The sequence below is a fragment of the Neodiprion lecontei genome, chromosome 4, assembly GCF_021901455.1.
Source record: "Neodiprion lecontei isolate iyNeoLeco1 chromosome 4, iyNeoLeco1.1, whole genome shotgun sequence".
Classification (NCBI taxonomy): domain Eukaryota; kingdom Metazoa; phylum Arthropoda; class Insecta; order Hymenoptera; family Diprionidae; genus Neodiprion; species Neodiprion lecontei.
The window spans coordinates 3,674,147-3,818,325 of record NC_060263.1 but is presented as its reverse complement, the minus strand read 5'-3'; the positions used below and the strand labels follow the sequence as shown (position 1 = coordinate 3,818,325).

The 144,179-nt window shown below is 38.6% G+C and overlaps 3 protein-coding genes and 1 long non-coding RNA gene across 7 annotated transcripts in view; 2 read left to right on the top strand and 2 right to left on the bottom strand.

Annotated features, from left to right (window-relative positions):
- LOC124294270 overlaps window positions 1–4,189 on the top strand; it is a 6,413-nt gene extending 2,224 nt beyond the window's left edge. The window contains exons 2-3 of the long non-coding RNA XR_006904223.1: window positions 3,808–3,954; window positions 4,050–4,189. This is a non-coding gene — a long non-coding RNA (uncharacterized LOC124294270). The remainder of the gene's footprint in view (window positions 1–3,807; window positions 3,955–4,049) is intronic.
- Window positions 4,190–5,833: 1,644 nt separating this feature from the next.
- On the top strand, window positions 5,834–42,028 carry LOC107224410 (sushi, von Willebrand factor type A, EGF and pentraxin domain-containing protein 1). 2 transcript variants are annotated; one of them, XM_015664447.2, is made up of 37 exons: window positions 5,835–6,319; window positions 17,175–17,259; window positions 19,869–19,902; window positions 24,916–24,997; window positions 27,171–27,337; window positions 27,880–28,020; window positions 28,107–28,336; window positions 28,426–28,779; window positions 28,860–29,234; window positions 29,315–29,483; window positions 29,569–29,931; window positions 30,017–30,199; window positions 30,286–30,462; window positions 30,532–30,734; window positions 30,820–31,443; window positions 31,522–31,645; window positions 31,733–33,055; window positions 33,130–33,582; window positions 33,665–33,882; window positions 33,979–34,231; window positions 34,315–35,156; window positions 35,243–36,126; window positions 36,205–36,452; window positions 36,536–36,667; window positions 36,757–36,922; window positions 37,003–37,254; window positions 37,343–37,884; window positions 37,976–38,188; window positions 38,278–38,433; window positions 38,519–38,642; window positions 38,921–38,983; window positions 39,611–39,801; window positions 39,881–40,518; window positions 40,627–40,976; window positions 41,082–41,284; window positions 41,383–41,499; window positions 41,659–42,028. In XM_015664447.2, the coding sequence occupies exons 2-37, from the start codon at window positions 17,179–17,181 to the stop codon at window positions 41,688–41,690; spliced, it is 10,707 nt and encodes a 3,568-aa protein (XP_015519933.2). In that variant the 5' UTR covers window positions 5,835–6,319; window positions 17,175–17,178; the 3' UTR covers window positions 41,691–42,028. The 2 variants fall into 2 exon arrangements, with proteins under 2 accessions (XP_046595175.1, XP_015519933.2); XM_046739219.1 differs by lacking the exon at window positions 38,921–38,983 and having other exon boundaries at window positions 5,834–6,319.
- LOC107224412 (ER degradation-enhancing alpha-mannosidase-like protein 2) lies at window positions 20,571–45,668 on the bottom strand. 2 transcript variants are annotated; one of them, XM_046739223.1, is made up of 3 exons: window positions 44,735–45,668; window positions 43,012–44,414; window positions 20,571–20,621 (listed from the first exon to the last, which is right to left on the bottom strand). In XM_046739223.1, the coding sequence occupies exons 1-2, from the start codon at window positions 45,412–45,414 to the stop codon at window positions 43,055–43,057; spliced, it is 2,040 nt and encodes a 679-aa protein (XP_046595179.1). In that variant the 5' UTR covers window positions 45,415–45,668; the 3' UTR covers window positions 20,571–20,621; window positions 43,012–43,054. The 2 variants fall into 2 exon arrangements, with proteins under 2 accessions (XP_046595179.1, XP_015519937.2); XM_015664451.2 differs by lacking the exon at window positions 20,571–20,621 and having other exon boundaries at window positions 42,642–44,414.
- A 4,933-nt stretch (window positions 45,669–50,601) lies between these two features.
- Window positions 50,602–142,324, bottom strand: LOC107224409. Of its 2 annotated transcripts, none has more exons than XM_046736289.1 (16): window positions 142,239–142,324; window positions 140,206–140,329; window positions 79,083–79,247; window positions 65,618–65,754; window positions 64,056–64,344; window positions 63,651–63,925; window positions 62,154–62,306; window positions 60,917–61,111; window positions 59,486–59,880; window positions 58,233–58,250; window positions 57,627–57,863; window positions 57,320–57,499; window positions 56,465–56,612; window positions 54,027–54,296; window positions 53,572–53,906; window positions 50,602–52,662 (listed from the first exon to the last, which is right to left on the bottom strand). In XM_046736289.1, the coding sequence occupies exons 2-16, from the start codon at window positions 140,210–140,212 to the stop codon at window positions 52,320–52,322; spliced, it is 3,147 nt and encodes a 1,048-aa protein (XP_046592245.1). In that variant the 5' UTR covers window positions 140,213–140,329; window positions 142,239–142,324; the 3' UTR covers window positions 50,602–52,319. The 2 variants fall into 2 exon arrangements, with proteins under 2 accessions (XP_046592245.1, XP_046592246.1); XM_046736290.1 differs by having other exon boundaries at window positions 142,255–142,291.
- Between the last annotated feature and the right edge of the window lie 1,855 nt (window positions 142,325–144,179).

Here is a 144,179-nt window from a genome sequence, read left to right as displayed (position 1 = left end):
TTGAACGGTGCGACGCTTCGATGCGGTTTGTAGGTTTTCGGTAACGGTAACCAGGCAGTTTGCCGTAAATAGATGGGGCCTAGATTATCTAATAGGTTCTGGAGTGGCTCTTGATCGTCTGCTTCTAGCAGAATAATTGGCACGTTGTGCGTGTATGGTTATAATTTTGTCGAACCTACTGACCCGAAATTACACCATAAATACAACAGGCAAACATAGGATCGTCGAAAAGAAAGGCACTTACGGAGAGAATATCTGCACGGTTTTGAGATACGCGTTCGGGTTACAAATCTTATCCAAAGGCAGTTTTACTTTACGTACGCCTATTGCTATATATGTGTAGAATATTCTAAACAGTAGAGACAAAAGAGCCGCATGCGGTTTTTAACCCTGAAATCTAGGTGGACAGCGTACGTTCAGTCACGTGCTATGAAACGTAAAACGAACTGCAAAACCTGTAGAAAGCAGTCTGCTGCAGACTTTACGCGGAAAATGCACGAGCCGTATGAAGCCCGTCGTGTATAAATGCGTGCTAAACTGTAAAGTAGTTCCGGTGACACCAATTTCATCAGTGATTAATCATTGAAATACGGAAATGAAAATACGAAACTGACACATCTTCGATTTTGGATATATCAATGCGTACCTGCGTTCGCAAATTAATTTAAACTATTTCTTCGGATAATCTTCATCTCAGTAAATCGCACAAACGTAATACCATTTTTTTTTTTTTTTTTTTTTTTATTCTACTTTTCCATTTTCCTTCATCGAAATTTTTTTTCACGGTTACAAGGCGACTGGAACATTATGTAGGACGTTAAAAAGTAGCACGAAGAATAGATTTTCAGCGTTTCGTTGTATTTCTTCAACGTTCTCCCCTTTCGAATTTCTACGAGAAACGAAGAGGGAAAATAAGAAAAAGTAAATTAATTATCCAAAGCAGGTGAAAATCGTATATCGAATTCGATTGGCGAACGATGAACGCACACAAAAGTGAGATCCACGTGTCCACATGTCACGTTGCGATCAACGGCTTCTTTCCAGGTCGACGCCTCATGAAAGCTTTCTGTCTAATCGCAAGTCGCGGAGGTTAATCGTTGCCAGCTATTCGTATTCTCGATTAGCTCTTGTCTTTTAGGGTCAATGTTGAACATATTTCTGTAGGACAGTACTGCACAAGGTACACTTAAAATTTTATTCTTCTTCTTCGTCTTCACGGTTTATTGTTCTTATTCAATCTTTTGAGTAAAAAAATTACGTTCAACTCTTCGCAAATGATCCAACAATTTACAGTCAACCAGGAAACGCTTCGGATCAGCGTTTAGATCCGTGCGCTAATTGTAAAAGGTAACTTGGCGTCGGCCTCGACGTCAAGGTCGGACGGCCGTTACCAGTTATTTCTGCAGGCCCGACGTCGAAGACGTCAAAGAAATCTTCAATCGATATATATATATATATATATATATCTGAGTATAGGTATACACTAGACGTAATCCAGCTACATCGGCGAAGAGCGAAGCGATGCACCGTAACGAGTACTTATAAACAGTCCGTAACTTTGACTTGAATGAATTCCGTCACCGCGTCTCTGTATTCTGGTTCAACGAATGTGTTTTTTCGATTTTAGTGCATTTAGGATTACACGGGATCCATGAACTGCAAGTTCAGCTAGGATCCTGTATCGAAGACCCGGAAATTAATCTCACAAAACGACTATACACGTAACATTATACTATAATCGCATACAAAGAAACCTTCGAGCCGAATCAAAGCAGTTAACCGTGTCGAAAAATTAATCGATTTTTATATACACGATATTTTATAGTGGTAAATACATTTAAGAACACAGGTATAATGGAATAGCTTGCTGATAACGGTTCTGATGAAAAACGTATTTTAGAATTCAGTACTTTTGTAAAAGAGGTCAGAAAAAAATGCTCCGATTAACGGCACAGTTAAGAAAAGAATGTAAAGGAAAAGTGTTAGAAAATGGCGACATTATTTGTAAATATAAATTATCTTTGCATTTGTAAAATGAAATAAACCTTTATGTTTTCTTTTTTTCTTTTCTGCTCGTTCGGTGTTTTTACTACGGTTAATCAGAAGAATTATGTCAAACTAACGAAACGTGTATTTTAAGCAAATCGAAATTCTTTTGTATCATTATCTATGACCTAATGGAAAGCAATAAACTTTACTATACTATAATAAAATAACGGTGCGTGATAAATGAATGGTTATAACGCGTAGCGAAAAATTACAGTCAAATTTTTGTAAGATGAATTAAATCCAACAAAAATGGGACAAACGAGACTCCGAAGAATCAATGGATGCAAAGAACAAACCGACTATCGAACTGCGATCCGATCTCTGCTTTTGGCCCACGGCGATGAAAAAGATGGGATAGTAAAAGATGAAAATATCGACGTACAATTTAAAGGCAAGGAAGGCATCGGTATGAGGTGTCTATTTGCGAACGACGATCCTAGAGGCGATGAGTCTTTCTCTCTATTCGAGATCTCATTGCCAGATGGTCACGGGTGTCGAGGAAGAACCGGACATGCTTTCTTTTCCCCATTTTACGATTCAACGTACACGCATAAACGCATGCGAAATTTTCTGTCTCCCTTGAATGGGGACTTCGTACTTTGTACGCGTACACTGGGAAAAATTTTATTTGTTATAGTAACTAGAAAAATTGAGTAAAACGGGTATCGTTAAAAAAACTGTTTAAATATTGTTGGGATTACGAAAAACGAGCTATGCCTAACCATTTTGCGCTATCGTCGATCATTTTTTGGTTATTGCAACGCAAAATCAGTTTCTGAGGTTTACTATACTTTTTTAGTTAAACAAGGCTTTAACGTCAATTTATCGTTGCGCGAGCATTAAATTTTCGCAACAGTTGCCAAGAAAATATAGCAACAATGATCGTAATGAGAAAGAATAGTAACGGATAATAGACTTTCCGGTAACAGCTAGAAAACTAATTTTCGTTTTCTACCTAGAACTATATTTCTCGACTGTGGTAAAAAATGAAAATAGTTAAGGACTGAGCGGTAACCGGAACTAAAAATTTCTCTCATTGTATTGAAGAATCTTTAAAAATACGTAATATCCGCATATAAACAAGGATGTAACGTTGATTCACTTCCTTCTCGGTTTTAGGCAAATTATATCAGAGGGATAGAAGAAGAAACCGCGTTACAAGCGTAAAATTATATTTTCTCAACACTCATTGTCAGGTGCAAGCCCGTACATGGGAATGATTAGACACTGCAATTAAGTGCTGCTGTATTATATAACAACGCGTGAGGAGGAGTGCAGTGTTAATTGCACACTTGAGATCTGGAAATTGAGATAAACGATGCAAACAAGGAACTGCACTTTTAAAGTGTACCTATGCGTGTACAAAACTATACTTATATAACGATTCGCAGTTGCGTTTTATCGATGAATTAATTTATTTTGCTATAAATCTCCTTTTTACACGAAGCTTCAGTAATTTCCGAGATTCGACGACATATTATACATATATACAGGTAATTAAAACCAAATTATGGATGCATGTTTTTAAATTTTGGCTATCCAGAAATTTAAATTTTGTTATCAATATTATCGCATATCTATATTGTATTGATACACAAATTATCTGTTATGAGATTTTAATTTTGTTTTTAAAAAAATTCCCTCCTCGCTGAGAGAGACTTGGAGAAATATGTTTATTCCTTGTATCTCGACGAATTCCAAGCACTGCACGAGAGATTAAATTGTCTTCACTGCAGGTATGAAATGATTTTTTTTCAGGTATTTGGCCAGAGAGGCTTTTTCCGAAAATAGCCCGTCTATCGTCACCTGCCAGTCAGTCCCACGGCCCTATATCTTGTTACGCACCTTACTGCAACGTCCACTATACAGGATGCAGTTTCACCTGCGACAAGGAACGCGTAAAAGGTACCTGCTCTCCCTACCTGCACCTTAACTCCGGTGCTGCCGGGTCGTTTGTTTAAGCCGTAGCATTATATTACCGAAACATTTTCTACCTGCAGTTTACGAAAGGTGAATCACCACCTCGTCGGGTTTATTTGCATTTTACCAGGCGTCAAAGACCAGCAAACCTTTATCAACCGTAAATCACTTCGATATGTATCGGCTTATAACGGTCATGATCGGATATCGTGGAGACAATAACAGCTGTGAAAAAAAATAATCTCTGTGAAGCGATAATTATTTTCTTGGTAATTTTTTTTTCTTCCTTTATTTTATAATAAATCCTTATATTTACAGCATTCAGAGGTTTTAACGATAAAGAAAAAAAAAGAACTCGTCTCATATCACGATGGGGTTGCAATTTATCTAGAAACTGTAATTTTTCATTTCTAATTGGTTGACCAACGATGTAATATCGTTACAAGATTATCGTACGTTAAGAATTTATTAAATTATTGTGTTCTTGAGTTATTAAGGATATCTTTGAAAACATAATAATAGAAAATACTGGAGTTATAAATGAAATTATAGATGCTGTCGACGTTACATTTCAAATCGTTTCAAAATTGTTAAAACATAACAAATAATTCGTACGATTTTACTCTTCGACGTGAGATTTTGTTCAGAGAATTGTACTGTCAACAAACTCATTGTAGAACTTTTTTTTACTTTAATTTTATAACATCACGCCGATATCGATTATCATCAAGGAATGTCAATATCGAATAGACAACTGAACCGAAGAAAGAAAAATATGTTTCAGTAACTTGGTACAAAATATTCTACCGACTAAAATAAACCATCGCAGAGTGCGAAATCAAACGAGTTTACTAGATTTTCAGCTGCATAAAATGTTTCTTTGCAATTCCCGTAATATTTATTTTCATATTTATCAAGTGATCTTGGTACAGCTTACCTACAACGAGTGTATAACCTACCAACATCACTAACAAGGTTGTAAGAGACTGTCTAAATAACGCAAAAACATTCGTCAAAGTAAAAAACCTTCTGTGAAACAGCTCAGATTTTCGACAAACTGTAAAATTGTTCTTGTCTCACAAGCGACCCCAACTCCCCCAGAATGAAAATATGTGAGTTACTAACTAAATTTAATATCTTCTGTATGATGTTCGGAGAAGGGTCGTTAATAATCATCGTAGTTGATGATTAAACAAAAAAATAAACAAAATCTGTGTATAATATTTCCGTAAATATTCCAAGTACCAGTATCTCGTGCAATGAAAATAAAAATAAAAAAAAGTATCGGTCTTCGGCAGATGAAAGAACGTAAATACCTGGATGGGTGTCAACAAAACTTGCAAAGCGTCAACGTTTCAAAATAAGGATCAAAATAACGAAAGGTGAATTGATCGAAAATCGAGATTATTTTATTTTCACATGCTTGAAATCTCGATGTGTTCACCCTTTCCAAGTTTTAACCCCCACCAAAATACCCACCGTCTACGATTAACTTCGACGAAGCAGAGAGGGGGAAAATAAAAAATAAATGGAACCCCACGAACGCCAGGCGCATGGTACGTTTGCCAGGCGGTGAAGTCCGAGTGCTCGACGTAGCTTACTCGGGCATCGGTATCTCCAGGATGAATGCCGAGGTGAAGGTAGGTTACACCTATACAGCACAACGCAGATGCAGCCGAGTTCGAAGCTCGCCTCTGGTAGGTACACCAAAGAGAAGAATCGTTCCTGTACGTGCAGAGTGACAAAGAGGAATGGTGCCCAATACCAACAAGCTCACCTGCGTCCATATAGGTAGCACAGTTCTTGCGGGGCCCAAAGAAGAAGAGTGGGGCCCTCTTGCTTTGCAGGCAGGCCAACCAGCCGAGCGACTCAGGTAGCGCCGTTCACTTGGACGGAACCATCATCGCGGTCCCCGTTCCTTAGTCTCGAGATGGTTGCCCGCGGGTAAAGTTCTCTCCATTATATTGGCCGCAGTGTGGTGACCCGGACTCGAATATTATTCGCCAAAATTCTCGTCCGTGATACGGGAAAAACATCCCCCCCTCGGTTATTGCAAGTGACGTGGTCAGGGGTGGAGAGTGCAGAGGACCTTCTTCTTCCGACAGCATTCACCGTTTCGTTCTTTATTTTCAACTGATTTACACGACGGAGTGCCGCAGCCGATCCGCGGTTCTACCGAACGCACGTTTTGAGATACCAGAGTATTAAATTTGAATGCAATATATTGTACAGTGGTGGGTGAAATCGATCCTTCGGTTTTGCTGCAACGCGCTGCAGGTACAACAGGCTGAGTGTTAATGTGCTCAAATAAAGGACCGTAACCCAGGATCTAGACTAGCGCCAAAGAAACGTGAGTTCGGTATCTGTGTTACTTATAGCTTTCCATTCGTTTCATCATAAAGTAAGAATATTTTTCTTGTATGTGTTACGCGCGACAAATATTTATCGGTGTCCGTATGACACGAATTTTCGCAACGTGTTTGGCGAGCATTTTATCTCAGGGGAATTTCGCAACTTTTAATTTTCTTTTAGCTTTTATTCTTCTTATTATTTGTCGCCGAGGCCGACGAAATTTTCGGACCGCTGTCAGCCTGGCTTCGAACGGTAAAATTGCATGAAATGTTTGCGAACCGGTCCGGTGCCGATTTCTGTTGCCTAACTCGCTTTAGATATGTATGTTTATGCTAGAGAAAGAGAGAGAAACGATCGGTTGCGTTTAATGAATCCCCGAAGGTCCACAGAGCTTGCAGTTAATTACAGTAATCGACTCACCGGTTCGTTATTCGACACCAATTTTTATGTACGATGCTTGGATCCTGGCAGGTACATTAAACAAGTGCTGTCCATCATCCGACTGAATCATCGTACTTATTTGGAATTGAAAAGGAAAATTTCACTGGAGATGACTGTGCCTACAGGATACTGTACCGTGACCATTTTACAACATTTATCGAAACTTTTAAAGCCGCAAATATTATGAAGACAGTTAATGATCCGCTTTGACACGGTTGAGTAAAAGTAATTAAATCAGCCGCGTCTATTCGACTCGTGTTGAACAACAAATTAGTTAGACAAAATCTAGCTATCAAATGGTACTGTGCAAAAATCTGTTGCTGAAAAGACTTGGCGAATGAACGCCAAGTTGCCCAACCGACGTTCCGAAGAGACTGAAAATCATCTCATTGTCAGAACCGATCATAAACCTGCAAACCCAAACCCTAGCTGGTCGGAAATTGTCGACTATACTGAAGTTTCTAGAAGATTTCCAAATTTCAAAAAGCGGTACAGGTACCGAGAAATTCTTTCCAGCAATGAGGAACCTCTGCGACAGGTATTGGGATCCCAGGAAATCCCGCAAGTTTGTTATTGCAAAGAATTGATCGGCAAGCCGCAAAATCGAAGAGAAGATCGGAACGAAGAGTCAACTTTCGTGCCCAGGGTACACATCGGTGCGCAACCCTTTGTTCAGCTTCTGAGGATAATCATATGCACCGGAATTCCAAGGTCTGACTGTACGTGTTGGCGGCTACGGTTGTTGTACCGGGTAAATGTCAAGGCTGCGTACGTTCTCGGTTGACAATTGCCGCACAAGGCGTTGAAACCATCTGAGGTCAGCGAGTCGATTGAACATACTCGTAGATATATATTTTGGACGAAGAGATTCCGTGCATCTAGTTGGTCTCATTTAACCATAGAAATAGGAAGAGACCTTCTTCCAAAGATAAGTGAAGAAGAAGTTGATCTCCAAGGATTCCAAACAAGACTTTTCTCATCGACCATGCATTGATGGTGATTTTCGTAAAGGCTTAGACAAGCCAAACTGCTTCACCGATTTTGGATTTCACATGGACGACAGTGGCTCCGAGTTAACGTTGAACGGTATATTGCTCATTAGCGCCGCGCGTCGATCGAGTGAGTGGGTTAATTTGGCGGCTTGAGTTAATTTCGGTGACTCCACAGTAGTTAGGCCTGTAAGGTACGCCTCTGCGCTGCGGCACAGTTAAGGAGACCAAAGACTAAATATTAATAAGCGCATATACACTAACGGTATTGCTCGGCGGCAATTAGTGTTACATTACATTGCACGTTGAGGAACGGCACAATCGAGGCATGAGCATATGCGAATAACACACCAAGCCATTACCAACACGTAAGCACAAGTTACAGTTAAACAAACCCATGGGCAATTAGAAGACCATATTAAATTCGCGACGGTGAAATGAGCTCGCCAACTTGGTCGTTCCATCGAATGATACCTTCACAGCCTTGTTACGATTCTGCAATTTGATATCGAGTTAAAACAACCTCACTCTTTGACACATTAGGAACCCATTGTACAAACGTCTGCAGGGTTCCTTTTTCAGAAGACACAAGTCAGGCAGTTCTTTGAGACTATTCGACTCAGAGGATTAATAGACCTTGGACACGGTTTTGGCCATGTGTTAATAAGTGACGGCCGAACATTCTTCGCCCGTGAGATCGAACCGCGGCACTTTTGTAACACCATTGCATACATAGAGATTAGTTTGATCCGAAACTCGACATTGGAATAACGTGTCGGGTAAAGACGTGTGGGCGTCTCGTTACAGCGAGGTAACTAGCCATTGGAATTGAAAAGAATATTCACAGAAATCACTCCGGAAACCGGCCTCGAAGGATTCTTACATGTGAAACGATGTCACGGTCGAACTGCACCTTTATGAATGACGGAAAGGGTGCCAAGATTTCGGTGATGAGAGTTTAAACTCCGATTTCGACTAGCCGGTACTTTTTTCAACTTCCAGACACGCGATTACGATGCTCGTTGGACGTTTGCCCTGTGTAATCATGCACACACGAACATGTACCTAAATATGTGCCTACTCACTATATATTCACAGCCACTTACTTCGTCAGTGACAAAAAGTAAGTAGACTTCCAGGTCGTTTATGGTTAACGCAAGTAGTTTCCTACCGGCTGCCCGTCACACAGTCATGTGTCTTAAGTCACTGCCAGTAAAGCTTATAAACCGTGTCACCGTCAGTCGTGACGAATTGCGTTAAGGCGTGGGTACAACGTGTAATCCGTCGATCTTATGTATTACACGCGTGAAGAAAGTTGGGTATTTGAAGAAGATGCGGTAAAACGAGCCTCTCGATCAGGGTACGGCGACCCTTCTATCGAGCAAACCTGCACTCCGAGTTTCATGTTTGTCGTTTCTTATTTCCCTCTTTTCTCCACGTTAACACCGTTCATGAATTCCATTCCCAGACTGAATCATCATATCAAAAGACCTAACGACGAGAGTATCTCGTTAGTGTTGACAAACGGTGAAAAGTGGATCATCGTCGCTGTGTGGAACAGGTTGCAGGTCCGTTTTACCGCTATACATGTTACAATCCGCTCGACGAAACTCCTCAAAAATAATTCGGCGCAGGTCGTGTTGTACGTAGTACCGTTTTTACATACCTCCGGATTCGAGGAGCCATTCAAATGTTGGGTAGTGGAGCGATATTGTGCCGGCGTAAAAAGTGTTCAACCAAAAAGTGAATTATAGGATGAATCAGTCGGCACGATCTTGTACCTTGACGTTACCGTGAAACGACTCGGTCTGCGGACGAGCGGCAACAAAACCGAAATACTTTTTGATGGCACATTTTCAAAGTCAAACATAACGGCTATCAAGTGCACGAAGCACGGTATTTCTTAAGATGAAAAAAAAAAAAAAAAAACATGGACGTCGAGGATATTCATTCGTTGCTCGAGGATGAATGTCCTTCGACTATGCGATTACATGATCCTTCTTTCTCGTCGTGCGGGCTGTTGGAACTTACTTGATAGAACAGCCTGCCCAGTGGACTGCGGATACCTACCTCTCTATATAGTCAGAGGCTGTCCAAGGGCTTCGGGCGAGACCATCTAAGGAGCCGGAAGCTCGTGGAAGCAGACAATGCCGACCCGATCGTTTGAGTCGCATGGGGATAGTCGTCTCGCTTGACACTTTACCCGCACGTTCACCTTGCCTTGGGACTCTATGCTGGAAGTCATGTGTCTCGAGGCGAGAACAGGATGCAGTGTGAACAGCAATGGGCTTCCACCCTCTGCGGTCCGTGGTGAAAAATGGAACTTCGTCGTAATGATCAGCCTGGAAATTATGAATTCTGATAACGATATTTCGCTATTTGCGTGTAATAGCAAACGACAACGTGAAGTCTATCGGATGAATAAACACTTTCTTATCTAGAATCGGTCATTTCACCGTGTTTCATCAGCATAAATGTACGTTTATGTGCCTTGTTGGTTAATAAAAGATAAAAATATTTCATATTACGTTTATCATAAATGTTTAGTTTCAGCTTTTGTCAATTCTATTACCAGTAGGAAATATAAATAGCTCTGTATCCTGGTTACTAATAAATATAATGTAATCTTGTATACCCTTGTACATTTTCAATTCTTCGGGTAGTTACACCGTGTGTAAGGTCTGTAGATTTTGTTATTCATCGATGGTACAATTACACTTCGGCCGTGAGTATCTGTTTCCGTAGTTTCTTCCATCACGTGCATGTATAGAATTTGCTTAGAATTGTAAAACGCGGGAATATTACTCATCCGATGAGTGGGAATGAACTACTTTTCATATATATATTCGCCACTTACCGCCATCCGCAGGTGCTGGGATCATTGACATTGATCATTGCGCGCCGAAATCGCAGAGAGGATTGAGCAATTGTAATTCACATCTTGATTGTCCGATGCTACAGATGGAAGAATTCGTAGCTCATCTGCATGCAAAAATATATTATTTCTATTTATCACACAAAGGAATTTCATTCATTCATTCATTCATTCATTCATTAATGCGTGACCCCGCAAAGTTGAGTAACACGTTATACGTACCATGATTATATATACGCTCATGCAGATAAAATAATTATACATCCAATCGCACGTAGGTTCCTAAGGCGTAATATCCTGGCATTACGGGTCATTGGCATTTAATTCCACCTCTTGCAACGTAATATCAGGTTGAAAATATGCGAAGCGTTTTCATTTTTATAAACTATTGGAGTATTTTTTGACGGTTCATCCAAGTATCGGAACAAAGAACCCCCAACAAACATAAAAAAAAAAAAAATAAAATAAATAAAATACAAGTCTAGAAAAGCGCGCTTGTGCTAATAATTTTGTCAGAATCTTCGAAAACATCTCACTATACTCGAAAGTAAAATACTGGAAGTACAAGTCTCTTACTACTTCGGCATGCATCTCAGATTCGAATTCGTCAAACACTTGCGTGGGTATACATTATACCTTAATGTACCGGGTAAAGGAATTAGCTTTCTCCCGTTGGAAACAAGCCCGCTTATATGCACAACCTACTACCATACATAACCATAGTATTTAATTATTGTAGGTACGGTGGGAAGGTATGCGAGTTGCGTTGCAGAATAGGTTCATTTCGTATCACGTACATACGTGATACAGGAACCGAGCTCGCCTTCCGAGATACGCGATTCTACCCGTATTCGGAGACAATTTAAAAAGACTAATCAACGACCGGTTGCATCACGGTTTGCTTCTTCAAATCTTCACTGTCGTTATTTAAAAAAAAAAAAATTCTTTTTTTGGTTTTTAAAACGTAATTGTTCAATGCACACAGCATCAGTGTTTCCAAGCGACCTCCATTCGCACCAATAATTACCATCTGTCTGAATGGTGCAGTTGAGGTGGAAGGATTGACATCGGTTAGTTTATTCTTGGCGTTAGCATCCGCGTTGGTGTTTCACTACTCTCAAGGAAGAATCACCGTTGCTTGTCCCACTGGCCATTTGACAGTTATTACTTATGACTTGAATGACTTATGAATACACGTTTGCCTATCGTTTGACTGCGTGAATCTCTTAATTGTCAAATTATATTAGATGCCGCGAGGATATGAATATACATGTTTGTATTATGGTTTCAAGTTTAGGAAAACCTCGATTCGGGTTACATCCACCATCTCTTTTTTCTTTGGGATAGTTCCGTAGAGCTTTCGGATTGATTTCCATACCTCCATTTTCACAATTCGGTTTTTTATTTTCTTCTCATTTTCCACTTCAATTAGCACTGCGTTGTTTAAATACTTTCTAGTCTTGACCTACACCGCACGCGCAGATGTTGATACACACGAATTCAGAAACGAAATGAAACGCCTCGCCCAAACTAGCCGTCTAACCAACGCCACCGATTATTGCCCATACCGATCATGTACAACGATTTCTATTTAATAAGGAATCACGATATTCAGGTTGTGATTTTAGAATTTTTATATTCGTTCTCAATTCTAAGATCGTATATATTCGCTTACTCTTCAGAAAAGAAGAGACACACGCATGTTAAGGTACGTAATACGGACAGTAGCCCGTAAGTCGTAATAAAAACTAGATTTTCTTTTGGCCACAATAAAGAATGTAGGCATGAAAATTAATAACTTAAATTTAGATGTTAACCGAGATAAATTCTAATCGGATTAATATGATTATTTATTTACTAACAATAATAAATAAATGTATTTTGAATCAAGTATTTTTTTCCATAAAATAGATCTGGCAACGGCGCATCTAATAGCTGTGCATTGTTTTTGTCAGTGCTCAGTTGAACTTCATTAGCAAATTTACACAAAGAGTAACGAAACAAGTCAATTTCACAACGGACGATTTGGAGAGACAACAAAGTATAAAATGGAACCAAAGTTTTTTCATCCGACGTTGCCACATTTCCACAAATCACATTCTCTAACGTCCGACCAGCCTTAATAAGCTTAAATACTGTTACCAAGTTGATGATTATCAGAAACAAAAACTGTGGACCTTAAAAACCAATAATTCCTTGGTAGGATAAGATCTTGCAAATACAAACGATAGAATTTTAATCGATGAAAGCCCGCTCGTGACCAATGGAAAGCAAATACGTATTTCTTGAATCTCGTTAATTATACAGCACGGGTATATTCATACCCTTCATGAAATAAATAATTATCGAGAACGCGTGCCTCGCCGCGTTATAATAAGAATACAGGCGCATCATGTCCACCACTTGTTCGTTACCCCGTAACTATTTCAAGACTCGTGTTATATTCTCCTCGCTCCAGTTCGCCCCTTAACGAAGATCAGCCTAGCAGCAGCAGCAGTAGCAACAGCAAGAGCAGCAGTAGCAATTAACCGCGCCTGTCCGTGGTAACGAATCGAAGGTAATAAGTTATTCGCACGCGTAGAATAAGGACGTCGAGCAAGTAGTTTCTGCGTGCTTAGATTGTTTGAATTTGAATTTTTTTTTGTGACCATGCATCGAGTCCCGAATGACATATTCCGGAGAAAAAAGCTAGGACCGGTTACTCCTCGAGGCTTTAAAGACTCGCTGCTAAACCGGCAGGCTCGAGGATCCAAGAGTGAATATTATTCGAGCCCAAGCGAAGCGATAGCCAAGCCCCGTTACTCCTCTACATAACAGCCTCGGAAAACAAGAATCGGAGAACCTTTTCCCCGTTTTAATTGTCGGCTAGATGCAACCAATCGCAGGTACTAGAACAGTTTTACAGTTGCACCGATTTTTATTCTACATTTAGGTAGGTATACTGCTTTTTTACTTTTGCCAAACCCCAGGGACTGTGCAAGCTCTGATTTTAGGGTCCAAATACCGAATTTGGAAAGTTCCGGAAGCGAATAATTTCGAATTTTTTGACGGCGAAACTCGAAGTAATGAAATCAAACTTGGACAAAACCATCAAAGTTCCGAATGTGCGAAAATGAGAAAATTTCAAAATCTGAAACACCGAAATTTTGATTGATGGAAAATTTTCAGTTCTTCAAATTTCACCACTTTGATCTTTCTTCGTTTACGTTCGGAATCCTGGTACCATTCTGATTTTAGGTTGTGAGTAAACTACACTGTGTGAGGATATATTAATTTTGAAATTTTTATCCATCGGAACTTGAATTTTCGGAATCTTGGAATTCGGAACTTTCTTTGTTGTTTCTCCAAAATTTGATATCTTTACTTCAAGCTTCGCTACGAAACAATTCGGAATTCCGCGCTTTCGGAACTTTTCAAAATCGGAACTTCAGCACCACCCCTGATTTTATGCCTTCGCGTTTAGACATATTTTACCTTACAATACCTCCTGTCAGTCCAATCTCGGTTCTGGGGCACGTAACGACTACGTGCTAGCTGTTTATAAACGGAATTGCCGGCAACTTCCTGCTTTGATTAGATCTAACGGACCTGCCTGCGTGCCTGCATGAAGGCACGGCATTTACGGCAATTCGCTATCAGTCTGACCGACCTGCATGGTCTTTGTATCAGGCATAATGGCACCTGATCATTTTTTCACTTCATTTCGTCACCGCGCAGTCATCGCTATTTCGATCGGGCATTTAAATACAGTCCCTCGATACGAGACATTCATTTGGTAAAATTTTTCATAGACGAATTTCGCCACAAATGTTGATGTTGAGAAAAAAGAATAAAAATCCTTTAAATAATACAGAGAGATTAATTAGTCGAAAGGCGTTTTAAAACGTAATTATAACGAGCGACGAAACTGCAGGAAGATAATATCGTCGAACAGCCGTGAGATCGTTCTTACTTTTCGTATCACACTGTAAACGTGTTCATGTATATGTAGTTAAAACTTCTCGGTGTTATACGTACCTAGAGCGATTGGGCACGATTAGCTTTGAGACAAGGAGTCTGTGTTAATTGTGAATCCCATCAGGCACCGGTTATTATTATACGTATATGTATATATGCATACGTACACGGTACGCGGTACGACGATTCTGAATCGCAAGTGTAAAAAAGAAATTCTCCTTTGAAAAACAATGGCGTTACATAAAGGAAAACCGATTGTACTCCGGGGATACGGGTGTAAGAGAACTGTGCGGGATGCACGAAAAGAAGAACTTTCGCGAGTAGGTATTCGCAGTGTGTGTAATGTGTTATATACAGCATTGTCGCGATTGCGTCGCGAGTTTAGACAATCCCACGCTCTGCGAAGTAGGTATCAACCACCATATGTTAAATTAACATTCGCCTTTCAATCTCTTGCGCAACGATGATCCAAACGAAACGAGCAGTCCTTTTTGCTCTTTTCATAAACGTCTCGTCATTAAATGTCACTCGATAGCCGAATTGTCCATATTTATCTTCGTAACTCTTGGTTAACCACGTCCAATTCCATTTTACCATCAGCTTAAGACTTTGGCAAGGCATATTTTATTCCGTGTTTCATTCGTAAGCATATTTCTGGCAGTCAAACGTCATTGGATTATTAACGATATTGATTTATCAGAGAATTTAACCATTGCACAGAGTTATCGTGGTGAATTAATTTCAAATAACGTAATCAGTTCTCCTCTTCTGGTCAGATTGCCGAAATTTCAATCGAAGAAATTGACAAGATTTGAAAACCTTGGGACTGTCTGATTCGATCGTACGAACGAAGACGAATCAGGATCGAAGAGTCGAAACCAGAGATTGAATTTATCTGCCGAATTCTGCACCTACGTATTTTAAGGATGAGTGGACATAGCCGAGGTCAAGGAACTGATAAGGTGGAAGCAAAGAGGCCGAGCTGCAGGCGAGCAGCCAACCGTGTGGAATATATTGGAGGCTGGAGGCCGAAGGCGCGCCTGTAGAAAGTTTTCTGATCTCGGATTCCGACGTTGCGAGCTGCTGACGGTGTTGAACAAATACTCGATGCCTCGAGAGTCCTGCATTCTGTGAGAGGCACGGGATGTATGCGAGGGGCAAATTGGCGAACCGCGAATTATAGCGTGATGGTGCCGTTTCACCGAGAACGCGATTTTCCATCAGACGTGCGGCGGAAGTTACGGGGAAACGGCGAGAAATCGGTATTTGAAAACTGAGAAATCGACAGAGACAGAGGGAGAGGTTAAATTGTTACGGACCCAAAAGTTCCAAATTTGAAGAGTCCCGAAAGCGCCTAATTCCGAATTAGTCGGTGGCGAAACTTGAAGTGAAGAATCAAACTTTGAAGAAACAACAAAGTTTTGAATGGTCGAAAAACCGACGGATCAAAGTTCCGAAATGAAAGATTCTGAAAATTCAAGTTACGATTGAGCAAAGTTCTGAAAGCTAAAGTTTCGATAGAGTAAAATTCCGAAAATTAAAATATACTAATACACACAGCGTAGTTTACTCAGCAAGTGGGAGTAAAATATGAGAAAAACAAAAATCAGAATGTCCAGGATTCCAAACGTAAAGATATCGAAAATCCAAATCAAAGAAAGATTTCCAAGCCAGAAATTCATACAACTGAAAATCTTCGATCATTTCCAATTTCGATGTTTCGGATCTTTCAATTTTCTCAATCTCGTATTTTCGAAACTTCGACTTGTCGGAGTTACGCCCTTTCGGAGCTCTGAGCGTTCTGTTTCAAACCATTCGAAACTTAGATGTATCGTCGGAGTTTCATTTCTTTACGTTAAGTTTCATCGCCAAAAAATTCGGAATTAACTGTTTTCTTAATTTTTCGAATTCTGAATTTCAACCCCGCTTCTTCCTCTCGTCACTTGGCGCGTGCGAAAATGCGATTTTCCTTACGTTTCTCGATGAAATGGGTTCCGAAATGCCGACCAGCGATCGATTTCGAACACGCCCGAGGCTGGCAATGAGCGTGCCACAATGTCTTGCCAATCGCAATCCCCGATTCTTGTTATAAAACTCTGACACGCTCGCCTCGAATGAAAAAGAGAGAGCGGAATAAGGGAAGGAAAAAACGTACAAGTGCCACATGATGCGGGTCGGTTCAAAGCTGGTGCTGCTGTAACGTAACCGTGATACGATATAGGCGAGAGAAGAGATAATCAAGCTCTAAATCGAGTACAGTAATTAAGAATTACGTGTTCCGTCGGCGCTGTTGCGCCTTGTATGTATAACGTGTAGCTATGCGAATAATACACAAAGGTTGAAAAAAGGAAATGACAGTATAAGCTCATTAAGCGGAGACGTGTAGACAGCTAGTGAAGAAATTTTCTCCCGAGTTACGTGTTACGTTGTATCTATATTGTTACGTTGCGTTTTTAATCCTCCTACAATCGCTTCGACGATCATTGCAACTCTTCGTAATAATTAATTATATTCACTTGACGAATTGATCTAGCCACTCGACAATGTCGACGTTATTTTAATTCCTGCCCCTTTTTTTTCATCTGTTGCAGAAATATGCTGATTAGAGAATTGGCGACCATCTGGTTCGCCATCCTCTTATCATCCTCACTGAACTTCCGGCCGTCCGATGCCCAGGTATGACATATATGTACATATAAATTATTTACACATGAACAAATATCCGAGAATTTGTAACTCGGTCACTTTTTACAGTTTATTTCACTATGCTATAAAATTATAAACAGCCAGCCGATAGGTACGATATTTTCTGAATTGACGGTCACGATTTACATCGAACCGAAAACTGTGCAGTAAAATCGATTCCGTACGGTTATAAAAGTACAAGACTCGAGATTCATTTCCTGCTACCGTAACTAACTCCGCGGTTTTAAATTCTCCCGTCAATATATCCAGAGCATATATACCAATCACAATTATTATATACAGGCGATTGACGGAGTGAATAATTTCGCCAACAGCGGTGATTACGACGTAAGTAAAAAAATTTGAAAAAAAAGGATGGGTGATTTCAAAAGTGAAAACTTTCCTGCGCGTAAGAAAACACCTGTGTAAATTTTCCCGCGCGTTTGCTAAAGAGTAAGACTAACACGAGTCGGAGTATTACGCAAGTCGCTGGTTTGAAACCGCGAGAAATGAACTGACATTATAAGACACAGCTGCAGAGGTTGCGGCTAGGCGATTACGCACACGCAAATTCCTGAAGTTTGCATTATTTATTTACAAACCATGCAGCAGCGCATTTATTATCGAGCCGACATTCTTTGGCCCCGATTGAATATCGCTGATTACAAAGCGCAATTGGCCACAGTGACCGGCTCTTATACCCCGTTACTAACTGTACAAAGCTCTGTTGGTACCCGGTCAACTCGTAGGATTCACTTTGCTTTGCTTTACATTTGAGCCGTAGGTTTGAATAACCGCTACGCAACTAGTTCGCCGTTGTTGCAGCCGCAAATAAACTCGTAAGTCAAAAACCGTGTTACAACTGTAAATCTGTTCACCTATTCGCTTCCATTTACAATACGAACGTCATCCTTGACCCCCTTCGACGAATCGTCTGTCACAATCGCTAAATTTCGATTCGTTTCTCGGGGTTCGTACACTTTTTGGAATATGAAATTACCTCACTTTTCAAGGCACTCCGACCTGAAAGTTGGATTTTTCCAGCAATCTTTCAAGAAATATACAACTGATTAATGATAATTTTTTTTTACACGTCAATACCAATATCTTTAATATTATCTAGTGAATATTCTGACTAGCAATTTGCAAATAACAACCTGTGATTTTCCGCAAGAAGAAAAAAAAAACGAAAAAAAAATTGGTATCAAGTAATATGCATAGAATGTATGAAGTTGTGGCAATTTTTTTTTCTTCTCAAGATCGATAATACTTTTTATAAGAACGAGTTCATTTCTTCGACAGATTCAAAATTCCACTCTTATTTTCGAAATTCCCTGAGTTTTCTCGATTTTCGAGGTTTGCCTTGTTTCTAGATTCAATTATTATTCAATCTTACTTTTTCTTCAAATTTCCAACTCGAAAATCGTTATTAAGTTGATTTTATGAACTCCACGCACCTGATTCGAAGTGCAATTATCAACATATTTATATCGACTACCGAAATATTAAGAAAAAAACAACGATACAAACGTTATTTCATCTTACGTACGCACGTTCGTCGGTTAATGATCGTTGTATTTATCACACTCGCATTGGTTCGTTTGTTGCCAATTGTGAGACAAAGTGTGAGGCGCGATTCCGCGGCTGTTGTACCGGATCTGTGAGTGTAGATACACAGAGTGAAAGTAAACCCGTCTGCAATACCTGCTCTTATGACCGTTCGTTCGTTCCTTGTCCCTTTACTGCCGACCGGCTTCAACCGCGGTTGCATGCAGCATGAATATTTGCCGCGAGATAAGCGGTCCAGCGGTTGTAAAAGAATATCGAAACATTTCACAAGACGCGTGGACACGATTGAATATCTTTATAATCTCTGTCGCGGAGAATATTTTCAGACAAAAATTAATCTCTTCCACATAGGAATCGGACAAGAGTTATTTTTTCGATTTTATTGACTCGATTAATCGATGCATGGATCATACTTAGCTCAGTGACCATCGCTAATCGACAAGTTTTTCGAATAATTCTAACTCGATGTATTACCGTTAAATTTTTACCGAGAAACTTTGTTTTTCTGCAGAATACGTAAATCACCGCAACTCCTTCAAACGAGTATAGATACAAAATTGGTGAATAAAAATACGTTTGAATCGCTTTCGCCAACGGATTAACAGGCGTACCGATAATTACGGTGACTATGGGTTTCGGATTTCCCGATTAAATTCGTCCCTGGAAGCCGCATCGAGCGAGTATCGTCGTAACAGTAAAATGTTTATGTTGTACACTTTCGAAGACCAAGAATGTAATAATTTTATCGTTTACCTTAAGCGTAAAAAATTGCGGTGAAAAACAAACGCAAAACCGCGTCTGTAAAAGGCGATATAAAAATACCTTGCAAGCATATCCGGCACATCTTCTCCAAAAATAAAATTGATTAGCCCCAATAAAATCTCGCACGTGAAATCTTTGTGCAGTTTCTCTCACATGCCGATGTGACTTAATTCTTGGCCATTTTTCCTCCTTTATTCGTCGATTATAATTTCCCTGCATTTCTGGCGTGAAACTCGATAATAACTAAATATCTTCGTTTTTGATTTCAGGCTTCGGCGTCGAACATATTCACGTGTCCAAATGGTACGTATAAAAAAACGGTCCGATCTCCAAGGGCATAGTGAAAAAAGAAAATTATCATAAAATGGGAAAACTATTATATGTATAGCGTAGATAAAAACGGGAAGGTTATACACAAGGGTCACGGAAGAATTTACCTGCAGGAAATTGCAGGGGGATAAAGGGGTTAGATGATAAAAAGCTGAAGATGAGAAGGGAAACAAGGGATACAATGGGGGATTTTGTTCGTCGGTTCAACCGAGCAGACGGCGCCAAAGTGGCGGTAGTACAAGGTCGCAAACCGGATAAGAGAAGATCCACAAGGCGTGTAGCAGCATCCCGACTCTTTTTTCCTACCGCAGGTTCCTTCGATCGACTCCGAAGAAGGAGAACTCGTAAAAGTCGCGAATACGCGTTTGCCAAGCCCTAAATTACGCGGGTTAAAATATATGATGTTAAAATTTAGATGACCTTCGCATTGGCCTGAAGGGTGACCCTTAAACAACCTTCAAGGATCCTGTGTCCCGTTCTTTGCATTTTAGATCGACAATTAGAGTGACGAGAATATCGCCGTCTGACAGAATTATTTATACTCGCAATAATCTGCACGGAGAAAATGTGGTATTTCCTTTTTCTTTTTTTTATCGCGTTTCTAGTTACATACAAATTTATATTATCGTGTTATAAGTTCGTATATATATATATATATATATATATATATATATATATATATATATATATATGTATGTATATATATATTTATGCAATAAGGTGAAATGAAAATGAAAGAGGAACTAGACTAAGAAATATACGAATAGCAAATTTTACGACTGCTATAAATGAGGTTCTGCGCAATGTAGATCGTATTTTGAGGAGAAATCTTCAACCGCGGTTTGGAATTTTCAACGTTTATTGATGCCATGTTAAATGAAACCGCTAATTGTCATTATGTACGTATAATTTATAACGGTTATTCAATTAGTTTTTCACGATAAGTGAATCGCAATTACACGCATCGCATCATTCCTTGCGCCGTTATATGTATAGGTGTCGGATATATGTATAATACATATAGTATATATATATATATGTATATATAAGGCACAAATGTGTAAAGTGGGACAGTGGCGCTGAATGTTCATGGGTTGTAAGTTATTCGGTAACGGGATCGAAGTGAAGCAACGCGGGTTTTATACCCAGGATTCCGTCTCACGACACGCCCTCTTCTTCTTCTTCTTCTTCTTCTTCTTCTTCTTCTTCTTCTTCTTCTTCTTCTTCTTCTTCTTCTTCTTCTTCTACTTCTTCTTTTTCGCCCTACTTGCAGATTTTATACATATCCAGTTACTTATTTCTCGTCTACGCTTGACGCGCGTTCGGTTATCGCGGTTTATATACAAGGTAATTATTCCTGAGTGCATCCGCGACGCAGTTATACCTATATTAAACTGATTCGATTTTTTTTTTTTCTTTCGTTGCACCTTTAAATGACGATCCGTGAGGATTATCATTTGGATATCCAATTATTACAATTACAAAACTACCGACCTTAATGTAATCTCAATGTTTTGAGGTTTTTAAGATTTTCATATTAATACATATGTAAATTACGGTAGTTTTTGATTCCATTTTCTTTTTTTTTCTTCCTTTTCTTACGCACCCTTAAAAATGTTAGTTCTTAGCCTCGAAAGAAGCCTCGTTTAACCGGAACTCGGTAGCAAAATAGCTCGGTGGCGATGGGGACGTAAAAATGGGATTGACAATGATTAAATCTTTATTGTGTATGTAAAACACATCAGATTTTTAAAAATGAAAAATCATGCATTCTGTACCATGTCAAACGATTATTCTTAATTATATTCTGAACCCTACCGGGTCTCGTGATTAATTGGAATAATTTAACGATGCGTTCAAGATCCGTCGGACAACTTGTATAAACTTTTCCATAATTTTCGAAATCACACATGTTTTTTTGTGCGCATATGAAATCAACAGACAGTATAATGTCCGGAAATCATAAGCGCGCGTCACCAGCAATCGATTCAAACTATTTATCAATATGTATAGTATTCTCTTAGTAGGTATATGCATAAACTATACATCGTAAAACGTGAATCATACGGATCGATAAATTTAACCTTTGGCAACGATGTATCCTGGTCGAGAACCCGCATAGATATGCATGTATACAATATTTATCATAAATGTAAATTGGCATGCGAAAAAGAATTGCCAGAATCACTCCTGCAACGCGAAACTTCAAGGTCAAAATAGACGCTACAACTACGGAATGTAAAAGATTTAAAAAAAAAAAAAAAAAAAACACGTAATAAAATAAGAAATTACAGCGTCAATAAAAATACTTGGAAATATTCGTACAGACTTCTTCTTCTCGGGACTGCGAAGAATTGCAATTTGACGACACAAGGACGCAAATGCATTTTTTTTTAATTGCCATCGTTTTTTTTCTTTGCTCTCTCTTGACGGTTGTATTTTTTTCCCCTCAGATCATAGTTCTCGCTGCAATTTAGCAATCGCTTCGATATTACTGACAATCACTCGGTTGCGTCATCGGTGCAATTCGATCATCCGCATCATCAGCGTTTCTCAAGATGCGATGACAAATTACTTGGCTCGTTTTATTTTGCTATTGGATAATAGCCGGTCTGCGAATACTCGCAAACTATGAAAACATGGTCGTTGAGAAATACTAAGGAAGACGTGCGCCGCGAGAAGAAGACACTTTTAAAACCGGGAGGACGAGACTGCATTCCACAACGATGAACACGCGCTCAGTTTACCGAACGAACGGTCCGAACCAACTATCGCAGAATTTTGTCTCGATTCGCGTGGTCGAAAATACTCAGCATTATTATTGTTGTTGTTGTTGTTGTTGTTATTATTATAATAATTATTATTATTATCGTTGTTGTTGTCATTATTATTATCATCATCATCATCAATCCGACAGTCGAATAGTGAAAGATTGCAAAGAGGAAAGAAAGGAAAGAGAACAAGAAACGCGCGTAATTCATTCTTTGCGGACGAATGAATGTAATATACAGTTAACTATGATTTGTCATTATTACTGTGGCCGGTGACACGTAAGCGTGAAAATATATATTCAAATAAACTCAACTCGCGAATCGATGCGTAACGTTATTCCTATAATCGAGGTGACGGATTAACCACCAGAAGTGAAAGTCGTACCTACATCATCTCCTATTCCAGCGGCACTTCGAGCTGCTTCCTCGACCTTTTCGACGATTAGGTAATTGTGAAAATCTATGCTCAACTGTGAAAAGGCACATCATCGCGTCTGTGATAACCTAGGGAATGATTTTCACACGTTCCAGTCGTTCAATTGCAGGTTCATCGACACCGATGACAGTCGATCGGCAATTTCGTTGAATAACTGACAATTAATTTACAATCGATTAACAATCGGTTCATGCCAAATCGGAGGCTGTATAATCCCGTACGACATTTCCGCTGGATCGGTCCTTTCCCAACGTTCCAAGTCTACGTACCGGTTGTCGTGTAGCAAATGCGGGCTGGTTATTTCCGGAGAACATCGGAGGAATGAAATGGCTCGATAGTGGCGCCACCATAACTGTACCGTTAATCCAACCACGTCACGCGATCGTTGCCGATTCTTGGATAAAAGGACTTTTGAAATTGTCACCGGGATAACAAAAGTACGAGAATCTCTGAATCCGTATGATGAAAGAAGATTGATTTTTTCGTCTTTTTTTTTTTATCAATAAACTGCTGAAAAATAATTCCTTTCCGCAACTTCAAACATCGTTTCTAATCCGTATCGGTGAAAATCGGCATTTAAATCGACTCGCTGTGCGCGGAACGTACGCGTTCAAAAAAAAATAAAAAAAAAAACAAAAAAAAACCCTCGGCATCGAATCTTCTCGCTTACCTACCTGAATATAACAATTACGGCGTGGGACAGGTTGAAGGCACGGTTCAATAACGCCGGAGTCGAGGTATAAGGTATGTGTCTCAATGGGGCGCGCAGCATACCTTCGTTGCCGGGGTCCCTGACACGGATAATTTTCTCAGAAGCCTCCTGCACATCTCTGATCTCCTTCGTTCACTCTTTATATGTACACGCGCCTCTGACTTTCGGTCGCCACGGCACACTGTCACCGCATTTCCCCGGACGAAATACGAACAAGAAATTCGTTCCTGCAGCTCCGGCGACTCGCTCTGCGGCAAGTATAACTTTGAAAAAAGAATCGAGGTCGTCCGCCTGCTCGTAACCACTATTTTAAATCCGATTTGGGGAGGAAAATGATATTATAGGTACTCGTTTCTGTGGATTCGAAGATGAGGGCGCCGTCTGGCGGCGAAAACGCGCAAGTAACCGCGTCGTATTTAGAGATAAAAGTTGTTTTTCGTCCCGATTTTTACTCCGAATCAACTCAACGCAACGAAACAAAGCTCTGACAAGATGCACAGAGTTTTACGTGCATCGATATTCGCGTGAATCGGTGAAAACCGCGAACCGGTTAACCTGTAAATCGGTGCCATATTGGACGGTGTTGATCGCAACAACGACGATAAAGTATTTCGACGCTAAATTTGGACGGATAACATATTTCATCGGGATTTACAGTTATCCACGTCCATCGACGATTATATTTCAAGCCTATATTTGCCCTGTCACCAATCGCAACCGGTACGCGTACCTACACCGATAGAAAAGGCCTACGTGATCCTTGTGTTTAATTATTTCCTTGACCGTGATATCGTTAAAAGTCTCCTCAGCGTCACTTCGACTCCGCGTTGGAATTGTAGTCTATTGAATTTGTTCAGGGTGTGACCGAGCCTCGCGCTATAAGGCCGCTCGTTATATATCCGCCGCTCAACGACTGGGCAGGGGGCTTCTCTCTCTAAATTTTGTCCGTCGCAGAACCGTCCGGAGTTTTTAGAACATCCAAAGCCCCGCGGTGGGTCTTATAACGAGAGCCGAGAGCGGAGTTGCCTTCGTACCTGCGCCTAAATCCTTTGTACTTTCCTTTTCAGGATGGGAGCTGAGGGGTATTCACTGCTACAAATTCTTCAACATCAGGCATTCTTGGGAAAAATCAGCCGAGCTATGCAGGAGGTAAGATTTACGGAAAAGGTTTCAGTCCCTGACGCTATAAGGGTGCTGCTCACATATACTAAGATAAATTTTCCGTCATTTCTATTGGGCCTAAAGACCACCTTCAGCGGTGGGTCTCCTTTTTATCTACCGATCGCCCCAGGCCGCAGGTTATAACCCATCTGAAAGGAGCCATTCGCAAAATGACAAGGCACCTTCTCTTCATTATTTTATTTTTGTTTTCATATTTTATTAACACGAATAGACATTTTTGAAATCCGTACAAGTTCTCACGATATTTCGCAATTGACAATGGAAAGAAATAAAGCGAATGAGTTTGTCTTCTGCGATTGGATTAATTATTTGCGAATGTTTCACGGTAAGGATGTTCATTTCTGCACATACGCAGCACGCTTCTATTTCCCAATTCATTGCCGAGGAGGCAATCGCATGGCGGATGTAACGTAATCTTGACAATCGTGATTGCAGTATGCTGGAATTATATAGGTGAACATGTACTTGGACTATACGGTTCTTGCCAGACAAGAATACGTTGACCTCGATAGTGCCGATCGAGTCTCGTCAGCGTTTCTTTTATAATCGGCTCAACTGCGGTTAAAAAAGTGGGATTCTATTCTGCTCAGATTGCAGGCTGAATCGCGTTTTCCATACATCTGTGTACATTTTTAGGCATTTCTATGTACGACTTTGTTTAGTCGAGAACACGTGCAAACGAATTTTCTGTATTAGCAATATTTACAACGATTTGGACATTTTTCTTCTACTTCTTTTCACAATTCCGCAACGAATTTCAAGACTACGTTTCGTCGCATGAATACCGTACGTGTGTAATCGCTGTAAACGCATGCTTGTACGAATTGTGTTAAGTAGATACGCATGTGACTCGAAAGAAACGAAACTCGTAGCGAAGACGAGGCAAGGAGGTCATTCCTCCCAGAAAACAGGCATGTCGACGACGTCCAGGCGTCCATCTACAATCCCTTCTTTTCTGATATCTTCCACATGCTACATACATACACACACACGGGCAAACGAGTTACATGAGTTGTATATATTCATACATACATCGCGTTTATTACAATCTGTACGAATATCTAATATATGTATATGTATGAACGCGTGTGACAACTTAAAGAAGATTTTTTTCCCCGTCATGCTCAGATAAAATACCGTAGATTGTATATATTTACTGCAGAAAAAAAGGAAGACGAGAAAAAACGAACAGATGATGTAAAAAATTCAGTATTCCACGGAATTTTCGGTTGTTTTGGACCTGGTTCAGGACCGGTTTCTGGTTTATTTCTTTCTACTTGTTTTTCTCGTTATAATGTTAAAATGTTATACGAAAAAATTATGATCGTTCGACAATTTCACGTGCGTATTTCATTTTTTCAAGTCCAAGTCCAAAGTTTCAGGTCCATCAAAGCCTGTATCTAGATTGAAAACAAAAAAAAAAAATTTCTCGCATAGTTTTACTCTTGCCAAAACATGGTGACTTAGAAAAATTTACTTCTTCAGTAGTGGCGAGAAAAAAAATTCTCCTCAACCGAATACTAATGCGTGAGATGGAGAATATTAATTTGCGCAAACTAGACGAATGTTTGCCAGAATTTCTGTTAGGTTAAAAATGCAAGAACGTAGTCTTGGTAGGTGATGAGATTCGAATTGAGGTAGTAAATAAGAGGAAAGAATTTTTTTACTTTAACCTTTTATCAAAACAAGGCATATGGACTGCCGGTATTAAACCGTTAGAAATAATTTCCCAGCTATATAGAGTTGTGCTAGGCATGATCATGGTAACGCTTCATTTAACATCCAAGGCACAGCGTTCTGCACGACGGGGATTTTCGTGTTGGGAATAGTACAACACAGTACGTAACACGTAGGGGGCTCGTTATAGCGTAAAACAAAAAGCAACATAAGAAAAAAAAAACATGCAGATGTATTAAAAATGATCCATTATCCGATTAAAGTAATTTAGACATTAAACTGTCTCAGTTCGAAGACGAGGCGTGCTGCAAGACTAATAGGAAAAAACGTCTTGTAATCACGGAAGTGGTTTGAGCTTGCAGGTACGCACGCGATCGCGTTTTACCCTGATTGGATGGATAAACAAGGGATTAAAAAAGTAGAATAAAAATCGCCACTCCTTCTGATCCCTCGATATTCGCAGGTACGGCAGCGAAATGATGGTCGTCGAGTCCTATGCGGAGAACAACATGACCGCTGGTATGGTCGGTCGCAATTTGAACAACTTCTGGCTCGGTCTCGCCTCTCTCGACGATCTCAGAACCAACACCCTGGAATCGGCCGCTGGAATGCTCGTCTCTCAATATGCTGGTCCGTACAACGTTCTATCCATCTTATATACTTATGTCTACTCGGGCAAGCCCACCCACTCGCAATTATGCTGCGATATAATCTAAGGGGGCGTTGCTTACACGGAACAGTCACTGGGGAGGCAATCAGACTTACAACATGTACCGGAGAGCATAATGCTGCATGGATTGAATGCTGGAGAGCCAGCACACGGACATTTTTCAGCTTCGACTACTTCAATATCATTGCTGTAAAACTTTGACCGAAGCTGATAACTAGAAATTATCCTCGAAGTTACGCAGTTCTTTATTACGTGGACCATTTATCCAAATTCATGCTTATCAAAATCTCATGAATCGTCTTAGTTAAAAATTTGCAACTTCAAGGTCGAATTCGTAGCCAGCAATTGGAAAACAATTAACAACGTATCGTGAAAATCGATAGGACAAGATTTCCAAACAATTATTTCAAGGCACCAAGATTTTCTCACCCTTGTTCACATTTCACTCACATCGTCACTGAGCCCAATTTTCAGAAAATCATACCTTTCAAACTGTGTTCAGGTTTCTGGGCTCTAAAGCAGCCAAATCCGCAGTCCGGGGAATGCGTTGACGTTTCGATCTCCGACGAGCAGCAATCCTGGGCGTTGACCACGTGCGAGTCCTTGTTGCCATTTATGTGCCGAGCTCGAGCTTGTCCTGCAGGTAATTGAGCCAGAGAAAACCAGTGCCACAGGATTCTCTATTCAATTGTGTCACTCGGTGCACCCTGAAACATAAAATTATTTCAGGGTCTTTCCACTGCTCGAATGGAAAGTGCATAAACTCGGCTTTCAAGTGCGACAAACAAGACGACTGCGGTGATCTGTCCGATGAACTTGACTGCCCGGCAAATTGTCAGTTCTACATGGCCAGCAGCGGAGACGTCGTCGAGAGTCCGAATTACCCGCAGAAATACGCGCCACTCAGCAACTGCAAATGGACTCTGGAAGGACCTCAAGGTCACAACATTCTTCTGCAGGTAAAAAATTAGCTGCATAAAAGGATGTCTGAATTTTTCCGGTTCATGTTCATCGACTGAGAAGTTCTTGACGCTTGATCTATTTTCAGTTCCAAGAGTTTGAGACCGAGAAGAGTTTCGACATCGTTCAAATTTTAGTCGGTGGAAGAACCGAAGACAAGTCTGTAAACCTAGCAACCTTGTCTGGAAAGGAAGACCTAAGCAGCAAGCTGTTTGTATCGGCATCGAATTTTATGATCATCAAGTTCAGCACTGACGGATCAGTAGAAAGAAAAGGATTCCGCGCGTCATGGAAAACCGAGCCTCAAACATGCGGCGGTACTCTGAGGGCCACTCCTCAAGGACAACAACTCACTTCACCGGGCTACCCCCAAAACTACCCTGGAGGATTAGAGTGTCTCTACATCATTCAGGCCCAGCCTGGAAGGATCATATCTTTGGAGGTACGCATTGTATACGCTGAAAATAAGATTTCCGTTAAAATTCCTGCATTTAACGACTTCTGTCTATTTAATACAATAAGATCGAGGACTTGGACTTGGAAATGAATCGGGATTACATGCTGATCAGAGACGGAGACTCGCCCAAGAGTCGATCAGTGGCAAGGCTGTCAGGTGACATTGACAACAACCCACGCGTAATTATGTCAACGGGAAATCAGCTTTACCTTTACTTCAAAACCAGTCTTGGAGACTCCAAACGTGGTTTTAACATTCGGTACACCCAGGGCTGCAAAGCGACAATAGTAGCAAGGAATGGCACCGTCGAATCGCCGTCTTACGGTCTCAGCAATTACCCCAACAATCAGGAGTGCCTTTACAAAGTGAGGAACGTAGACGGTCGACCACTGTCGTTAAAGTTTGACAGCTTCGATATCCACAAGACGGACGTGGTCCAGGTAATATTTTAAAAGAAAATTTCGAGTTCCAAGATTCAGCAAGGATGAGTCACGTTGTTTTTTTTTTTTATCTTGCCTAGGTTTACGATGGGTCGAACACAAATGGCCTGCGACTTCACTCGGGAAACGGTTTCACTTCGAGCACCAGACCAAGGATCACACTGACCGCTGAAAGTGGAGAGATGCTGATTAGATTCGTTTCCGACGCTCTGCATAGCGGTCTCGGATGGCAGGCTACTTTCTCCGCAGGTTTGTGCCCCACACCATTCGATTTGCAAAGAACCCGGCAGGATGGATTCTTCTTTCAACGCTCACATGACGTTCTTCGTTCCAGACTGCCCGCCACTTCAGCCAGGCGAAGGAGCACTGGCGTCGAATCGAGACACAGCCTTCGAAACGGTAGTGACATTCTCGTGCCCGTTGGGTCAGGAATTTGCAACTGGAAAGTCGAAAATTTCCACCGAATGTCTGCCAGGCGGCAATTGGTCTATAACGTATATTCCAAAATGCCAGGAGGTCTACTGCGGACCCGTTCCTCAGATCGACAATGGATTTTCCATCGGTTCGACTAACGTTACGTACAGAGGACTCGCCACTTACCAATGCTACGCCGGCTTCGCATTCCCTACTGGCAGACCTGTGGAGAAGATTTCATGTCTGGCTGATGGTCGATGGGAAAACAAACCCTCTTGCTTGGGTGATTAATAATTTTCATTCCTCTGCCGAATAAAATCGATTTTGTGTTACTTATGAACAATTTTCTCATTCTTTGACTTACTCAGCTTCTCAATGCGCTCCGCTGCCGGAAGCTCCTCATGCGAATATGACGATATTGAACGGAGGCGGGCGCAGTTACGGTACAATTGTGAGATTCGAGTGCGAACCAGGTTATATTAGAACCGGACATCCTGTAATCCTCTGCATGAGTAACGGCACCTGGTCTGACGATGTTCCAATATGTTCCCGTAAGTGATGACAATGATTGTTCAATGTACTCTTCGTCAAGTTGCCAATTTCTTCATACATCAAGGTTCTCGACTTTTGTTTCTAGGTGCACAGTGCCCAATATTACCCGTTGTCAACAATGGCTTCATTGTTGACATGTCGAAGGAATATTTCTTCACTGACGAAGCTCGTGTTCAGTGTAACAGAGGATACAAGCTGACCGGTAACAACATAATCGACTGCGGTCCCAACCAGAAGTTCAACAACGTTCCAACTTGTGAAGGTGAGTAGCCTGCGGTTACACAAAAAATTATGGAATTAATACATGACCACCTTACTTCTGATCAATTAGACATCAACGAGTGTGCTTCGAGTCAGTGCGATCTGGCCTCTACCGAGTGTGTCAATACTCCCGGAGCATTTAGCTGCAAGTGTAAGAGTGGTTTTGCGGCAACAATGGATTGCCGACCGGTTGGCGATCTGGGATTAATAAACGGCGGTATTCCTGACGATTCTATAACGGTTTCAAGCTCGGAGAACGGATACTCAAAGAACGTGAGACACTTTGCCTCAAGTCAATACCGCATTCCACATTTCTTGTCACGACAACCAAGCACTATTCCCATTATTTTCAATACAGGGTGTCCGTTTGAACAACGGAGGCGGTTGGTGCGGGAACAGCGTCGAGCCTGGAGCGAACTGGGTAATGATAGACATGAAGGCACCGACGATAATTCGCGGCTTCCGGACTCAGAGCGTGGTCAGAACTGACGGAAACATTGCATTTACGTCCGCGGTGAGAATTCAGTACACCGATGATCTGACGGACACCTTCAAGGACTACACGAATCCGGACGGAACAGCCGTTGAGTTTAGAATTCTGGAGCCGACTTTATCGGTTCTGAATTTGCCGGTTCCAATCGAAGCGAAGTACATCAGGTTCCGCATACAGAGCTACGTAGGCGCTCCGTGTGTGAAACTGGAAGTTATGGGCTGCACTCGGCTCGAATGTAGTGACATCAACGAGTGTGCAGTCGACAACGGTGGGTGCGATCAGAAGTGCATAAACACACCAGGTGGTTTCTCGTGCGGTTGTAACACTGGCTTTGAGCTGTACAAAGCGAATGGAACCGCTGGTTTTTACGTTGAAAAATCTGAAGATGGTCTGCGTGACGGTGACATTTATCAAAAGAATAAAACTTGCGTTCCTGTTATGTGCGCGCCACTGCCTCCCCCAGAGAATGGAAAAATCTTGTCCACCAAGGTAAGATGATTGACAGTGATGATGTAAAACAGGACAATACCCGAGAGTAGCTGGCTCAAACCACATTCTCTTTTACAGTCACAATATCACTTCGAAGATGTCATCAGATTCCAATGCAACTTTGGATATGTTCTGTCAGGTTCGACTGCAGTGGTTTGTACCTCGACTGGTATGTGGAATGGTACTACACCTGAATGTCAATGTGAGTATTAAATGAATTCCATAACTATTAATCTTGGTTAATTAAATTCAGACAATCTCAACTTATATTTTTCTTGCAACTCCACAGATGCGAAGTGTGTATCTCTGCCGGATGATAAGAACGAAGGTCTTACGGTGATTCGTTCGAACGAAGCGAGCGTGTTGGTACCTTTCAAAGAGAACGTTACTTTGACTTGCAGTAACAACGGTCGCTTATTGAGAAACACAGCAACTTCTGGCTTCCGTCAATGCGTCTATGACCCCAAGCCAGGTTTACCAGACTACTGGCTTTCCGGTCTTCAGCCGGCATGTCCTCGTGTTGATTGTGGTAGACCTCAGCCGACACCTGGTGCCGAGTACGGAAAATACTTGGATACTAAATACCAATCATCATTTTTCTTCGGATGCCAAAATACATTCAAGCTAGCTGGTCAGACCAACCGAAACGACAACGTGGTACGTTGTCAAGCTAACGGCGTCTGGGATTTTGGCAACCTGCGTTGTGAGGGTCCAGTTTGCGAAGACCCTGGAAGACCCAGCGACGGTATACAGATATCTCGCAGCTATGAGCAAGGTTCTGAAGTTCAATTCGGCTGCAACAGACCAGGATATATCCTGATAAACCCACGACCTATAGCTTGCGTAAGAGAGCCGGAATGCAAGGTGGTAAAGCCTCTGGGTTTGGCGTCTGGCCGCATACCTGACTCCGCGATAAATGCAACTTCAGAGAGGCCAAATTACGAGGCGAAAAACGTGAGGCTTAATTCGGTGACAGGATGGTGTGGCAAGGAGCAACCATTTACCTACGTCAGCGTTGATCTCGGCCAAATATACAGAGTCAAGGCCATCCTCGTGAAGGGTGTCGTTACTAATGATATAGTCGGAAGACCAACGGAAATTCGTTTCTTCTACAAGCAGGCGGAAAGCGAGAACTACGTTGTGTATTTCCCGAATTTCAATCTGACTATGCGCGATCCAGGAAATTATGGAGAACTGGCCATGATCACACTGCCCAAGTACGTTCAGGCGCGTTTTGTCATCCTCGGAATAGTCAGTTATATGGACAACGCATGTCTCAAATTTGAACTGATGGGCTGTGAGGAACCCGCCGTCGAACCACTCCTTGGATATGACTATGGATATTCTCCGTGCGTCGATAACGAGCCCCCAGTGTTCCAGAACTGCCCTCAGCAGCCTATAATGGTCCAAAAGGGATCCGACGGTGGTTTATTACCGGTAAACTTCACGGAGCCAACGGCAGTCGACAACAGCGGTAGCATTGCTCGCCTTGAAGTAAAGCCACAGAATTTTAAAACACCAATTCAAGTTTTCAACGACATGGTAGTCAAATACGTAGCATTTGATTACGACGGCAACGTAGCAATCTGTGAAGTAAACATTACGGTACCTGGTAAGTGTAGCATTGGCTCTGATTGCGATAGTAGATTCGTACAGAAATTCTCATCGCACGATTGATCATTTCAGATGTAACGCCACCCAAGCTGAGTTGTCCACAGAGTTACGTGATTGAGCTTGTCGAGAGGCAAGAAAGCTACACCGTAAACTTCAACGAAACTCGTAGGCGTATCAATTCTTCGGACGCTTCTGGACCAGTGAAAATAACTTTTGTGCCGGATCGTGCCATCATACCAATTGGCGGTTTTGAGAATGTCACTGTCTTCGCTACAGACTCTTCTGGAAATAGAGCTTCTTGCCATTTCCAAGTTTCGGTACAAGCCACACCATGCGTTGATTGGGAATTGAAACCACCAGCCAACGGTGCACTCAATTGTCTACCTGGCGACAAAGGACTTCAATGTATCGCCACTTGCAAACAAGGTTTCAGGTTTACTGACGGTGAACCCGCGAAGACTTACAGCTGTGATGCGAAAACTCGCTGGTCACCTTCTTCCCTCGTTCCCGATTGCGTCTCAGAAAGTGAGTTGATAAATATTTCTACATTTTCAAGTCACATACGAGATCAAACGTCGAATTTTATCGTCAACTTCACTTTTTATAGACACACAGCAGGCCGATTATCACGTCGTTGCTTCAATCACGTACCGCGCCAATGGGGCTGTCACCAGAACATGCCTTCCACAGTATCAGGACCTAATGGCTCAGTATTACGTTAATTTAAACACCCTTTTGACGCAGAGATGTTCCGCGGTTAATGTCAACATGAATGTGACGTTCATTAAATCCATGCCAACTCTTATCGAAGAAAACGTTCTGAAGGTACAGACTTGATCCAAAATTGATGTAGTATTTAGCACTAAATCAGTGGCGGTTAATTGACATGACGAGAGAATTAATTTTCACAACAATTTCCAGATGGACTTCATAGTGGCAATCGTTCCCGCAGTTCGTCAACCCCGATTGTACGACTTTTGCGGTTCAACCCTGAACCTGATCTTTGATTTATCAGTACCTTACGCGAGCGAAGTGATAGGTCCGCTATTGAACGTGTCATCCATAGGAAACCAGTGTCCACCATTAAGGGCGCTAAAATCTTCAGTAAGCAGAGGATTCACATGCAGTGTTGGCGAAGTGTTGAACATGGACACAAATGACGTACCTCGCTGCCGTAAGTGCGATGTCAGATAGTATCTTCTACATACAAACATGATCAAACTATTTACTTTATTTACTATTTTCATGATTTTTTAGTCCACTGTCCAGCCGGTACGTTTGCCGGGGAGAAGCAAAAGCAGTGTACATATTGCTCCAAGGGTTACTACCAGAACAGCGACCGCCAGGGTTCCTGTCTGCGTTGTCCATTCGGCACATACACTAAGGAAGAAGGGTCCAAGAGTATTGATGATTGCATCCCGGTTTGTGGGTACGGAACATATTCCCCGACGGGTCTGGTGCCGTGTCTTGAATGTCCGCGAAACAGCTACACTGGTGAACCCCCGATCGGAGGATACAAGGACTGTCAGCCCTGTCCAGCAAGCAGCTTCACGTACCAGCCGGCAGCGACAGGCATAGATAGATGCCGTCCAAAATGCTCACCAGGAATGTATTCAGACACTGGATTGGCGCCATGCGCTCAGTGCCCGAAGGACTTTTACCAGCCACAACACGGGGCCACAACATGTCTCGAATGCCCGACCAACATGTACACGGAGAGAAGTGGCGCCCTGGGTCGCGAGGAGTGTAAGCCGGCTCAGTGCACCCCAACTGCTTGCCAGCATGGAGGACTTTGCGTACCGATGGGTCACGGTATCCAATGTTTCTGTCCGGCTGGATTCTCAGGTCGCCGTTGTGAGATCGACATAAACGAGTGCGCTTCTGAACCGTGCTACAATGGCGCCAGCTGCATCGATCTTCCTCAGGGCTATAGGTGCCAGTGCGCTAACGGATACTCGGGTATAAATTGTCAGGAGGAAAAGTCCGACTGTCGTAATGACACCTGTCCCGAGAGAGCAATGTGCAAGGACGAGCCTGGCATAAATAACTACACCTGCCTGTGTCGGTCTGGTTACACCGGCGTCGATTGCGATATTACGGTAAATAAAACTTCTCGCACTAACGAGCGCAGGATCTTATGATTTGTATTTTGGTAGCAGTAGCTTAAATTTTTCTACCTTTACAGATAAATCCTTGCACGGCTAATGGAAATCCCTGCAACAACGGGGCAACTTGTGTGGCTCTTCAGCAGGGCAGATTCAAGTGCGACTGTCTGCCTGGATGGGAAGGACAAAGTTGTGAAATAAATACCAACGACTGCGCCGAGAAGCCTTGTCTCCTTGGAGCAAACTGCACCGACCTGGTTGCCGACTTTATGTGCGACTGCCCGCCAGGATTCACGGGTAAACGTTGCCACGAGAAGATAGATTTGTGCTCGGGAAATCCCTGCCTGAACGGTATCTGCGTAGACAAGTTATTCAGACACGAGTGCATCTGTCATCCAGGATGGACTGGTCCGGCCTGCGAAACAAACATAAATGAATGCGCTAGTAAACCGTGTCGTAACAACGGTCAGTGCATCGATAACATAGATGGTTATACCTGCACTTGCGAGCCTGGCTACACAGGTAAACAGTGCCAGCACACGATCGACGATTGCGCATCTGAACCTTGTCAGAACGGTGCAACTTGCGTTGATCAGTTAGATGGATTTGTATGCAAATGCAGGCCAGGTTTTGTTGGCCTGCAATGCGAAGCAGAGATCGACGAGTGTCTCAGCGACCCTTGCAACCCAGTTGGTACCGATCGTTGCGTTGATCTGGACAACAAATTTATTTGTCAATGTCGCGAGGGTTTCACTGGAGCCACCTGCGAAGTCAATATCGATGATTGTGCGTCTTATCCGTGCTTGAACGGCGCCTCGTGCAGGGACGATGTAGGTGGTTACAAGTGCAGCTGCCTCGACGGATGGGCCGGTGCCAACTGCGAGTTTGACATTGGCACTTGCCAGAATCATCCCTGTCAAAACGATGCCAACTGTATAGATTTATTCCAAGACTATTTCTGCGTGTAAGTAGAAAACATTGTAGACAAAATGGGCTTGTTTCGTCTCTTGCGTCTTACCCTGCGTCATTTTCTTCGCAACAGATGCCCGTCCGGAACAGATGGAAAGCAATGTGAGACAGCACCCGAGCGCTGCATCGGTAATCCCTGTATGCATAATGGTCGTTGCCAGGACTTTGGGTCTGGACTAAATTGCTCATGCCCCGAGGACTACACCGGTATCGGGTGCCAGTATGAATACGATGCCTGCCAAGCTGGCGCATGTCAGAATGGCGCTACCTGTATAGACATTGGCCCGAGTTTCACCTGTATTTGTCCTCCGGGATACACAGGTACAGTTCTCACCCTGGCATGTTGAAAAATTAGAGTACGATGTTGAGAGGAATTTTCACCACCATATCACATCATTTTTCAGGTAAAAATTGCGCCGAGGATATAGTCGATTGCAAAGAGAACTCCTGCCCGCCGTCAGCAACATGCATCGACTTGACTGGAAAATTCTATTGCCAGTGTCCGTTTAACCTGACCGGTGATGATTGTAGAAAAAGTAACCACCCATTTTTATGATTACAAAGCGAGTGATTTTCGCCGTTCTAAAACAGAACAATGAAATTTATTTTGTGAAATATTTTACAGCTATACAGGTTGACTACGACCTTTACTTCACGGACCCAACCAGGAGCAGCGCCTCGCAAGTCATACCATTCTTTACGGGGGCCAAGAAGAGCATAACCATCGCAATGTGGGTGCAATTTACGCAGAAGGATGAAGCTGGTATTTTCTTTACATTATACAGTGTCAGGTAAATTGATTTCAACCACTTACCTAAAAGACTCGCAACTGGTGGGACTCAGATCATCACTGTCTTAATTTCTACTTCAGCTCTCCACACGTTCCAATGAATCGTCGACCAATGGTCCAGGCGCACAGTAACGGTGTCCAGGTGTCACTGTTCCCAGATCTCCAGGATGTATACCTTTCATTCAAAGAGTACGCAACGATAAATGACGGACAGTGGCATCACGTTGCGATTGTATGGAACGGCGATAACGGTGGTGAACTTATCTTGATCACAGAAGGATTGATCGCAAGTAAAACAGAAGGCTATGCAAGCGGCAGAGTTCTTCCACCTTAGTAAGTAGTGAACAATACTAGTGGTATTCACCTTGAAACACATGCAGTCCATTAATTTTTGTACTTGAACAATTGTTCTCCCCTGCAGCGGTTGGACGGTGCTTGGAAAACCCTTGACCGAGAACACCAAAGGTTACACGGAATCCGGCTTCCAGGGTCACTTGACCAAGGTGCAGGTCTGGGGCCGCGCTCTTCACGTTACGAACGAAATCCAGAAACAGGTACGCGATTGTCGCACAGAGCCCGTTCTGTACCAGGATCTAATCCTGACGTGGGCTGGATACGACGAGATCGTCGGCGGCGTAGAAAGGGTGGTTCCGTCTCACTGCGGACAGAGAGTGTGTCCGAACGGATACAGCGGTAACAAATGCAAGCAGCTTGAGGTGGACAAGGTTCCTCCAAAGGTTGAACATTGCCCTGGTGACCTGTGGGTTATCGCCAAGAACGGATCGGCGATAGTCACATGGGATGAGCCGCACTTCAGCGACAATGTTGGAGTTACAAAGATCCAGGAGAAGAGTGGTCACAGATCAGGTCAAACCCTCCTCTGGGGAACCTATGAGATTAGTTACATTGCTTACGACCAGGCAGCAAACTCCGCCACGTGTAATTTCAAGGTCTACGTTTTGTGTGAGTGTTACAAGACATCGTTTGCGAATATTTTTCATCCAGTGTGAGGTAACAAGTATACTTAACCAAATTATTGCTCTGTGATTTCCAGCTGAATTTTGCCCAGAGTTAGATGACCCTGTAGGCGGAAGCCAACAGTGCAAAGATTGGGGATCTGGTGGTCAGTTCAAGGTATGCGAAATATTCTGTAACGCTGGCCTTAGGTTCTCGCAGGAAGTTCCTTCCTTCTATACTTGCGGAGCCGAAGGATTTTGGCGACCAACGAATAACCCAACACTGCCGCTGATCTATCCAGCGTGTACAAGTGAGTAAAATTTGATCATTTACTGTTGATATTACTATTTTGCTTGCGCACTAAACGCGTTAATAACTTATTTTTTATCTCTGCATTAGGTGCCACTCCGGCTCAACGAGTATTCAGGATAAAGATGAACTTCCCTACCTCTGTTCTATGCAACGAAGCTGGTCAAGGTGTTCTCAAGCAGAAGGTCCGGAACGCCGTAAACTCCTTGAACAGGGATTGGAACTTCTGTTCTTACGCTTTCGAAGGTATTGATATTGCCCCGTTTATCTGTAATAATAAGATATTGCGATTAGTATTACACAATTACATAAAAATATGAACATTTTTCAGGAACTCGAGAGTGCAAGAATTTGAGCATCGATGTTCAATGCGATCACCGAGTACGCAGCACCAGGGATGCGAACGATGACGATGGCGGCACTTACATCATTTCAGCTGCCGTACCTGCTGAAACGTGAGTATTCAGAAATTTATAACGATTATAAAGACAAATTTAAATATCTCTGCAATACCTTACAGTTGATTATGTCACATTTTGATTGAAACTTTCTCTAATTATTTATTTTAATAATTACCTTGTTACTTGTACTCTTGGACATTCGTAACCTTTTTGTCTATCGCTATAGCTATATTCTTCACGCAAAATATCGTAGTCTTCTACAGTGGTTTTAAACCTATACTGTATTGTAATGAAAAAACAAGCATGACCAAATTACTCATTTTATAATGTAGAACGAGACAAGCGCGCCAAGGAAGCGATACATACGAAGTGGAGATTTCGTTCCCAGCAATAAAGTAAGAATTTCTCGCAAATCTCAGCACAGCCACCAAACATTCAACTTCATGCATTACATCGATAACAATAATATTATTTTACAATTGAACACTCTTAATGCCAATAATAATTTCTAATATCCGCCAATTTTTAATACCCACAGTCATTCGTCATATTCGATTAAAATTTCGGCAATGGGTAGCATATTATATATATATAGCGTTAAAATGCATGTTTTACGTTAACTTTCAGGTACCGGTGGGATGCATGAGCAGCAACTAATTATTACTAGAATAATACATTGATATGTTATTTAACTCCTGACCCTACAACTGACTTTACTTAATTGATGTCTGCAATAGCAATCGATACAATATACAGATGCGATACCATATGCCATTTATTCGCGGATGAAATTTTAATTTCAGTATTAGAATTTTAGAACCATGTTATAGAACAGAGTATGTTATGCATCTGTATATTATTTGATATAATCCAAATATTTAGAAAATGCATTTCCGCGTTTTCACGGACGATGCCATCACTGTAAATACTTGTAAATATATTGCAACAACAAACCGCTGAGATGTTCAGTAATGCATTGATCGCAAAAAAAAAATTGTCCAACACCTTTTGAACCATTCCAGCGATCCAGTGCAAAACACGAATTCGAACGAACGAGCGAACGTCCAAAATCTCCTGGAAAAATTGATATTGGAGGAAGATCAGTTCGATGTTCACGACATCCTTCCGAACACTGTGCCTGATCCAGCATCTTTGATACTTGAATCCGACTACGCCTGTCCGATCGGACAAGTAGTAATGGCACCTGACTGTGGTGAGTACCTGCTCGATCTTCCGTTCCCCTTTCCCAGGATAGATAATAAAAAGATAACACGTACTTTGGGCTTTTCCAGTACCATGTGCTGTTGGAACCTTCTACGACGAGACGACGAAGTCCTGCAAGCACTGTCCAATCGGAACGTACCAGAGTGAAGCAGGCCTACTGCGGTGCAGTTCATGCCCAGTGATCGCTGGAAGATCCAGTGTGACGATTGGACCCGGCGCTCGAAGTGCGGCCGACTGCAAGGAGCGATGTCCAGCCGGAAAGTACTACGACGATGGCGATGGTCTCTGTCGCAACTGCGGTCACGGGTTCTTCCAACCGAACGAGGGAAGCTTCTCCTGCCAGCTCTGCGGACTTGGCAAGACAACGCGAACCGCCGTTGCCGTGTCCAGAGAAGAGTGCCGCGACGAGTGCGGATCCGGTCAGCAGTTGGCCGTCGAAGGAAAGTGCGAACCATGTCCTCGGGGAACCTACAGAATGCAGGGAGTCCAAGCTGCCTGCCAGGCTTGCCCCCTCGGAAGGACGACTCCCAGCATGGGATCGGCGACCATCGAGGAGTGCTCGCTGCCGGTCTGCATCCCCGGAACGTATCTGAACGGAACCCTGAACGAGTGCATTCAGTGCAAGAAGGCCACTTACCAGTCGGAGACGCAGCAGACTTCCTGCATCCCCTGCCCACCAAATACCAGCACCAAGGGTCCGGGTGCTGTAAGTAGTACTATATGTTAAGAGATGATGATGCGATGATGGGATAGTTTTTGGGTATGTGTATATCAAGTTAACAAATTGATTGATTACGTTATGTCTACTTTTTAGACGAGCAAGGACGAGTGTACCAACCCTTGCGAAATAAACGGCGAAGAGATGCACTGCGATGCGAATGCCTACTGTCTCCTGATGTCGGAAACCAGCGACTTCAAGTGCGAGTGCAAGCCTGGGTACAACGGTACCGGTGAAGAGTGTACCGATGTCTGTAAGGGATACTGCGACAACGAGGGAACCTGCGTCAAGGACAGCAGAGGCCAGCCATCGTGCAGATGTATCGGAAGCTTCACTGGTAAACATTGCACGGAGAAGTCGGAATTCTTCTACATCGCCGGAGGAATCGCCGGTGGAGTTATACTGATCATCATCGTCGTACTCCTAGTATGGATGATCTGCGTAAGGTGAGAGACTAGAGTGAAATCAATCGACATGGGAATTGTATTATACCGGTTGGTGGAATTCAACATACCTCAAAATTATCTTTTCGGTAATGTTTCTCCTTGCAGGTCGTCACGCAAGAAGGAACCAAAGAAGATGCTGACGCCTGCAACGGACCAGAATGGTTCTCAAGTGAACTTCTACTACGGTGCACCGACTCCGTACGCCGAATCAATCGCTCCTTCTCATCACAGCACTTATGCTCATTATTACGACGATGAAGAAGATGGCTGGGAGATGCCGAATTTCTACAACGAAACTTACATGAAGGGTATGACGATTGACTTATTGGTGATATATGTTCATGATAGATCAACATGAAATCAACTTACCCCGCCCCCCCTTTTTTTTTGGACGTCAAATTTTCAGAGAGTCTGCACAACGGCGGTAAAATGAACAGTCTTGCAAGATCCAACGCAAGTATATATGGTACCAAGGATGATTTATACGACAGACTGAAAAGACATGCCTACCCGGGAAAGAAAGGTACATAATAATATGGTTTAAACAAGTTGATGTTAAAATTTAAGTATACAGCAAGAATCTAAAATTCAAATGTTGAGCAATGCAGGTATATGATTTATGAATTATATTCATATACGTGCAATAAGAAACTGTTCTACTAATATGGAGTTTCTCTTACAGACAAAAGCGACAGTGACAGTGAAGGCCAGTGACTTTGAACGTTAAATGTTATGTAAGTTTTTTTTTTTTTTTTAAATTATAAGTTGTGTAAAAACAATTATGACGCAACTAGGTGAAAAACATGCTCAACAACGAACAATTATTGTAAAAGTATATCCGTTCAACATCATGTAGATTCTTTTACATATATTATACGTACATTTTCATTAGGACGATAAATTGTATTTATTTTTTACGAGGATCATTGTATTCGCTAGAAGTTTATCAAATTTTTCGCTTCTTTTATATTGTATATTTTTTCTTTGCCCTCTATTTTATATAAAAAAAAAACATTCATTTATCGCGACAATGAATAGCATCATGCATTGTATAGGCTTCAAGAAATAATATGGAAGCATAAGATGAAAAGATATGTTTAAATTCGGATAAATGAGATACCTCATATTTTCGTTTTACAAATTTGATCAGTAAACTATGAGTGAATACAATTCAAGTCCCGGAGTAATGATTGCACGCGACAATCATTACTTTGGCACGTCTTTTTAATTTCTATTGGTATTTTCATTATCATTTTTTTTTTAATTTATTTTTTTTTTCTTCTCTTGGCGAATACGTATCTATTATAATAATAGATATGTTTGTAATAGATTAGGCCATTGATTTTCTTTCTTCTATCTTTTACCAATTTGATAAATTCATAACGGGAAAACTAGGAAAGTAGAAATCTTGGAATTTCAAGATTGAATAAACCGAGAACTGAACATATCCATTACGCGAAGGGTTTTTTTTTCATTTAAAACTCATGTACATCAGAAACATGGTTACCGAAATTTGTAGCTTCATGTTTGCACAAACCGCATATTTTTTATCTATATATTTTTTATGTAAATATGAGGTCTGGACGAAAAAAATCATACTATATACTAAATACCATATTATTAACATGAACAAAAACTACACTTATAGATGTAATTTTTGTATTCAAAGAATACGAGTTATTGTGGCAATACACGTTTTTTTTTTCAATTTTTTTTTCCTCAATCTTACCGACGGCTAATTTTAATATTACGTGCGAATGCGAGAGATATGTGTACAATATTAATACGTAAGTGGATTTATATTTTGTTATTATAAAATATGCATTTGTTTGTACAATACTTATATTATATGTATGTGTGACTTTAAACATATATAAACATATTATGTATGTATATAATATATATACACATATTATATATATATACACACATAAATATAAGAATTTAAACATCTACACGCCTATTTCTTTCGTTGAAAACCATGAAAAATTTGATATTCCTACCCCGCTATTATTTTTAAATAGCTATCGACAATATATATATATTACAGTACGCGAATATTCGTATTACATACCGAATCAAAAGAATTCACCGATAATCGATATACGTTGGAGAAACGGTTGAGACTGGCACGACAATAGTTGGTAGTCAAATCGCATAGAGTCATTGATAGGATACATATTACTGTTTCTAATATTCTCCAACATTTCATCCGGCTCGACTTTGTTTCTCTTTGAGAATTTCGGCTTATCGTAAGAAGTTTGCGTATTGTTTTCCTCTTCCGCCATCGATGGATACTCTCCATTTACGCCGGCGGGTGCTTCGAAAATGTCTATCGCATCGCTGTCGTCAGCTCTGTATATGGTGTTTGGCGGAGCGACGACTTCGATTTTGGGCAATTCAGATCTGGATATATTTTGGCTATAATTTTTTGCCTCGGGTAAGGCCTCGTTGTCCGCTTCCTCAGCTTCGATTTCTTCAGTCTTTATCGAAGGCGGCTCTTCCGGGTCAAGTTTGATCTGCGAGAGCTTGATCACTTCGACGGGATCGTTTTCGGCATCCCCCGATCCTTTCTCGGGCTCTATTCTCCCCTCGTTATTGGCCACGACGAACTTCTTCAGCATCGATTTCTTGCTAGGAAAAATACCCTCGATCTTTTTGCAGCAGTGAAGAGATCCGGGATCGATCGGATGCGCCTCCGTGTTGAAGACGTAGCCACCGGCGTCAATTACGCATTGACCAGATTTGGTCTTGATGACGGTACCTCGTTGTCCGTCATTGTGGATGAAATTATCAGGGTCGAAAAGCAGGTAAAGATACTTTGTCGTCTCGGCAAGAAAGAACGACTCCATTCTGTCCGCCTTTCTGTGATCCCTGACATCGTTTATGGTGGCGTATCCGCAGCTCGTTTTAGCGCTGTGCTGTAAACTCCTGAGAATATCCACCCCGACCTCGATTAAGTACGGATCTTTCGTCGCCCTGTAGAGATACATGACGGACTCGATCAGCTCCGGCCTCAGAGGATAACCCTCGCGATTTGCCCCAGCGTCGGCCTGCGGTATGTTGTAAAACTCTGGCGTGAATCCAAACTGCTTCCACACCTGATGGTAGTTGTGGAGAGATTTCATGGCACTGCTTATGTCGCCAAAGAAGCTCAAAACGCCGGGCCAGTAGGCCTCTAGGGACTGAAAAACAGGCAGAGTGACCTGGCCCTTTGACATTGAGACCCATAAATGCCAGTCCTCCTTTTTCATGTACTTCTCAATCGCCGCTTTGTGGTCGTTGAACATTGCGACGAGTAACGGATCCTGAAGGAGCAGCGCGCCTTTCGCCAAATACTCAAAGTATGAGTCGATTCCAGCCCCAATTCCCGAGTCCTGAGCCGTCCAATGCCCCGTCAACACGTCGATGTGGTTTCCGAGGAGCCCGATCTTTGATCTGCAAAGAAAAGAGAGTTTTCCTTGAAATAATCTTGAAACGATTTAAACTATAGCATTTGGGATGCGGTGAGAGACTTATGGGTTTACACGTATATTGGACTGAAATTCATTTTTCCGTTGCTTAACTTCTTCGCACAACGTCTCAACGTTTCGATTAAAAATGACGAATGTATGTTATCAACGTTGCTGATTACGAAAAAGTTCTGTTGTATACAAGCGTGATCAGTAATTCGGTCGATAATTCATAAAACCAGTATTACCCCCGTACTTGTTAAACTGTTTAAAAAAAAATAACCCATGAATTAAAAAAATACAGACCTGTAATGATGCAGGGCCTTCATAGCGTTGAGGGCGACCTCCTCGTAGAGAGGATTCCCAGTCAGTCTCGATAGCGTTCCAAACTCAAGGATGAAGGTGCCGATACCGGCGGTGCAGGTGATGCTAGTTTCTCCGTCGGGAACACCGTGCTTCAGGTTTACAGTGCCATATGGCATTCCAGTCGGGGTATCAAAGGCAGGAATAATACGCTTCGCCACGTCTTCGGCAAGACGAAGCAGCGGACCCTTGCACGGCCATTCGTCGTCGAGGTCGAGTCCAGCCTTGTGAGAGAGAAGATGAGCGCTGAGAAGACCGCCGACGACCCTGATGTTCGTCTCGAATACGGAGACGTTTATGTTCTCCTCGAAGTCCGAGCGAGAGCTCAAAATATCTACGACCCTCTTGAACTCCGTGTAGTTTCCCATAACGACCAGCGTGTCGAGCGCGTCTATCAGCGTCAGTGAGTAGCTGCCCCACGTGTCGAATCCGTCGCAGCTAAGCGAGCGAAGCTCGTCGTAAGGATAAGCGTACGTCAAGTAGCTCGAGTACGCATGATTAAACATGGTTCGCACCTCCTCGCGGAGTGTCAGAAGGTCCGCTCGGGCATAGTTCCTCACTGCTTGACCCGTCCCAATGATAAATAAAGGGATGATCAGCAGCTGCGATGCGATGCGATGCATTTTCCATATGTTTCTAACCTCACAGTTTCCTCTTGTTGAAGGTTAGTTTTCAATCTTTTTCACCGTCTTAAATCGGTAATAACGAAACAGTTTTCTGGGTGAAAGACGGAGCGTACTTCTCTTATCGCGCATTGTTTAGACCGCACACAGAGATGGATTTTTTCCCGGTTATTATCGCATTTTCGGTACGATCAGCTGCACTCTGACAGTCGCCTCACTGACAGACACCGCAGCACAGTTTTGATCTAGCAGACGGAAATAGCAGACGACATTTCGCCAGGCGGACAGAAACTTGGCGATTAGTTCTAGTTCTTGCCGATAAGTGACAGCACTAATCGGGCATTTAAAATTCGCCCGAAAACGCGTTGGCAATTTTCGAATTTCTGCCACGCTGTTATTCGCGTTTTTCACGTGACATGGGGACGAGATTTAAGATTTCGGAAACTTTGTACCTGTTGAATGCACTAAACGAGCTGTATAAGGTAAATTTCAAGCAAAATATCATTTAAAATCGATCCGCGAGATAAAGATGCGCTTGAAAACAGACTACCTTACATTCGCATTTGTATATTTGTAGGTTTTTCGAAATGAGCGCGGTGCGTAATTCAATTTATTGCAAAGAATTCACTCTCTCCTAAAAGTGAATTCTTTTTAAAACATTCTTAAAAAAAAACTTCGTAAAAATTTGATCACAAATTAAACTCATCGTTAGTAACGTTCTAATTAATTTTCGTACAATTTATTCGGGTATATTTTACTTTGACATAATTCTGTTCTTCTCTTTGCAGATCAGCTGAGGAGTGGCTGAATAAAAAGTTTGACAACCAACCTTCAAAATAATTTATTAAAAATGTTGAGTACTTGATATTTTTTTGGAATCATCAGTAATATATGGCATAATATTATGTAGTAACTATGCGTATAGTGTGAGCATGTGTGTTGGCTAGTGGCTGTTACGCGTATGAACATATACGTCTAATGATAATAATTGATTATTATCGGTCTTGTTATCATTACAGTTATAAGATCATTGCGGTTACTATTATTGTTATTATTATCATTATCATTATTATTCATTTCAAATACACATTATCATTTTACAATCGTCGCCGCGTATAGTGACTGTTACGCGCTATAATAACAATTACTATTATCATTAAACTAAAGTAATCATTCAATCATAGTTGCAAATATTATTGGCGTGTGTGCGCTTCTGTATAATATATTATATAATTATAGTAACTTCTACATTATCATATGTGTATGTCTGTCTGTCTGTCTGTCGCTATAAGTTTTGTTTTTTTTTTTTTTTTCTTTTTATTGTCAGTATCTCCTGACCTCTCACATTGCGGGCCGCGATCCAGGTAAAGATTTTCATTATTCATCACGATGTGCTCCGTGCGCGAAAATTTTCTATGAAAGCAATATCTCAAGTGTCTACTTTTGCCATGGAAGTTAAAGGAAATACGCGAAAGGAGCCCGGCTGTTACGACAGTATTGGTCGACGAATATTTAATTGAAGGGATGCTGCTTTTTCATTTGCAAATAATAATAATAATTACTACACCTACTATTTCAGTGATCGAAGGACTAAATGATTGATTGCTATATTTGTTAAGAACTATTATAATGATCAGCGTGTATATATTTTATATATATATATATATAACTATATAAGTAACTTTTTTTAAACTCGCACATACCGTTTAATATAGAATTGATTTTAAAACTTATCATGTATTATATGTCACCTTATTGATTTACAATATTCAACAATTCTAACCGCCTCTGACTCGTACAATTGTACATGGAAAACGTGTAATAATCACCTAATAAAAGACTATTCATATCACCTCGTGATCCATATCTTTAAAAATTCAATTTCTCTCCTAGTTTTATTTATTTTTTTTTCTTTTTTCACTTCTTACCTTTTTTTTCTAGCATCAAAACCTTAACGCGTCGATAGATATGGTTTATATATATATATGTGTGTGTATATATACATATATATATATATTATATATATATATATATATATATATATATATTAGGGTGGGCCAAAAAAATCTACTATTTTTTTTTTTCGCTTTATACTCCGAAAACTTGGTTGGTAAAGACCTCAAAAACATTCTCTCCAAGTATGAGCTCTTAATTTTAATAGGAAGGTCCTCCGCCTCGCAGTTTTCTATTTTTTTCTTATGGTGAGGAAGAAAAATACATATCTAATACAATTTTTTTGTATACCTCACTGTTCAGAAGTTATTGAAGGTGAAAGTTTGATCATTTTGAAAATTTGTACAAATTTTCCCGAAACTTATGAATTAAATTGGAATTGTTTGAATTATCAACAAAAAACTGTTAAAAATAGTGTGCATTGAAGTCTGACGGTGAATATCTTCTGAACGGTTAATTTAACCGACTAATCATAAGAGACCATTATTGTAGAGCAGTAAATTTCCGACACAACCACGAGTTGCGCGTATTATAATGACTTCTTGTTGAAGAGTTATAAAATTCATAAAGAAAAAAAGGCACGTACCTTAAAATGATCAAACTTTAACCTTCAATAACTTCTGAACAGTGAGGTATACAAAAAAATTGTATTAGATACGTATTTTTCTTCCTCGCCATAAGAAAAAAAAAATAGAAAACTGCGAGGCGGAGGACCTTCCTATAAAAATTGAGAGCTCATACTTGGAGAGAATGTTTCTGAGATCTCTACCAACCAAATTTTCGGAGTATAAAGTGAAAAAAAAAAAAAAAATAGTCGATTTTTTTGGCCCACCCTAATATATATACATCATACATTTTATTATTTATATGATCGTTACACTCGCTAGTTTTCTACGTATATCAACATATTGTTGAGTTATATCATTTTTCGCTATGTTTGAAGTTCTCACAAATGAATTTAATTACATATTTACAGTCAAGATAATTAACCGGACTTAACGTTCCACATATTTGTTATGTGTGAAGAGTCGATACCTAAAATTCGGAACGCTAGTGTCTTAGCGTAAATATCCGAAATATTTATTTAATAATATAATGCTTGTCGCAATCCTTTACCTCTCTTCCTTGCTCGTTCATTTTTTTATTTTTTTTTATTTTTTTTTTTTGCAAATTTTTTTTTATCAGTACAATTTTATACGAAGTTAGTTGAAAAAACTTACGCTGAGATTGGCAGTATATCGGAAAGCATCGATAAAATTTTGTCTCAATTCGCGTATCATACATATTACACGTATATTCACATCCTGAACAACAATGATTAATGCGGTTCGTCTTTACATTGAATTTTTTTGTATTTTATTTTATTTAATTTTTTTTTCTCAAATTCCTCTAAAAGTCAATTCGCTAACACGTTTTTCGAAGAATAATTATATTAATTTAATCTATAACCCGTACGGTATATAATAAGACGCGGGTGAATTTCTCTATTTTCATTAGATTATTATAATCATCATAAATTTTCACAAAATTTCATCGAGTAGCGCACTGCGCGAATTGTGCATAATTTATTATTACGATTTTTTACAGCTCATCTACTTTTTTCAACGATATATCTGATATAATATTGCTGCGTTATATACCTACATGGAATCAGGTGGAACACATATTAAATATATCTATGCGTAATACAACGTGTCAGTCGTTGAAAAAGGAAAGAAATATATATACATATAAATAGAAAATCCTGTTTTCGTCACGCGGCGAATTATACCACAGGCATCGAATACGATAATTGCGTAAGAATTATCATATCGGAAAACGAATAAGGGAATATGGGACAACGATGGGATGTAACTTCGTATATTTTCATTTATTGTTATAAAAAAATATCTATTACGTATTGTCTCATATTCTCTTCTATGTATAACGACCGACTCACCGTTAATAAAATACGTCGTTGCGCGCGTAGGTAATTTTTATGTAAATGAAAAATTGAATACAGTTATTTGTGTCTGGGATTTTGTTTTCTCTTAGCTTCGTAGACGAATCATTGAATTTAGGAGATAAGAAAGCAACTGAGAAGTTTAAAAAATTAATATCATCTATTGATATAAAATGCGACGTGAAAATTTCTATCTGGGATTGCCAATTGACGAAAAATGAGAAATTAAATCCTGAAATTACGACAGTCTTGAAAACAATTCGCGACGTAATGATATCTGCTATTCCAGTACGGGTTTAAAAATCTCGTCAACAATCTTATAAATTTAATCACGCTACACACAATTCGAATAGAAACCTCACTCGGGTATATTAACGATTGTCTTCCTTTCATATAAAAAACACGGGATAACTACGACGTATAATTGTGATAATAATTGTCGTAATATAATTTATGATAATGTTTCTTCTATCTTTCAAATCATTATTATTTATTACTATTGTTATTGTGTACGCAATGTGTGACCGATGTTGAATAATGGCGGTGTGCTTCCGGCTAGCTGTTCGAAATGCTTTAATCTTCAACGAACCGTTCTTCAAATTTATGTAAATTATCATACGTATATTATTGTAATATCTTTACTATCTTATCATGTAGTAGTTATTACGCAGCTCTCAACAACTTTCCTTCCACATGCAAAACCTTTACACAGCAGTTTATTTGCGGTATTTTATTTATTTTTTTTCACTACTTAACATATAACAAATAAAAAAAAAAAAAATCACCGTTTGATGATGAATTTTTGCCACGAATCGATGGCAAAAAAATTTTCTATTAATTACGCTGAGAGTGAAGATTCAGTATTGCAGTTTTTGATAAATTTTTCTTCCCATTATTCACTGTCGAATGGCATTACATGAAGTTATTTTCAATCGAGCAAGATCATTGCAAGTGAAAGCGCGTGAATAATAATAACGTATTGTTATTATCGTTACAAATTTTAGATTAAATGAAATATTTACAGGTATCTGTATAGAATGAGTAATAGGTATACGTATAGATACATGAACAGGATGTAATTATAAGATGAGTTAAGGAGACGCGGTTGCAGCACCGGCATGTGCATCTAATATCATTCTCACGCCATACGTTTTCACACCTCGGCGTCAACAACGTAAATCGAAGCTCTGCTCCGAGGGAAAACAGTATTATACGAGTATATCACATAATTTCAGGCTACTTACACTACTATATAGGTAATTATTTATATGTATATATCTATACCGATTTCCTTCGATATTTCACCTAATAATCTGCATCGTTATATTCGTTATATAGTTGCATCAAATTTATGTTTTTTTTTGTCGTTTTTTTTTTCTTCTTTCTAGAACGATACATATGCATGGATATTGTATACAATATACATATATATGCTATTCCGTGGGTGTGTTTTTTTTATTTTTTTATTTATATGTATATACACATAGTATCGCGATTTGGTCATATAGTGTATTACCTATAAATTAATTCAATAATCGCTTCATATATATATATATATATATATATCGATCAGCAATCGTTGCTATTCATCCCACTGGTTTACTTATATAGATTTATATTTATACATGTGTATAAATATTTTATATGTACCTATATCGGAAACAACGTTTCTATAATTATAATGTACAATGAAATTTACAGTTTTATAACGAGATCCCCCAGTGCTAGATTCTTCCCTTTATTACAGGTTGCATACTTATTTATTAATTCAATCACCGTGAAGTTGATCCTTTCCGTATATGATTATTGTATATATGCCGAAAAATCGCGATGTTCAGAATAACCGAAAAGAAGAAACTTAGTGAAAGAGAAAATGCGGAAAAATAATTAGAAAAAAAAAAAAAAATGCCTCTAGATCGATCGCGGATTTGTATTATTTTCTCGATATTCTTCGATCTTGTCTTTCTCTCGGGAAAAATAAAAAAAAATCTACCTCGATTTGATCAGGATTGCGAAATTCTTCGCTATAATATTACGTGTATTTCCCATTGAAACTTCACGTCATACACTAATTAATCGTAAAAAATACAGAAGGTTAAAATACCGCGTGGCCAAGATTAATTGCCTTGCATGCAGATGTAATTAAGTGAAACGAACTAACAATTTTTCATCCTATTCCGTCTGCTGTTCATTTTTCCGAATAAAATTCTCCACCAATTTTTAAATTTCCATCCTATCCGATTTTCGTTTATTCGTATCTGTATGTGTGTGTGTGTGCGTGTGAGCGAGCATGTGTGTGTGTGTGTGTGGCGTGTGCGCGCGCGCGTGTGTGTGTGTACATATTACGCTACAAGTACGCTTAAGATAATAGTTCGTTGAATAAACGCAGTTCTGTACGCTGTCGGTGAGGGGTTCGCATTGGAACCGGCGCGAGAATGATCAACGAATGATCATAATGACATTTGTCATCGTGATCGTCATTAATCCGAAGGAACAAATAACTGCATCGGTATACAGAATGATTTCCTAACGACCGCACGGTCCGTCATGTGCTAAAATTCAATGCGCAGGCGCTGCATTTAGCAAGCCAGAGTTTGCCAGGGCGACCAACCGCGACATAAACGTAACCCTAAAAATGTCGACACCCGTTCATGTTGAGCACAACTGCGTGCCGGTGAAAATAGTAAGAATTTTGAGGTTACATTTATGACGGTTGGTCATCCTGGCAAACAATCGCTCCCGGATTGTAGCGCATGCGCGTTAAATTTTAGGAGACGACGGACGATGCAGCCGTTAGAAATTCGCTCTGTACAATGGTACAGAGTTGTTAAAAACTCCGACCGAATGGTCATCGAGCGAATGATATCCCGCAGTTTGGTCCCAAGGATGACGAATTTCGCGCAAAATCCGGGGCGAACCTTGCTATAATCAATAGTAACGATACCGCACGCGGTCGTCAGACGGTCGTTACACGGTCAACCTCAACGTAGCGTACGGAACTGTCGCTTTGTCAGCAAATCACTTCCTTCCCGTCGATTATCGCCGTTTCCGATGATATGCTCTTAAGCCGATGCTGGGATATCGAGCGGTTCCTCTTCTGACGACATATCCGCCACGTCACGAACACCAGAACACCGATTATCGAGACCAACGACAAGAGGCCCAGACCAAGGTGCAACGGCGGCAGACGCAGTAGCATCGAACAGTGCGTCAAGGCTTCGTCGTAGCCTGACGGACAGTGCGACACGCCGTCGCACCAAAGCGACGCGTTTATGCAGGCATCCAATTCCGGACACCTTTGTTCGCAGTCCCGAGGCCTCTGAAGACCGGCCGCAGGTGTCGTCACGCTCGGTCTGAGGGGGGAAAAAACGATGATGCCGCATACTCGATTTGGGCGTAGGCTCGCAAGGAACATCTGTTTGGTGACCAATTCCGATTTCGTCGCACTACTCGTGTATGTTGGGGAACATTGGAAACTGAGAAAACTAAGGAACTCGCATTTTGTTTATTTAGTTTTTTTTTTTTTTTTTATGGCCGAAAAAACGGAATAATCCTTTGTTTCACGGTGCTACGTTGTAACGTCATTTATGGATAGAATTCATTTTCTATTCACAAATACACTTGCGAACAGAGGGTCTGCCACATTTGTTCCGCCATTTCGGAAACGAATATTTCCAGCTTCGGATTCGTAATCACTGACCACGAAAACCACCGGGAAATTAATAAAAATGAATTACCTCTTTTCAAAAATATGTGCAACAAGAGTTGCGAAACTCCCTAGGAAACAAGCAAAACATGAATAATATTTTTTCGAAAATATATAAAGCGAAAGGTTCCGCCATACATCCAAAACCGGTTTTTTGGAGTACGCAAATAACGGTTCGGTAGCTGAAGCTTGTTCTAAGACAGAAATATATGGAAATTCATTTTCCAGACGTGTTTCGGGATAGAAACAAAACAGTTAAACATGCCGGATGTATTTTTAAATATGGTAAAGGATTGAAATGGATTTAAAACGTGTTGGATAGAAATAAGAATTGAGTTTCTGTTTCTCTTCTTCTTCTTTTTTTTCTTGGTAGCTAGCTAGTTTGCAAATCGTATCCTGATTAGCGTGATCCCCTATGAAATTGCTGAAGGAGATAATTTTTCAATATCTGCAACCCAGCAAAGATTAAGAAAAAAAAAAAAAAACATCCAAAGCATAGCGTTCACCTTCCATCCCCTGAGCTTGGACCTGACAAATGAAAAAAAGCCATTCTCACCTTCTGGACAATTCGAGCCAAGTGACGGTGTAGGAGTCTATTTCATCCCCGATAAACTCTACGGCGATGCTTCTGGCCGGATCCGATCCTGGCGCAAGGATCATGGCGTTGCTACCGACGGCCCATCCGTCGCTGAAGACCTCGACAACGTGATGCCGAAAGTCCGGTGGTGGCTTGGGGCAAACAGCAACGTGAATTTCGCCACCGGTGTGAACGACGACTCTGTTTCTGGTTGCGCAGTTGGTCTCGTTTGTCACAATAGTCCCGGGCATTTTTACATAGAGGTACCGATCAGGACCAGGATCAATCAGCCACGGATGGTTAACGCAGTTTTTCTGCAAGGGTCGAAAGACGGTCGGCGTTCGAGTGACGGAAGTGCGGTTACACGTTGTGAAATGGTTATGTTTATGCGGTGAAACGGTTATTGTAAAATTTATATAATTGACGCAGCTCACCTCCTCGTCTTCGTTCAGTGGTGACCAGAACTTAATTTCCCCGCTTGGTCCTTTGACCCGCTGATTTCTCAGGCACGGGACAGCCTTGACGAAATCCCAAACCCCCTCGAAGTGAAGATTGTTGTAATCGTCGAGGGCGTCCATGCTGCGCACGGTAAAATGGACCTCCACGACGCTCGACGTCGATTCGATGTTTATTGGTAGAGAACGGTTCGAACAGAGACAGTCGCGTTGAATGGGAGGGGCGCTCGACCAGTTGAAGTCGTAAACCTGACAAAGAAACAGGGAACGTCCTTTCACTCGATATCCGGATGCAAAACGAGTCGAATCCATTGCAAGGCTTCGTTTCATTTCACTGACCCGTGTGTAAACTACTCGAGTGCTAATTCTGATGTTAGTAGTAATGATGGTTACAGCGGAAATAGTAGGATTAGTGAGAATAGTAGGTTAAGTGAAAGTAATGGGAACAGTGGGAATAGTAGGAATGGTAAGAGTAGTGGGTATAGTGTGAATAGTAGGGATAGTAGGAATGGTGGGACTAGTTCAAATAGTCAGATTAGTAAGAATAGATTATAGTGATCAGAGTGAGAATAAGCTGAAAACAGTGGAATTGGTGGAAACGATAAGGAGCAAAGTAGGAATAATAAGAATATTGGGAATAGTCGGAATAGTGAAAATAGTGACAACGATAGGGATAGTGGGCATATTGGGAATAGTAGGAACAGTGGGAATACTCGGGAAAATCGTAATAGTGGGCATAGTGGAAATGTTAGGGTAGCAAGGGTAGTGGGAATAGCGAGGATAGTGAAAATAGTGGGAATAGTTGGAACAAACTGAAATATTGGAAATAGCAAGAATAGTGGAAATACCGAGAATAATGGGTATATTTGGAATAGTGTGAATAGTCAGAGTACAGTGATATTTGTAAGACTATTTCATAGAATTTTAATAAAACGAATTTCAATGTATTTCATCGGTGACTAAAACTCTTTTTCTTTTTATTTCGCCGGACACAGTCCCAACTATTTTACGAGTAGATAATTCCCTCGCAAGTACTGCAAGGATCTGGAAGGCAAGCGAACCGGATAAACGATAATTAATTGCCCCAAAGTTGAACCCACTGATCCAAATGTTACCGTACAACTCAAAGAGCTATTTCTCCGCCCCGAATTCAACCCTCTGAGATCCGAGCGTCGGATGCTCGGCTAAACGACCCGACGAACCGAAACGCGAACGAAGAAGCCTTCTTACCTTGGATAAATTATACACCCAAGGTGCGAGCACATCTGTCACTGTCGATTTAACGACGAATAATATTTTTGTATGTTATATTCCCATTGCTCGTATCCCCCGTACAGGTTTGTTGCGAAATTCACAGTACAGATGATCGACGATTTTTTACGTGGGTTTTGTTTGTTGTCTGTTTTTATTTATTTTTTTTTTATCGTCAATCTTCTGCGAAACAAGAACAGTCGTTTCTTCGCACTTAAGTTGTAACAATTAACGCACACTTTTCTCCTCGCTGCATTTTTGAGCAATTTTCTTAGATTTTAAAACGATCGAGAACCCGTTATATTACAAATAATTAATCGATCGAAGGAAATCGTACTCGACGGAAGACATAAGTTTTAATCCGATCAATTGAATAAATTATCTAAGGACTGTTTATGGTCGAGTAGAATTATTCAATCGGATCGGAAAATAATCTTTTTTTTTTTTTTTTGTTTTTCATCGGGTGCAGTAGAATTAGGTAGTCAAAATTGTCAGTAAAGAGTAAAAATTCGACCTAATTCTGCCGATCAAAACGTAAGTTCCTTTTCTCGTGAGATGATAATACAAAAGAACGAAAATAAAAAGTAATCTTGAACACAATTCGACGTAAGAGGATTTCTCGTCGCAGTTTCAGAGGTATGACAAAAACCCAGAAACAATCATAAGCTGATTTATAATACTGCAAGAATACTCGCTAATATATACCTGTTAATATTTATGGGAAAAAGTGGTTAAATGTAGAAAATAAAGAAAGAAATTGAATGATTCGTCGACGTATTTACGTCACGATACAAACTTATCCAGACTCTTATACTCAATAAAATTCTTTCTAATTCCCTCTGTAATAAATTTGAACATACAAAATTCCCTGTACGGGTATAATAATAACCGAGCCACGGAGAGTTTCTTCCTAACTGATAATCGGATTACCGTTAAGGGTCTCTGAGTTTCGGGTTTTGTCGACCAAAAAGAGCGCATGAGAAGCGCGCTCTACGTGGTATGTACCTACATATGTAATATACAACATATATACGTGAGTGAATAAAATATGTAATCGGTTGGGGGTGGGGGGGTTGAAGTGAAACGGAGCACGTATACTCGTATACACACACACTGATACACCGAGGAAAATACAGGTTATAGATTACGCAGAGGGAGGAAAGTACCTTGAGGGAAAAGCTGTTGGATCCCACGCAGAGCAGCCGATTAAAGTCCGTGCTTGAAACGCTGCGGCACGATCGGTTACCGTTCACCAGTTTGTTAAACCTCAGTTTCACCACCTCGTCATGTTCGCCCTCGAAACGGTAGACGCAACTGCAACATCGAGACGGATGAAAAGTGTTTTTCCGACTCCGTATAATCCCCCGGTTTTAGCATCGGGATCAGAGTGCCTAAATTCCTGATGTGACAAGGGATCAAGGGGAGTAAAAAGGTGATGCATATATGTATATAATAGCGCAAGTTTAAGCGAAACTTGAATTATACACTTTGCACAACTTCCTTCAACTATATATTGTACACGAATGAATGTATATTGTGTAGGTAAACATACAATGGTATAAATATATGTGTACGCACGCAACTAATGCAGACCGAAACTCTTCCCTCTAAAAATATATCGTGAAACGAAATTTATCCACAAGTGTAAGTGTATACATTGTATAATTATAATACGAAAAAAATGGGGACGAGGATTCGGTAGGCGTACAATTTTTCACATTTTCTTTCACTTTTCTCGTAGGCGAACCTTTCGCAGCCTCCTTATTCAAATCCTATTCCGACTGCAGCGAAGTAAACGAAATAAATTTTTTTTTTCTCCCAAGAATTCTTTCCGTATACGTGCAACATTTTTTTTCTTTCGCATTTCTTTTTTTCTAGGTATAAAAAAAAAAAGTACCTCCAAAAAGCATTGATATGTATGAATATTTCTCCTACAATGTGCACAGAAACGAAAAGAATTCAACTCGACAAAAAAGAGATGGGGGAAAACAAAAGTAAAAAAAAACTATATCAGAACCCACCTTAAATTCTTCGATCCTCCTCTGCCGTACAGAAATATGTCACGTGGTGCCTGAAATTTTTTGTCGGCATATTGATCGCGATTACGGCTGTAAAACACCCTCGAACAAGGTCCCTTTCCGTAGGTATCTCCGTCCTGATGCAGATCGACGAACTCGTACAAGGCGCGAAAATTCACTGGCCTGAAAAGCAAGCCTTGATTTAACGTTGCTCACGGGTATCTGGATGTTTGGGATTACGAATCGCGTAAAAGGCACGATCGTGTCGGTTCCAGATTTTCCAACAAAAAAAAATAAAAAAAGGACTTGCCTGAGAGCCGTCGACTCGATCATCCGCATTTCTATGGTCAGCGTGCTTCCGGAGGAGATAAAACTCTCACCGAGTGAACAGGGTCGACTTGTGTTTTGGAAAATAGCGTGGTCGCAAGTCCGCGGCACTCTGTCTTTGCAGTATCGAGCCAAGAGCGAGGTGTTTCCAGCTGGACGAGCGGCAACTGCTTGAATGGGATCACCGGTCCTCTCGAAGCTGCGTTGACGTTCTTTTTCGCTGTGTGAACAGTAGAAAAATACACTCTCGACTTTGAAGAGGGTAAAAGAACAAAAGGAAAAAAAAAAAGAAGATAGGGGACAAAAAATTTAGATAACGGAACGGAAGAGAAGAGAACACACAGCTGGGTTATTGACTGCATTTTACTACGCTGACCGTGTATAGAGGGGGTGAGGTGCGCCGAAAAGTGATTCAAAAAACTGTCACATTTATACTCTATCGAATCACTAGCATTGTTATTTTAGGCAAATAAATCATTAGCAGTGGATGCGAGTGAAGTAAGCGGTGAATATGGCTAGCTGATTATGGTTGTATAAGTGTAGGTAGGCATAATATTTAATGTTTGTTATTATATGGAAGGAACTCAACTGGTTTCTGCTGCTTAGACTAGAGGAAAACAGAGAAAAAGAAAAGACAAAGATTAGTCTCGGAGTGAAAGTAATCGTCTTCCTTGGCTATTCATTCTACGCATTTTTTAGAGACACATATTTTGGTACAAACAAAGAAGCGCTGATACGAAAATTGCCCGCAATTTTAGGATTCGAATTTCTTCGACGCTTCGCTCTTAGGCGTGACCTGCACGATGCAACGCTCGCTGAATAATAAACCGCGTGCTTCCCCCACTCTCATCACTCTGCGGACTCGCAGAGGAAACGAGAAGCGACTCGGAGTGGGGAAAACGCGTCGCTCATTCGTCGCTGAGCGTTGCATCGTGCAGGTCACGCTGTAGTGCGAACAAATAATCAGAATCCGTCTAGGAATTCACGAATTGAAACGAAAATAAAATTGGAAAAAATTTCAGTTTCTTTTCAGAACACTAAACTTTGAGTCAACATGTTAATTGAAAGATTATAAATAATAAAACCGATATGGCACGTGACGATCAAGAGCGTAGTGGGATTTTGTGAAACGCAATTGAAGAGTAAAAAATGTTGGATTTTCCACATCTTTGAGTAAAATTTAAAACTCTTGACAATTGCTTTCTACATCAACAAAGCTTTTATTTGTCCGGAAAATATTTGAACATCTGCGCACTAATTCTGGCGTTCCTACGAATCGGAATATTAATGCCGTTGGTTGGCTGAAAATTCATACTATCCATTGATTTTAATACCATATTCATCGAATAATTATATTCGTAAGCTGCGAAATCTCTTCATAAATACGAAAATACTGAAATCATAAAGAACAGCTTAAAATCACTTCACTAAATTCGTTAGATTTCACTCTGCAGTAAATAATTTTATTCATAAAACTATTTCTACAAATTCACTGAGACACTTCCTTTCCAATCATGCTAATCGATATCAATTATAATCATCAAACGGCAACATCCGATTGACTACTGCACAAAAAAAAGAAAAAAAAAGAACCTTTCATTAACTTATAGAAAATAATCGTCTGATTAGAACGAGCTATCATAATTTGAAATCGAATTAACGATTTCGGAACGATTTCAAACGAAGCTTTCGTATGCAAACAACAATTCGATTACTTTTTAACTTCGTAGTTTTAAAGTCAACTTCGCAATTTACGAATACAACAAGTTTCAAAGTTCTCCGCCAATCAACATCACACTCGACGAACGGATACCGGGAATTGTTTCAATGCTGAAAACTCACCACAATATGTCGTTGCACTCCGTCATGGGTCGCATCTGTCCGTCCCAAATCATAAGGGTGGTAGCGCACTCCTCTTCCGACACCGTTGGGTTGATCGTACTGCCGACGTGAAATTTGAGCACCGAAAGCCATACCCTGAACTGCGGCTCTGGGATCCGGGGCGCCGGCTTTCTCCAGACGGTCCCAGGACGCTGTTCCGGAAACTTTGGGAGCGGTCTCGGAGGCGTTGGACTCGGCTGAGCCGGTCCCATTCCCTGGAGATGGTAGAGGCAGGTGCTGTTCCGAGGAAGCGTGTGTCTCGGGGATGCCAAAAGACCACCGCCGTTACCTTGGAGCCAAAATTCGCACCTCTTGTTCCTCGAGTAAGTCGGTGAATTGATGTCGACGAACTTCACCTGCGTGAGAAATAAAGGGGGGGGGGGGTTGAAGTTCCGAAATTTAAAAGTGCGGAACTTTGACTTGTCGGGTTTCAAACCAGCCAAAACTTTGATATTTCGTCAAAGTTTTGATATCTTTACCTGCTTCAAGTTTCGCCATCAAAAAATTAAAATTCAAAATATCAAACTTCGCTCCAAAAGAGGGAATAATTGATGCAAAAAATTGCTAGCAAAGATGCGGTTCTTCTTCACTTTCCTATCCACTCGATTCTTACATTTCGGAGCCCGCAGGGCATCGCAAACACATCGGGCCAAGTGTGAATTCCGATACTATGCAAGATTTGTTTAAAATTGGTTTTCACTCATCGACTTCCTATAGCTTGGGCTCCTTTGAACGACGGGAAGAGTTCAACTCCCCTCTCGGAAATCGAGCACATAGTTCAAATACCGAAAATCGCTGTGCTACATCGCACCAGGGGCTAATTCAATCGATTTTATCTCTCGCCAGGTTTGCGGAAAGAAGGGTAGGAAAATAATAATAATAACAATAATAATAACAGCGGAAAAATAAAAAACAAGAACGAAATTATTACACCGGGTGGTGAAAATATCCCGAATTTTCATTCAGATTTTTGTTCTTCACAAGAGTTGTTTGATTAAAATTTTATTCACCCCAGAGGCTCCGGTATATTCTCGATATTCGTTCGAACTTTTGATGGAAAGGGATTACACTTTTCAGTTTTTCGTTTGACTGAAAGAAAAAAAAAAAAAAACAACAGAACACAACACTCGGTTTTTGTTAGACAATAGAACTTTCACGCGACTATTAACGTAACGTATACCAGACTTTCCGGTAACAACTATAAAACTGATTTTCATTTTCTACCTAGAACAATATTTTTCGATTGTGTTAAATAATGAAAATAGTTGAGGACTGAGCGGTAATCGGAACTGAAAATTTCTCTCGGTATACGACTCAACGCCAATAAATATTCATCGTTGGGAGAGCTTCGTCAATGATGTACATGTATGAAATGGAGCGAGACTTATGTACCTGGACTTCGAGCTGAAACCCATGGAGTGAGTGCACGGGCGTCGGGTGTAGGAAGGTACCAAAAGGCGAGGTGGTGAATTCGACGAGGAGTTCAGGCCCGCTGCTTATCGCCTCTGGTACCGGTTCTCCACCCCCGCAAAATTTCAGTATAACCGGATCCCGCGTTGTGTAGCCGTCATAGACGGTCACGTAATCCTGAAAAGTGTGCACGGAAAAAATATTAAAAAAACTCTATCGGACCTCGAAGTCGTGAAGGAAATATTTTTTTCCTACCACGTTTCGGCTTAGCTGTCTTCGTATATTATTATTATTATTTGGGTACATCGTACCTAACTTTCACTATAATACGATTCTTCTTGATGCAAAATAAAGAGATTTTGTATTCGTCAAAGAGCAAAATAAAAGTGCGACTACGTATTTCGTTATTTTATTGTTTATAAAAATATTTTCGAAAAATCATCGAGTTGATGATGTAAAGGTATGATGTCGGCACGTAGGTACACAGTTTTGTGGATATTACGAAATATTTTCTGTCACACGTTAGCGCGAATCGTTAAAATGGAATGAGAAATAAAGATAGAGAAAGAGAGAAAGAGAGAGAGAGAGATAATTTAATTTAAAGAAGAACGGAAAGAAAAAAATGTAAAATAAAATTGCCCAGTGACTCGACGCGTGTCTAGAATATCTTTGACGTTATTCTCTCAGGCCCGACGCGAAATATATTCACATGGTAGATAACGTGATGATTTTATTTTATTTTTCATATTTTATTTTTTATTTTTTTTCTTCCATTTTTTCTTCCTCCGAATTAGCATACACTTTTCAGAGTTGAATCCAATCGACACGCAGCATCTCATCTTGAGATCTACGCGCCCTCAGAACCGTTGAAAAGGAATTTTGAAACACGCTGTTGTATTGACAGGAATTTTATAAGCATACTATATTTTGTCCGAGTCGGCTAGAAAATTAAAAATTTTTAAGTAAAAATGAATATTTTCCACAACAACGTGTATAATGAATATTAAAATATTGTAATAGAACTGCAAATTTTTTTTTTTTTTTTTTTCTTTTTCATAATACAACCGTTAAGCATAATTATTTTTTTTTTTTTTTATAAAACTGTATTAATTCGTTTCATTTCGTTTTCTCGTGATGTTTGTTTTCAGAGGGACTGAATTTTTTCCTTCGCATAATTTTTTCTCCCCACCGTTTCGGAGCCATTATAGTTATCTCGCACCTGAACGACGTCGCAGTCCTGCCAAAGTCGTAATTCCCGAGGCGGAGGTTCGGCCTGAGTCGCAGGTCTGGCCCTGACAGCGACGAGCTGTCCTCTCGACTGCCGAACGGAAATGAGAGCGTGCTTTCCCGGCGGCACCTCGTGCTGACGGACCTGCGATGCACCAGAACCATTAAATCCTGTATACAATAATATACAGATATACGGGCAAAGTGGATTTTCAGAGGCCGAGGGTACCTACGGTGTAACAATATGGCGCTCAGGAACAAACGCCAACGGCATTCAAAGTACAAAGCTGTACCTACGATTTATCCCAGAGCTTGCGGGAGCGAGTCGAAACCTCCGGGCTATCCGGAAGCTAGATCGATAGTTTTAATATACCTCGAAACTTTATTCATCAGAGCCTGCGAACTTGGCACGAAAGGAACGATGGAAACTGGGGAGGGGAAAATAAAAGATTTCCTGCAAAACGATGATTGCTCCATATATCAGGTCAAATTAGGTTAGGTTAAATCGACTCGGGTCAGGTTATATTATAGCGGTGATTGATCCATACACTAGATTAGGTAGGGTTAGGATTTTATAGGTTAGGTTGGGTTATATCATAACGGCAATTGATCTATACACTAGATTAGGTTAGGTTAGGATTTTATATATTAGGTTAGGTTATATTATAACGGTAATTGATCTATACACTAGATTAGGTGAGGTTAGGATTTTATAGGTTAGGTTGGGTTATATCATAACGGTAATTGATCTATACACTAGATTAGGTTAGGTTAGGTTAGGACTTTATAGAATCCCGAGAGGGAAAGAAAATATTAACAGCTAAATATCGACTTGTCAGAATGAAAATTTTGAACACGGATGGTGAATTTTCGAAAAATAGCATATATTCTCATAAAAAAAAAAGAAAATCGATTATCACGCAACGTTTGTAAAAATCGTATCGTGTATTCGTAAATTGTGACTTATATATGAAAGAAGTATATAAAATCTATCGCACAAAAATTCTGTATCATTGGATCGAAGAAATAAAAATTTCTCCGGGATTATTTCCGCACGCTATATGGTATAGATTCCAATATTTAAAACGCGTGCAATCATTTTCTTCAGTTGAGAAAAATGGTACCTAGCGAAAAATAGAACCATTGGGCTACGTATGGTACCAATTTTGCATGTCGTTTTTCACCGACAGAGGAATCCAGCTCAGAGATGAGAATCGTAGCAGCCTTTTCTAAAAATCAACCACGAATCATAACAAGCACAGCCGAGTTTCAATTTGACTTCGGTTTGCGTCGGGATCAGGAAACGGTCCTTAGGGTCAGCCGCAATTAAGGAAAACCCGCAGACGTCCCTTCGGCAAAGGAATGGCAGGGTTAAAGCCCTGGTCAAAACGCATAAAGGAAGACAACGTTTCCCTGCAGGGAGTATTGGGGGGAATTATTTCAAGCACGAAGACGTGATGGTTGAGAGGTGAGGATTGAGCGAACTCACCGCGTAGTAACAGGTCAAATTGCGAGGATACAATCCGGGGAAGTTTGGCGATTGGAGTCTGCACTTCTTCCTGTCGCAGTCGCTGAATATACGCGAACAGTAAGTACCGGATATCAAATCCCCGAGGTACTGCTCGGACGATGTTGACCTAGTCGGCTGCAGCGTGTGGACCGGAAGTTCACCAGTCTGACCGGAAACCGTCATCGAAGAATTCTCCAAATCGGTAACCGTCTGATAAACCGTCGGGACCGGCGACGTTGTCAACTGGGTCATTCCTGCCAAAGCACAAGAAATTCATCGGTTTTTCACCCCCCATTAAACTGAACATAAAGCTTATATTTTCATCCATAGACGACCAGGAATATAAATAACATAACGGGTGTACGCAACGAAATTAGGACTCACCTACGAACGGATTTCCGTAACGCACAACGGCGTCCGACTTCCTAATCATCTTGTACTCCATCCTGAAGTCGAAGTTATACCCGGTCTGGTCGTTGCTTAACCTCAAGAGACGTAGAGTCAGAGAAACGCTCGACGTTTCGCTGTAGTAAATGGCCGGTCCCCAAGAGGTTCCGCACCATAAACCTCCGACGTCTGGCCGCTGGGCCTCAGCGATCTGAAGGGAACCGTCGGGGCAACCCTCGGCCGTAAAAGAAACGAAACGGCCGAGAGTGAAGCTGTCGAATGTCAGCTGAAAGAAATTTTAATCTTACCGTCGTTTCTCGCATTCGTTCCCGACCGAATCCATGTTTTTTTTTTTTCTTTTTTTTTTCTCACTCTTTCACCTTCCCGGAATATATTTAATTACAATATAATCGATTCGTTAACCGTATTAAATAAATGGATAAATAATGTAACGCAAGAATTTCCCTTCTTTCCGTACGACGACTGTTCAGTTTTGCGATTTTTTTTTTTCCACTCCTTTTATTTTACTCCTCTACTTTTTTCTATTCCTTTATTTTTTCCCTTTTCCATTCGGTATACATTTTATAACGTATATATATACCGACATGCCCGTAACGGTGATGACGCGACGGATTAACTTCTCAACCGTTTCTGACGTGAAAAACAACGTTCAAGTATTTTATGCGTTTTAACAGAGGCTGAAGACTACTGCTCGTACATCTACATACCTATATACGTAATATAGCGGATCGAGAGATGCGCGCAGTTTTTTATAATAAGGCTGACTCGTGAAATCATATTTTTTTTTTTTTCCCTCTATTTCCTACCTTTCTGCGTCCGCGTTGCAGATATATTCCATTTATCTAAAAATAATGAGACACGGTAAAGGATTATCAACGTTCGTTAATCTCATTATTGTACAAATGTCGACGCAACGAATGAGAGAGAATGTTTTTTCTTCGTTCCCTTCCTCGATTTTTCTATCATAGAGGTAAACCGCTGAGGCGAGTGATTCTGATTTTGGTTCGAAAAAAAAAAAAAAATAAATAAAAAAAACCTGTGCTGGAACGCTTCCAACTCTCAACTACCGGTATTTTATTTTACTTTTGTTAGGTTACAGTGTGCGTGTGTGTGTGTGTGTGTGTATGCGTATATTTTGGTTCTTTTTTTTTTCTAGTTTTGTACGAATCTTTTTTTTCCCCCTCGATTTTATTTCCCTTGTTTCGAGCCCCCAAAGCGACCTGGATTTACGTCAATTCCAGGATATCTGTTTGCAGAGTTTCGCTATCTACAACAGTTCGGTTTGATCGCGGTGGATCCAATCGTGCAAAAAACAAACAGAAAACAGATGAGGAAAAAAAAAATCACGGAGAAAAAACAGGCTTATGGTATATTCCGCAGATCATATTGTAACGATTTAAATAAGCCCCGTTGGCTACATACTTTGCCGAATAATGCTTAAAAGGCTGTCCTGGACCGAGTTTTGCGAAATTGTAGAAAACGAAGAAGGAAAAAGAAAACCAAAGCAAATCGTCAAAGTGTAAAGTTTTAAAATTCACCTGCACAATGTCGCCGAGATCGCCTCCGGGCGCGTTAAACGCGAGTTTGCATATGTAGGGCACCTTGTCTTCCTTCGGCCGGTGAAGTTCCAGTTCATAAGTTTTACCCACGTTACCGTAGTAAGTTTTGTTGCAGGCTGAAAACAGAAATCGATAAATATAACGTCTCGTGCTCACCGACTTGAAAACTTGTTTATCCCCCGTTCCGCAGTCCAGGTTAGTAAGATAAAAGTTCTTTTTTTCCCGAGCGTTTTTCGCCCAAGCTTTACAAACTCATTCCCGATTCAAAGGTTTTTTTTTTTTTTTAATCATCGTATTATATATATATATATATAATTCCAGTTTTCATTTTCTCTCTCTCTCTCTGTTTTTTTTTTTTTTTTTTTTTTCGAGCAGAACTTTACGGCACAACAATCGATATTTCTACACAAACTTGATAAGAAAATCTTTACTGCGTAATTGATCGTCTGTCATCGTTATGTAACGAGAATGAAAATTGGTTTCATCCTTAAAACAGTAATTTCAACGCGATGAAAATTCTCTCTAAATCATTCTCTTGGTATGTATAAAATTTGTAATTTTTTTTTGTTTTTTATCTTTTTGAAAATTATGCTACACCACCGTGTCACTAAATTGATTTAGTACAACGATTTAATAAATTTCAAACAATCGGATAATCAACTAACGAAATTACGGACAGAATTACATAGAAAAATATACCGAAACCGTTTCAACAACGTTGCTAAATTTAACGACGCTAATATAATCAGTACAATTGTCTGTAAAATCGTCGAGTAGATACGACCGATCAGTATGTGTAAAAAAATGTCTACCATCCACTCAAACTTCCACGATATCGCAAATTCATATACCTACTATGCGTACCTATAACCAATTTATAATGTAAAATTTGCAACATGAATTCCGCATTGGAAAAAATTCCCAGACGGTTTCGCATAATGCGGGAATTTCAAGTGCGTTATACATACGTCTGCGTATAAAATACTGCGAGTGCTTTCTGCCCGACGAAGCCTTTCATGTGGGTGGTACTACTGGTACTGCATCATATCCAACCCCCGTTTCAGTTCAGAAGTGGAAACGTGCATATCAAACGTTCTCGGAAAGCGCGACGCTGTACACTGTTTTCAACAAGCTCCGATCGCGTTGAATGCAATTCACGCTCTCTTCCCTCATTTTTCATGCTGTTTCTTCTTCTTCATTTATTTATTTATTTATTTTTTTTTTTAACTCTTTCCATCTCCGACGTACACGGATAATACGAAGTACAAATTTGAGCAGAAACGTCAGGTATCTTTTAATTTCATCTTGTTTCTATTTTACGTTTTAATTATTTTTATCATTATTATTATTATTATTATTATTATTTTTACTCTTGTCTACAGGAGTTATGTGAAGATAAAAAAGGTTTATAAAGGAGAGAGAGAGAGAGGTAAAAAAATTTATGCCTAGACGACCGTCATTCTCAGTTGTTAAAATATGTACATGGCGTCATGTGCAAGTTTGTATAACTTTACGTAACCAACGGAATGATTTTTGTTTCTTTTCTTTCTTTCTTTTTTTTTTTTATTTTGCCGCGTTTCACTCGAGCTTGACGATGATTATTTTTCAACCACGCCGTGCGTAATGATCATTACTACGTGCGGCACGCGTGTACATCTTGTTAAATTCATCTCTTTGAAAAATATGCATTCTCGATTCTGCAAACAACTGCGAATAAAATTATACACACAGCGCGTCTGGGTATGAAGTCGAGATTCATTTTTCTACGTTTTGAAAATTCGTCGAATGTGTTTTTATTTTTATTTTTTTTTCAATAAAATAAGAGATTTCAAACGAATAATAAAGAAACGATTTCAAAATATTGCAAATATTTCTGAGATTTGGAAAACTGTTTAGGTTTCGGGGAAGCCGAGGTTTTCTTATTTATTTATTTATTTATTTTTTTTTTTGGTTTTTCTTTTTTATCGAGGGACAGGTCGGATTGTGGATATACTTTATTCACGTTAAGCAATCAGCCGAACTCCGGAGGCATCAAAAGCAGCAACACAACACGCCCTGCGATAGAATTATTCAACGAGTTGCTTCAGCCAGTTAAGTTAAGGAGCCATTAAAGCCGAACACGCGTTTCTCAGGGGCTCTCAGGACGATTGAGGAGAAAAACGTGCTGCCAATTTCAATGCGAGATTAAACCACGCGCGTTGCTTCGGATTTGAAAATAAATAATTTCCGTACGATATGTGCATTTTTTATAATAAATATCTTGTTATGCCTATAAAAACTAATAAACTATACACAAGGAATTCCTTGCGAAGTTGAGCAACGTCTGAAATTCGCCATTTATCATTTTGGTCAAAATATTTTCTGCAATTGTTTCAATTTTCAAACAGTATCCTGTAATTTTTTAGAATTTTTCTTCGGCTGATTAATTTATAAATATTGGGAGTGATTTTGAAAAGAACCGTTATTAAAATTATGGGGAGTTTTTTATTTTTTTTTTGGTTTTCAACACTTATAATTCTCTTGATCAACTAAAACATTTTTTGAACAGTCTGAAAATTTTCAAGACTTCTATTTATTACTTAGAATATTTTTAGACCGATTTCATCATGAAGTTCACAAAAAAAATTGAATGTGACAAAAAAATAAACAAAAATTGCTACGTAATGGAATCGATCTAGAAATGTTCTAAGTGACGAATCGAAATTTTGAAATTTTGCTGGGAATTTTCAGACGGTTGCAACAATTTTTTAACTGACAAAAAAAAAAAAAAAATCGTAAGTGCTGAAAATACAGTTTGTGAGAATTTTTTGAGAATTTTAAAAAAGGTCCTTTTTAAAATCACTACAAAAATTTATAAGTAATCGAGGAGTTGAAAAAAAAAATCTAGAAAATTCAGGCCACTGTTTCAAAGTTGGGACAACTGTAGAAAAAAATTAAAACAAAATCAGAAATAAGGGTGAGACGTTATTTCGGTTCGCATGGAATTTTCCATACATTATTACAGAATTCGTCACATTATAGATGCAAATATTCGATAACTCGTAATGTTTTTCAGTGCAACCTTTGCGCGGTAGTCGCGCAAAGATCAAAATTGCTATTGGTAAGGGAAAAAAAAAAACACGCGAAGCTTATAATGTATCATCGCATAAACGAAATTCTCACAAGACTTCGCCGATTTTCAAATCGGATACCCTCGATTTTTGCACCAAAGATTCGTTTTTTTATTTATTTTTTTTTTAAATCATTTCGTTTCTCTCCTATTCATCTGTTCTTGTTTTACTCCATTACGTGTATGTAACTTACATGCATATTCAACATCGGATTCGCCTGCAAGCTGCCTCGCATATACATGTACAACTTACATTATACACAGATTAGAGTTTTATCATATCTCCATATGTTTCGAAATAATTAGACCGCAGACTGCGGTCGTTCCGCTCTGCTCGCCTTCCGGAAATAAGCACGAAGAAGACAGAAAGGAAGGAAAAAAGAGTCGGAGCTTTGTCAGTTTTTTTTTATTCTTCTTTTTCTCTTTCTTTCTTTGCTTTTTGGCTTCATTTTTTCAGCGCCAGGTCATTTGAAGATTTTTAAGCCTTATTGTTATATACATCATTTTCGTTTATTTTTTCTCGTCTCTTGTTCTTTCAGTCCTCTCCTTCTAACGATGTATTACACGGTATGATTACACACGCTAACTTTTTCCACTCGTTTCGTACATGCGATATTTTTGTTAATTAATCTAATCTCTCTGGAATGCTGTATATAATTTAATTCAATTTTTATTTCAGAGTGACGGATTTCACCGAATTTAAAGCGCAGCTGACGCGTCTTTAAACATTACTTTTTTTTCAAATATTATATTCCTCCTTTAAACGTATCTTTCTGAACAGTAAGAAAAAAAATTATTCGATAGAAATGAACATGATTGTGTGTATAATTCATTTCCAAACACGTGATTCTTTCTCTCTTGTTTTTTATTATCAACTTTCTTACTCAAGGTTTCAAAAGTTTTCATCTGACACTAAGTACAAAATACATTTCACCTTAAATGGCATGTTATAAGGTAGAACGTTAAAATTCGTATTACAGACACGTGTAATTAGTTACGAAATAGGTCGGAAAAAAAAAAAAAAAAGAAAGAAATAAAAAACTTTTCGAATCAAAAAATACTCCCGATGACCAACACTCGACGAAATTTCACCTCATAAAAAAAGAAAAAAGAAAATAATAACGTTACCGTTCTAGGGTTAAATTGGCTGAGCTCGGACAGCCAGCTTTCACGGTACGGAGAAGTTTAGTTTGGGAAATTTTTATCGGCCTGTCAGAAACACTGTTAAAACTGTATAAAATGTGCAGAAAAATAGCGTGTGGTCAACGTGTACGGAATGCCTGCTAAGAACGCGGATATTCGCCAATTTGCCCCTCCTGCATAATATTTTCGTCGTTTCTTCTCTCCGGAAATTTGAAATACCTTTTGCCCTTAGCTTAGTGCGTATATGCGTACGCGTATGCAAATATCCGAATAGTCTGCGTGATTATCCGACGGCCTAACGGCCCGTCGTTTTGTACAATCTAACGCGCATGCGCTAAAATCCGAGAGCATTTGTCCTTCACCAGGTTGACCAACCGTCATAAATTCAGACAGCAGTTCGCCGCGATTTACGCAACCTCAAAAATCCTAACAGCTATCTGTATTGGGCACAACTCCCAGCGACAACTGTGAAAACTTTTGAGGTTAAGTTCACGACGGTTGGTCACCCTGATCCAAACAAATGCTTTCGGATTTCGGCGCATGCGCGTTACATTGTTGATGTACGACAGACTATTCGGCCGTTGGATAATCGCACGTATATAGGGACCCGTTGTAATGGGAAATGTGTAAATATTGAATAAAATATTGAAATCTGAGTGAGAAAATGTTTTTCATGTATTTCAATTGAATAATAATCAGTAAACCCGTTAGACGTCCCTATTAAATATCAGCTAAAGAGTTCCAGGAGCATCTTATTTAAGACACAAACTGATCGGCTGGCAGCTGTAAACAGGAAAAAAAATTTTACTAACAATTATCCATCATAAACTCGATGAAAAGGAAAAAAAACGATTAAAAAAATGTGCCCGATCTTCCACTCAACCGACAATGCTCATCTTTCGCGAGAATTTTTGTTTCTACCTAAACTAACTATTTCAGGGAAAATTTTTTTATTTTGAAACACACTAATATATGTGTATACACACACAGGCGTACGCATTCACGTGCATAGATACATAAACGTGCGCATGACGCGAGTTTGACCCAAATGCAGGTCAGTTGGCGAAAAGCCAGCACGCTGTGTCTACTCGAAATCCATCGTCAACGGTCTTATTTTTCTCACGGATGGTGCTGCAGATCCATGTACGTATTTATGTACATATATACATACACACGTCCCACGTGTCTCTACATACACGTATATATGTATATATTTGTGTGTTTATTTATGCAGTTTTTCAATTTTGCATGCGAACGACGCGTGGAGGGTGAATTGTATTGGAACCGTCTACTTATGTATCTATAATATAATATTATATACCGGGCTTTATATTTCGCGAAAACGTCACCGAAAGGTACGTGGAGTAAGGTGCGCAAAAATGACTTAACCTTTCGTCTAACTTGTTTACAGTCCGAAACAAAATATGCGATATCGATTCCGTACGAATTTTATGACAACGGATTCCCACTTTCTCGCGTCAGCTGCATGACCGGTCATTGCCGTATGATACGTATAGAATTGAACTCGCATTTTGTTTCGTATAGAAAAACAAGTTAGCCGTAAGGCTTGCTTAAGTCATTTCCGCATTTTAATGTAAATGAAAAATTCAACCCGGGGAAGATATTTGTCCGCATTTCGACAAAGGACGGATCAGTTATAAATTGTCACATTAAAATAACCGTAATGTGTCGAATGACGTCCGGTCTCGATGATAAATTCAGAATGAATAATGGCGAAATCCTGGGGTGAGGAGAGACAGACAGACAGAGAGAGAGAACAGAATTTATCGTAACTCCAGACACGTTTCGATCTCCCAAGGAATACGCAACGAGTACACGGAAGGAATACATATAAAAGAAAAAAGAAATTAATGTAATACAGAAAAAATAGACAAACGTATTATAGATGTGAAGTAACTAGATAGACAAAGAGAAGAGAAAGAGAGAGAGAGAGAGAAGATGACGTCCAAGATCCTTCGGTAGCTTTGCTACAGGAGCACGTTCAATCCGTAATTGCGGTCCCTTTACCCTCTTCCCTTTCCTTCGCCTTAACCTGCACCCTTTCTCCTACACCCCTTTGAAAACCCACCCTCAACAGCCTCGATGCGTCCTAGAATTTTGCACAACCGACGTTTAACGAAACTACCCCGTATTACCTACACACAGGTAAATGTCCTCACGTGTTTTGGCATTAAAATTCAGTTCGGATTTCGTGCTCCAATTCGCGGCCATTATTTAACCGAGCAGCCGTTATCGAGCTGACTCCACCGTCTCTCTCCCGTCCCATATTCCCTCTCCTCATCTCGCTTCACCGCGGAAAAATCATCCCCCCTCCCCAACCACCCGCTTACTGGCCCGTCACTGCAATCGGCACCTTTATTATACATGTGTGTGTGTGTGTACATATATATATATATATATATATATATCTCTAGGGTATGTACAGCACAACAATAACTACTGCAGTACTGTCGATAACCTCGACAAAGTTAACGAATTGAACAATAATAATAATAATAACAACGACGATAATAATAATAGATTTACCATTGGCCAAATTTTTACATTATACACAGTATTCGTTGTGAATTTGTCAAATCGTGTAATTCCAACGTCTATAGCGAATTTGAATCGCGAACAACGTTTCAACAAGTCGTCATTTGCTGCACGGATTAAATAACATTGTAATATTACATTGCTATACGGGATGCTCGGTATACGGAATTGATTTTCCCCATCTACATTATACGTATATAATTTACAGAAGCGTTATCGTGACGATAAATTTACTCATTAAATTTATTACCAACACGTATTGTAAGAATCGAGTTCATTTTTACCGTAGTCTGCAAAACTGGTTATGAAAAGGAAATTGAACCAAGTGGTTGATAATTATGTAAGAAGTTCTTCACCCGTGTAGAAGCTTTTCAAGCTCGTGCACGAGCTTTAATTAAACGTTACGTTATTACACGTTCTTACACGTGTTTTTTTTTTTTTTGTTGAAATTTGTTATTCACGTAATTCGAAAAGTTATGTACCGGACCGATCGAATCGGACGTTCGGTCGGTTTCGATCGTTTTTGCATTATTCGATTACACCTCTAGTTTCGTTTTTGGAATATTCAAGCAGCAGGGAATAGAGAGTTCAGCCGGCCACCTTAATCGGATAATCTCGGTAGCTGCGTGTAATCTCTCTTCTCTCGTCGAACTGTGCGGATAATATGCACATATAAGGACGCATAGACGAATTTACAGACCCAGGCTCGGTTGTGTGATTGCGGTAATATGCAAAATAGGCAATTAAAAGATTAGGGATATGATTTCATATTCATGGAAAGTCGTAGGTAGTTACTAAACCTGCCTGTGACAGCTCTACGTGTGTATATGTATATATATATAGGTGCATGCATGTGTCATACTTATGCGGATAAATCACAGTGATATCGATATAACAATACGACTGCGTGAGTTGGAAATTTATTTGCCGGAATACTTGGTGTCGGTGAAACCATCTCCCTGATCACTCTGGCTTAATTTAAGTACACCCAACTCATCAGCCCTTATTCAATTTCCTCTTAATTTCTCTCCACCTCGGTATCGTTTTCTTCTTTTCCCTCTCTCTCTCTCTCCCTTCTTACAAGGGTGGTATCGCATGTCGATCACTCCGATTTGATTTCTTTCGTAATAAGTTATAAGAGACTAAAGACTAAGCGACACGTATTTTCTTTTATCTGCCGTTAAACATTTTGAGGGGGTGAAACAACCCTCCGAAGTAAGGAATGTCAAGGAGTGATTTGCCAGTTTTTATTTACTTGTTTGTTTGTTTTTTTTTTTTTTTTCAATCAAGGAAATTACATCTTTCATATCTCGTTACGAGAAAACTTTTCCAGTCGGGTTGGTTAAAGAATGTTATGTTCTTGTGGGTGAAATTACCAAGTCACCCCTTGACTCGCTTTACTTTGGAGGGTGGTTTCACCCCCTGAAAGTGTTCAATGGCAGACAAAAAAAAAAAAAGAAAAAAAAAACAAAAGCAATACGTCTCGCTTAGTTTTTACTCTACTATGACATATTACAAAGGAAATAAAATCGACGAGATCGATCTTGGATACCTTTCTTTCCGTCCTTTGTTAGACGACGACATTGATATCACACATGTGTTTAATCTTTGTTCGTTTTCTTTTGTTTTTATTAAAAATTTTAATTTTATATATACTTTTCCTTTGTTCAAAATTTAAATAAATTAGGAAACATGTAATCCATGCAATGGACATTGATATTCCATGGGAAGGGCGAGCGATTCTTGAGGGACTGATAACACTCAATTTCACCCCGATAACCTCGCAACACAAATCCTAAATTTTCACAGGACCCTGATTTATTTATTCAGTAATTTGTTGTTTATGATTTTTTCCTCTCAGCCTCCCTGTGCATTCTTCGTTTCCATCTCGCCAGAAATACCACCCTTTTCATTCCGGTCACGTAATCGTTCCACCCCTTCGATATCCCTGCATCGATATTATCATCTGTGTGTTTACACTAGCGGTGCTACGGTTTTTCGTTTTTCGTGCGAAAAGATAAAGGAAAAACGGGAAAAAGAGACGTAAAACGCTGAGAGCAAAGAAAGAGGAAGTGGGAAAAGAAAAAAAATGGGTTAGGGCTCGGAATAAGCGTCAAGGAAGGAAAACTGACGGTTGATAGATCGTTATAAAAGTTATAAAAGAAAGAGGAGGAGGGGAACAAGCAGAAAAACAAAATACAACAACAATGCGATCTCGCAACTCTTTTCAGCAATCCGACTCGTAGTCGGATCGTAGATAGATCCCTATCTGATGCATTAATGCACTCCCGATATTCATATTTCTTTCCACGACATAGAAAATGAAACTCCTCCATCTTCGGTAATAATAAATAAGAACAAAAGTAATAGTAAATAATGATGATGATTACGGTGGCAGTAATAACAATAACAATAATAATAATGACGATGATGAGAATGATTTAAATTGCCACCAATTTACCGCGACGACAAATTCTTTTTCGACAGGTTCGTTAAATAATAAAAATACGATTAAATTCGTGAGTCGAAAGAGAGAGAAAAAAATAAATAAATAAATAAATAAAAGAAAGATAAATCAATAACACGACTATACGATCGGGAAATTTGGCATAAAAATGATTCGCAACGCCTGACGATGACGATTTGCAAGCCTCTCTGAGACGTTGCAGGGTGAGGGGGGGGGGGGATGAGAGGGAAAGAAGGTGGCATTACCAAACGATCCGTGCAATCTCTGGTCGCCAGGTCGACAATTTCCGGGACAAGCAAGAGCAAACTTAACCGGAGTGACTCCGTACAATCGAAGAGAATGGGAAGAGAGAGAGAGAGAGAGGGAGAGAGGAGAAGAGAGGAGAGGAAACTGCAGTGGAAGGACATCGAAGCCGGCAGCTGTTCTCTGCCAGGAAACTACCGAACTTCATACACCTATATAACATATGTATCCTTGCAGCATACATATATGTATATATATATATATATATATATATGTATATACAACGTAGATCCTACTACGGAAGCGATACCTTCGAATTAACGAGTTAATTAACCAGACGGAGTCCCGAATAATGGTTTTGCTCGGCGACAATCGAGGCAGCCGAGGATATACCGGATGTGATAAAATCTCAACGAGGAACATAAAGCGTCGTACACAGCTTGTCTTGTAACCACCTACACTCGTATATAAGGAAAGCTCGCGAAAAGCTTTCGGTCATCCGCCGAATTCAGATGCGGCAGATGAGATCGGTCATTTTTTCACCCTTGTTTTTGTTTTTCCTGTACAATTGCATTTTTTTTTTTTTCAAATTTTGTACGACGATATTTCAAACTGCGATACGTGCGTGAAGAAGGAGGATTTTTTTTACTCTACGAAATACGACGATCAATGTATAATGTTATTTTCGATCGAGGAGAAGAAAGGAAAAAGAAAAAAAGTTTAAAATTAGGATTATCTAGCGAGATCAAACATCCAGTAATTCGAATCGGCAAAACATTTCTTTAGCCACATTTGATCGCCGTATATTTGGTAAATTAAACGAATATTTTATTTTTTTTTTTTATGTTTGTTACTATTCGAAAGGATTTTAAAACATGTTAATTAATTTCACGCCTCGTTATTTTTTTTTTTTTTTTCTTTTCCAAGGAAACTTTTTACTCCCATTTATGTGTGATCCTATAATTCCAGTGAGCAGACTTTTTGTCGATTTTGTTTTCTACTCCGTGGAATGGAAAAAGTTCGACTGACTAGGTCAAAACGGAGCTTTTATTGTTCCGCATCGAGGCTGAAGCACAAGCGTGAACAATGTTGACAAAGTATCGGAGAAACGGATTGAAAATTGCAGTTGATCAGGGGTTAGAATCGATGGTAAAATTACAGTGTATTATAGAGATTATTGTGAAAATTATGCAGGACCGATTGATTCGTCGTATCGACTGGTTAGTAGGCCAAAAATACGCGCGCAGTTTGATTGCGATTTTTCCGTTTTTGATTTTTTTCTTTTGTCCGACTGTCGAAACTGCTTATCAGATTCTACGCGCGATGATCGAATGGATGAATTATAGAAGAGGCGAGGAAAAAAGAGGAAAGGAAATCAAGCGTGGAAGGTGTGAAAATCTCCGGCTCCGGATTTTCCCTCGTGATTGATAGAAACGTTAATCCCCGGGGAACTTGAAGCATGTAACGAACTTTTCCGAGTTCCCCGTCTTTAATCCCCTGCATGCAGGAACTTCAAAGCATTAATCTCAATCAATTCACGATTTAGCCATGACCTAAAATAATTCTCACACAGAGCAGTTCATCGATTCTCTCGGCGTTCAATAAATAATCAAATATTTTAAGCGTATCCTGCCCGTTTCAAGTTGGCCGGGTAGATTGAATATCATGAATTAATCAGGAGGCTACACAAAGAGGAAGAAAAAATTAACGAATAACGGGCTAAACCGACGTGCATAATTAATAAAAATGACAACGTTAATAATACAAAATATACTGGCGCAAAATTTTCACGTATTCGTATGTAAAATTGATTTTCTTTACGTTTACCAGAATATAACTTACAAGAAACGTTAAATATATATTTATCTTTCCGTTGTTTTTTTTTTTTTTTTCTTTTGCTAAGACAATACAAATTTTAATTAAACTCTCTGTGTCAACATCACCGACGGATAGAATATTTGTTCCCTTATACTTAATTTCCGTCTAGCATTTACTGTGTAAAGAAAGTAAATATTATTATTATTATGTGAAGGGTAACAAGCCGGAAAATCAGTTTTTTCAATCGGAAAAGAAAAGACTTTGTCGATCTGTCCGAAAAAAATGACAACATCTGAAACTTACAGGATTTTATAATTAAACGATGAGCATGAAAAATTTCCATGTCCGATTGAATTCGAACTTCCGGTTCTACCGGAAATAAATCGATCTTCAACGTTTTACCGACAAACGTATACTTTTTTCTTCGTATTACTTCTTTCCAAACGACCGATCGTGTTATTCCCAGTTCAAGTATTTGTTTTTAGAAAAATTCATTCATTCGCCCGCCAAGTCCTATCGGTTTCAGATTTTTCACTCGACCGTTTTCGAGATAATCGCGGAAGGTTGTTCCGAGTTAATTAGATTAGTGAAAGTTACACAGTTTACACACAAATCGCAGTAACGTCAGTAAAAAAAAAAAAAAAAAAAACAAGCGCGCGTAGACTCCAAAGCGATAAATGCAACGGTAATTGTTTTTTTGTTTTTCTTTTTTTTCTTCGTGCGGATAAACATTGTAAGAAAATAAAAGAAAAAGACAGATAAACATTTCTCTTTCTCCGATGTTTCCAAATTTCTACCCCTCGCGTATAACTTATATCCAGCGTTCGTTAAGGTCCGAAAACGGTTCCCGGATTTCGTTCCAACGTTGTGTAACGCGTTGTAATCCACACACACACACACACACACACGCACACACACACGTGCACGCGCAAAGATATTCGCGAAGGTAAATGCATTAAACATGCGGCATAAATCAGGGCGAGCAAAGCTTCGCAGTAGAACAAACCGTAACGGTTGGACGCGCAGTAGTCCGACTCAGCGTTGGATCCGCCAAACCGAATCAGCATCGCCGTTGGCCGGTTTGCACGCAAGGTTCGAATGTAGAAGAAATTCGAGGTGTAGAATTGAAAATAAAACGTTGTGAAAAATCGTCGATAGTTCGTTTCTTTAAATTCTCCAATCGCGATTACATTCCGAAGGATGAATTTTTAATTTTTTTTTTTTTTATAGAATTTAAATCTATTCTAGTTCAACATTACGACCTGTTTGTTCGATTCGACCGCACGTTTATGCTCGGTGATCGAAAACAAAGCTTTTAATACACACTAATCCCATTCGCTTGTTCAAATCCAAGCAATGTTTGGTTGTAACTAATATAAAATAAGGTTGATTATTAAAATTTACGAATATGTTGCCGGTTGATTCGGGTGGGGATATATTGTTGGACGAACAATTGGGACGGCAAAATTGTTTCAATAAGTGTCAATGAAAAAAGGTGAACTAGTTAAATAAGGCGAAAATTTGTTGAAACGCAGAATTTTAACTGGAAGAGAATCTTGTTATTATACAGCGACAACAACGTCACAGGGATCGGTTTATTCTTTGAAAAATTTTTAACCAAAAATTTGTACTCCTTGTGAAATTCCGATGCGTACAATAGCTGATTTAATTTGCGAATGAATATTATTCGCCGAATCGTCAGAGCTAGAATTTTTACAGTAATAAAGTATTTCTTGCCAAAGGAAAAACTTTATTGTCGTTTCTAAATTGCAACGATATAGCGGATATCGGAATATTTTTAAGGAATTCGGTTACAACGAAGAAATAAAAGGAACAATGTTAAATAGAATCGGACGAAGCGTGAAAATTTTTAGCTAAACATTTGATAACATTTGACTTCTCAGACGTTGTTAATAATAATTAAGAAAAAAAAAAAATGTTGCTCACAGCTGGAATTTAGTGTTTAAACTTTTTTCTCTCACCATTAACACAGGATCATTTAGAATTTCATTCAATCCGATCATTTCCAGTATCGATTTAATAAACTTTGTTAGTTGACTTGTTTTTGCTTCAAGTTCGAATATGTTTGTACTCTGTGCATTACTTACGTGAGCACTGTCGAACCTCGTCAGAACTATCTCCGCAATCATCCAGCCCGTTGCAGACTCTGTTTAGAGGCACGCACTTTCCGTTACCGCAGTTAAACTCGGTCTGTTGGCAGGACGAAACGGCGGTGACGAGAGCGTAAACAGCGGAGAAGAGTCGCCACATCTCTGCAACAAGAGATAGAAACGGATTCGCTCGTTTAAACGACCGTCAAAAACAGGAGGAAGAAGAAGAGGATGACGAATGTGAAAAAAAAAAGTGCCAAAACTCGCGGGAATTATTTTCCCCCAACTACGGTACTAAGACCAAAATACCCCAGAAATAATAACGCGAACAAAAATAACCAACACGAAAATATCACGTTAGAAATTCAATTTAGTTCAATTTTTAGGAAATTTTTTCTCTACGATTATTTCTGCCTTGGATTATTTTCGTCTTGGATTGTTTTTGTACGGGTTATTTTTGTTTCCGTTATGTATTTTTATTTGGGGTTAATTTTGTCTTGGATAATTTTTCATCGGCTCATCTACGATAGATTATATTCGTACAAGTTATTTGTACACAAGATATTTTTGTAAACATCTTTCGTGCTTTCGAGGGTTATTGAAACGCGAACCGAGCTTACGCAGAGTCATTACGACGTAACGTGCAAAGCGTAAAGCTTAATGACTAATAATAATGATAAAAGCTCGTAGGTGAAAGAAAACGACGAGGAGCCGCCTCGACGAGTATGGAAAGCATCTTTACGAGGAAATTTACGAACCGCCGTCAGCGCATAATAACCGTCCTCAAACCGCTCTTGTTGACGTCGATGTCTCAACTGACGCGAGTCTAGTTTCGCCCCGCTCGCCGCGCCGACACGATGAGTAGGTATTATTATTCCCTTGTGTCGAAAACTTCTTAACCTTAACTGTCACCCCCACTTCACCCCAGGGAACGAAAAATGGCTCCGTCGAATTAAAATACGCGTATTGTACCGTATCCGGTAACGAGACGCCTCTTTCAACAATTTTCACACTCCTACCCCCCTTATTTTTTCATTCAGTCTCTCATTTCTTGCGTATTTTCTCAACCACTCGATACGCTTCCTACTATCCCCTTATCGTACGAATAAAAAAATCATTCCTGCATATACTCGTGTACAAACGGTTGTTTTTTTTTTTTTTTTTTTATTTCCTCAGCGTAAAAAACGATTCAAGAGAAACGAAAAAAAAAAATAAATAAATACGAATGTGATTGTATTTATACGACAGCAAAATGACGGTAAATTTTCAGGTATAGATTACAATTATAACAAGTTTCATCAAAAATTAGTTCAAAAAATATTTTCGTAAAATATGGAAAATGAAATAAAAAAAAAAAAAAAAATCACATTCAATTAGAGATTATCAAGTTTATCTTTTGCTTTCGATTAAGCTTCGCAATTTTTGAGGCACCACTTTTCTCCGTTCGTTTTGAGAGTAAAAAAAAAGAGATCGTGAATTAGAGTAAAGAATCTGCGGACAAAATTAGCACGGGTTAAAAATTTTGTAAAAATTTCACTCGAACGGTTGTCAGACGAGTCCACACGAACGAACCGTAATAAGCGAGGAAAAAAAGCTCACTCCCTGTGTCCACGTGATATATGTATAATACATAAGGCGGGGGGGAGGGAGGAAAATGCGGGAAGCGTCAAATATCGGATATCCGGTGAGTTTGAAAGCGAGTTTAAAAATTAAAAGGAAGGCAGGACAAATGAAGAGAGACAGAGAGACGCACAAAACAGAGAAAACATCGCGAAGCTGGTCAGAAAAACGTTCGATAACCGATCTCTCGATTCTTCGGACAAACTTTCGACTCGTGGTAAAGAGAAACCCGGCTTTCGGAGACGCTCAGCGCCTTTCCGGCGTCGTTTAAATTTACATATCTCAACATCTCTCGGCTCCCTCGCGGGTTTTCCCGGCTATCTCTGGATGTTCACGGATTACCGTCGAGTGCCGCGCAACCGACGACGTTGAATTCTGTATCGCTAAAATGTAATCCGCGGTGTCGATGTTAAATTAACAACATCGGTATTAAAATAATACAAAAAAAAAAAAATAATGTATTGTCGAGCTTCTATTTCTCCTTGCGGCAAAAATTCCCAAACAGGATCTTCCGAGCTTTAAAGCTCAGCCGCGAGCCGTTCGACTATCCGTGTAAACGATTCGCCGAATCCGGAGTGTGTCGCTGAAATCAGAACGGGATAATTTTAACCCGAAAAAGCTCGTCGAGCCTCCCGGGATTCCCTCCAAAGTGGATGAAAATTAAAAGCTCTTTCGGTCGTAGGCGCAGCTGCGGGTTAGAAAATCGCCGCCTCCGTCATCCAACGTCGAGAAAAGACGGCACTCGCCTCTCTCTCTCTCTCTCTCTCTCTCTACAATTTCTTGAATAAGCGAGATGGGAGAAATTTCGCGGATGAAATTACCTCTCGGAGCTTGCGAGCTCCGCTAAATTCAACCACTTTTTCGAGCTTACGGCTTGCAGCGCCGTCATCCTGCAAGTTACGATTCCGAGTATTATGGGTGGGAATTTCTTTTATTTTCTGTTTTTTTTTTTTTTTTTTTCTGGATATTACATTGCGTATGCAACAGCAGCCGCGACTGAATTTAAATTCTTACTCAAATACAGAGGTTAAGAGTTGCGCCGCTGATGCACCACCGCGTTTTGAATCTGAAATTCACTCCGTTTCTGCCCACGGATCCGTGAAAATTCAATCGAATCGGAATATATTCTTTGATAAAAATTCTATATCTGCCGCCTCCTCGAAACTGCAAAGCTTTATATTTCTTACCGCGAGTTGTGTTATTTCACCAACGCGATGATACTTCGAGCTTTAAATTATACATGGATATTTATACACCGTAAACTTTCGGCCACGAGATACTTGTAAGGAATTTCGCGTTATTGCGCGAGTAAATTAAATTCAAAACTCGTTCTGACGCACTCGAAGAATCGGTCCTTCTCTTCCTACCGTCATCGTCGCCAAGTTTTCCCAACTTTCGAACAAGCTTGCGAAATTTCCACAACTTCTATACACGCATTAATACAACAGTATGACAAAACCAATGTTGCGCAATTCCGTTCTTTTTTCTTTTTCTTGCCGTATTCGAATTTTTTTCTTTTTTTTCTTGTTCTCATAAAAAGGGAGAAGCGAAATTATTTTCTCATATAATAAAGTAGAGCGAGAATTTATTTCGGATGAAAACTGCGAAAGAACGTTCGCTCGAGATATTGGCGGCTGATAAAAAGTATATCATTCAATTTCCCCTCAGGATGATCCAGCCAGCAGGGAGCGAGCTTTCAGAGGTAGGTAAAATGGAAGTGTGAATTTTCTGCCTACATCGCCGATTCGGAAGGGCGTTATGCCGCCTGCATTTACCAAAGAATTTTCACGATATTTCCACGGCAATACAACCGCCTCGCTGGTTATTCAAGTTCAGTCGCCATTACGAGCCGAGCTTCGCTGAAGAAAAGCTTGCTGCTTTGCCAGACAGACCCGGAGTGCAATCCTCACGCTTTTCTCACCATTAGTGATTCCGCACTCGCGCCCTGCGTTATTTCGCGTTATTGTTGAAAGGTGAAACAGCTGGGAAATGTAAAAACAGCAAAAAAATCAACCGCAGAAACTCCTGAATATTCAGATTATAATTCGTACGATTAAAGAAACCCGAAATGAAATTTCATTCGTTTTTACGTGGTATAATTGAATATAATTCAATCTCACAATTTTCCTTATCGATAATTGATAACTGAGCAGGATTTCAAAGAGAATCGGTATAACGAAGAAAAAGGGGGTAAAACGTAACGAGTTCGTTAGGGAAAGTAATTACGCTGTACTATTTAAAACTGGAACATCTTTGATACATAAAAAAAAATACGCGGCTGTCGACCGCAGGTTTCAAATTTACAGAGAAAAAAGAAAGGATAATATCCTTTCGAATTTCGATCTGCAAATTCAGATTTCTGATCAACGATTTCAATGGTCTCAGGTATCGTATTAGATGATAATGTTTTATTATTAAAGGAATTGAAAAAGTAGCGAACCTATCAAAGCCAAAATCTAATCAGTTCTAAGTTTGGAAAAGTCACATCGATTGTGAAATATTGATCATTGTTTCACAAGCTGAGCTTTATTCCCACTCTCTCTCTCTCTCTCTCTCTCGACGCATTTTCCTCCTCAAGGCTGAAAGAGGTTTCGCACAGAAAGTGGCAATCCTGTTTTAGAGCGATCGACCCTGGTCCATTCCGGTGTTCCGGGTGCGAGCTTTTATGGCCACAGGGTCTTTCCAGGTTTCGAGTACGGGGAACTGGCGTTAGAATCCGTCGGTCGAAGGTGGAGCAGTTTGTTTTCGACCAACACGCACTTGCGCACTTTCCCGAACAGCACTTCGCGAAACGGTCGTGTCGGCTGCTTGCGGAACCGCGAATTTTTTCACAAAGAATAACCGAAACACGATAAATAAAATCTATGCTGTCAGGGCTAAGTTTTCTTCGTCATTTGTCCCATTCGTTTCCACGTCATATAATGATACATGTTTTCTATAATCAACGAAAAAATGATTAGAGCTTATATTTTTTCTCTTTCAAATCGTCCAGAAAATCACAGCTTATATGTATATGAAAAAGTGAAAGCAACAAATTTTTAACGTCACTTGTGTCTAAATACGTGACAACAAAAACACTGAAATTCAATTGATGCCTGTAACATTCGGAGTTGTTGTATATTTTTAACGAAAAAAAAAAAAAAAATTACGTTGTAATTATTTAAGTCAATTACACTGCAGAAAAGAAAAATGGTCAATATTCGAAATGAAAATTTAGGTACAGAGGCTAATTAATTTTTTGCGATAAGTGTGAAAATTACATCATTCGCGTTTTTTTTTTTTTTTTTTTATTTCGCACAGCTTTACGTCGATCCTTTCATTTTTCACATGATATTTTCTCTCTGCACAGACACTTCGCTACTATTGCTATTACTGCTGATACACAGCAAGCAGCTGAGAAATGCATCCAGTCGAGCGGACAGTGTCTTCCGATATGGAAAAAGTGGAGATTGAAAGGCGCACTTATTCGTCAAGGGAGAAAGTCGAGCCTTCTTTTTTTTTTCTCTCTCTCTCTTTCGTTCGGTTTTTTTTTCTACCCGTGCCCGAAACCGAGGCCTAGCACCGGTCGAAAATCACGAATCGACGCAGTTTTTCAGTTTGCGAAAAATATTTCTGCAGTAGAGTGACTTTAATCTTTAAGCGCGATCTGCGTTGACTCGGAAGTAAATATTGTATATCCATTTTTCGGTAATCAAGATAAAATTTTCGTTGTAAATTTGTACGCGAACGCGAATCAAACTACAGACAACAAATTGTCGAAAGCTGTGAGGAAGCTTTGCTTTCGAGAAAGGGTTGATATTTCAACATTTTAAGTTGATGGAAAAAAAAAAAAATAAAAATTGACATAATCGCTCCTTAATGGAACCGGTTTGAAAATGTTCCAAGTGAAAAAAAAAAAGAAATTCCGAAAATTTTTGAGAATTTTCATATTGTTTTAACGATTTTATTTTTTTTTCTTCTTTTTTTGCCGATCAAAGAAAACAAAAGTGCTGAAAGAGGAATGCGAAAAAATCGGCTCGTCACGGGCCTGGTCTTGAAATATTTGAAAAAGAAAATACAGTTTTTAAGAATGTTTTGAGAATTAAAAAAAAAAAGTGCTTTTCATTCAAAATCACTCTCAGTATTTGTAAGAACAGTTGAATAAATAATGTGAACAAAATCATGGTATTGTTTCAGAGTTGAGATAATTGCCAACAAAATTTTCACCAAAATCATAAATGATGAGAGTCAGAGGTTGGATGAGTTCGTATGGAATTCCCCGTATGCACACATATGTACCTGTGTATGCGCTTATCCATAAATATGGAGATGATACATGCTTATAATAAAGAGGTTGAAATATGAGCACCCTAGTGATTCAGCTGTCCTGCGGGAACGACGAGACCCTCTTATTTTATCATTTTTTATATTTTTCCTCGTTTTTCTTTTATTTTTCTCTCTCTTCTCTTTCCTCTCTCTTTCGCTGCCCCGTTTTTGCTACGGGACAAGATCCTAAAAACATGAGGGTCTGGCGAAAAAAAAAAACAGTCCTTCTCTACTAGGAAAGCCTTTTTGGCACTCGCGAGCTTCCTTTTTTTTTTTTTTTTTTGAATTTTTCCCTTATTTTTTTTTTTTTGTTTTTTAGCGATCGATGTTCTTTTTCGCATCCCTCAGACGTGATTCGGGGTGACTTATAATTTTTTGTTTACGAAACGGCAGCTGCTTGAGCTTGTTTGTCAAAATTTAGAATACAGCCAACCGTATTTTTTTGTAAATATTTTATTCGTTCGAGAACCGAATCTTAATCTACGGTAATTATTCTCAGATCCGTGAAATTTTTATGGAAAATATTGTGTATCATTAATACAGAAAAAATTCTGTCCGCAGGGGATTGGAAAATTTCGGAAACTTTCACAATTTCCGATTAGAAAATATCCAAACATCACCAGGGGATTATATTTATTTATTTTTTTTTTTAATCGTTTACGATATCGGTTCGTTCCTATGCTAAGTTTTCGTATGCAGCGAAACCTGTTAAATTTCAGAACTTTTATCGCGAACTGTAAGAGGTACGAGAAGGAAGGAAAAAAAAAATTTTGTAAACCAAAGCCAACTCGTTCAATTAGCCATAATTACAACACGCATAGGTATACCTTAAAATACTTGAGCTTCGGAGAAGCGAGCTGAAGGACTTTATTATTCATGATGAAAAGTGGGAAAGAGCTTTTTGGATTTACCTTATATATATATATATATATAGCTACTTCGTTCAACGATTGCGGAAATTCAATTACCGTTTTAAGCGTTAGGTAAACGCCGGTAGGAGGAGAAAGCGAGAGAGAGAGAGAGAGAGAGAGAGAGAGAAGGGAGGGGGAGGAATAGAAGGTAAAGTGAAGAAGGAAAGGAAAAAATGGTCAGCCGCAAAGGGCTGAGCATTAATACGCATCGCACGGTTGGCGAAGAGGAATTTAAGCAGCTTTGCAAGCACGCCCTTTTTCAAACCGTTGCGTCCAGGGATGTTTTCGCAGATCATCCCGTCGGCGCTTATCTACACAAAAATTTACGTTCATGCATAGACACACACACGCGGAAACGAGTGCGCTGAAAATTTGCATAATAGCAAGACCGGGGTGGGGTTGAAATTCCGAACTTGAAAAGATCCGAAAACGCCAAATTTCGAATTTTTCGGTGGCGAAACTTGAGGTAAAGAAATCAAATTTTGAAGAGAAAGTTCAGTTCAGACCTGTCAAGTTTTGGTTTGGAGAAATTTCACCACTTTGATGTTTCTTTGTTTTGGATTTTCGATATTTTTACGTTTGTAATCCTGGTTATTTTCACTTTCGGTATTTCTCATATTTTACACCCACTCGTCGCGTAAACCACGCTGTGTGAGTATATTTAAATTCTCCGAATTTTATTCCATCGAAACTTTATTTTTCCAAATTTTTCTCCATCGGAACTTGAATTTTCGGAATCTTAGATTTCGGCACTTTGAACAGTCGGGTCTCCGACCGTTCGAAACTTTGTTGTTTCTCCAAAGTTCGATTTCTTTACTTAAAGTTTCGCCACGAAATAATTCGGAATTAAGCGCTTTCGGAACTTTTCAAATTCGGAACTTCAACCACGGCTCTCAGGGTCTCTTACACATTTCAAGCCAAAATATTACATATTTGATATAGTATTTTATACATATATATATATCTGAGTTACAGGAAGCAGCGAGCATTGTAAAAGACGTCCCGGAAAAGTTATCTCTTGGGACTATGAAAAAATTCTTACTCCGCAAATCGTTATATATATTTCTTTCCTCGAAGTTTAGATAAAATCTTCTTCAGGACAAACTTTTTTAGGTGTATAATATTTACATACACGTATAAAATAAATATTATACACACATGTATTGAATTTATTACACGTTGCGCGGTATATTTATTCTCCGTTGTTTTCTCTTCTATTATTTGTTATACATATATTTATTTATTTATTCTCTGTATTTATCGTTACTTCGTCATAATTTCAGATTCAAATTCTCAGCGTCGTATAAAACGCAAAGAGAAAATAATAATTGTACGGCAAACTAATAAGAAAGTGAATATTCGTTAAGAACAGGTGAAAGTTCGTTGTATTCAAATTATTCTTGCAAAATTTAACTGTTATAGTGTATGGGGTTATAAATGGATAAAAATGTGCAATTTTTTCCCTACTCATTGTTATTCTGAATAACGTTTAATGAGTTTTATTATTCTTTAACCCAGCGACTCAACTATTATAACTTAAATCGAGCCGACGATTACTTTTTTAAACATTTAAAACGGAAGCAACGATTCCGCTTGAGCGCAGACGCATTTAATCGAAATAACATCTCTCTCTCTCTCTCGCTCTCTCTTTCTCTCTCCTCTCTCTCTTTGCCCAACAGGAGAGGCACTTTGGAGTTGTTTAACAGTTGGCTAGATCCTCGACTTGTAAGGTGCGCTGCATAATGGGCAGAAGGTACGGTAGGTAGGTAAACAGACACGCAATTTGGAGCCCATTTTAGGTAATTACAATGTGAAAATATATGTATACGGTAGAACGAAGATACCTTGGATGCGGAAACTGAAAAATGACAGTGAAAGAAATCCGAACGAATAACAAAAGAATTTAAAATTAATAATAGGCAGAGGCATATTGCAAACTGAGAGAAATTTTTAGTTCCGGTTACCGCTCAGTCCGTAACTATTTTCGTTTTTTACCACAAATGGAAAATATAGTTCTAGGTAGAAAATGAAAATTAGTTTTCTAACCGTTACCGGAAAGTCTATTATCCGTTACTATTCTTTCTCATTACGATCACTGTCGCTATATTTTCTTGCAACTGTTGCGAAAATTTAATTCTCGAGCAAGAATAAATTGACGTTAAAGCCTTGTTTAACTAAAAAAAGTAGAGTAAACCTCAGAAACTGATTTCGCGTTGCAATAACCAAAAAAGGATCGACGATATCGCGAAATGTTTACGCGTACCTCGTTTTTCGTAATTCCAACAATATTCAAACAGTTTTTTTTAACGATACCTGTTTTACCCAATTTTTATATTTACTGTAACAAATGAAATTTTTCTCAGTGCATGCGATTCGACGTGAAAAGTGGAAAATAAAATGGGAAAGAAAATAAACTAAAAAAAAAGAAAAAAATAAAAATAAAAATAAAAAATCAATAGCACAAGTAGAAATTTTGAGAAGAGAAGTGGGAAAAATTCTTTTTCATTACCACCGTTCGTCCCGCATCTTCGATAACTTATTCCCGTAAGTAGTAGACTGACGTAGTTTACAGTATAATAATTTTTAACGAACGTCTATTAATCCTAAGACGGGGAGAATTAGGGGATCAGTTTGGCGCCCGGGGCGCGAAGCTCCGCGTTACGTACAACCATTTCTCTCTCTCTCTCTCTCTCTCTCTTTCTTTCTCTCTCTCTCTCTCGCACTCTCTCGTTCTCTCTATATCTCGCAGAAAGGGGGCCACGTCGCCCATTCGGGACTTCATATACCGGCAACCCTCGGCATCGTATCTCTTCTTTGGATCTGAATATCCGTCGAATCTCCTCCCTCGCCCTCCTCCTTCATCCCCTTACGATACCCGCTTAAAGCTGATCATTCGGAATCTCGTCTACGAAGTAGAGCAGAATTCAAGCTCAAAATTGCAAAGTTCAAACTTCGAACTTACAAGCTATTAATGCGAAATTATGAATAATCGTATTAATCGCGATCGTTATATACGCGAATTTAAGAGGAGAATCAAAAAATGCTGCAAGTATTTAAAACCGAAGAATTATTAAAACCAGAGAAAAACGGTTTCTTTCTTTTTTTTTTTAATAAAAAATTCATAAAGTCTTTTTTAATTCTCCTCGTCAATTGCTCGTCGAAATAAATTCACCCGATGCTCATTCTGCAAATTAACGTAAACAGTATAGGTATAATAATGTTATTCGTATTAATTTTTGAATGTATCGTTTAGTTTTGATTAAAAAAATTGGAATAACGTTGTCTCATTTCATCGAATTAATGAATCAGGGAAGAACTATAATTAACCGTTAATCACATTGAATAAAAAAAAAAAAATTCATAAACTATGCAAGGGATACCTTATCCTTTCTCTAATCATTGTAATATCCGGTAACTGGTAAATTTTCATCGCGATGGCAAAAATTTTCCGGAGTTTGACGCAAGCAACTATCGTGAAGAAATTAATATAAGAAATAGAGAAACGCACAAAGTCGAATGAAAAATTCAGAAACGAAGGGCTTGAATTTTGCGTTGCGGAATCGTCCGATGAGTTTCAAACTTTTACCACCCAAGAGACTAAAAGCGACCAGCGCATGTAAACCTCGTTTACTTTTCGAATACGACGAGAAGGGAGGGAGGGAAGAGAAGCTCGGAGGCATTGGAGCTTCGGGTTAATTCAGGCGAAACGTGTCCGCACACCCCAAAAGACAAGGCCTCTAAAACTTTGGCCCTTCGCCTACCGGGAGGGTTGAATACTGGGTAACTTGGCAAAGTGTACCTAGGTCCCTAAACTATTATACCGAGCCTGCATAGAGAAGCGATCCGACTAAACGGAGCGACGTGCCGAAGTCGAGAATTAGAGGCTTCGACGTTATATTTGAGCTGCTCAATTATTTCACCGAGCGGAAATTTTTATAACGCGCAATTTTTACAGCTAACCGTCCAGTTCAAGTTCTCTGAATCATTTTCATTTCGTACCAAAACCTGTGAAATATTGTGAAAAAAAAAACGGTCCCTGTTGCATGATACAATTTCACCGAGACCTTATATTGACTGAAAAAAAAATCTGCCAATAATTGTAAACAATATTCACACGATGAATCAGTCCGCCATTAATTCTGATCGGGGAAAAAAAATTCCCCTATTGTACGAAATTTCATACAATTAATCGCATTACAGTTATTACTTAATCTGCGAATATACGGTCTGTACATATACGTACCGATAAGTAAACAATAGCTCAACGCGTTTCGCCCAAAATTATCAAATAGAATGTTACAAACGCTCGCGGCAGGTATTCTCTCTCTCTCTCTCTCTCTCTCTCTCTCTCTCTCTCTCTCTCTCTCTCTCTCTCTCTCTCTCTCTCTCTCTCTCTCTCTCTCTCTCTCTCTCAATCTCTCTCTCTCTCTCCCGCTCTCTAAAGCTCGGGTTACTGCTACCTGGGGTGAATTTTCCCAGTTCATTTGAGCTTTACACACGATGGCAGATTATTCACAGCCACGTTTGCTCTTCGTGCTTACGCGTATTACGTATAGACGTGTGTGTAGGTGCGGGGATCGTTATTAGGTATAATTATACCTACCCACATCATCGTCATGCATACGCGACGGTTGTTGGCTGACGTGTAGCCGATTGTATAGAGCGATAATTAATCATGGCGCAATGGGAATTTGGTACAAAATATCGCTGAGAGAAACATTCTACAAGTTTTCGTCAAAATTTACATGCCGATTTTGCATCCACTATTTTACGTACACGTATGGACGTCGCGTGTATGGGGCATTCCGTGTCAACTGAACGAATGATTTTCCCCTGACCATTTTTGATTTGATTCAGGATTTTTCCTTCAAAAAGCACTTCTTACATGTTTCGGATGTTTTTTTCCCTGCAACGGTTATTTTTTTTTTTTTTTTCTTTTACGATTATTCAAACTTGTATAAAAATTGGATTTTTTTCTTTTAAATCTTGAAAAATTCTTGGAAATCTTTTTTTTCTTTTTTTTTTTTCTTTTCCTCGTCATCTTTGTTTCAATTCCTTTCTCGTTATCTGTGTTTATCGATACGCGCGTGTTTTTACACGCCAACTTGCTCGAAATAATAACACAGTCGTGTACAAGTGTGTGTGATTGAGAAATCGTCGGATAAAATGAAAGACGGGGGTGTGAAAATAGTGGCAAGTTAAATATGCGAAAAGAGAGACTGGAATCACGGCGCGATTGTGAAATAGGCGAAACTTGTGGATTTTTTATGCAAAATGATCGGGAACCCGTTGCAGGAGAATATATACATATGTATATTTATATCGTTTTCCCATTTGATAGGTAATTAATGCCCGATTTCGGTAATCGCATCTGCACTGCAGCAAATCTCTGTATAATCATGTATAATTTATGTATAAAAACGAAAAGTTGAAAGTAATCTCCCGATAAACGAGGTTAGGGAATATTGGTTAAGAATTTTATCGGTTAATAAAGACTGTGAAAAATGAGGAGAAAAGGAGGAGGAAAATAAAAAATGACGAAGAAAAAGACAGAGAGAAAGAGAGAGTGGGAGGGAGAAGAAAAAAAATTCTCGACATAATGATAACAATACGCAGTTTAACTTAGTTTTCACCGTGCGAGAGTTTGGAATTTAATCTCCCTTGGGTGCACCTTGAAAATTTTCCCCCCTGAACTCTGTCCAATCTTGTTACATCCGTTTCGTAATACAGCTAATTTCTGTCGAATTTTACAAATATACATATACATAATTGTGTTTAATAAACTCTGACAAATCATGCATTTATAACAGCAGACTTTTTCTTTCCAATTTGCAACTTTTCCTCCAAACAAAAAAAAATAAGAAAACCCGTCCAGCCAAAGAGTAATAATGTATACTCTGTCCGACGGTATTGGTAACATTTTCCTTTATACTTTCCCGTCTGTCATTCTTTCACCTGTTTTCTTTATGTACGTGTGCCAATTTTCTCGAGAGAAAAAAAAAAAAAAAAAAAAAAAACATTAAATCCTGGGATCGCCGAGATCTTTACAAATTGAGTTGGACAGGTGGTGAAAAGATATATTATACGTATATGTACACACCTGTATTTTCGGTCGCGCTGTCGTCGTATTTTTTCTCAATAAAATTCAATCATCTCCACTGAGATGAAGCCACGGAAAAGGAAGAAGAGAAAGAAAAAACTTAAACAATCACACGCGCCTTATTTCGCTGGAAACTTGACATATTCTCGTTTTGTTTTTATATTTATTTATTTTTTTTCCTTTCCCGCCTTGTCGCGCATATTTCTGTCGATGATTCCTGATCACTATCGATAAACCGAAACTAATATTTTCACTTAAAAGCCAATTATAATGAAAAATGAATAATCAAAAAATTGACATCAAATAATAGATATATCAATAGATTATATATATATTAATATAAAGAGATACAGTTTTTTTTTTGATTTCCTTTTTCTCAGATCATTATTATTGTCACTGTTGTTGCTGCTGCTGTTTTTATGATTATTATTATTTTCTTTTGGCTCCAGATGCGGGATAAAATCCCCGTATAACCCGGGTAACAGTTCGTCGTTGTCTCCGGGAATTCTGCGCATCTGCAGCCACGGACGAGAGTATAATATAAATCTATACACGTATAAGTACACGAGGCGAAACGATCACGGTATAAAGATCTTGGGTAATTTATCCACGAATAAGATTTATATTGCTTTGAAAATGGCGCATCCCGAATTTCGAAGTAGAAAATAAGGGAGAAGAAGCCAGGTATTCGATGTACCGTAGGGGAGGAGGAGGGTTTTTCGATCGACAAATAAGCGTGTCTCTTTGTCACGCTCCGATCCCTTTCAATAAAATACCTGTAGCTACACACCCAGACACGCACACGCGATATATTGTCGAACGAGAACGATTTCTTTCGTAGCTTAGCTTTCGCTAGGTTGGTAAAACGGAGAAACCGAAAAGAAAGCAGAAACAGCGGAGTAGCTCCGAGGAGCGTTTGCTAATCTCCCCGGGATTTAAAAAAATTTTTTTTTTTGTACCAAAACACCGTTATTTCCAACGGAATGAAAAAGATGGAAGAAAGAAAATCAATACTCAATTATCATCCCGTTGAGGGGAAGTACAGGTGTAGTCGGCTCCCTGCCAGCTGTCCCGAATGACAATAGAACAATTATTACCCATTAAGGTTATGAAAACCTAGTAAATTACTAATTAGGGCGAATGAACAAGTATTAATTTAAAATGGATCTCTCCGTGGATCGTAATAATTAGCTTCCAACCGACTAATGCTGATCCCTGCGTTGTTTGGTAGGTCATTTTTGTTAATTGAAAAAAAAAAAAAAAAATTGTTTCCTTCACTTTCAGCTCGAGTCGACATCTTCATTCGTAATTTACACGACTTCGTCGTGCCGGTACGTCACGCAGCTAACGATTCGGCAGATTACTATCCTGCAAGGACGTCTGGGACAGCCGGGAAATACGAGCCACGAGTAATTCAAGCGTTATTTCTGCGACACGTCCCACAGGGATCCCTAATTATAGGCAAATCAAGATACAAATCCACTCTGAGCCGCTCCGAGTTCTCGGAGCATCGAAGCTGCTCGGAGTGGACTTGTGCTATGATTTGCCCATCATTAGGAGTATAGGAACCCCTAGTTACAGGCAAATCGGCATACGAATCCACTCCGAGCAACTCCGAGCTTTGCCGGGACGGTATCGGCCGCGTGCTAACAAAAGAGCATCGGAGTTGCTCGGAGTGGACTTGCACCCTGATTTGCCTATAATTAGGGGTATGGAGCGACTCAAAGTGGACTGGTACTTTGATTTGCCTATCATTAGGGGTCCCCGGTATATCTTTTGTACAGACATAAAGTGACGAAGTAATTAATTAATTTCATTCCTGTCGGGATGTTCGCGACAGTTGGGAAATTTTCGACACGCGTTTGTCCAGCGTATCACGAAATGATATAACGACCATGATTTTTCTCCCCGGGAGGTTAGAGAAAAGCTGGGAAATCCGTGAAACGGGTAATTCAGCTTTCGTACTGTTACGCACGATGAAATATTTGTTTTAGGCAAGTGATAAGGCAATTTATAACGGCTTATTGGAAAGTTCGGGACTGTCGGGAAAATTCGGAGAAAACTCTAGGAGCGCATTGCTGGCTGAGTTGTTATCATTATTATTATTATTATTATTATTATTATTATTATTATTATTTTCTGAATACGATCAAATGATTTTTATTCACATGTATTTGATTGCAGGTACGTCTGGGAAATATGGTAAACACGATCTAATTCAAGCTGGTACATTTCAATATTTTTCTATAAAACTGCGTGTAACGAAACATATTAAAACTGCACAGCAATTATATCGACTGAAAGCAGAGTGGATGAATTTTCATTACTTCCCGGGTGAACGAAGCTGGAAAAAAGCCTAGAAATCGAACAGCACGCCTTTCATTTCGGCGGTATTTGATTCGCCATGCGTAGTTCGCTGTTTACATATGAACGTGTGTCTGTGTGTGTGTGTGTTATATACACGCGGGTGAAATCACTACCGTGAAACAGAGGTTGAACGGGGGCTTGAATTCAACGTCGAGTGTGCGTATGCCTACAACAACGCTATCTGAACTCCTATTCGAGAGTCGTGAAACGTTGATATTCACCGGAAAGGAGTAACAGTCTGTATAATTGGGAAACGAACGCGCGGCTGCGGAAACGTTGTGCGGTTTAAGCGGGCAGGCCGCGATTTCACTTCGGAGGCATATGGAAGCAGATAACCGAGTTAAAACGGTGACAAGCCGCCTCGCGATTTAGTCCCAATTCGATCGGCGAATTCCCTTCCTGCAATACGACTGTTATACGGCTGTGCTGAATAAATTAACCGCCGCCAAGTCAAGCGGTATTAATTCGTGTTGCCGAATTTCACGGCGTTAATTATCCACCCATGCCGCTGCAGCCGGCTCGTTATACATATTTTAACGTATATAACAAAATATATGAAATTGTCAGAATAAATGTGAGAATTACGTAGATCGAGCTGAAACGAAAAATTTGCGTCTTGTACTTCGACCAGCTTTCTGCATTCTCAATTTTTCATAATTCGAAATTCTTTTACAAAATAAGTTTTGACCGTTTTTCAATACTCTATACCGTGAGACTTTGATTACATGCGAGTACATACGGGGTACATATGGTTAAATGCAAAATCTGACAATTGCAGAAAAACTTTTAAACAAAATCAAAAATGGTGAGGATCACACGTTGGTCGGGTTCTCATGGAATTCCCCATATATAATAATACAATCCAAAAAGTTCTCCGCATTGATTCGAGCCTGTATAATTACTCCGTAAATTACAAAAACTTTTTTTTTCTACCTTTTACTCCCGATTGTGAGTCAAATTTTGACGAACTGAAAATTTCACTCGGGACATTCAAGCCTGGCAAGAATAAACCGAGAAAAAAATTGTCGCTTACGCAACGGATTAATAATAATAATAATATTAACAACAATAAAAATACCGTTGCAATTATTTTCCGACGATAAATCGTGACGTGGCTTATTTTTCCCGAGTCTTGAACCTAACGTAGCGTGGATTTGGCACTTTAACGGGAACCGAGAAGGCCTCTGAGGTTTGCCGGGTCGAACGAGTGGGCATCAATAGCTAATAAGCTTCTCACAAAGCCAAAAAGGCAAAAGAGGTGAAAAGGTGCAGGTGTCGAAAAGTTGCTGGCCCTCGTTTAATCTGCACATGCGTGCTGCTAACTGTGAGAAAAAAAAAATTTTGTCGTTCCTTTTTTTCTCTTTCTATCATTTTTCTTTTAAATTTTTCTTCCCCTCTTTCATTGGCGACACTTTATTCTCTTGCTTTTGTGCGCAATTTTTATTTTTTTTTTTTTGTTGTCGGTACCATGTATTTTATACATAGATATATAATAAAGTATACGTATTAATAGAAGTGCGAGTCGACTGTTTTATATATATATATTCATACACTGTGTGATCGATAAGGTAAAATGAAGCGAGTTTTTTCTCCAACTGATATATATATATATATATATATATACCTATGTGAAGAAATTTTAAATTCATAAAACGAATAAATGATTAATTGAATATCAATTTTAACGTATTCAAATCGAAAAATGTGCTTTATCGGATTTTGGAGTACACGTGTAACATGTCACCGATTACATTTGCGGAATTGTTAATCCAGTCTGATAATTCTTTATCGACGTTTGACTTATGTGAGAAATGGATCAAGAATAAAAAAAAAAAAAATACAAATGAAAGAAAAAAGGTAGAGGAGAAAAATTAACTGAGAAAAGAGATGAAAGATGTAATTGTTAATCAATGTAATCCCGCGGAGTTCGGTTTCCGGGTTCCGACGCACGGAGGCGAGGAAAATTCGTTTTAAAATAACACCGGGGGAGACAAAATTGAATGAGACAATGCCGGGGGTGAGGGGCGGGGCACCGGGATATTGATCACGGCCCTGCGGCGAAAGAACGAACGAATGAACCTGCGTCGCGGTAATTTGTGGAACGAGAAGGGAGGGAAGAAATATTCGGACCCAAGTACAATGAATGTGAAAATAGGAGAAAAATTGACAAATAAAAATCGGGGCGGGGTTGCAATTCCGAATTTGTTCGTGGCGAAAGTTGAAGTAGAGAAATCAAACTTTACGAAACCCGACGCTCGAAGTTCCGAAAGAAGATGAGAAAATTTGAAAAAATCTGAAACATCGAGATTCCGAATTTTTGAGTTGGAGAAATTTCACCACCTTGATATTTCTTTGTTTTGGATTTTTTGTATTTTTACGTTCTGAATCCTGAATCTGAATCGCCACCAAATTATTCCCAATTCGGTGCTTTTGGAACTTTTCAAATTCGGAACTTCAACCCCGCCCCCAAAAACCACCATAGTAAACATATATATATATATATATATATAAAATTCAACGTGTCAATATCACATCGATTTTTAATGGATCACATAATCGAAACGATACGCGTTCGCATCTCGAGTTCATGATCCTGTTACATGTACGATAGATTTATAAATAAGTACACGGGATTTGAAATTCTTTCCAACTGGACCAAAACTTTTCTCAGCATCCGAGCCTCTGGTGTATATAATATAAGTATGTATGTATGTATTTATGTATGTACGTATGTATGCACGTGCTTATGTACCTGCAACTGCAAGAGGAGCCTCTGGCATTTCTGGCCTCTGCTCGAGGTATTTCTCCGCTATTTCTCTGCAATATGTATATATATATATTTATATATGTGTGTATATGTAGCGTATAATATCTTCTGTCCATCCCATTTCCATGTATATCTCACTGCAGATGCCCGGATTATTATTAAGGATGAACGAGCTTCACAGTCTAAACCGGAAAATAAAAGAAGGATCAGAAATCGTTCAATCAACTCGGACAATGTTAACCCCTTGAGTCATGGTGATAAGTATTCTTACTACCTATTTTATATCCTTCTTTCTCTTTTTCTTTTTTTTTTTTTTGTATATTTATAGAACTTTTGAAACGTATTTCTTTGCGGTTTTTTAGTATTTCTGATAGCACACTAACGGGTTTTCAATACTGGAAGAGTAATTATTGCGATATAATGTAAATTGTTATTGTTAGTAGCAAATTGATTGGAAAAAATTGTGATAATTGAAGGAATAATTCACTTCGGATAAAGTTGCCCCTCTTCATCTCTAAATTATATTCGCTGACTACGAGTCTGGAATCGAATTTCGAAAATTCAAGGTGACGAATCCAGTATTTGAAATTCGATCGAATCCGGAGAAAGAAAACTTTGCTAAGGGATTTTTCGATCGGCTGATTACGAATCTGAAATTATATTTTGAAAATTCGGTACAGGGAGTCAAATCGGCTACCCAAAAAGATTCCGCACAGAATTTTTTGACCACATTCGATCGAATTTGAAATTTTCAACTACCACATTGAATCCACCATCTTCAATATTTTCGAAATCTGATTTCGGATTCGTAATCAGCGATTCCAAAAACATGGAATACTATCTTGTTATAAAATTTGACTCGGCGCAATAATGTGTGACACAAAGGGTTAAAGAATTTGAAAATAACGCAGAATTTATGAGAAAGTTTGCAAGAAAGAAGGAATGAATTACATAATTGCGTAATTACTTTAATATTCGCGTTTTATCAACATCTATTGGTTTTTAACGATTATCATATAGAAAAAGGAAAAATTTTGGTGAGCAGCTTCCGTCTCTCTTTTCTTTTTTCGCTAAATCATTATCCTTAAATTTTTGTTCTTCGTTAATTATTACAAGGGTGCAGATTTATCATCAGGCAAAATATACAATCAGACGAGCTCCCTTTATTCGTCTACTATGTTTTTTCCCCGGCGTGTTTTACTTTTATCCCTATAAAATAAAAACAAACGGGCCAGTCCGGAGAGAATGAGACGACACAGGGAATAAAAGGGATAAGAGAACGCGGCGGCATCTCATCGCGAAAAAAGAAAATGGCACATCGTGTCAAGCTGCAAGAGGATCGGATGAGAGGCATTTACTCTGCACGAGTACACATTTATACATACACACACACACACATATGTATATATATGTATGTATACACGTATAATCTGGATGCAGAGGCGCGGATGCTTTGAAACGTGACCTTAACTCATGAAAGCGAAAAGTTATACAGGCCGGGGATGAAGGAGGGTAATAATTTCATTAAAACTTACACCCTGCAGCCACGCACAGCTTATACACGTAATGTTTCTCTCCCCCGTCGCTCGCAAATAAAGTACAAGGAAAGAAACGGAGAGACGGAAGAAGAAGGAAAACAACGAAATTGTTTCCTCTCGTCCGAAAATTTAATTTAATTACAAATATTTTCACGCCCGCCTTTGTATAATATATACATATATATAATATATGTTGTGTATAAATTATATAAGATGTTGAGGAGAAAATTTTAATACTCGTATTACAATTTTTTAAAAAACAAACGTACACGCAAATGCGTTTAAAATATTTTCCCAACCTGTAATGTAATATAATATGCACACAATTAATATACTAGTTTGTCACGCCTGTATGTTAGGTTTTATTTACGCGAGTTGGATTGAATTTGTTATGTAAATAATTATGCGGTATATTGTAATTACGATGTGACAAGTTTAGGTTTTCTTTTTCCTATTTTTGTTTTTTTTTTTTTTTTTAACTCCTATTTTGGACTGTTTGAACGTATTAATATTATTATTCCTCGTAGCAGGTGTGCTAGGAAAATCATTATACCTGTCGGTTCGGCCCTCTTTCTACAATCATTTAAAATCATATCGAAGATAAAAGCAAAATTACGATAATTACATGGTTAAAAAACGTGGAGAAAAAAAAAGCGTTTTTTCGAAACCTTGAAACTAAGAAAACAGTTTAGAACGTGAAAATTAAAAGTAAATTAAATGTGACAAGATTTTGGAATCGTTGCCAACGATAAAGGAAATTCACACTTCGTGAATTTCAGGCCAAATATCGTATACCGACTGTGTCAACACATCGCCGGGATTCATTTAATTATAACAATTACCGCGCTGATGAGAGTTTGCCGAGATGCATGAGGGAGCGAAAATGTCGGCTAGAAATTGAAGTCGTGACGACTGAAGATTTGAGAGAAAGAGAGAGAGAGAGAGAGAGAGAGAGAGAGAGAGAGAGAGAGAGAGTGAGAGAGAGAAAAAGCCGCAAGACGAATATCACACCCGCTAGGCTGGATGAGGGATGAAGAATTTACACTAACCTTCCCACCTTCCCACCTTCCCACCTTCCCACCTCTACCAACACAACTCGTGCAAAGCAAACTATCAACGTTATTAGATTTCCTGCGGCGCCTTGAATCGATAATTTTGTAATTACGTAGGTATTCCCGGGAAAGGGGGAGGGGGATACAGTCACCCGGGGAAAACGTTATTCTACGGAAACCCCGGAAGTCGAGTTCCCGATACGCGAAAATCAATCCCAATGCAAATATTATATTGTCGTTATGAACGAAGTAAGTTGTGTCAATATCGTCATTATTTCTCCTCAGACTTGACTGAGAAAAATTTAATTTCTTACGGTAATTAGAAAAATTTGAGTAAAACAGGTGTCGTTAAAAAAAAAAAAACTATTCGAATTACGAAAAACGAGGTACGCCGAACCATTTTGCGCTATCGTCGATCCTTCGTTGTTTATTGCAACGCAAAATTAGTTTCCGAGGTTTACTCTAATTTTTTAATCAAACAAGGCTTTAACGTCAATTTATCGTTGCACGAGCATTAAATTTTCGCAACAGTTACGAGAAAATATAGCAACAGCGATCGTAATGAGAAAGAATAGTAACGGATGATAGACTGTCTGGTAACAAATAGAAAACCAATTTTCATTTTCTACCCAGAATTATATTTTTCGATTTTGGTAAAAAAAGGAAAATAGTTAAGGACTGAGCGGTAACCGGAACTAAGAATTTTCCTCAGTTTTCAAATGGCGCGGAAATTTTTTAAGACTTACATATAATTGTACTGATTATCACGAGAAAAATACAAATAATAATAATAATAATAATAATAATATACCTAGTCGTCGATGAGTCCGTTATAATGGTATTTGTTAACAACTTTCCAATTCGTCGAGGTAGATTAAAGTAGAATATTTTATTTATTAACGAATTTTCGGTCGGACTCACACTCACCAATCATCATCGCACTGGAAAACAATTTGCAAAAATAATTTTCCTTTTTTCGATTCTATTTTTAAATATTTATACTAACGTTTGGAAGACTGAATAAATTATTTTTAAACTCGATATTGCGTAAGTCGCAAATTTCAAATCGACTACGTCTGACACGATTATAAAATTGTTACAAAGCGAATATAAATATATCTTCTTTCGTTTTTTTTCTTTCTAACAAATTAACGGGAAGTTGGTACAACAAAGTTAAGTTAAAAAGAATGACACAGCGATTAAAATTGATAAACATCGTTCACTTGGAAAAATTTTACTAATTTCAGGCTGAGGTGGTGAATTTTGTCAGAAATTATCGCATACAACTAGGAAATTTATGAACGTAGAATGACGTCACGTCAACATATCGTACATACTCGTTCGTATTATAAATACCGCAGAGAAATTCTCATCAATTAAATTAAATACGTAACGGAGTATATTTAACCTCGTTCATTAATTATATTCACGATCATCGTTACGAGATCATTGAAGCGACGAGAAGAAAAATAATTATCTGATATAATTATACCCTTCACCAAAGGGTTATCAATTTTTTTCCTCCACGCCTTACGTTGTACGATTCAATTTTTTACTCCATCCTATGATAATTATCAATGGCTGATCACCTTGTCCCGGTTAATTGAATCCCATCGTCCCCTCTCGTTAAGGACTTACCGGCTATTGTTCCGTCTTGCATTAACGTCTAACTATACACACACACACACACGCACACACATATATATATATATATACAAGTCAAGTGTATCAATTACTGATCTTTTTTGGTTTGTATCTTTTTTTTTTTATCCTTGGTTCTAAAAATACAAGAAAACAAATTTGTCGTGCGTAAAACCTTCGGAAATTGGTATTGATCGTTGAGAAATTCCGAATTTGCGGCGTCAGTTTAGAATTTTGATTGAAAAAAAAAAAAAAAAAAAACATTAAAGGGTCAATAATTGGATTTTAACGTATAAGATGCATCAAGTATCTAACCTACGTGACGGATGTATCTCTCATGCACTAACGATTAGCTGCGGGCGTACACAGCGCGGAACGGAAAATTCTAGTAGCTATAAAGTGGAAAGTAAGTTTATCTCTTATATATATATGTTATATGTTACATGTGTGTGTGTGTGTGTGTGTGTGTAATATATATATAATATATGTATACACGTATATTCCTCCGGGGCTTCGCGAATCTTTGGTATTCTCGCGAACTCCCGTCGGCTCTTTATCGACTACTCGGTTCCTTGTATAATGTATATATGTATTTTATGTACACCGATGTATGTACATTTATGTTTATACATACGTGCAGAATCGAAATAACGCATTCAAGCATGACTGTGTACCTATATTATATGCGAAACGTGCAACTTACACGTGCGTACTTGCAAATATGATATATATATATATGTACGGATACATTTTTGGCTGAAGATATGGAATTAAAAAAAAAAAAAATTTTGATTTTATTAAAAATATTGGAATCTTCGACGCGATATTTGTGCGCTCGGTTTCGAATAAATCCATCATTTTTTTGTTTTTTTTTTTTGTTGCACGCGCGAGATAAACATGAAGAGTAAAAATAAAAAAAAATAAAATAAAATAAAATAAAAAAAAAAAAAACGCGTCGATTGCAGAAGCGATTAATTATTTGAACGCAGAACCGCGTGATAAACGATATTATTATATAGAACAGCCGCCCGACGATTAAAATGCGGAACGCACGTACAATATAGACAATAGAGAGAGTAACCGAGAAAGGAATTAAGGTACAATGTTGTTATTAAGATGAAAGAATGAAGGTGAGGAGGAGGGGGGGGAGGGGGGAGGAGGAAACGGTCGTAAATTAATTGGTTAAAAGGTGGCGGCTCATGGCGGCCGGGAATTGTGTTTCAAAATTACCGGAAAATCGTCGAGGGGCTTAAGGGGCAGTTTTGTTCTCTGCCGTAAACTAATATCAGCAAAAATAATTCAACCCTTTATACCTGTGTCAAATCTACGGTAGCGCTCAAAATTATTCTGACAGAGATAATAATTGAGTTAATCAAAACGCAATGATAAACTACAAAAATCAATAATATTATTTGTCGAAACAAAATCGATGTTCTACATAATTGTTGAGAGTTACCTCTCGATTACTCGAAAATAAGGTTAAAATAAAGAAAAGTAAGAAAAACGATTCATCGATAAAGGTCATTTTTCAAATGATAGAATCGGTGCGATTTTTTTCGGATTTAAAAAAAAATGGCCCTCCGGGAAATGGTTTTTGGATTTTTTTTAAATATGTTTCCGTTGCGCGGTTTTTTTTTTAAGCTCGAATCGGCCCGTGTGCATTTGACAGAAAAATAAGCAGCCAATAACGTAAAAAGGAAATAAATTTTTCAATTCAAAGCCGTGACGGAATGAAGAATAAAAAAAAAAAGGAAAAATTAATTAAAAAGCTAGACTTACAAATGTTCGAAACTTTTCGTTAGGTATTTAATCGCTACGTCGCATCTATTATTCAAATATTGGAAAAGCCACTCTGCATCGGATATAAAACGAAGAGAATTAAGTTGGCTCAACTCCACGTTATCCAATTGTCAGTATATTATATATATATACACGTATACGTGAAATTCAATACAGCTTTCATACATTACAAACCTATTTCCCTGCTTTTCAAACATTTTCATCTAAAAGCTTTCCGCATAATTAACACACCCGCGTTTCTATTTCAGTAGTCGTATTATCGTGGTAAAAATCCTTGGTGATGAGAGAAAAAAAAAAATGTGGTGGTCGACCGTTTACCGAATTGGCACGGAATGCCCCATCATACACGTATATAATTTAAATCAAAACACGCGTATATGCGTTATGTATAAATATACGTGAATCGTACAACAATGGCATTAAATCGAGGATCATATGTTGTGCGTGTATATAAATTTATACCTATACATGCAATTATAATATGTACGAGTACGGAATAATATATTCGCAATATTGCGAACCGCAACGCAACTAGAATTTTGATTACTGTACCGTAGGTCGTTCATCGTTGTAACAATATTGCAAAATTCGCAGTGAATTTTTCGCTGGTCGATAGATTGATGAACGAAAAAAAAAAACAAAAAAAAAAATTCGAGGAATAAGAAAAAAATTTTCACCGACACTTTAATATCCTGACCATTTATCACCGTGGTGATATGCAGTTTGCAAAATATTTTCGACCCACTCGTTTATAATTCACGTGAGCAAAAAAAAAAATGGACAAAAAGGTAAACAAAAATCACCGTTTTTTTTTTTTTTTTTGATTTATATTTCTTTAATTTTTTATTATTTTAAATTCGAATTTCTGCCAGAATGATCGAGTTTCAATATTCGTACGAAAAGGAACTGCGGTGAAATTCTTTCTCGGTGAGAAGAAAAAAAATTGACAAAATGAAATGAATCAAAACTCGTCGGTGATTTGATTAAAAAAAAAAAAAAAAACAATAAGAAAATTAAAAATGCAGCTGTTTGGCAGAAAAGCTTAAAAGAGTGAAAACCTAGTCAAGAGTGTATATAATTGTGATAAACTGCAGAGAGATCCTAAGGATATTATACATAGGTATAGATATATTGAATAGGTAAACACAAGGGGAGAAATTCATTCTCTGCACACACACACACACACATATATATTATATATATATATATATATAGGACACGTATATGGATCGACCCTCCACCCCTTAAAAATTTCGATCTCCCCAAACTGCAGTCATGCGGCAATTTATAGACTCTGCAGATCAAAGTGCAAACTTCAGTCGGAAAATCTCATTCCTCGCGTTCATTTTCCGCATATTATACGATATCGCATACGTGAAAATTAAGTTTAAACGCGTTTAGACGAGAATTTTGACAGCATTTCCGGGTATGTGAGAAAATTGATACACATTGTGAAGAAAATCAGGATCATTATTTCGTATTGTAGAACGTGACGAGTGTTTATCGTGATTGAGTAATAAATTTATAAATCAAAAGTTGTGTGATTAATGTTTAACAATTTTTTTTTTTTATTTTCATGTATTTTTTTTTCTTTTTTTTTTCACCTCCATCTTTTTATTCAATAATTAGCCTGCCTCAATTACAATATTGTCGCGAGTTTTAATATCGGATAAAATACGTCGAGACGCAAGCGGTTAACATACGCTGAGAAGAATTTCATTTTTTACAGTAACTAGAAAAATTGAGTAAAACAGGTATCGTTAAAAAAAAACTGCTCGAATATTGTCGCAATTGCGAAAAACGAGGCACGCCTAACAATTTTGCGCCATCGTTGATCCTTTTTTGCTTATTGCAACGCAAAATCATATTCTTCGTTTTACTATACTTTTTTCAGTCAAACTAAGGCTTCAGCGTCAATTTATCGCTGCGCGAGCGTTGAAACTTTCGCAACAGTTGCAAAGAAAATCTAGCAACAGCGATCGTAATGAGAAGGAACGGCAACGGATACCAGACTTTCCGTTAACAACTGTAAAACTAATTTTCATTTTCTACCTTCAAGAAACATTTATCGATTTCGACAAGAAATGAAAACAAGGATAGCAGGGACTTTTCGTCAGTCGACACGCAACGTACGCGAAGGTATTCCTTACTCGTTGTGTACAAAAATATTACTCCCGTCATAGTTCGCCGTTGCTGTAGAGGTCCCGCAACGTACGTACGTGACCGAAAGTTCGGCCAATTTGAGAAAATCCCCGTATATAAGGCATGGAAAATCCTTGGAGATATATTGCGGCACAACGTACCGTAACGCACAAGGCTGCATGATCCGGTCGAATAACAAGATTCCTTCACCGTGCTTGGGATATTCCCGTGTCAAACTACACCCCGCGGGATCGGCGTTGCTTTCCAAGAATAAATTGCTTGTTATCTCGGAAACACACCGAACAATTTCCATCGATATTCCCACCGTGCGGATCTCGGCGTCTGTTCTATTATTATTATTATTGTTGTTGTTATTGTTGTTTTTGTTGTTGTTGTTGTTTTCGTTGTTATTGTTACCCTTATTGCTATCGTTGTTCTCGTGTACAAGCAACGAGCAAACTTGCTTCGCTGATAACTTGATAAAACTCAACAACATGCAATATGAGATTTACAGAATTTCCAAAATTCCGGGTTAATAACAATGCCGGAGCTTCTGAACACACTCGATTAATAGGATTTTTCAAAATCGTACCGCGTTTGAATGAATACTCCGAACGATTTGATTCGTCAAGAAGTGAAATTCGTCATTTGATTGTTACGATTGTCGTTTCTTTTTTTTTTAAGAATCACTTTCAGCGCGACGGTTAAACGAAATTGAACAAACATTCGAATACAAGAAAAAAAAAAAAAGAGTTCCAAACACACAAACCGCGGTCGCTAAAAATCGTCACGTTTGTAATTGTGATAAAACAAAAACGAATTTGCTCGTAACAGAGAAACAATGAATGAAAAAAAAAAAAAAAAACAATTTATGAAAAATTGCTAGTAAAATGATTGAAAAAAATTTAATGAAAAGGTATAAAATTTGTAAAGAAAACCAACGTGAAATTTAAACTCACGTTCTAATTCCTCGCGATTTATCGTATTATATATTGTATAATAATTATATTTAAATACGCAGAAACGAGTGAAATTTTTTATGAAAATTATATATTATGTATATCTGATAATTTAAACGGATAGAAACGTCGCAGCAATAATCGGTCGCAAATCGAGATGCGACGGTATAACTCGTTAAATTCGGGAACATAGTTCCTGCATTATTGAACGCGGAAGAACCGCGAGCTTGAGTAACGCGTTTCCACCGAAAATCTCCTACCCTTCCCTTCTTCGTCCTCCCCTCTCCTCGAGAGAGAACAATGTGAAAACCGTTTCGCGACATATTCAACATTTCGCTCGGTGTGCCTTTTTCATTGGCAAAAATTGTCCGTGCGCGTTGCGAGAAAGAAAAACGAAACGAAAAAAAAAACAAACCAAAACAAATAAAAATCATGTCCCAGATGCTGCATAATACAAGTGAGATTTGTTCGTCTCGCTTGGGGATTGAAAACTTTCTCGATTCTTAGGGATTTATGGAACACGTGTATAGATAAATAATAAAGAAGAGTCTGATGGGGAAAGTTGGAGGATAAAAACTGCAAAATAACTTTTCAACGTTTTTTTTTTTATCTTTTTTTTTTTGTCACATACGGGGCATTACGCGAGATATCGATCAGGATCGGAAGTTAGGGTTTCGGATTTTCCCCAGAATATAGTTCGCTTGAATACACACGTAAATAGTCGAGAAACACAATTCTATTTGTTGCCGAATTGTTGGTTGTTGTTTTTTTTTTTTTTTTTTCTGCTTTTTTTTCCCCCATCGAGTCTCGAGCATTCTTGGCGACGATGATTATTGTCCTTTTTTTTTTTTTTTGTTTTTTTATTCGTCTACCTTTAACTCGCGGAACATGTTTGGACGGATCCACAGGTTATTATTATTATACGCAGGTAAGAAGACTAATTAATCACCGCGAACCCTTGGAGACCATGGATTGTACGCGGAATCCGAGTGCGGTAAATACGGGGATGAAAAGGGCGGAGGTTGGAGGACGAAGGGCGAAGGGCGAAGGGACGGTATTTAATTCGTTAGGTGGACAGACGGCGGGCAACCGGACAAAATATAAGGCCCGCTGAACAATCAATCTCAACGAGCAGCCGAACGGTTGTTTCGCGTACCTTGCATGCAACGAGAGGATGGAAAATTTCGAGGGCGATGAAAGGTCCGACGTTGAGTAAAGGACGATAGAAATAAATAGAGGAAAGAAAGAAATAAAGAGAGGAAAGAAGGATACCTCGCTCTGCGTTTACGTTTCATTAAAATACAACGAAAATAATCTCGTAAATTATATTTGTATACCCACATCGTACGGCGTGAAAGAAAAGTCATTCCGTTCAAGCCTCGCGAGGGTTTTCATTTGTGCAGAAAAAAACTGCGCGAGACTTATTTTTTAGTAAATTTTTTATTTCGACGATCGCTCCTGACCGATTTTAACTACTCGAAGGGGGCCTTTGGGGCACGGGTTGATGTTAAAATTAAGAGCGGATTTCACGTATAACGATCGTTTTTTTAGTATTTCGAATCAATTTAAGGGATGAGAGGAAGAAATTTCTTATTACCAATAATAGGGGCCACCCTAAATTGTATACGACAAAACGGACACGTAACGAAAAGCTCAGAGATATGAACGCGCGTATATCTGGGGAAGTAATTGTCTCGCCTCTATCGCCAAGGTACACGGCTTTTGTGTCGTGAGAATAGAGAGAAAGAGAGAGAGAGAGAGAGAGAGAGAGAGAGAGAGAGAGAGAGAGAAAGGTAAAAGGGACGAAGGGCTAAGGGAGAAGAGGGGGAAGAAGAAGGCACGTCTCGAAGCTGCAAGTGCGGCACGACGACACGCTGAACCAAGTATAATGGGATCCTTAATTGACGTTTCAATCATTCACAGGAGTCCGTCTCGGCCGTATTTTAGTGGAAAAGAAACCCAGGAATCCGGAGGGAGTAAAAGGTGGGTGGAAAAAGGAAGAAGATTGCCAGACGTGGAGAGATGAAGAAAACGAAGAAATGTATTGCCTGCGGTGAAAATTGGCGAAACCGATTTCATCGGCTTTGATACATATATATATATATGTACCTTTAATGCCGTAATCCTCCGATTACTTTTTCTTTTTTTTTTTTTTTTTTTACTAGCATATTTTGACCGTAATTATTCAGACGGAAGGAATTGGAATTTGAGAAAAAAAAAAAAAAAAAGAAAATACAATTCGAAAAAAGAAAGAAGCCGCGGCAAAACAGTTTTTCATCGTCGTGAAAAGTGAAAGAATCCGCCGACTGAAAAATCTGACAATGAGACTATCTCGGAACTTGTCAGGCGAATGAAATATGTTGAAACAAAAATTCGAACAAAAAAAAGAGAAACACCGTCGTTCGTTTGTAAAAATTGATATAAGGAGGAAGAAGTATACGCTTATCGGGGAAAACATTGAAAATTGATTCGTTACCGATTTAGAACCGTGAGTTCAAGTTAAATGAGACCTTGCAAATTTTTCACACCCATCATTTGATTGTGAAATCCCGTAAGTTTCAAATTTTTTCATGTGTTGAAATTGGTGGAAAAAAAAAAAAAAAAAAATGATTTTCTACCGAAACCAATACGTACGTTTTTGTTTTACATCGCCAAAAGTGATATAAGAAAAAAGTAAGAATTTGAGTGGCTCTGCAGTGTCAAAATTTTCGTCAAGAAAAACTGTGTCATTGTTTTTCGAAAATTTCCTAACAATTTTCGACAAAATACTTGGTTTTCTTTTTTTTTTTTTCTTTTGTTACTGCGCCCGTTTCGTTTCGTCAGCTCAACGAAAGTTATATGTGAACAGCTGCTCTCTCTCTCTCTCTCTCTCTCTCTTTTTCCTTCGGTCAAGTTGTCTTTTCCCCTTTGCTGCAAGCATCACTGTGTTCGGGAGCTTTTCGCTCGAACTCTTTTCCTTCAATTTGTGCGACTGTTTTCACAGCCGATATCGATTCTCAGGGGCTGAGTTATATCGACTCTCTTCCAACCTCCCCCATTTTTCCTATATATACATATATATCGCGTGGTACCGAGAAGTCGGTAAGCATTGAGGGAGTGAGGGAGAAGGGGGGGGGGGGGGGGGGGAGAGGTCAGCTGCACATCCCCCAGTTAAGTTTCCAACTCGATATATTTATTTTCCCTGCCTTTTCTCTGATCTTAGTTTCTTTTCCTTTTTCTCCTTTCGTGTTCATGTTCTGTGTTCTTTTTTCTTCTTCTTCTTTTCCTCTCTCTTTTATTCGTTTAATTCTTTTACTTCTTCTTCTTCTTCTTTTTCTTCAACCCCGATAATACCTGCCGTCTACAGGGGTAAAAATTCTACCCGTCTTTTTTCCCTGACCCGGGAGAACCCGTGACCTTATAAGCCGCCTGACCTAATCATCACGCTCTTTGAAAACCAATTCCTACCCCCCCCCCCCCCTCCCCCGCCGCTTCTCCGCCTGACCGTTTTTCCCCCCTCCGCCGTAATTCTTCGATATCGGCAAAATCACCACGCGAAATTCGCTTCCTCGTAACGTGTAAAAAAAAAAAAAAAAAACAATTTTTCTACTCCCACTTTCGTACAACTGTCCGTGACTGCAAGGATCGTTTTTTTTTTTTTTTCAAATTTTAACCAAGCTTTTTACTCGAAACAAATAAAAAAAACGATTCCGCAATTGCGCGTCTGTTAAAACATGACGCAGATGAAATTTTCCGAATCGGAATAAAAATCAGATCTCTACAACATTATCGCCGATTGATTCGATCATTTATCAATAAAGTACATGCGCGTATATTTCTTTTTTCTCTTTATCTTTCCGTTCTCTTCCCCAATCAACCTGCCAAAAATCATTTCAACGAATAAAAATCATTTTAATTGGACGTTGCATGGGCGAAAAGGTCAATAAAAGTTTCTGGGTCACGAAGCTGCGGTCGTGGTTCCCTCGTCGCATGAGATGAGGATCCCCCCCCCCCACCCCCCCTTCTTCATACCTTCCGTTGCCCGATGACGCGGAGTTGTGCCATGTATATATATATACACATATTATATACAACGTATATACATATGTATGTATGTATGTATGTACCTGCTGCAGAGAATGACCCAGTTTGTCTGTACCGCTCGTCGACGTCACATCCGGGTGACTCGGGCGATAAACAAGAGCGTATTAGAAGAGAGGTGGTTGACAAGCCTTCTGAAGTTCATGGACGGTATAACAAGTTGTAGAGTCAGCTTTAAAACATTTCAAATAAAATCGTTTCGCCGATGTGATTTAGCAATTTTTTGCTGTAATATAATACCTAGATGTGGACAGTGGGGTGATCCTTCGAAGGGTGGTATAACGATTTTAAACCATTCACCCCCTCAGATCTGTTCCAAATGAATCAAAAGAGAGAAAAAGAAAAAAAAAAAAAAAAAAAGAACAAATCTGTGTCAAATTTCAGCCTCCCATCAACTGAAAAAGGGTCGCCTGGAAGCACGGATTTATTACCATTTGAATAACGTGAGATTTTTGTCATACTTTCGGTGGTTATTTCTTTTTTTTTTTCGTAAAATCAATAATTCTCTGAATCCAATGTATATTGTTTCGGCTATTTGTGATAAACTTCGTGCTATTGCGGATCGATGAACTTGGTGACATATATTTTTTTTTTTTTTTACATTCGTTTCCTTTATTCCACCAATATATTCAAAATTGAGCAAAATTCGACCAGCCCAAAAACGGAAGTAATTGCAGCAATTCAAATTGGCTAATAAAGTTCGATATATTTTCCCAAGAAAAAAAAAAAGAAAAAAACAAATTTGACACCGAGTTCATCGTTTGACACAGTCTTTGATTTTTTCTTCGATTCATTTGGAACCAATCTGAGGGGCGAATGGGTATAAATCGAAAAATCATCCTTTCAAGGACCAACCCTAACGTACAGGATGATATTATGAAATAACGTATTACACGCGTCACGTAAACGAATTGGACCGAATAACTTCGGCTGGACGAATTTGTTGGGGTAGTTCACGGGTTTGCTCTCGGAACGTTTTTGTATATAGATTCGGAACGTGGGTAGAGAAAAAAAGGGGGGGGGGGGGGGGGAGGGCCGATAATTGAGTAAGAGAGCGGGAAGAAAGCAACTGTCGGATGAAATTGACTCAGAGAATACTGTTCTCTTCTTTTACCTATCTCCATATTTATTTAGTTTTTCTCTCTCTCTCTATCTCTCTTTCTCTCTTTCTTTGCTCTTTTTTTCACGCCTAGCTCGCAGGACTTTATTAATTGTTTGTATCCTCGTTTTGGGACGAAACGATCGACATCCACTTCTAGATGGGCAGGAATAATTCTGAATTAGGTTATAAAAAATTCCACAAACGTGAAAAATACGAAACGTAGTTTTCTGGTGGTTTGTTTTTTTTTTCTGTAATTTTTAAATGCTGAACCCAAAAATGCAGCCCCTAACAAAAAATAAGACGGTAAAGAAAATCGAGCTTTCCTTACGAAAATTTTCGTATACTTATTTGATACTTTTCGTATACTTTGATGTTTCGTCAAAGTTTGATTTCTTCACATCAATTTTCGCCATCCAAAAATTCGGAATTCCGGCCTTTCGGAACTTTTCAAATTCGGAATTTTAACCACGTCCCTTACAGAGCACACAAATTCAGACCCAAAGGCTGGGCATAAATCTGCCAGCTCTGAGTGAGTGGGAGAAAAAGCAGCGTTGTTAGAATATTATTCAGTATATACGTATATATATGTGTGTGTGTGTGTATGTGCATTTGTATTTACACGGTATATAGCGTTATGACCTAAGGAATGGCTTATAACAATCTGGGCCGAACAGCTAACTGTAAATGGGGCAGCAGCTGGAATATAACCGTGTGACCTGCAGCTGGATGAAGCGATATCAAAGTTCAAAACGCACCCTTTACACGTATGCGGTATTTCCGATTCCTGTACTGGCTTTTGAGAAAATCATTTTTTAAATCGATCGTTTTTTTTTTTTTTTTTTTCTTTTTACGTATTTGATTTAATTTTTCCTTTTTTTCTGTCAAACCCAACCGATTTTGATAGCGTCGATATTTATTCGAATTTACTTTATTGATATTGTTATTGTTAGACAATGGTAGTTGCGCGTTAATTATCCTTGCCGTGTTTAGATTTATTTATCGTCAAAGAACATTCGGTTATATTTTGTTCATTAATCGGTAAAAATGTAATTCACAATGATCATAATAACGAACAATAAGAGTATAAGTGATAATTTGTTGATTCGATAGAGGAACAATTAATTATCGGTAACGTGCGTTCGTCTCAAGTCGCAAAAAATTACCAAAAATTCTGCGTACTTGCGTCAAATGATTCGGAACTGAAGACAGAAGTTTTGGTAATTTTCGACAAATTTTCTCGCTGCTGACAAATAACCGAGACAAAAAAATCGAAATCAAATATCACACACGATATTCAATGGTCGAGTTGACAAGTAATGCCCTGTATACATAGGCTCAGATGTACGATCCTTTTGGCGTTAATTACTTTGTACGGCAGGAGAAGAGCGAAAGAAAAAAAAAAAAAAAATTCCACCTTCAAAATATCCCCAGTTTTCAAAGTTCGACGAGACTTTTCATAATATTATAATTTATATGCATCTGTATATAATATATATATATATATATGTACATACCTACATACATACATACACACATATGTATATATATATATATATATTTTATACGATCACTAATCATCCAAGCAATAAATCTTTTCATATACGTTGCAGCGGAGTTTCCGCATAATCAGTCATTCGATTTTCTTTCATATTCCTCTTGCGTTTTTTTTTTTTTTTTTTTTTTTTTTTACCCCTCTCAGCTTTCACCACACTATTCATATTCAACGTCACGTCGTCGCTTCGAATTCAATGTAATAATGTTTACATAACGCAGGCTGCGGTGTAATTGGTATAACCATCCGCGAATCCCGGAACAAATTTATACCGCGAGACCCGAAAAGCCCGGCGAGACCCTAACCTTGTCAACCTTAAACGACAAGGTAACTCTATAGATAAGTGTGTGTGTATATATATATATATATGCATATATGTATATGTATATATGTATGAAATTATTTGAAAGGGAAAGAAGAAGGTTGCGCAGGACGAAACCTTCGAAACCAATATTATTCACCGCGAACTGGTTTCAACTATAGATAACGTGAGAGACATCACGCACCCGTCACAGCATCGGTTTTCAGCTCGCAGCGAAAGCTTTGGAGGAGCTTTTACACAACGCGAACATGTTTTACGCGTGTTTTCGGTACACAAAGTAGCCGTTTCTACGACGGGTAGAGTGATTCTACGAATGCGCATGCGCGGAATACGGAAAAGACGACTTTTATGTCCTAGGGGTGTTGAAAGTGGTCTTTTCCCTACTCCGCGCATGCGCCGTAGCAAAGAAATCTTCCATCACGCGATCCTAACCTCAATTTCGTGCTTCGCGAAAACCGCGTAACATACTCGCGTTGTATACAAAGAATCGTGCGCAACAAGAAGGCGACGGTCTTTTCGCATCGCGTGTTTGCGATGTTCGTCTTCGGCTCCTTTGCCTAGGCGAGTTTTCCTCCTTGTTACACAATATACTATTTTTAACAAGTAAATACAGGCAGTTTATTACCGACGAAAATTTTGCAATCAGTTCGAATATCCCTCTTTTATCCTTGCAGGAAAGTGTATACAGTAAAAGTGTCGCGGTTTAATCGGAATCAGGCAATCAGAATAATCGAAGCATAACAATCCTAGTCCTAGTTCAGTCTAATCCATATTGCAAACGTACGTTCGATCCGAAAAGACCGAGTTTGTCTTATTTTTAGACAATACACTGTTTCACAACCGCCTTCTAAATAAGTCGAATAAAGAATGAGATAAAATGATACGATATTTAAAATACAAAAAAGATTGATTTTCCGCATGTTTTTTTTTTTTTTTGGCTTGTGTTTGTTTTAAAACTCATACGTGTGTAATGTATATATATATAAAGAAATAGATAGATGAGTAAATGAATAGATAGATAGACAGATGGATAGGTATACGTGTAAGTAGTGGTATACTTATGTGTAGGTATGTATGTACCTAGTATATAAAAGGCTGAATGGGGTGGTAAACAACTTCGGACCGGCTCTGATCGAGTCTGGGGTGTAAATTTAGGAGGTGAAATGGTTTCAAGTTGAAAATCGAATGCGCCCTCACCCGGGTCAGATGTATAGTTTGCGGAGGGTAGTTTTACGCTGCAATACCCGAAAGAGTAAATACGTGAGTATGCGAATATTGAATAAAAAATAAAATCACGTCACGTGTTACATATTTCTAACTAACAGAAATATAGAGAGTTTTTTTTTTATGGTATTTTGACGGAATTATTATACAATAATATGAAATTGCGATTTTTGACACGAAAAATTTCTGCATAAATTGAATTATGAATATTCAAAATCACGCACACTGCGTGTATCATATTCGTCGATAAATTCTTCTTTTTTTCTCGCTCTCTCTCTCTCTCTCTCTCTTTATCTCGTAATCCTTTCACCCATTATACCTGTACGTATAATACATGATACTTTGAAAATTTATTTTTTTACTAAGAATTTCACTACGATTTATCGCAGTATTGAATCGGAAAGAACAGACAAAAATGGTGAAAAGAATAGAGAAAAATCAAGTTGGGTAAAACTGAAGGAAAACGATAATCGTTTCTACATTTTTGTATGCAGAAAAAAATAAAAATAAGACGTAAGAAAATTTCACAGAAAAAAATATTGTCACACGATACAATGAAATATTATACATATATATTATTGTACATGTACCGAGATTTAAACGTATAACAAAGGGTAAAAAGAAAAACCAAAAAACAAAAAAAAAAAAAAAAAAAGAGTCTTCTCGCGTCTCGAAAACCCGGCATCCTGAGAAACGGTTGAGAGAGAACACCTGAAGTAAATGGTGGAAAAAACGGGGATGGAAGAAGAATCCGAAGAAAGGGGTATAAAAAAAAATCACACAGAAAAAGGGAATAAAAAAATTTCGTGCAAGAGTTTCGAAGCGAAGAAAGAAAAGGTGAAAACGCCGTGTAAAAGATCGAGACGTAAGAGAACGAGGAGACGAAAGAAATGAAAAGAAAAAAGAAAAAAAGCTGCGCTGTCGGCAATGACGAAAGATCCCCGCTGCAGCATGTATGGCGCGATATCGAAAGATAAAGAGCTTAGAAGAAAAAGAAGAAGAAGAAGAAGAAGAAGAAGAAGAAGAAGAATAAGAAGAGGGTAAAAGCCACGCGGTCCAGAAAGCGCGGGTATTCCGACTGTCACTTTTTTCACCCGATCTTTTCCTCCCTCCCTCCCACCCTGCCACCCTTTTCTCTCTCTCTCTCTCTCTCTCTCTCTCTCGCTCTCTCCCCCGTATTCTCTCTCCTTTACGCTCTCGCTCTGGTGGATCAATACAACCACCACTAAAGCACCGCATTCACTATAGCCGTCGGGTGCTGCCTGGCCGTTCGCATGTTAGCCTCTTCTTCTCGACTATCTCTGCGTGTCGTTGCCTGTGGCTGCTGCTGCCACTGAGATGAGATGAGATGAGATGAGATGAGTCGAGACGAGAGAGAGAGAAGGATAGCTGTGCCACATGTATATATATAGGTATATATATATATATGTACGTACATATGTGGTATATACATGTATAATACGGGCCTGTTTGCCGTGCACACGCGGCGTCTGACTTAATCCCGGGTCACACTCCTTCGTTTAAGTGGTACGAATTAAATTACAACCCGTTGGTCGTGCCGTTTTCCGCAACGCGTTCTCGTCCCGGGTCCCGGGTCCCGAATCGAGATTCCTCTCCCCGCTCGGCGGGGAAGATGAAAATAATGAAAGATGGGAAGGGTTGGGGGGGGGGGGGTCAAACCGCCTCGTCGGCACTCTGTTGCAACTTTTTCGGAAACAAAAGTGTGATGATCAATCGTCTTTATCGAGACTTGTCTGCGAAACTTCGTGTTTCGCTGTAGAATATTATACATATATGTATATATAGTATATGCAGACTGATACTCGTATTGGAATTTTTTCAAAATTTAACCGAAAGACCGTAAAAATTTGTAAAAAATGAATAAAAATAAATCTTGAAAGTATAGATAAAAGGTTTAAGATTCTTTGAAATTGGAAGGAAGAAATGATTTTCGACGCAAAAACGAAATACTATTTTTTATATCGCCAACCGGGTGATGAGAGGTATAAGAAAATTAAAAATACAGCAACATTATTCGTTTAAAAGAGTTTTTTTAATCAAGGTTTTTGGTTGAAACGAAATGATATATGTAAACGCGATGTGAAAATGTTTATCGAACTAAATGACGAGCCTTGGAAAATAATTGCCCGATTGATTGATTGTGATTTTCTCTGCTGTGTAAATATTTCTTGTAAATATTTTTTTATTCCACTTTTCTTCGTTTCAAACACGTTACGCGTATTTTGACGCAAAGGGCAGTTCTTAATAAAAAGAAACAACCCTCTTCAATTTCTTGACTTTTTGAGTGGACTGGCAGAGAAACCTGTTACTTGGTGATGTATATAAAGTATGTAATATATAATATATAATATAAAGAATAAAGTACGTACCGATGTAAAAAGTATATATATATATATATATATATATATATATATATATATATATATATATATATATATATATATACATGCTACTCGAGTGAAAAATCTTCAATTCTAAACCTACCCCGAATAATTTGACTTTTCGACGGTAATTTTCCACGAGAGTTGCCTCTTGCGATCTCAATATAAAAAAGCATTTATAAACTCCGTCCAGTTGCATTATGTATATACATATATTATATACATATATATTATTCCACAAAAGTGGCGTGGCAAAATTTTTCGTCCTACCAAACGCGAGGCGAATAAATTTATACATATCGTTACAGTAACCGTTACTAAAACTGTCGACAATTAGCAATGCAACGAACGTTTTTCTGAACAATACGGATCTCGTTAATGTACCTACCAATAATTATTATACTTGGACTGGATACGAGAAATGAAAAAATAAAATAATATAAAAAACAATTTAGAACGATTGAAATGAAAACAAAAACAGAGTGTCGAGAAAGAATTTCGGTGTCGAAAGTTGAAATTTGTTAATCAGCACGCTTATACTTTTAGGTGTGAAAAAAAAAAAAAAAAGAAAATTCCAGCCAACTTTCGGAATAGCTGGAGAAACTGTGAGAGCTTGAAAATCTTGAAAGAAAAAACAAAAAAAAAAAAAAAAAAAAAAGAACAAGAGGAAGATGAAGAAAGAAAAACCAGTTTATGATCCATATAGCGTATAAAAATTACTTATCCAACTATAAATACCGGTACCACTTTAACTCGGGAGCGAGCTTGAAAACCATTAAAAAGCGCAACGATTCGCAGACTGTTCTCCGGCTGTTTACTCACGGTTTTATAAAGAGAAGTAGGTACAACCTACTCGAGGATTATTTCTGCAACGTTATGAAAAAAGTTTAAAAGTGCATTTCGCTGCAGTTGCGGGTCACCGAATCACGGTAAAAACACACACACGCACACACACACACACCTGTGGACAAATTTCTCTCGGCATTTTGTTGATAAAATAAATAGATTTAACGTTAATTTTGCTTTATACGTTTAACACGCGTTTAAAGATGCGATTTCAAAGTAAGCGTGTGAAAATAACGTCGTATAAATGAAATATCAAATTTATTTTGCTCCATGCAATCATTCGCTGTAGTCGAATTGAGCGAAAGAGAAATAAAATCATTGTCGAAAAAATAAAAAATTAAATACAAATTCAGGACGAGGTAAATGCGTGATGTTAATACGCAACGTTTGTAATGTTTGCACATTTCACATACGGAAGAAAAAGTGAGCAACAAAGAGACGAACGGAAAGAAAGAGAGAGAGAGAGAGAGAGAGAGAGAATAGCGTTTATTAAAAATAGGAACCCACCTAATAACAACAAAAGTGTATAATAAACGTGAAACTTTCGATGACGAATAGAAGAAAAGGGAACAAGAAAGAAGATAAGAAGACACATTTGAAGATAAATAGATAGGCAAGAGAGAGATTGGGAGGATCCGGTGTATTATTATTATTAATAATAATAATAATAATAATAATAGTAATAATAATAATGATGATGATGATGATAATAACAGGGACGATAACTTTTGACGATTTAGGTCATAACTTGTGAATAGTGATCGCGCAGAAGCCCGCAGCAAGGTACTAACGTATGAAAGGAGAGGCGGGAAGAGAATAAAAAAGAGAGGATTGAAGGAGAGAAAAGACAAGAGCGTCAGCGTCCTGATTCTGCAGATATCGCGGTTGCTGCAGCCATATTACACAGAACGGGGAGAAATTTAAGTGACGGAGTGAGAAACGTTGCGTTACGCGTCGTTTTTCATTCGAAGAAGAAGAAGAAGAAGAATTGAAATTTATACTTCTGATTTTATAAAAATGGTTATAATCTGGATTGATTTTTTGGAAGGAATACGAAATTGGAAAATTCATTCTGAGCTTGAGACTATTTTATATAAATTTTTTGTATGCAAAAAGATGATTTGAAAACATTTTTGATAGTTCCGACGGTATGCTAATTGGTTTTCAATACTCGAGAGTAATTATTGCGATGTGATGTAAATTTTTATTATTGGAAATAAATTGATTGAAAAAAATCGTTGCAATGGAAGGAATAATTCGTTTCCGATAAACTTACGTTTTGCATAAATTGTGAGTTTTTGGGGCGACTGATTAGGAATCTGAAATCGGACTTGAAAAATTCAAAATGCCGGACGAAAATTTCAAGTACGATCGAACCCGGAGAAAAAACTCTGTCGAGGAGTTTTTGGAGTCGCTGATTACGAATCAAGGCACAATTTAGCCAAGATTCACGATAGGGGAATAAAATTTTACCGTAAAACAGGCAAAGCATGTTACAATAAACGTAAGACGAATACGCGAAGCTGCGAGACGTATTATAGGTTAGGTTTTCCTTCAGCTCGATAAATCGCGATCTCACCCTGTTACTTCGAGGGTGGATCGTCGTTCTCGGCGGCCGGAAATAGCCAGGGGCAGTTTCCCTTTTTATTAAACACAGGGAAATAACTACGGATCGATCGTTCCGAGTCGAGTGTATAGCTATACAATAACGTAAAGTGTACGGTGAGTAAAAACCGAGAAGATGGTTTCTTTTCTCAGACGATCTCTGAAGACCTGTGGACTAACATGGCGGACAAAATAAGCTTGAAAACGTGAGAATAGGATTTAAAAAAAAAAGCAGCAAAGCTTAATAATTTTCTTCAAATTTTCAAAATTTCTTTTTTATCAGCTGATTGACTCCGTTGTTCGAAATTTATAGTCAGATTTATTATTCAGTTTCGACTATATAATTGACGATAATATAACATCGCTGGAGGTTTTTTCACCCTTGTTTCGAAACTTTTTATCCACACCCTCGATGCTGGATCTTTCGGCCTCTTTTATCGAAATTTTCACACACACACACACATTGACAGACACAGAGCCGACCAGAGTTAGGCGAAGTAATAATAACAATTGGAACAAACACGAAGCAGTTTTGCGGTAAGAAGAGTCTCTTCGGAATGTAAGGGGTCGGAATTAAACGGCCGCAAATTCGTTCCGGTTAATCAAGAAACGACGAGAGAGCAACGACCGAAATTTTTGAGGTGGCCGCAACTTTTGCCTCCCTGCAGCTTTCTGCTTTGCAGGACTTTATAGTGCAATTGTGTTTCAAGTATTTGCCAGCGAATAAAGGACGCGATGCCCGGAGGGGTGGAAAACCTCTTCGTTCGTTCTCTTGAGGAGAGAAGCTTTTAGCCGGTTAGTTGGTGACACTTTTTTTTTCTTCCCACAAAGTTGGCAAGGGCTTCAAGTTCCGAAATTGAAAAGTCCCGGAAGCGCCGTATTCCGATTTTTTTTTTTTTTGCCGACAAAACTTGAAGTAAAGAAATCATTCTTTGACGAAACATCAAAGTTTCGAATGTTCCGAAACCCGACGTTCAAAGTTCCGAAAGTGCAAAAATGAGAAAATTCAAAACATCTGAAACACTGAAATTTCGAATGATCCAAAATTTTCAGTTCCGTGAATTTCTGGCTTGGTGAAATTTCACAACTTTGATCTTTCTTTGTTTTTGATTTTTCTCATTTTTTACACCCACTAGTCGCGTAAACTACGCTGTCTGAGTATATTTTAATTTTCGGAATTTTACTCTATCGAAACTTTACTTTTCGGAACTTAGCCCTGTCGTAACTTGAATTTCGGAACTTTGAGCCGCCGGCTTTCCGACAATTCGAAACTTTGTGTGATTTCCTTACTCAAACTATCGCCACCAAATAATTCGGAATTAGTCGCCTTTGATTTAGGTGAAATAAAAACATCTGCATCCAAATTCTAAAAAACTGATTGAAAATTTCGTGGAAAAAGATGTCAGAAATGGATGGGTTGTACTGAAATTTAAAAGGCTAATGACCGTACGTAATCAACGCGCAAATCAATCAACTCCGATGAATAATCCCTTGGGGCCGATGATTTGAACATCAGGTGTAGGAAAAGCGAAATTGAAGAAACGATATTCGTTGGCAGGCTTGAAACGAGCAAGAAATCAGGGAAAATAAATAATGAGAAACCCGAAACTCCAGCCGGGAATTACACCGTCGACAGGTAGAGGTAATCAAGCTCTTCGCACGGGGTTTGGGGGAAAGATTCACCCCCAAGGACTAGCAATGAAACCTCGTTAATCCACCGCTCACGTAGCTCAAACACAACGGGTTAACTCTGCCAAGGTATACTCGGGTATACGTACGTATACATTCGCCATTCGCCTTTACGTGGACTTTATGTACCTACAACCGCAACCTTTGCTATAAAGCTCTAGCCTAAGCTGTTGGTTTGAAAAAAGGGACGGGGCTGAAGTTCCTAAATTGAAAAGTCCCGAAAGCGGCAAATTCCGAATTATTTCGTGGCGAAAATTGAAGTAAAGAAATCAAACTTTTGAGAAACCACAAAGTTTCGAATGGTCGGAAAACGGACGGATCAAAGTTCCGAAAATTTAAGTCACGATAGAGCAAAAATTCCGGAAATTAAAATATACTCGCACAGCGTAGTTTACTAAACAAGTGGATGTAAAAATATCGAAAAACCAAAACAAAAAAAAAAAAAGATCAAAATGATGAAATTTCACCAAGGTAGAAATTCACGGAACCGAAAATTTTTGATCATTCAGAATTTCGATGTTTCAGATTTTTCAATTTTCTCCTTTTATCTCGGATTTCGGAACATTCGAAACTTAAATTTGATGTTTCTTCAAAGTTCGTTTTTTTACTTCAACTTTCGCGGACAAAAAACTCGGAATTTGGTGCTCTCGGAACTTTTCAAATTCGGAATGTCAACCCCACCACGTTTGAAGTTGGTAGCGTCGACGCAACGAAACACCTATTAAATACAAAAGTCGAGTTATCGTTGTTTTATAACTTTTCTTACCAACAGTAAAAAACTAAAAACTGGTTTAATTTACCAAATACGGCGAAAGAATAACGTTTCATTGATTCAAATAAATTTGGTTTCATTTGGTAAAAAAAATTGTTTATTGTTTTGACAACGCTTTTCGTAAAATTAGATCAAACGACGTTTCGTTCATTCGAAAAAATATTCCAATCGCCATATTTGGTGAATTCAAGAAATTTAGAAATTAGAAAAAAATATCACCAGGTGTTGAAATACCTGAAACTTTGCGAATAATCTCCCCCATTTCTCTCTCTCTCTCTCTCTCTCTCTCTCTCTCTCTCTCTCTCTCTCTCTCTCTCTCTCTCTCTCTCTCTCTCTCTCTCTCTCTCTCTCTCTCTCTCTCTCTCTCTCTCTCTCTCTCTCTCTACATGTTTGGGTAACATTGCTGCCCTTGCCCAGCTTATAAGCCCCCAGAGATTTGCGACACGCGTAGATACAGCAGGTAAAGTGGGCAAATTTCGCTCATCGTTGAGCCACTCGATCAGGTTACAGATTTGCAAAATCAAAATCGTGTAATCCACAGCAACTCTTTCATTATAAATGCGATTTAATCGCGTTTGTCGACAGATTAATTTATCAGTACATATTTAACGAGATTTTTGTTTCTCAGTTCTTTATTGCTCGTAGGTGAAAGGAATTGATATTTTCGTTTCGGTTTTTTTTTTTTTTTTTTTTGGCAAATTAATTCAACACTATACCTACGATTTTGGAAAGACAGAAAGGTTGTTTTATTATTTTTTTTTTTTGAAACATAAATGAATTTTTCGCATATGCGAAATCGACTGAAAATAAGGATCGAATTTAAGTTTAAAATTTTTAAAGCGGTACAAAATTAAATACTCAAGTTTTTCAAAATGTCGAACCGAGTAAAACTCGAAATCTGTTCCTTTTCTTTTTTCTTGTCCGCCTTTTTTGTTTCTCGAGAGATTTGAAAATTCGAAAAACTTTCAACGCGTCGAACCGACAAATATCTTCGTTACGCGGAGCGTTTGACGAGTACTTTTTTGTTTTTCATTCTCTTCATCCGTGAACTTAAAAAATCAACTCACGCGCTGGCAGAATTTTTTTTACAATCAATAGTAATAAAAGAAAAAACGTTTTGTCCGAGTTTGATGCAACAGACGCGCGAGTTTATATTGTAGAGGGTACCCAATTAAACTCTCGCGGGTTGAATGGCGGACGTGAAATTGCTCGGTCAAATTCTCTAGTTCGGTTTATTACCGCGGTCTAAAGGGAAGAACGTTCGGACAAAGAGAGGAAAAGAGTTCAGAATTTCCTCCGACGGGATACCGAGAATATTCCTTCTCGGTCAAACTGCCGCTGTAAAACCGCAACTGCGGTACACGGCGGTTCGAGCAATAACCAAAATCGAATTTTACCTATCGACAAAGTTCGCCGGACTGAAAACCCGACGAGGAATAGCGTTTTTTTATTCTTTTTTTTTTTCACAGACTTTATCCTTCTATTCTTTTACGCTTCGCCGCATTAATTTGGCAAAATTTCGAAACAGTAGTTGCGACAATTTAAAAAAAAAAAATGTCTCTCCCACGATTCGTTTCCTCTTTTCTGCTGGTCGTATCGCTTTTTTTTTTTTTTTTACTTTTTCTCGCGATAGCGAAAGAAATTCTGTGCTTTAGTTCTTGTCACAGATCGGAAGGGAAAAAAAAAAAAAAAACAAAACAAAACAACACCTATCGTCCCGAGTTAGAAATTTTTTTTGTCCGAATCAAGATGCAAGCCGTTCAAATGAATTCGACAAAAATAATTTACGTGCACAAGTACGGAGGAAAATTGAAAAATGTTGTGTGCGCGTAATTTTTTTTTTTTTTTTTTCCCCCCTTTCTTCTTCTTTCAAAAACATTTTTCTCTTCAGAAAGTATCGCGTATACAACGTGCCAAGGCCAACATTTTCCATGGACAAAAAGTATCCCTCTCAGAGCCGTCATCAATAAATTAAAAATAAAAATAGAAAATAAAATTAGCTGGAAAATTAGAATTTTTTTCTCTTTCTCTCTCTCTCTCTCTCAAAGGGCACGGATTGCACGCAGCCACGTTCACACCGATTATACATATATATCGTTCGAGTGCTCGGATTCTTCGCGCAAGGTCCGACGACGCAAAGAGTGCACTTGAATGCCTCGGTTGGATATTTAGCTGAGCATACTCGAGCCGACACCAACTCGGCGGTCACGAAACTTTCGCAAGCTCTGCGGTTAAAACACCGCGACATATGAATTATGAATAATTCGTTCACACTTGTCGGTTTACACGGTGAATTATTTCTTTTACCTTCTTTTCGTTACTTTTTCCTTAATTCATACGCCATGAATTACAGACAATATTATCGGTAGAAAAATATTTCTAATCGTGTGTACAAAAAGTTTTCGAAGATTGGTAAATTATCGGATAAATGTCTGAGAAAGAAGAGAAGAAAAGGGAAAAATTCTACAAAGTTGAGAAAAAAATCGCACGGATGAGGTTAGGTTGGGATAAAAAATAAAAAAATAAAAAATTTCGTCCGAAAGGGTGAAAAAAAGGGATTCCTTATCTGCGTTATATACGTATATATGTAGTCGGGGTATAAAATATATATATATATATATATATATATGTTATCATACATACAGGTCGGTAATGGCCGCATCATTGAATAAGAAGGCGCTTATGCAGCGCGATTTTGTCTGCAGTGTTAGGTAAAGAAATGGAGAACCTCTATATGTATATATATATACATATATATGTATGCATATATCTCTATAATATAATATAGGTATCTTACGTGGACGTTAAGGAAGGATAACAGGCACGGGTATTTATATCGAACGGCAAGATTGCAGAATTTGCTCGTATTACTACGAAGTTGTTAAGAAAAATGCACAAAGAGCGAGGGAATGCCGTCCATTTTGATTGTTTTTCCAAAGAAAAGAAAAAAAAAAAAAGGAAAAAAACAAAAAAATATCAACACAATTCCCAAAAAATAATTCATAAATCTTCTTCCTTCTAATTTCTCAAAATGTTTTTTTTTTTTTTTTTTTTTCTTGTTCAGGTATATTTTGCAACGTATGTACGAAAAATAATAATAATAATAATTGTAATAATAACAATAACGACGGTACCAAGACCTCTTGACTTTTATACCATCTTTGCTCGTTTATTTTTATAATCGCGTGCGGTTTTTTTTTTTTTTTCTTTTCTTCTGTTCCTTCAATTCTCTCTCCTCTTCGTCGCGTTCGTTTCAACTTTTTGCAAAGTAGTTACAGGTTTACCCGCGTCTAGAAAATCGCGTGTCGGAATCGCGTGACGAGAGTTCTCCTGCGGCAGTAGTCGCGGGTATGACGCGAACCTTGACAAAAAAAAAAAAAGAGAGAAAAAGAAAAAGAAAAAAAAACAACGCGGTAAATACGTTTTGTACGTACGTGTAAATTCGCTGCGGTGAAGAGTAATAAGCGGTAGAGTGAAAAAAATAAATAAAATAAATTAAAATAAAGTAAACGAAAAATAAGCTGCTGGTTTGAATTTTTTACGACAAAAATTGATCCCACTTGATATTTTTAACGCGGCTTGATCAATCTTCCGTACGCATACATATACGTGCGTATGTGTGTATGTATGGGTGATTCGCGCGAAGGTCGAGTCACGTAGAAAAAGACATGTTTACGTATATATATATACGGTATATAATACATATGTGACAATGACATCTAGAATTATATACAAACTTAGTTGGTCCTGAAAATGGACACCGCGATGATTTCCCAGCGGGAAAATTTCTCGCAGACACAGTCAGCCTCTTGAACGGATTTCTTTGCAAAAAGGTTTACGTGTATACAGACGTATAGGGGGCATTCCGTGTGAAATTTTCAACCAATGTGCCTCGCTCTTTTCGATTTTTATAATTTTTTACCGATATGATGCTGCGACCGAGCCAAAACGGACTCGGAATTTTTTTTCACATTTTTTCTCAAGCCGGAAAATGAAATATCGAAAAATTGAAAAATCAATTTCGAAAACGCCATTTTTTTGTAATCTGAAAAAATTCACACGCGATTCCGCAGACCATTTTATACGTATAAAAATATATCCACGTACGTAAAAGATAAAAAAAAAAAAAAAAAAAGCAAAACGAATTCCAACATGCAACAAACTAAAAACTTGTGAAAGAAATTAGTAAATATTGAGATCCCATTATCGTGTAGTGCTTAAATATCATATTTTAAATCACAAAATCAGTAAGAATTTATGAAAATGGCGTTTTTCGAATTGGTTTTTAAATTGTTTCAAATTTCACGAGTGGCTAAAAAAAGTCCGACAAAATTCCGAGACCCTTTTGGGTCGGTAGCCAACATCGTACTAAAAAATGTTCAAACTCGAAAAGAGTTGAGGTACGCAGGTTACAAATTTGACTTGGAATGCCCCATATATACATATATATATGTATGTATGTATATAAGCTCGCCTCGAAGTCTGCACTTTTATTTATAGATACAGCTATAGCTTTTATGCGGATGACTCCGGCTGCATAATTTTAAACTTTTCCTACGCTGCAGACAAGAAAATTTTTACCCTGGACAACGACTCGGTTCGACTGTTGTGATTATTATATATTATACAAGCGAACGGATCAATATTACGCTATTTGGTATTTGTTCGGAGTTTTCAGAGTTCGCCGATATTCGATCGTGCGAATAAACAGTCTTTTTTGTCGAGCAGAGGAAAACCGGGCAATTATTGATACAGCAACTACGACGACGTGAAAGAAGTTTTTGCTTACTCTCGACGTGAATGGAAAAGAAAAAAAATTAGATACCGATAAAATTCGAGTTCTTTTTTTTATACCGCGAGATAAAAAAAAAAAAAAAATCCGCAATCACTGCTGAGATTGAAATATTTCAAAAGCACCGATGCGCGGTTGAAACGAATAGAGCTGGAGGAAAAATGGAAGGAAACTAAACGATTTTCGAAATGAGAAAAAGGAGTGGCGGAAAAAAAAAAAAAAAAAAAAAAAAGGAAAAAAAAATGCAAAAAAAAGTCCACAAGGCTCGGACGCTTTGGGAATTAAGAAATACCACCGTGGCTCCTGTATCCTCGATCCTTTGCGACGTCGTTCGTCCGCGAGCATCCAATTTCTGTTTTCATCTAGGCGTGTGGTTTTACCGCGTCTAAGGACGAGATTACACTCGTCAAACACTGTGTGTATACATGTACATGTACGTCTATAGATCAGGATGGTCGTTAATTTCCAACGTATAATTCTCACCCACTGAGAAAAATTTCATTTGTTACGGTAACTAGAAAAAATTGTTCGATTCATCGATATTTCGGTCGGAAAACAGGGAAACATAGATTTCGACAGAAAAATGTATTTGACGGTGTTCTCATCACGTTGAAACTTCGAACAGACTGATTTTGTTTTATATAAAATTCCCATCTGTGGTATAAACGTTAAAACATATGACACGTCATTGATAGGTTTGTAAATAATCGCGGCAAAGAGAATAAAAAATAAAAAAAAATAAAAGTGTGGCGCGGTCGTTTGTGAAACGATTTTTATTTGTCTAGTTGATTTCGACACTCTTTCCAACTTCGAGACAAGAGAAAACGTTTTTTCTTTTTTTTTTTCAATCTTCGATTGAGCAAAAAGTCAGATTGATTAAATCATAGTTCTATTCTTTCTTATTCGATAATTGCGACATTTTTCAAAACAATTTCGGCACCGTTTTTACACTCTCTTTTCGACATTATACATCGATTTCAGGAGTTTAGAAGAATGTGTTGAAAATTAACGACCACCCGATATATGTATAAAATGCATGGACGATTGAAAACTAGACGAATCACTGAAACTGATTAAAAATACGATTGCGAAGAGAAGAAAAAAAAAAAAAACACGTTCGAGAAAGATGAATGAAAAAAAAAAAAAAACGAAAAAAAAGATTCTCTGCGACTTGAGAAACGATCTGACCGTGAATATCAATTCGTTGTGTAATTTTACGGTATTATGGGATGCGGATTCCGTTTATTATAAAAGGACGAGGCGTTTGAAACTCGACTAATTGTAAGTGTGGCGAGATTGCGGATGCAGGCGCGTCCCTTGATGCACGGCTCCTCTTTGTCTTGGGATCCCAGATAGAATCTGCATCCAAAACCTGGATCTACATCTCTGCGCGTCTCGGTGATGATGCGATGCTGAAATTCAACCGACGGCAGACTTCGTTTCATCTCGCCGTAAGCACTCCTGGATAATTGCAAAAGCGCGCGCGAGGAAGAGAGAGAGAGAGAGAGAGAGAGAGAAGCACCCTTTTCGGTGGGGGGGGGGGGTAAATATTTTTAGAAACAAACGACGACGGAATTTGACTCGCGATATCGAATTTTCAAAAAAACACGCGGTAATCTGTTTCGTAGAATTTCAAAATGTGAATTATTCAGCCGGAATGGATGCATGAAAAAGTAAAAATTTACAAGTCTAAACTAAAGAAATTAAAAACGTCTCTCAGTGGAAGGTAAAATTTATATGAAGAGAGTTAAAATACATACCGAATAATCGTAATTCTGTATTTTGTTTTGTTGTTTCTTTTTTATTTTTAATTTTTTTTTTTTTTTACGCCATTTGACTTTTCTACGATTCAAATTCATTCGCTTTAAAATTTTACGATAAAACTGCAATTTTTTATATTTTATTTAATTATAAATTCGCAATTGCAATAACTGTCGTAATTCATTCCATATGCGAAATGAAAATTTATCTTCCAACGAATATATAGGGTCGCAAATTTTCGCACGTTGTTATATAAGGTTAATAATTATCTTTGGATTAAGTTCGTTGAATCTCCTGCGGTATGAAAAGATCCTCGAAATTCAGTATCAGGATGATCACGACGGTGTTATTTCACCGTAATTCGTATCTTGCATTTTACATTTGCGTCAGAAGTTGATATAATACGCTGAAAATCGGGAGAATTTAAGCTTTTAATTATTCAGTATACGCATATATAAAGAGTGGAAAAGCTTCCCGGAGTAATCCGTAATGAACCTACATCGTACATATATATGTACGTAATACATACTCGCTCTAATCTTCGTTTCAAAGAGGGCTGACATCGAGTTCTAAAATCACCGCCTCAAACTCGTAAGCACGTTTAATTAAATTCAGGCTCGCAAGATCGAGCGAAACGACACGATGTAAAATAAAAGTGGAAAAACCTTTTTCACCACCAACTTCGCGAGTTAAATATTTTTTAATTACAACTGATCCACATTTTACCCCTTTTTTTATTTTTAAAAATTTTTTAATCTAAATCAGACGCAACGAAACAGAAGAATAAAAAAAGAAGGAATTTTCCAAAAAAAAAATAAAAATAAACATAAAACAAAGAATTTCATCGGGCGGGAAAGTAAGAGAACGTGTAAAAGCAAGGAAAAGCAAGGAATATATATGAAAGTCAACGAAGAAGACGAAGGGAGGGATCGAGATTTATATGCATTATATCGAAGTGCGCGATATTCCCCAAAGAGCGTGCGGTCAAGAAATTTCCGCAACGCTTCGACGTCTCGAGATAGGTGGAGAAGAAGAAAAAGGAGATGAAGAAAGAGAAGAAGAAGAAGTGGGAGGAGGATGAGGACGAGGTCCTTCGGCGAGACGCGAGGATTACAGAAATCCCCGGAGGACGAGGCGGACAGAGACAAAGATGGAGAGACAAGACGATCGTATAAGAAGGTCGGTGAATACAGGAGTCATGAATTTTCCCTTGGAATTTCGTTACAAGCATGGATAAAGAGAGCTGCAGGCATCAAGGCGTACGAAAATTACGACCTCTGCCCGGATGAATTACAAACGGGAGGAATGAATTCAAGTTCTACATAGCGCGGCAAACATTGAGAATAAAAAAAAAACAATAAATAAATAAATGAATAACTATCAAATTGTTGTCGGAATATTCCAGCTACATTTTTTATCACAATTTACGCTCGGATAATATTAGAAACGATGAAAGTTTCTACTGCTACAAATTTTTACAGAAATTCAAACATTTCGCACTGTTTCGTCGAAAATTGTAAGCGTGCGTGAGTTTTCGTAAGAGAGAGAAAATAAATAAATAAACAAATAAATAAAACTTGCAAATTTTCGTGAAAGATTTTTATCTTTTCGGTAAAAAAAAAAAACAGAAAAAAAAATCCACAAGATTCGGCAATTTTTAACGAAAAGAATTATTTCTAAGAGGATGTTCGAAAATCGTAGAAAATTGTAGTATTTTGGACAGAAAATTGCGAATTTCTATGAAAAATTAGAAAAATCTATTATTATCTGTAAAAGATGATTACAATTTCCGACACGTAGGGAATAGTTTTTTTTTTGTCGTAGAAAATCGTGACATTACGTTAAAAAAAAAAAAAAAAACCTGCCAGTTTCTACAAACATAGATGAAAATTAACGTAATTTTGTACGAAAAATAATCACAATTTCGGACACAGAGAACATGAATTGTTTTTCTCGTATTGTGTTTAGAATTTCGTTGAAAGTATAATTTTTTACGAAATCCGCTAATTTATGAAAAACCGCCAGATGTCGCATCTCTCTCACGCGAGAGAAAAAAAATTACGGCAGACAAGTTAAGTACGCGGCAGAATTCGGATCTAAATTCGAAGACCGATCTTCATCTCCGTAAAGTTTACTTATCATAATCTACGAAATACGATGATTTTTAACGTCTCCGCATAAAAATATGTTTATAAGAAAATTAATTGGCGATAAAAAAAAAAAAATCCGTCATTTATGGTGAAAAAAATTGATAAAAATCGGTCAGACGGTACAAAAAATGATACTAGAATCTTCTGATTAAAAAAAAATATACATATGTATTATAAAAAATCGATTTTTATGGTAGATATAAATTCGTTTAGGGTTCCAAATTCAAACTGTATATTTCTTTGCCTTGTCAAAAAAAAAAAAAAGGGAAAAACGACAATCATTACAAATCATTGATTTACATTTTACAAGGCGATTTTTTATTTAATTTTTTTTCCTTCCTATTCGTTCGTACCGCAATCTCGTTGTATACTTAACGACGAGCTCGCGAACAGCGAAGTAAAATATATATAAGGTAACACACCTAATGTTGCAACGCGGAGTTTTCTTTCCTCTAATTCCCCACAGCTCGTGAGTTATATTACCTCGTATTTTTGCCAAGTCGGTAGTTTTCGCGCACCGAGGCAAGATTCAGGGATCAGTCAAAATTTATGTCGCAAACTTCTCCGAGTTATTTTTTCGTCCTCCAACTCCTCGTTCTTCCTTCAAACCGAATAAACGCGTGTCGGAGAAAAATCTTTCAAAGAGGAGGCATGAAAAAAAAAAAAGCTCTCATTCCCTTAAAAGTTTTCGAAAATTTTCTTTACCCCTGCGGTAAAAAATCAGCCGATTGAACGAACGTAAAATATTCGTTCCCGTCGCTTAAAGTTACATGAGAAAAAAAAGAAAAGAAAAAACGTCAAGGGACAATAATCCGGTAATTGGGGGATGAAATTTCTTGAAAACTTTAAAATATGAAAGCTTGTCGATATCTTCAGAAGCTCCGACGCTGCTTCGTTGAAATGGCTTCGGGTTTTGCACGGCGGTTGGTTATTAAAAATGCCTGAATGAAAAGTCTCGTTTTATCCGTCTATACCTACATTATATAAAATAATCGAAGATAAACACGAATATAATAGATTTTATGTACGCACCTATATAATAATAAATTTTAATTAATCAATTAGTCGCTACTTTGAAGTCGTCCCATATTTATGACATGAATTTTCTTTGCCTTATTGTTTTAATACAATACCGATAATTATTGTACGTATAAATGTCACCGTGCAGAAACGATTTCAGTAAAAATTTTTACATGGAAATATATTGCAAGATTGTCTTACGATAATTCAGATGGATAAGAAGCTTGTTTTTTTATCCGTAGCTGGTTTTAAATCCACAAGATCGAAAGCTTCGAAACCGATTTTTTCCAAGTTCTGAATTCAATTTCTAAGATTCAAATCACGAACCTCGATACACTCGGAATTTTTCTTTCAGCCACGGTTACAGTTTTTGAAAATTTTAAAAAAGCTCCTTTTCAAAATCACTTTAAATACTTGCAAACAATTCAGGAATTCGATAAAAAAAAACTATAAAAATTCGGAATAGGTACTTTATCAGAGTTAGTAAAATCATATTCTCGAATCTTTGTCAAGTTTCATGCAATTAAAATACAAGTCAAGTCTGCAGAGTCACACGCGTGTCTAGCATAGAACCGCAAGGGAGCTACGATCAAAGCAGATGATCGTAAATTAGCCCTCGGTAGCAAAGTGCACGGTTTATCTATCCGAGTGGTGTTGAGATCCCGAGGGATGAAGCCTCGCCGTTCTACCGGCGTACAGGGACGTCGTATACAACGACACGTACGTGTACATAATACATATGCGTCTGCATGCGTGCATACACACAGGCGTATATGTAAGCCGAGAAAAATTTCATTTGTTACAGTAATTTAACTAGAAAAATTGAGTAAAACAGGTATCGTTTAAAAAACTATTCGAATATTGTTGGAATTAGTTAAAAAAAACGGGGTTTCATTTTTATCGCGCATTTCCAACCCACCGTGATGAAAACGGTGCAGCAACCTCAACTGCATTATTATCCGTAGTATACCTCAATATATATGTGTATATATATATATATTAGAGTGGCGCAAAAAAACCGATTATTTTTTATTTCTGAGTCTCGCGTGAAAAAGTGATAATTTTTTATGTTTTAAGAGCCTCCTCCAAAGGATAGCTCAAAAAAAAATTTTTAAGAGGTCGCTCCAAATTTTTTTAAATTTCAAAATCCATCGGAAATCGAATTTATTTATTTTTTTTTATTTTTTTTCTCGTTACGGTATAATTTTGTAGACAAAAAAAAAAAAATAAGATTCTGAAAGCTTCAATTCAAAATTTGAATTTTAAAAGGTCACTCAGAATTTTTCTTCTCAGAAGTTATCGAAGAAAATCGAAAATTATATCCCAATGCCAATAAAGCAAATTTAATACGTACTTTAACAGAACAATAAATGATATTATTCTAAATAAAGTTAAAACCTTCAAAATTTAAGATTTGTTATCAAAAGTAACAACAAAGTTTATTTAAATATTGTTAAAATGTTGCAGTTGATTAAATAAAATTATTGAGTTAAAAAAAAAATTATGTTTCTTTTTATTTTGTTTGATTTTCAGTTCATCTCGTGGAAAATTTTTGTCAATTATATCATTAAATAAAAGAAAAAAAATGTATGAAATTTTAAGTTGAATATTAAAATGTCGCTCAAACAAATCCAAAGTCATGCACTAATAAATAAAGAAAAATTCTGAGTGACCTTTTAAAATTCAAATTTTGAATTGAAACTTTCAGAATCTTATTTTTTGTTTGTCTACAAAATTATACCGTAACGAGAAAAAAAATTAAAAAAAAAAAAAAAAAATTCGTTTTTCGATGGATTTTGAAATTTAAAAAAATTTGGAGCGACCTCTTAAAAATTTTTTTTTGAGCTGTCCTTTGGAGGAGGCTCTTAAAACATAAAAAATTATCATTTTTTCACGCGTGACTCAGAAATAGAAAATAGTCGGTTTTTTTGCGCCACCCTAATATATATATATATATATACACATAGTGTCGTATGTAAGGCTTAAAAGCGCGAAGCGTCGGAAGGCGTATTAATTGAAGGACCATATAAGCTGAAGGAGCGGTGCACACGAGGTGCATAAACAGTGTGCAGCCGCTGCAGAAATGCCCCGTAATAATGCAATCTATAATACTCAAGATCCGCTGCGCAGCCTCTTTTTTCATCCCTTATTTTTTCTCATTCTTCTTCCTCTTTTTATCGAGGGTTAACCCTCAAGTTCGACACGCGTTTTATTTGATCTTGTATTCTACTCGCATTTTCTTATTTCCTATCATTCATAACGCATATTTACCTAAGAGATAAAGAAAAGTAATCAGCTAGTAGAAAATTTCGTTTTACTGGGAAATGAACTTCATATTCCAGGTATCAACTGTATTATAATGTTCGTGGATTTTAGGAACGCAACGCCAAGAATTTGTATAATTAAATATCGCGGAAAATAGCGCGAATAGTTGCGAGTGAGCAGTTTTGGTTCGCAAAATGAGAAACTTAAAAAAAAAAAAAGATTGTACGATGATCGGGATAAAGTTTATAAGATAAGCTTGTACTGGCAAAAATTTGGTTAGTTTGCGATTTCCGTATATAGGAGGTAAAGTATCCAAGCGACATTTAAAATATGCCTGAAATATGTAAAGAGGGAAATAATAATAACGGCGTGAATTTTGAATAAAATTAATTGCTCTATTATCCATTCGACGACTTCGAACAGAGTCTGTAGATTTGTCTAGTTGTAAACGCGATTTTTACCTGAACAGTTATTCCACGATCAGCAATGAATGAATTAAACGTAATAAAAGTAACGAAAGAGATGAAAAGAGAAGAAAATACGAAAAAAACAAAAAGCAGAGAGAATCTAGAGAATCTGTAACTGAACAACTTTTCCGAAAAATTTTTTTCGTCAATCATATTTACCGCAGATAAAAACAATCAGGAATTTCCCGAATGACGAAAAACGAGACGCGGAGGCTGCACAAAAGTTTAACCAAAAGAGGGTAAAACGGGGTTGATTAGAGGCGAGACTCTCGAGTGCTGCAGGATTTGCTCAAGAACTTGTCACACCCGAGAACCTTCATTTGCCGAAAATGATGCCGCGAGATCCGAGGAGGGTTGTTACGTACGTACGTAGGGATACATAACACAGCACAGGAAGCGACGAGAATCGCGGAAACAAGTTTATGTTGAACCGAAGGACGGAGAGGAGGGGGAGGAATAACGAAGAGAATTGCGGCGAGGAGTATAATCTGGCGGAAAGAGAAAGATTCGAGAGGGAGGGAGGGAGGGAGGGAGGGGGAATAAAACGCACGAAAAGCCTGCAAGCTCGCCTCCCTAAACTTTTTTCATCCCCCACTCACCCCTGATTCGTGAATTTTTGGGATCAAAGCGACGAAACACGAAACGGGGTTGCGGCCGGTTGAAATAAAGAAAGAGAGTCAATAACCAGAAGGAGGGGAAGAAAAAAAGAAAAGCTTATTGGTGCGTAACGCGATGAGGATTTAGGTGAATCCTTTCGGGTTGACTGAAGGAAAGTTAAACAGGTTGTGTAATATAGATGAAGATAAAGAAATTTTTCTTTGCTCACGGATTGAAATTTGAATATTGATTATTCCACTTTTAATTGGCAAGAGTTATAAATAACGATGAATGAGGATTGTTTTCATTTTTCGGAAACATCGTGCATTTTTTTTTTTTTATCAATTGTTACGGTTTGTTTAAGATTATGTCTTTGCGAGAGGAAATTCTCCTACAATTATCAAAAATTATCTTGTTAATACATAAAAGTCTACAATTTTGCTGAATTAGTGTTATGATGTTGATTTAAAGCTGTTTAACCCTTTTTTTTTGTCACACGTTATTATGCTGAGTCAACTTTTATAAAGAGATAGTATTTCATGGTTTTTGTGGTTTCACTGATTACGAATCTGAAATCTGGTTTAAAAAATTCAAAATAGCTGATCGAATATGGCGGACGAAAATTTCAAATTTGATAGACTACGGTCAAAAAATTCTATGCAAGGGTTTTCAGGGTCGCCGATTGGATTTGACGTACTGAATTTTCGAAATCTGATTTCAGATTCGTAATCAGCGACCCCAAAAACCCCTGGACGGAGTTTTTTCGCCGGATTCGATCGAATTTGAAATTTTTGTTCGTCATATTAGATCCGCCATCTTGAATTTTTCAAATACGATTTCAGATTCGTAATCAGCCTCTCATATACTTTGAATACCGGGTTCCACATTAATCGTCACACGCATGCATGATTATTTATTGGCATTACGTCCGTTTTACGTTAATCGTCTTTCGTCAGGCTGAATAAAAAATCATCCGATCAAACCGAAGCGCAATATTCTCATACGCATAAATTATCGTATCAAATAATTTCTCGCGTTCCATTTTTTCAGAGTAACAACTCAAAGGTTGGGATATAATTTTCTAGCGTCGGTTCTCGGCACTGTTAAAAGGATGATATAATTTCTGCCTGATTAATTAACGAATGACTTCTGCTTATTAGAAAAATTACAAAACTCGAAAGGGAAATCAACTCACACACCTAATTCGCGAATCTGTTCTTCGGGCATAAAAACAGCCCTATTCATCGTCAAACAATTTTTTTCACTGTTCTACCGTGAACCAAATTTCTTGAGATAAGAAAAAACATGAGAAAGAGATTTATAGCGAGTGTCCTGGATGCGTACACGTGTAGACACGTACAACACGAACATATTATACCGGGACAATCTGTTGAAACTTGAAAACCAACCGCGCGTGCGCCAAATAATTAAATATCATTGGTCGGCGAAATATTCCGGCAGCGATATTCTTGTCCGCGATGCAGGCGCGCCAACCTGCGCAAAACGTGTACGTTTGAATTTTCAAAGAGCGTAAGCGTTAAATTCCGACCGTTCTTTGAAGAATCGACTTTCCGACCCGACAACAAAACGCTTCCCAAACCTTTCCGAGTCGCTGCCTCGATTATTTGAGATTCTAACCTCGAAAATTCGTGTCAACCACATCGAAGGCAGAAACGGTTTGGCAGCCGAAAACTCGGGATGGCAAGCCTGCGCGAAGAGCCGATAAAACTCGCGCATGCGCGGTTGATTTTCAAGTATCAAGAGATTGTCTCGGTATATATTTGTACGATACTTACCCGCGTTCGGCAAACAAGACCGTGACACTCTGGTCGGGTAAACAAAAGGCGAGAAAATTAAAGCCTTCGAGTAAAGGGCGTGAGAGAGAATAGCGGTCGTGTGTGCACGTACGACACGCAACATACGTCGCGTATATGCGTAACAACAAACCCGAAGGGAGTCTCACCGAGAGCGAAAGATCAAACGGAAATGTTTGCATCTGCGGTGGGAAGGAAAGAGGAGACGGAAATCGTCACGGAATTATGTGTACGCATATATCTGTGTAGGTGTATCATACGCGTTTTGGGTAACAATTAAAACCCTCCTCCCCCTCCCCTGTAAATCAAGAAGCCCTTGCGCTTTCAACATTTCGACACCCACGCAAATGTTCTGGTTCTACGTTTGTTCTCGATATTCGCGTTATTAGGCTGCTCGGGTTTCCTTAATGGGAGAAATTTTGCGTGTAACAATTGTGGGGTGATTGGAGGAGAATTTTTGCGGGTTTTCTGCTTTTTTCGTTTACGGGGGAAGATACCGACGGTGGAAAGGAGTGCAGAAATAAAAGAGAGGAATCCGAAGAGATGAAAGGGAAGAGAAGTTGAAATAAAATTATTCGATCTCTCAATGTTATAAGAGTTACAAATTTTTGCGGATTTTCGATTGGAATAAAGGCTCGTGATTGTTGTAAAAGGCTGAAAACTTACGGGGGTGATATTTGTAGTCGAAAATTGTTGTACGATAGAAAAAGTTGAATACAGATGATTCTATGTGAGTATTCAGTTGATGAATATCGAGCTTAATTTGCAGATTTGCAATTCAATAAAATCGTGAAACTTAACAATTCATTTCGGGCGGGGTTCAAATTTCGGATTTGAAATGTCCCGAAAGCGCGAAATTCCGAAATTTTTGTTGGTGACGATCACGGTAAAGAAATCAAACTTTGAGGAAATATGAAAGTTTTCAATGGTCCGAAACCCGACGCTCAAAGTTTCGAAAGTGCAAAAGTTGGAAAATTAAAATATCTGAAACATCGAAATTCAATTTTTCGAAATTTTGCTCTATCGTTACTTGAATTTTCGGAATCTTGGATTTCGGAACTTTGAGCCGCCGGCTTTCCGACCAATCGAAACTTTGTTGTTTCTCCAAAGTTTCATTTCTTTACTTCAACTTTCGCCAGCAAATAATTCGGGATTAAGCGCTTTCGAAACTTTTAAAATTCGGAACTTCAACCCCGTCCCCTTAATTTATTTTTCCGCTTATAATTCCTCCTTTTTTTTTATTCAGACAAGAAACCGAATCCGTTTACTTTCACTGCCGACTTCGTGCATTAATTGAGATGGCAAATAATTTACCTGCAGATACAGCCATGCATACAATATTGTAGAGTGATGGGAATGCCAATAATTGCTGCAATGATCAAGGACTCACCGCCAACGTTGGAAAATGGAGAGAGCGTTCGTTACATTATTAAATTACACACAATTTTTTTAATATCCGGAACAGTGAGCAAACCTGTTAACGGCTCGCGGTTGTAGTTTAACTTGGTCAACGATTAAAAAAACTTGCGAGTATTTCTCTCTGAATTTTGCGACTGCTTGTTAACGCCGTTGAAAGAAGTACGAGCACGTATATTTTTACCTTTAAATAATGTAGAACAGAAAAGCCATTGAATTGGGATCGACTATACATTTCGCGCGTTGGAAAAATTTTTTAGGCTGAATTTTCCAACAAGAATCATAACAGCAATGTTTTTTTCTCTTTTCTCTATTTTTTTCTAACAATTTCTACAGTAACTTTTTTAATCGTCAAGGAAATTTTAGTCGGCCAAAAATCGACATAATTTTACTAATCTTATTACGAAATATTCGCACGTTTATTAAATGAGTATTTATCAGATTCTATTCGTAAGCTGTAAAGTTCAAAATTCACTGTAAAACTTTTTTTTTCCGTTACGTTGACGTGGTTAACCATTTAATTTCTCAACATTTCAACGATATATAATAATTTTTTAAACAATCTAAAATAAAGCATCGATGTATTGTATATATATATACTTTAAGCTTTTGTTTATAAATTACAATATTGTCTAATTTTGTACTTTCGAAGCTTGCTAACGTAACAATCCGACAAATATACTCAAAGTACGATTTTATCATAACAAAATTAACAAATATATCGATTCTTATCCGATCAATTTCCTCAACTTCGCAATATTACATTGTAGTGTAAAAATTTTCACCCTGAAATCAGGTTAAACAATCCGCAAAAAAATTTTCCCCGCGATACTTATCATCGCAATGAAAAGGGAAGAGTGTAAAAATTTTTGCTATCATTTTGAAAACGGCCGAGTGAAAAAATCTGAAATCGATCAGACTTGGCAGAAAAATGAAAAGGTTAATTATAATTAAACTTTTACCGCAAATTATAATTCTCTGCAATGCTTAAACTCTACATATTATTATTATTATTACGCCTACAAGAATCACAACTTCTACCTGGTTGAATTTTTTTACATTGTTCGTTAAATTTTTTTTATTATTATTTTGGATTGGGAATAGAACGAATATTTTATCTGGAAATACGATCGTACAACTGTAAAGCTTATTGACATCCCCTATCGAATATCCGATAATCCGATTGAAACCTCCAGCCGGGAAACCGGATCGCTTTTCTGATCGGCGTCTGGTTCTACATTAACACCAAATGGCTAATAAATTCATAGCGAAATTGCAGCCTCGCCGACTAATCGATCAATTTTTTTATCCGCCGATTTAAACGTTTTATATTATATTTAAGCCGGATTTTCGACGGACGATCTCTGCCCGTAAGAATTGCATCATAAACACATTATTGTTTACCAACCTACCGGCCGATATTTTTACCTATAAAATAAATGCGTAGAAGAGTAAGCGCCGAGAGTTTTACTACGCAATAGTTGATATAACACGTGTAATAAAGATAAATGAATTCTGGATAAATAATCGTTGATTATTCAAAAGGGTTTTGCCGAGTCTCGACGGGGGTAAAAAGTCCTGAAATTATCGCCCCGAGGGATGCATCAGAAGGACTCCCCGGGAGCCACTTTGCTAAATATTTGCATATTCCCCGAGTTCCATGGCTTTGTGCAACATACATATTACATGTGTATATTATATATATACGTACATTAAGCGTGTATAATTCACATTACAGTGAAAAAAAACCAACAAAAAACACGGTGACATAAAAAAAATATAAAAGAAAAAGCAAAGAAGACAATAATAATTTGTCTACATAATTCGATGTTGGGATGAAAATGATGAAATTATTAATTCTGTACACTGGGGGAAATTTTTAGTTACGGTTACCGCTCGGTCCATGACTATTTTCATTTTTTACCACAATCGACAAAATATACTTCTAGGTAAAAAATGAAAAGTAATTTTTCTCAGTGTACGAGGTTTAACGGTTGAAAAATTGTAAAATAATCAATTGCAGTAATTGGGCGTTCACTCACCGTTCATTTTCCACGCCGCCGTTGATTTCAAAAGTTTTCCAGGGAAAAAAAAAATCCTCCACCTCCTCAAATTCGAACAAAGAGATCCGTCCGTGTTACAGATGGGGAAAATAACTTATCACCACTGAAATCACCAAACGCGTATATTTAGGTACAATTTATACACATGACATACCAAGAGATATATTTAGAAACACGACGAGAAATTTTTATAATACCGACACTTCGATTAATTATTATTATTATTATTATTATTATTATTAACAAACTCGCAGAATTTTTTCAAACTCGGAATACGGATTAATCTACAGATTTTCACATCAGCTGACAATGAGTCGGTTGAAATTGCACTTGATATTTTTATTGAATTTTTATTTTATTTTTTTTCTTCTTCCTCTCTCTCTTCTTTCCAACTTTTTCCCCTCTTTTATTTTCACGACTCAAAGTGACAACTAGAACAATTCCGCTCGCAATTAGTTCCCCGATTCGTGCTGCTCCGCGTGACGACGAACCGATATTAAAAGTCAAGTGGCTTATTCATCGGATCCTCAAGATTCGGTTTTCTTCGTCTCGAAAGCGTCAAGTTAGGTATAGCTGAATTTCGATTCGGTTATTAATATCAAACCGCGAGTTTTGTAACGTCGAGAAATTTTTATAATTAAACCGAATTTATTTATTGCCAAAAATTATTCACACATTCTGTTTTTTTTTGTTTGTATTTTTCAAATCTTTTTTATATCTGAATATCCGCGGTAATTTCTTCGCACTTCCTGACACGCGTAACGCAAATTGTAATGAAATAAAGTAATTGGGTTACGTTGAATTTTGAGAAACGGAACGAGGCGAAGAAGAAAAAAAAAAGAAAACGAAAAAAATAAAACAGGAATGAGAAATAAAAAGGACGAAAATTACGTTTCAAATTTTTTCAACTCGTTCCTTTAATTCGATCGTTTGAATTGATGATTTTTTTTTTTTGTTTTCTTTTCAATCTCCGGGTTAAATTCGCAATTCGCAGCGTGATTGAAAACCGTGTGTAAGGAATTTGAAATATTTCGTCAGGTACTCGGTATCTCGTCAACGGTGTTTTGCGAATAGTGTGAAAATTGTGGAAAAAGAGAAAAGTGGGGGAACAAAAAAAAAAAAAAAAAAAATCAGGGAAAGAGGCAAAGAGATGAGAAAAGAAAGTGAAGCTCTTCAGACCCTCGTTGACTCGCCGCGACGCGACGGTATTCATTGTACGAGAAAACGTGCGAAAAAGCCAAGGGGTAGAAGAAGTCAAAACTCTGCACGGACGATATACACGCATACATGTACGATGATGCATACGAATGCCTCACCATATATACATATATATATATATACACACGTGCACGCACAAGTAGCACGAAAAGGTTGGTAAACGCTGAAGAGTCGTCAGTGGGTTTCATTCTGCCCGGGGATGAAAAAAGCGAAATTTGCTCACTCGAGACGCGAGCGTGGTGAGAAGGAAGAAGAGGACGAGAAAAAAATAAATAAAAATAAAGAAACAAATAATCAAAAGTGGCCCCCGGAAAGAGGAAGAAAAAAAAAAAAAAAAACAGAACATTAGCCTAACGAACGAGTTTATACCGCAAAAGTTTCGATATCGTCGAGGAATACGAATGAAAGAAAAACAATATTGCAGCTGTTAAAAGTTTTTTAAAGACACCGTAAATCGTGTGCGTAGATTTTACACGTACAAACGTGCATGGTACGAGATAAAATTATAATCTTAACCGAATATCGTAGCGCAATAGTGTCGACTGCGTGTGCGTGTGTGCGTGAAAGTTGGAGAAAAATGAAAAAAAAATTAATGACGAGTCACGACCGAAGGAATGAAAAAAAAAAAAAAAACAAGATGAAAAGTCGAAAAGGTGCGGGAGAAAAAAAAAAAACAAAAACGACACGTGAAAGGTACGGCGAAGATCAACAAAGCGGGACGGACGTAGTCTGACGTTTGGTAAACTAATGAAACGAAAAATCTCCCTCCAATAACGTATATTCAAATAAATTACGTGATTATTGTTATACCGTTTTCGGGACGGTCGACGAAACGGGAAAGACGCTGTTACGACCTGCAGGAAAGAAGAAGAAGAAGAAGAAGAAGAAGAAGAAGAAGAAGAATTTTGTCCGGACCAAGCGAGTCGTCCCCCCCCCCCCCCCCCCGACTCTTTCTCTTTTTCCCTCTCGCCCTCTCTCTCTCTTTTACCCCCCCTTTCCGCCCGACGTCACTCTCTCTCTCTCTCTCTCTCTCTCCCCCTTCCACTCTCCCCCCCCCCGCCCTTGTCCGTATTTTCCTCCGTTCGCCGCCCTCGCAGTTTACCCTGCGTGGGAAAAGTGACCCAGTTTCAAGGGGGTCTCAGGGGGTTGAGAGACTCGCGCGTCGGTCGGCGTTTAGCTTCAAACCGAACACGAACGCGGCGCGGGACGAACTGAGCTCCGAGCTATTCCGCCAGAGCCGCCAACCCCTCCTCTCCCCACCCCGACACCCTTCCGCCAACGCCATCCCCCACCACTTCATATCGATCACTGCGCAGTCCGCTCGTCCAGCAGCATCCCCCTCAACGAGAAGGGCAAAGCTCCGTTCAACCCCGACCCGTCTTCTTCTTCTTCTTCTTCTTCTTCTTCTTCTCCTCCTCCTCCTCCTGCGCCCGTCGACGCCGGTGGATAAACCTAGCCGGATGATCCGCGGACGTCGTCGATCGGCGAATCGGTTTTTTACGCGACGCCATTTTTTTTTTTTCTTTTTTCTCGTTCTTTAAAGGAAATTGGAACCGATTTTCAAAATTGTGCTAAACTTGACGATCGAGAGCGAGTATGTATGGGGGGGGGGGGGGGGGGGGGGGGGGAGTATCGCGAGTATTTTAACCGACAACCAACGTCTGACGCTCACCGTTTTTTGATTTTGTTGAAAAATTTTTTTACGCAAATTGGTCCAAACTCTGAAAAAGTTACCCCATTTTTTTTTTTTTTTTTTTCTTTTCTCTCGATTTTCTCATTCAAACCGGTCAGTTATTCGTCGCGAATATTGAGAGCGATTTTGGTGAGGATCCGATTCTGAAATTCTCAACGTTTGCTTGGAAACTGTACTTTCTTTTGCAATAACGTTTCGATGACCGGGTTCGCGATGGGTCGATTTTTTTTTATTCCTTTTATTTTTTTTTTCTTTTTGTTTTCTATACGTTCCCGTATCAAAAAATTGTCGAAGACTTCTGGCTTTCGATCGGAACATCCCTGCAGACCGGTTTCGTTGCGAAGATGATGAGAAAAAAAAAAAAAAATTTAACTCAAGCCGTCCCGTCCAACGGACTCGGTGTTGAAATGTTTCGAATAGAAAATACGGTTGCTGAAAATTTTTTTCACAGTTTTTGAAGAAAGATCCTTTTCAAAATCACTCTCAATATTTATAAATAATTGACCAGTTGAATAACAGTATGTATATTATACAAGTACACAAACTTCTATACATATGTATATAAAAAAATGCGTCATGTTCACCGATGTTTATAATGGAAGAAAAAACAAAAAAAAAACATTCGCAGAAGAGTATTTCTGGACCGATGAAGAATAACACCGACATGGATTGTCTTGTTCTCGGTTATTGTTTAGCTCTTTTTTTTTTTTTTTTTCTTTTTTTTTCCTTATTCATTCCGATATTCGTTTCTCCCCAGTATATTTTCTACCCACACGTATTAAATTACAATATTACATAGAATACTCAGCGCGTGTCTCGTATCATGTCATTACACCTACACGTAATATAATATGTCTATATATATGTATGTATATATTTATATATAGCAGAAAACAATTCGCCGTGGCGATTTTCGCAGGGTTGAGAAAACGCGAGTGTACAAGAAGAAAGAACAATGTCAGACATCGGGCAAAAGCAACGATCAATTTTTTTTCTTTTCTCCCCCCCCCCCCCCCCCCCTCCTTCCGCCGGTCTCTTTTCT

What these genes read in the sequence shown, in the direction of transcription:
- LOC107224410 (XM_015664447.2), top strand. Translation starts at nt 17,179, where the DNA reads ATGCTGATTAGAGAATTGGCGACCATCTGGTTCGCCATCCTCTTATCA. An exon ending in TTGTCCTCCGGGATACACAG is followed by an intron (nt 36,453 to 36,535) that starts GTACAGTTCTCA and finishes ATCATTTTTCAG; the next exon opens with GTAAAAATTGCGCCGAGGAT. An exon ending in TGCCTACCCGGGAAAGAAAG is followed by an intron (nt 41,500 to 41,658) that starts GTACATAATAAT and finishes TTTCTCTTACAG; the next exon opens with ACAAAAGCGACAGTGACAGT.
- LOC107224412 (XM_046739223.1), bottom strand. Translation starts at nt 45,414, where the DNA reads ATGCATCGCATCGCATCGCAGCTGCTGATCATCCCTTTATTTATCATT. An exon ending in AAGGCCCTGCATCATTACAG is followed by an intron (nt 44,415 to 44,734) that starts GTCTGTATTTTT and finishes TTTTCTTTGCAG; the next exon opens with ATCAAAGATCGGGCTCCTCG.
- LOC107224409 (XM_046736289.1), bottom strand. An exon ending in ATTTGACCTGTTACTACGCG is followed by an intron (nt 62,307 to 63,650) that starts GTGAGTTCGCTC and finishes GGTGCATCGCAG; the next exon opens with GTCCGTCAGCACGAGGTGCC. An exon ending in AGGACTGCGACGTCGTTCAG is followed by an intron (nt 61,112 to 62,153) that starts GTGCGAGATAAC and finishes CACACTTTTCAG; the next exon opens with GATTACGTGACCGTCTATGA.